Source organism: Cryptomeria japonica, chromosome 10 (genome assembly GCF_030272615.1).
Source record: "Cryptomeria japonica chromosome 10, Sugi_1.0, whole genome shotgun sequence".
NCBI lineage: Eukaryota > Viridiplantae > Streptophyta > Pinopsida > Cupressales > Cupressaceae > Cryptomeria > Cryptomeria japonica.
Window position 1 is genome coordinate 567,893,047 of NC_081414.1, and position 144,179 is coordinate 568,037,225.

The window sequence follows — 144,179 nt, forward strand, 5'->3', positions numbered from 1 at the left end:
ACATGAGATTAAGTGACTTTAATGTTTATTGGACCATTCAACATAGACAAATTGAATAATATTTTTATGCTTTTATTTGAACCTGACTTTGACAATGAGAAAACTTGACCAGAATATAGATTGCAGATTTAATGACAGTGAATGAGATATGAATCATAAGTATGTTCAATATTAATTGCATTGACTGGATAACTGATGAATTTCAAAATGTAAAACACAAGTATCAGAGCATAACATCTAATGGAACAAATAGAAACAATTTGACACATGACACAAGAATTTCATGAGTGGAAAACCCTCTTGGGGTAGAAAAAACACTCGGCAAAATAATCCTTTTATTAACTCGAAGAGCACCAACTTTGTACACTGAATTTAGAAGTATCAAACTTCAGGGAGAACCAACCCCCATGTCTCATACAATGTCAGAAAATATCACAAGTTACAAACACTGATAAATTTGTAACTGCATCATACTTTTGCAACTACAAACTTGTCAGTAATTGAACAAGTTTACTGAGATAATGATATTCAATAATCCCAATTACAGGGTCCTATCAGAACAATACCAAAATGCCTTACAATATCTCTGTTCAACAATCAGAGAATACAATATGTACTTTGTATCAAAATTAGAGTACTACAACAATGTCTTTTCACAAAAATATTTCTGTCAATAAACCCTTTATAGTCTATCTCAAATAATATCAATGCTTTATTTTTCAATCAGATTCTATAACATTGTTTTCTCAAAGAGTGTCATTAAATAACAATGAAGTATGTATCAAATAAGTCTTCAAATGTAACCCTCGTATAGGGTTACCAAACCTAACTAGGGTTTTCTATACAACTAAAAAACCATCTTTCTTTTAACAAAAAATCAGAACTGAAAAATATAATATGAACAAAACCCTTTCTATCTTTCGGTTTCTATTTCAAAAAAGATTTTTCAAACTAAAACCTTTCTTTAAAAAAAATTAAAAAATAAATTTTGTTCCCGTTGAAGAAAAAACAAAGTAAACTTTGCAAGTTACCTTTTGAAAATAACTCAAACCAAATCAAAATACCTGTGCCAGAAGATCAAACAATATCCCACAAAATCTGCAACCATTTCCAAAAAAATCGGCACCATAACAATCTGCACCATCGAATATCCAACATACTTGAAAACTAGATGAAAATTCGAAGCCAAACAACCACTGCAACTACTAATAAAGCTTCCATGGTTGCACCCTGTTTAGGGTTTTCATAAATGCAAATGTAACAATGTCTTTTGTTCGTTGTAAAACTTGTCTTATCGAACCCTTTACCGTATTGCAATTTCATTTGGAGTCCACAAAACATATCATATCGCCAATGAAACAATACCAACTCACATCCATGTCACCGATGTCTGTATTAAATATTCAATGAAGCTCAGGCCCACATTTATAATGTTATTTGGTGAATAGTGTAGTATATGCAACGTAATCCACAAAATGCCGACAACACTATTAAGTTCTTTGTAAACTTTAGTGAAGATTGAAAATCGATAGTCAATGATATGCTGATAACACTATATAAAGTCCTTTTTAAAACTTAGTAATCGGCTATGTGTATATGAAACAAAGTCAATAGAACTGTGTGCTATATACCATGCCAAGAACTTAAAAGTGCAAAGTAAAACATGTATAAACCATAATACTTTCCTAGCATAATGATGTGCTTAAAAATACAAACACTATTCTATCACCATGTGCCTTCATAATGAAACCGTTTTTTTTTTTAATGTCATGCCAAACGAAATCATCATATAAACAATGAATATTGTTAAGGCCATATGTGACAAGAGTCGTGATGATTGTGTATGTCAAAACATTAAATGAAAAACCTTATACCTGTAGCATGAAGCATGAAACAAGATCATCTCTGCAAATATGATCACTGCACAAGATATCACATATGTCAAAGAACCAAAAATCTGAATATGTCAATGATGCAAAAATATCAAATCTGATCCTGCTAAAGTCTCTGTTATGTATCAAAGAACCTTTTTGTCATCAAGGACAAGTAGAAGGGGCAAGAAGAAGAAGAATTTTAGATGAAAGAAGAAATATGATGAAAGAGAAGAATTGTTTGTAAGAAGTGAAGAATGATAGTTGGTGGTAGAAAAGGGTTGATCGAAATTAGATAAGATACACTTCATTGGCTTGTTCAATTGGTGATTTACATGGATCACTCTATTGGGAATTGATTGATATTAGTCTTGAGATTTCATTATGTCTTTACTAGTGCACAAAAGTATCTTCATTGGGCATTTTTATTTTGCAATTATTGGTGCTCCACCAAGGTATGAAAAGACCAAGGTGAGGACTATCCTTTTGCATAGATAGGCATGTTGTAGAAAAGGAGTGTTCTGATACATACGATTGATAATAGATCCTATTGGTGTATGTGAGGAAGTAATCACAAAGCATGTTAATCCTAATGCAAGGAAGTGTTAGTTGACCTTCAACTTGCACGAAATGTTTTAATTATGCTATATGGAACTCCAGTCACACACACGGATCTTAGTTGCCCCAGTGATATTATCAAGACAAATCACAAACATAAATCAAATGATAAAAATCATGCCCTATCCTCGCTCCTCTAATCACTTGTGGATATCCTTGAGTAGCATAGGAACATGATATAAGATAAATCAAATAGAAAGATAAGACTCACTGGACCAAACAAGTCAATAACCATTTAGATCTTCTTGTGAAAGATAAGTGTTTCTTGATTTGACAATAAGGATGATGTTTGATAGGATGACCATCATAAGAAAGATGTATCCATTATGACAATGATATATAATAGGGTGCCTATTTTAGGAAAGACGTATATGTAAAGACATGTTTTTTTATAAGGATGTTTAAAACTGATAAGTAGTTGATAGTTTAGGTTGTAGGTTAGCTTGATTGTTTGTCTATTGATGCATGATTTGTCAAGGACAATATTTTGTTGATGGCTTGGTTTTGTCTGCTCAAAGTGTCAGTGTCTTAGCAAGAGACAATTTATTATTGATGATGGATGGTTTTGTTTTTTATTGGAGGTTGACATGATATGAATTGGGTTTTATTTGGATATTGTTATATTTTCAAGACATTTGATGTTTTGCCTGTTTGAGATTGTTTGATGGTTTTGGGGTTTTTTGTGATTTTTTGATTTTTTTTTAATTTTTGAAAGTTTTTGAATTTTGTTTGGATTTTTTTTTTTTTTTTTTGGAATTTTGAGCTTTTTTGGTTTTTTTTTTTAAGTTTTTAAATTTTGTTTGGATTTTTTACTTCGTGAAAGATGTCTAGATCATTGGTTGAGGTATAAGAAATATATTTATTCTCAAACAAGATGTATTTATTTGCCCTCGGTGTCTAGTAAGGGATGGGATATTATGAATGGATAGGTGAAGGATGGAGGTAGCTTATTATGAAACTAAAGCTAATTTGGTATCCAAGGACTATCTTGCGAAATGATAAGATGTTTATCCAAGCTAAGAGATCAGATATGGCAATGTAAGGTGATGGAATGTGGTGCATAGGAATGGACATGTCAAGAGGTTTCTAAAAACATGTTTTATATTTTATGTCCTTAGTTTTGATCAATATCAAGGGATGGATTTGGATAGTATGGAGATAGGAAACAATTAGCATGAGAAAGATCAAAGGTGATAATGAATGAGGGAAGGAATGGATAATATAAGGCATATGGACTGAAAGGTGTAGATAAGGTGAAATAGATAGGATGCATGATGCTTATGGAGATCCTTAGAGTTGTCAAGATCAAACGTGTAAAAAAGGATAATGGATGATGGTAGGGTGATAGGAAATGGAGGATAAGGGATAAAGAAGGATGTTTTAGGTAGGATAGCATGAATGAAACTTTCCCAAAGCACCACAAGAAGTGGTTTTCACCATTGGATGGATTATTTCTCTTTACTTTTTATTTATTTGTTTGTTTTTGGAAGATAATGGATGCATGATACGGGATGGAGAAAGGAATCAAGCATCTTGTTCTTTAGATGGTACCCTTGAAAGATGCGCTACAATTGACCATGGGTATTGGAGGTATGCTTATAGATGTTAGTAGGAAGATGGAGTAGGGTAAGCCTTTATGAAAATGATTAGATAAGAGGGATGGACTAGGATTTAGATAATAGATGGGGTGTTGGACAATTTGTGCATGGGTGGATGGAAATGTTGGCAAGATCAACATTGGTACACACCTTGAGGGGTCGTGGAGTGCAGAAGGAAAATCATATTTTGAATTTTGAGATTTTGATGGAGAATTTGATGTATATTTTGGAACATAGGGACCCAAAACAAATCTAAAATGTGGGAGATGTTTAGATGCAGGAATGAAGGAAGCCTTTGGAATAGAAATTGTGGATGCCAATTTTAATTTTTCTTTGCAATACAATGCTTCTATGAGAAACTTAAGAACCCACATGGTATTTGATTTATCTTTCCTTCGTGCTTCTTTAGAATGCATTGCTTGGAATCCACATGGTTTTGGAATTTTATTTTTGCTTGATGGGATGGATCAAATTTTTCTTCATTTTCACATGTCTTTCAGATGGGACATGTTGATCTTTGGATGTATGTGGATTTTTGGATTCTTTTATTTTGTGCTTGGCATCTAAATTACTTCCAAGAGCAATGGGATTGATAGGTGGATACAAATGATATGGAGGTATTTTGGATAGGTTTATTTAGATGGATGGTTAGAAGGTTCTCAAGGATGTGTTCCCTTGTTCATCAATTTACTACTGCGTAACTAGATTGTGAGCTAGGAGTGACGTGTATAGTGGGTGGAGGGATATAAGGACCTAAGATGGATGGAAGGGATGGAGAGGGATGTGCATGTTTGGAGTTAGATGGAAGAATGTGGGATTTAGTATGGATACCAACATCTTGAGAGTAATCTATGTTCATGTAGGCATAACCCTGCATTGATAATGCATTCTTTGATAATATACCTTGTTCATGTAGGCATAACCCTGCATTGATAATGTATTCTTTGATAAATATTTTTAGGAATGGGATTCTGATTGCTTCTAAAACAAGATTAAAGTCCATTTTGTGGTGGATATGGTATAGAAAGAATGACAAGCTCATGGAGCGAATCAGAGTGGATGAAGGTGAAGGAACCAATTTGATATGTAAGGGGTTCTTAAATAGCTTGGATATGGGTGGTGATATCTCAAGGTAGATTAGGAGGGATGATGGGATCTTTAAATGGATATGGAGGATTATGAATTGACTTGAGGATGAAGGGATACTTTGATATTGATATGGAAGAGGGTTATTGGATAGAGTGGAAAGGGTGCTTTTCTTTGATTTTGAATGGGATGATTGGATTGGATGTAAATGATCTAATGATCTTTTTTAGGTGGTGGATTATTAATGGGACTTGGAAAGATAATTTTCTCTTGAGATAGAAGGGGATCATCTCAGATAGAATAAAAATGGATGAGGGGATCATAATGATATTCTTGAGAGATGATGCCTTGGTAAAAAATTGGATGGGATTGGAGAGTCTTGGTATCTTCATCTTGATTATGTTAGGACTTGCTTCTTTAGAATTTGGATTATTCTCTTGACATGGGTTATAAGTTTGGATATTGCATGAGGGATTCTTGGATGAAGTCCATATTTTGGCATGATAGAAATGGATTTTGAGCGTGATTCTTTGGTGTCAATTTGATTGGCCAACAATAGAGTCTATGATGGAATTTGATCTAGAATTTTTGAATCATACAAGGGATTTGTATAAAGAAATGGATTATCTTGGATTTATATTGTGGATAGCCCCTAAGGATAAAATCAAAGGGTGTCATCATTGGATGTATTGTTTGATTGAGAAGGTGTGAATTCTTTAGGGGATGAACGAATGATGAGAGGTATAGAGGCTATTTGTGGGCAAAATTCTTTTGGTTATCCTATTATAGGATCATATGAGGTAGATATGTTGTTGGTGTGATTAATTTGGAATGAGCTATTTCTAGACCTAGGTGGATGATTTTGATCATGTTGGGAAAAAGTGTCTTGACATATGACTAATTCCTCATTAGGTGAATTATTGGGATGATTTTCAATAGGAATGTGACCTTGATCAATAAGGTATTCATGAAAGTTTGTATCTTTCCACCATACTATTTTGAATTGAGGTTTGTAATGAACAATTTTAGGCAATGTGATGATGTTTGATTGGACCAATTTTCTTAAACGAGAATCAATCGATTCTCCTAATTTTTTTTTTTGTGTTGGTGTTTGGAGGATGATTGCTATGGATTTTCTATCTGGAGGAATGTGTAAGTGGTTTTGAGGGTTTTTCATAGGAATAGATGTGGTAAAATTACTAGCTGATGTGGTTTGTTGGTATAAGATATTTGTGAATTGCAAGGTTTGGGATGTTGATTGGGTTGACACTCAAAAATATGTGGTGGTTGGATGATTTTGAGACATGTGTAAGTTGAATTGATATGAATGATAGGTTGGTTGTGATGGAATGGTCTCATAAGAGAATGGAGGTTGGTATGATGGAAATTTTCTTTTGACTGGAGGTATAGACACTTTGACTTATCTGATCATTTTGTTAACCTAATCTGTAATGTTGGTTTGTGAATTTGGACTAGTATTAGTCATGTTTTACACAAAGATGATGATGTTTTATATATGAAACTCCATACTTGGTTTTGAATAATTGTTTTGATTGTTTTTTCTAGCAAGAATACACTTAACAAGAAAAGAATACACAATGGTTCTTTGACTTTGAACTTTAGAGTATGACAATGGGCCTAAATGAGCCCCAAAAGTGGTGTTGCACTGGTATATCACAATAAAAAATGATTGAAAGAAAGCACAACCTAGGTACTTAGGAGGGTCATTTACTTGACCAAGCCCAATCAATAAAATATGATTCCATATTTGATAGCTAGAGGTCCAGTGGCACAAACAAGTAACAACTGGCTTACATTTCCTCTCACCCTGAAGGTTCAAAAACCTTATTATTTGAGGTTTTTCTATCTTACAAAGGAGGGTACATGTTGAATATCTTTAGGGTATGATACACATCCCTTTCACCAATCAAATAATGCTGAAAGGTTGGCCTCTAAAATATCACAATGGTTTGTAATGGGGGAACTCCTAGGAACACCGATTCATCTACAAGTGTGAGACCCAAGAAATAAAGCAAGGATCCCTTCACCTTCTATCATGAATCACTAGGGAACCCAATATTAATGTGCCAAACAATAAAATGATTGGATTGGGCTACAAATTTTTATCTCATCCCTTTATATAGCCCGTTGGATATACATGCTTGAAGTAGAACCCTAGGGTGATGAAACCCCCAGGTAAGCCTCCTACTGAAAAATAAAAAAAGGGGAAAGTATGTGCATTTATCTTGCATCCAAGGTCCCATGGGAAGGCAAGAAGAGAGGATACATACACACACCTTTGGGATAACACAATAGATTGGAAAAGTGCACCAGACACAAAAATGAAAATTCTTTTTAAATGCCAAATCGAAATGTTGTCCAGTCTAGAAATCAAATACAAAAAAGAAAGACTAACCCTACAAAACCACAAGTTAGAAGTTTCAATGAATCCCCCTTTTCCCAATTTTTGGTCCTATAAAAATATTGTTAGTTGAGGGGTCTTCATCAAACGTGAAATAAGTTGCATAAACTAGTTAGTAGAAGATTCAACATGAAAATAATTAGCAAAAAATAGAATACATAAATTAACAGACTGAAACAAAAGCATAATTTTGGGACAAAAGTGTAGAAATATTGGACGAAAGGAGTGTAACTACTACAAATGTGTGCATATACCACAGATACACAAATATAAGTTACAAAAGTGTCATTTTAAGCCACAGATGTGCAAATATAGTAAACAAAAACATCGTACTAGTGAACAAAATCACAAATCCACGAATAGAACCTTATGCGAATCCTATGAAAAAATCACAAAAAAAGATCAAATTTGGGATGTGGGGTCCTATTGAGTGTGCCAATATATATGACTAGAAATTTAAGGAAAGTATTTCAATAATAAGCTTAACCACAACAAGCCTACGAAACATAGTGAATTCCAATCATGATAAAAAAGAAATGAAATGAATGCAAACTAACATCAAAATGCAAATATAACCTTATGCAAACATTCCTTTGGCCTCCATTGCTCTTGTCACTTTCTTTGCTTGGTAGTATCATTGCTCTCATAATCTATAGCACTATTATTGCACTATGGGTGCAAGAAAGCTCAAAGATTATGGTTCCTAATGAATGATGACTAAATATTGCTAGCTTGATAATGATAAATTATCTTAATAATGATTGATTGGCTAGGCTTTGGTTTGTTGAAATATGATTTCTTTTATAAATATTCTGATATCAATCAATGGTGGAGATTTAAGGAGAAGATTTGATGATAAATGGTTGAGGTTTATCGAGAGGAATTGAGTAAGAGTTAATTGACTTTGTGATTGAGATTGATTGATCAATTACGTGACTTGATTGATCTGTTAAGTGAATTGATGGATTTGTTAAGTGAATTAATGAATTTGTTAAGAGAATTGATTGATCAGTTGAAGTGGACTGATTGATTGAAGAACTCAAAGTGAGTGTTAGTTAAGAGGTGGAATTAATTAGAATTTAAATAATTAAAATTATTTAATGTGCATAAGAAGAATTAAGTAAATAAAATAATAATTTTCTTAATTATAGGAAACTTTCAATAAACTAATTAAATAATTAAGTTATTATTTAATTATGAGAAAGTGGAAGAAAGGAATACATTTTAATAATTAATATTATTTAATTAATGTGCATGATGGAGAAAAATTAGAATAATTAAATGTTGAACACAAGATGCCATTGAGAGGGGGGGGTGAATCAGTGGTTTCCAAACTTTGCCCTTTCCTATCCTATGTGTGTATACCGATTAATAGATCTAACATAAAGCAGACATACTGGTTAGATGGGAGGATAACAAAAATGCCACCACACATAAAAGGGACATCACATAACACCAGATGTACGAGGAAAACTCAAGATGGGAAAAACCTTGGTAAGAAATGTTGTTGGAGACTACTGCTCCAATCTAGCCTCACAATGAAACATTCGGTTAAAACATTTAGGGCACCAAACCAAGGAGTACCACTCCTGCTTTAGGGCACCAACCCTTGCAATGACCTCCAACTCAATGATCTGCTATGATTATAATCAATTACAAAAGTAATATTCTTGTTACAAAAGAACTTTGTAACTCTCATGTATGTCTCTCCATCGGTTCACCTCTACACAGATCTTTGTCAGTTCTCTATTCACCTTTTCTCTACAGCAACTTTATCTCCTGCTGCAAACCACTCTCTACTGTACCTTACTCTCTGCCGCACCCTTGTCGATCCAACCTCTTCTTCTTCTCTACCGGTTCTGCTTTCTGTCAGATCTCTAACCTTTTTGTCACATAGGTGTTGGTCACCACCGGTCTTCTTCACTCAATCAGTTGTATGTTGTCTGATTGATGTTGATTCTCAGCTTACCTTCTCTGCAATCTTCTTTGCCTCTTCTCTACCGATTCACCACCACCAGTGCACTTCTCTGTCAGACTTATTGGAAAACTATCGGTTGCCTCATTGTTGCCAGTTGAACTCTTCAACCCTATTCTATCTCACACTTAGTCTCTCCTTTGATTTTTGTTGGGCACTTGATTGATTTCCTCTCTCCTTCAGCAGCACGAACAACATCTTTGGCTTGCATTGTTATAGCCATATTTTCTTGCCTAAATGTGAGTTTGAACATTGGCACACTAGGGTTTCTGCCATACACTGAATCTGCATCCGATCTAATCTCTGATCATTGTGACATATCATATCTAATCTGATATCATGTCCTTGATCGATGTTCAACAATCAATCAATGAGCATTGTCCATCTCTTTACCTTGTGAACCACATCTTTTCTCTTTTGTCATCTGTAGTATGATTTTTGGCCTTTTGTCTTATTGATCATGTGAGTGATGTGGTTTCCTTCATCCTCTTTGATCTACAAGATCAATCTTTTTTGGATCTCTATTGTTTCCTTGATCTTGAGTCACAATCCTCTGCCATACTTCCTTGAGCTTCGTAGTCATCATAAATATTGGACCAGTCGCCAACAACATCACTGACACACCACAACATGTGCATGCATGCCACTTCACCTCCATGTGGCCCCTTTGTCGGCATCCACCTTTTCTAGGTCGGTTATGTCAGTCCAGACAGGATCACAGAACAACCACACAACTAGGTTCACCTATCAGTTCACAGACCCTGTCGGTTATACCCTAATCGGTCTTCCTTCAACCTTGCACTTTTCTTCTCTTCTGGTGGAGCACCTAAACTGGTCAATACACATGCCAACCTACCTCATGCACATATTCATCAGATGGGATCCTTCTGCATCTGCACTTTTTTAGCATAATCGGTGGACATACTTATTGGTAAACACCTTGATGACATCATGTCATCAACCTTCTCCAATCTCCATCTTTTTGCTTCTACTCAAACTTGCCTTCTTCATCTATAGACCGATTCTCCTATCAATAGGTTTGTCAAAATGACAAATATATCCTTCAATCTTTGTACCGACAACTCATCATGTCTACCCGGCTGATCCAACACATATCTCTGATCTCATGCACCTAAGGCAACTTAGTGTTTCACTGATTTATCTGGTGGGAGCCTTCAATCACCTACCTTCCACTCTTTTGTCTTATCTTATAGGACTATGATGCATTCTATGCATAATAGGAGATAAGCTCCACTTACTGGTAGGAGTGGATCCTTGTCATCTACATCCTGCATTGCACCAATGTGGCTTCCTTGTTTGAGCAACATATCTTCAAACATGCACATATGATCTGGTTGGGCACATTCACTGTCAGATATCTCTTCAAATGGTGACTGCATCTTTATCTGGTGAGATTCCTGTTGTTTAACATCCCCATAGCATATCGGTGGGATCTAAGAAGGCCAATCAAGCTGTCTTTATGAATCTCTCTAGTTTTGGGAATATGGATGTAGATGATATAATATGAAGGATTACAAGTGAATTGTTTTAGGTGTGGCAAGTTAGGGCACATGGAAAGATTTTGCAATAGGAAGAGCATGGATAAGACAATGGGGGCAATGGAGGATATTATTGTGACAAAGAAAAAGAAGGAAGTCAAGCAACCAAATGACATAAGTAAGAAAAGTGGAAATTAGGAGAACCCTCTTTGCATTAATGCAGTTTGCTAGGTGATGAATGTAGCCTCAAAATGTTTAGATAGCTTTAGTACATCGCTTGGGCTCCTTGAATTAGTATCTGTAGACATATAAATCTGACCACTTTCCTAAGTGAATATTTAATATTCATTTTAACGTCATTCCCCCTATTAATTAAATTCTATTTAATTAATTTCTTCATATTCATCTATTTGATTAAATAAATTACTCAATTTATTTAATTAAGTTCATCTAAACCTTTTCTAGCCTTTGATTAAATAAATCACTTTATTTAATTAATTCCCATTTCTCCCTTTTTTAATTAAATTTACATTTAATTAAATTAATCCTTGCAAATAAATAAATCTAATTTATTTATTAAATCTCACTTGTATTTATGCAAGTTGCATCTATTTGATTGAAATAAAGTAATTTTATTTTAATTAAAATCCTTTTCCCTCCACTTGCATTTTCCTACATCTCCCACTTGCCTTCTAAAACCTCCTTCTAGATTCTTCTAATCACTTCCAATTTAGCCTAATTCATCTCCTAATTATTGTCACAATATTAAGCAAAGAGAAGTCACTTCTCAAAGTCTTCAAAGTCTTTGAAAACCATTAAAGGCTTTATGTCCTCAACAAGTTAACCCTCAAAGTCTTCCAAACCATTTAAGGCTCTTACATAACCATTAATGGTTAACTCAAACTTCTTGCATGATTAGATACTTTCTCTCTAACTCAACCCTCATCTAACCCAAGGGTCTCATCAAGCATTCATGGCTTTAGCCTTGGTTATCTCTTTAACCCTTGCACAAGAGTTTATCCCTTGGGTAAAAGATTTATCCATTGGATAACCCTAACCTAACCTTAACCCTTACCTCCTAAGGTAACCTTCATGTCTTCTCAAGCATTAAATGCTTCTTTCATCTCCTCTCAAGAAACCTCTTGTTGACAATTGTCACCATTTCATTGATGAGAATTGTGAACATGGATTGATTAACTTTCAATCCTGGCCCTTGTTAAGATTATTCAATCTTGACCATCCATTGCCCTATTTTCCCTATAAATAGAGCTCTCATTCTCTCATTTTGATATAGAAGTTTTCATGCATCAAACTTATAGTCATTTTGTTAATGATATAGAATTTTTCATGCATCAAACTTATAGTCATTTTGTTAATTATATAGAAGTTTTCATGCATCAAACTTATAGTCATTTTGCTAATCCATAATCTTTCATCCATCAAACTTATAGTCTAATTAATAAGCATTTTAGCCTCTCTTTGATAAATCATCTTAATAGCATTTAGAAACATTCTAATATCATAGAATATCCATGTTAGACTAGTATATCATTGCTAGGATAATTATCTAATCTTATTATCATCTTTATGCGAGCTTAGTAACCATAGTTTCAATATCATACATGTCTTAGGAATTCCTTCATGCATAATAATCAAACATCACTCATTCTTGGAGTTGTCATTCCTAAGTCACTTTGCTCAGTAATTTGAGAGCAAAGACATTGACTTTAGGGATCCCGTGAGATAGAGAACAATGGGACACCCCTTGGGAAGTTGAGCTATTTCGATATAGTTCCTATAACTTGCACCAAGAGTCTCATTGGTGTGTGGGCCTTTTGAATCAGACTTTTACGTTTCTGTCGCCCTCATTTCCCGCACACAATATCCATGCTTCCTATTGTAAACTGACAACTGGTTCCTATTGTTGAATACACATTGGATGCTAAGAGCGGGGGGTGGGGGGGGTGAGTCAACATTAACTAAAATTTTGGACTTCAATCTTGCATCTAATAGATTTCACTTCAAATAAAATTAAATGAAGACATCATAAAATCATTCATACCAACCACACATGAACATCAATATTTTGTACATGGAAAACCCAAACTAGGAAAAACCACAATGAGCGCAAACTTACAAAAATGATCCACTATATAGAAATGTTTTACAAAAAGGGAGCTAATTGCTCCAGACTTGCAAACCAAGGCTAATTGCACTTGGGAAAGATACAAAAAATGACTTGCAAACTTGATGCTAACTACAATAGGGCAAGATGCAAAATTATAACTTATAAAAAAAGAACTGTATGAATAAAGGCATCTCGGTATGCTGATTATAGTCTTTGTGAATAGCATAAATTCTGACCTAATTGAAATATCCATACCTCAAAGTCTCGAAAAAACTGCTTTAATATCGATTGTCACCTCTGTATCGCAATACCTTCTAATGTAGCAACTTCACTCGCATCATCATCCTTATATCAAGTCACACAAACATATTATCATTGTATTCCACACTTCATCTATATCTCTATTTCGTCTATCCTAAGTATATATACTAATTCATAACAAAAACATCTTCACCAAGTTGGACAAAAAAAAGGTTGTAACATGTATGCACATCTTTGACTCAAAAAATAAAACTGAACTAGAATTTGAAACACATAGACATAATCCATACCAAAACCAAACCAAACGTGCAACATCGAACCAAAAAAATACTTCACATGCCACTATTGGTCCTAAAATATATGCCACATCTAACTTATATAACATACCCCTCCTTTTGCTGTCTGTTCCGAGTTTTTAATGTAATGATGTATTAAGTTGTGCCCATCTGGTGGGTTCATTTTGTCTTTTTGAAGTGATCAGGCACTTTTTTTAGCTTTTCTATTTTCCTGGCTTGTAAAAGGCTTAGGTACCTTTCAAATACCTGCTTTTACTTAATCAAAACATACCCTAAACACATGTACCAATCATATCATTTCACAAATGCGAAGGTCAAACCAAAACTAGCAACACTTGAACCACAAAGGTTAAACTTCCAACTATCCTCATTACCAACAAGTAACTAGATCAACATTCAAATATTCTAATATCAATCGGATCAAGTCCAAACCATAGTACCAGTCCATAATGGCCTCCGATCCGAAAGCATAACTACAAATACTTTAATACTATAGATAACTCTGCCGATGTCCAGGCCAAAACCCATCCAGACCACAATGTTTGGCATCAATGATTTCAAAGCATATATTTTTAACAATCTCCCCCTACGTCATTGATGGAAAACAACCAAAAATGTTTTCACTTTCCATAATCCTTTCTTGAATAGCAACTCCCCCTAACTATAAAACTCCTTTTCACTTTAAGCACATTTCATTATTCTCTTCCCAAAGCAGATATAAAACATTTTTCATTATTCTTCTCCCCCTTTTCCATCAAAGACAAATCCAAATCAAAGAATCATAATGCATAACACAAAACATCATTAAAAATTATTCGGCCAAATATCTTTGAACTATTTCTTCAACCTAATCATTGAGGCATTCTAGGCATGAGTAGTAGCAACAAGAATCCTACTCAGACATTCACAATCAATACACTTGTTTATAGCATCATCAAAAGAATCTATATTTTTAACATCTTTCTCAACATTTTCTACATTTGCCAACAATCTTGTGTAGGAAGAAAGTTTTAGCTCCATATCATCTCATAGCTCTCCAAAAATCCTCATGTAATAATCTCTTTGATGTATTCTTAAGGATAATTTATCATAAAATTATCGGGCCTTATCTCTTTGTTTGCCATAAGAATCTGTATAGACTTTAGAATTCTTAGCCATTTCCACTAATTGAGACTCAATACGGTCAATTTCATCCTTGAATTTTTGTGTGGCAGCAGGCCACCTCAAACAGATGTTGTACAACATTTTATTAGCCTCCATTGGTTTCCTAAAATTCATTAAATTAAGGATTAGCACCTGATGTGCTCTTTTACATTTTTCTGTCATCTTTTCTTGTAGGTTTGTTTTAGTAAATCCTTGCATAGCACCACTATCATCTCCGTCAACCATTCTTTCTACAGGTATCTCCACAAGCTTCTCCAGAACAATATCAACAATATCAGTAGCAACTAAATTATTCCAAACCAAGTACTTCACAAATACCGATTCAATAATATCTTTCTCATAAGCAACGTGATTGTGATATGAATTACCAATGGTTTTAACTCCATCAGGCTTCCTGATCATTTCAAAGCACTTTATCTTCAATAAGTTCATCGCCATTAGTCACCTCATCAGAACCTTTCTACTCCTTTTCTAATTCCTCACATTGAGTAGCTCTCCATTCTTCCTTCTTCTCCTCTTCTTCATCATCACTATCAATTGCTACCAGTTCAATATTCTGCTTCTCCAGAACCATCTTTCCACTCTTTTGAATTTTAAAATTTGAGGCAGAAACCTTTACAGATAACTTCTTTGATTTCTTTGCTCTTTTCTCAGGTGTCATCATTCTAGACCTTCCTAGGATCTCCTCTTTTATTCCAAACCTTTTTGCATTCGGATCCTTCGACATCTTCAATATTTTTTCTACAAAACTCATACACATTTTCAAACACTTCATAGGGTAACCAAGTTACCCAATAAACTCTCGGAACCACAGATTCAAAAAATCAATTATCTTTGTCTACTAAGAATACAATATCATTCCCATACCAATCAATAACCTTAGGAGGAATTCAATTCCTCAAAATCAAAGTACTTATGAGCTTCACAAAGAAATTTCTACACATTTTTGAACTATCATCCAACCCATCTAAATAACCCTTAATTTGTGACCCAACAGTCATGTTTGTTTCTCCATGTAACATTTTCAACATCAGGTAGAGCATTCAAAAAATAGAAAACTAAACAAAAAATTAGAGAACCATACCAGTTGAAATTTTGATGTTATTTAACAACTATCATCGTAAAATATCACATAGATCATATTTTGCTTTTTCTTTGGCCATTCAATAAGCCACATACACACCTGTGGACATACAAGAACCTTCTCTGTTTCTGTAGTAAACTTTGTAATTTATCCCTATTGTCGCATACCTGACATCCACATCCCTAATAGTGTCAATATGATCTTCCATCTGAAATTACCCTGGTTAAATGATTCACCTCGACGTTCTTCACAAATTTCAGCACGGGTATTTATTTGGTCGTGCACAATCCTGTTACAATTCGTAGCACCTATTTGATATTTTCATGCATTGATACTAATAGGATATGTTGTTGTTATTGATGTCAACATATTACTGTGTATTGCTTCGGTGATTGCAGATTGGGAAGATCTTATGATCCAGTTTGTAGTATTGCTTTGTTGATCACTGTCTTGTAGAGTTCGATATATCCTCCAGTATATTCCGGTGTGATCAGATCTTGTGCTAAGATTTTGGGATATTGTTTGAGATGGTCTTGTGTATCTTCATTTCAGATGGATCATGATTTGGTTCTTCGCAAGTTATCTTTCTTTGTGACTGTTGCTGATTGGTTGTGTTCTTGAGCTTTTAGATGTTGACCAATGAAGATTTGATAAGTGGTGTTGGTACAACTATTCCTGATAATTCTAATGTGCTTGTTGGTGTTTCCTAGTTATGTCCTATTTGTTTTGGTGATCCACATTGATCGTTGTGTGAGTTATTGGTGGTTTTCATCAATCGGTGATGATTTTCATGTTATGCGGTATTTTTGGTGGTGTAGCGTGTTGCGGTTGATCTTGGCGTGATTTTTAGTGGAGTTGACCATTTGGGAATTTGATTTAGGTCCATGCTATAATATGTAAATCATTATATCGGTCTGATGGTTAATCTTTGTATCATGTGATGTAATTTTGTAATTTAGGGGTGAGGGTTTACCGGACCTTGTTATCAAGGTTGATGATTTGTATATATAGGTGATATATTCATGTAATTTGTGTGTCGATGTTATGTCTACATCATCAGAGAGCGGTTTATGTGAGAACAAGAGATTTATCCTTTGATGTTGAGATTGTGAAGAGATTGGTGTTGCAGAGAAGACAATTGTGCTTAACCGGAACTATAATCAGGCATTTGGAGATGTTATTCTTTCAGTTCATTTCTTTCAGATTGTAGTCCAAATTTTGTTGTAAGTCAGTGAGACTTCCTCGAGGGTTGTAGCCTTCCAGGCCATTATATTTGAGCAGTAAGCTCTAGGTAGTTTGTCTGAATGCATGTGCATTCCCCATTGTAATATTTTCACATACTACTGTAGAGTATCATCTTACTGTGGGTAGGTTCCCACCATGGTTTTTCCCTTAACCAGGCTTTCCACGTCAAAATCTTGGTGTTGTGTGTTGTGCTTATCTTTCTTATTACTATAGTTTATCTAATCTATGTTTTGTGATTAAGTTTGATATTCCGGTGAAGACTGATTCACCCTCCCCCCTCTCAGTCTTCCCTCTTGGTTGCTGCTAACAACACCTTCGAAATCAAGTATGGTCTATCAAGCCAGATATATTCACCATGAATTTTGCTGAGAATAATTCTTATAACCTCTTCATCATCAATCATTGGAAAAATATTCCAAGTGTCTAAACCCTCATGCCCTAGATTACCAAATTCACTCTTCAACAAGTTGCAAATTATCAACCAAGTAATTCTACCTCAAATTCCTAATCTTCTCATGATCATATTCCTCTAGATTAAAATGTATTGAAAAACAATTTCCTTGTGAATAACACGATCGTCAATACCAGAAAATATTCTGGCCATATCTACATCTATTGGAATGTTCATATTCAAGTCTGGGTTTATCATTAATACTTACAATTTTCATCATACAACTAAGTTACCACACTACAATCTTTTCTCACTCTTTTGCTTGAACTTGCTCCTTCGCTCTCCTTCATTTCTCAAATCGTAAGTGCACAAATGATAGTTAATCAAATAAATAAATACTCATAAGTTAGGTTTCCAAAAAGCTGATGCATTGTATGTTGAACCATCAAGAATCACTTCCAGACCACAAGATATGCTTAGAACCTCCAAAAAATCATCATACACATCTGCCATGCTGAGAAGAAACTTAGCACCAAACCAAGAGGGGTCGAAAGATGTTTTCATTAAAGCTCCCCCTTAGACGAGATGTCTAAGTTAATTACCAGAAGAAGGAACTGCATCCATAACGAATGTCAAACCACCTTCAACATTTCCTTTAGTCTTTTCTTCTGATTTTTTTCACCCAAAATGATTTTCCTTTTCCTTTTGACTCCACTATACACTTCGAACCAATAGTCTTTCCTTTACTGCTCTTACAAAATTTTGCAATATGTCCAACATTGTTACAATTATAGCATACCAGACCATTCTGCATCATGCTCCCATTCATATCTCTTTTGAAGTTCTTATTCATCCTACATTAAATAGCTTTGTGCCCATATACATTGCAAACATAGCAACATCCATTGAAAAATCTGACATTTCTGTTTATATACATTCTGCTTCTACATTCTCTAGCCTTGTGTCCAGATTTATTGCAAGAATAACCCCTTTTCTGATTTTTGTAGTCATTTTCTTTGTGCCCTACTATGTTACATGAAAAATAATTTCCTTTGAAAGATAAATACCTAGAAGAAACATGAGGAGGTCTTTGTTTCATCACAGACTTTCTCAAATTCTGGTTAGGCATGAAATTCTTCTTATCTTCAAAAACATTCTTCTTTTCTTTTCCCTTTTCTTCTTTGATCTTCGAGCATTCACCAAAATCTTCATTATTCAGAAACTACAAAACAAATTCCCATATCTCCTTTCCACCTTTCAAGCTTAAGCCATTACTAATATGATCTTTTGCATCTTTAAGCTCCTTTTTCAGATTCATCACTTCTCCTTCTAATTTCAAATATTCTCTAGTCTTTTCATCAAGTTTTGTTTCTTATTCATTAATAGCCTTCTTTCCTCTATCTAATAAGCCCTTTAAGTGAGAAATCTTCTCAACTGCCTTCTTGTATTTATCTCTGGACTCACCTAGATCAACCAATTCAAATCTCAGTTCTCCTTCCATATCGACAACTCCTTCAACACCACTCCAATCACCTTGTTCTAAAGCATCCATATCAGTCGGGTTTTCTTCAAACATAGTGTTCAAGACTTTGAATCTACCTCAAGTGGTTAAGCTTACACAAGAGGAACCTTTCTCTGATACCAATTGTTGAACACACATCAAATGTTGAGAGAGGGCGCGGGTGAATCAACATTAACTAAAATTTCAGACTTCAATATCGCATCTAACAAATTTCACTTCAAATAGAATTAGATGAAGACATCATAAAATCATTTATACCAACCACACATGAACACCAATATTTTATATGTGGAAAACCCAAATTGGGAAAAACTGTTGTTAAATGAAGCCTAATCAGGCTCGGAGGTTAAATTTTCTCTACTTCTATCGATGTAGTTTCCCCTCATATTTTTCGATGAGGGTTTGGGGGCAGTGCCTCCAAGATAGTGTCAAGGGGCAGCGCCCCGCAAGGCCAAAAATACTTATTATTTTATAAAGGTGTCGAGTGTTATTTTTTCTATTGGATGCCATGTTGTAACCCTAATTTTGTAACCAACATAAGTCTTGATAAAAAGGCTAAGGGTTAGGGTTTTCGATAGAGAATTTTGTAGCATTTTGCAGCGGTATTGAGTTGCAAGGGGATTGCTTGTTGTAATCAGTTTTGATTTACTGGATAATAATATTGGACTCTCTGTTTGGTGGATGTAGCTCGAGATTGGGTGAACCACGTTAAATATTGTCTCCTCGCTGTTATTATTTAGGTGTTTTTCATTCTTGTGTTTAATATTTATCTGTATATAATTGATATTTTATGCATACAATTCCTAACAAAAACTACAGTGAGCGCCAAATCACAAAAATGATCCACTGTATAAAAATATTTTACAAAAAGGGAGCTATCTGCTCCGGACTTGCATACCAAGGCTAATTGCACTTGGGGAAAGATACATCAAATATAAGATTGGCAATTGTACATCCATATATTTTAGAAGGTGTTACGGCGATCTTTCTTTGTCATATATAAGATTGAGATCAAGATGGTTTACTTAGAACAATAAAAGGGTTCAAATTGACAACATCCAGAGCAGACTTGACCATTTCTTTCATAACTCAAAATGGCTTAAACTGGATTTAGGGGGATTTTCTTCAAAGGCTCTTCATTATGGCGGGTCGGATCACTGGCTTGTATCGCTTACTATAAGATATCTAAACAAACCTAGGAAAATTCCTTTCAAGATGGATTCCTTTTGGTATGAGCACCCAAATTTTGAGGAATTGGTGGGCAAATGGTGGAGCACAACAGTCAGGACTGCAAGAGATTTATTGTCTATAGCAAGATGTAGGTTCTTAAGAGGAAGGCGAGAGAGTTGAATAAGGAAGTCAATGACAATCTGTTTATAAACAAGAACATAATAGAATTTGAAATTAAATAAGTGGAGTTAGCTATATCTAATTATAGGTATACTCAAGAAAAAAGGGAGAAGGAAACCAAGATTCTAGGTGACTTAAATCATTTGTTAAGGATGGAAGAAAATTTTTGGCAGCAAAAGTCTAGACTGAAATAACTCAAGGAGGGGAATAGAAACACGAGGTTCTTCTAATTGTCAACTAAAATTGGGAGACAATACAACACGCTCACACAGATTAGTAATTTTGATAGTGTCATCATCGAGGATATATAAGCCATCAAAGGAGAAGGTCTGAGTTTCTTTATAAATCTGTTGGGCACCCAAGTCACCCCGATCTTTGGGTTCAAGAGGAGATGCTAAGCTATGTTCCTCAACTCATCTCTAAGGCTCAAAATACCTTCCTTTTAGCTCCCTTTACTATGGAAGAGATTAAGACTGCTACCTCCTCCCTTGGTGCTAGGAAGGGTCAAATACTAGATGGTTTTCAAGTAGAATGTTTTCAAAAGTATTGGGAACATGTTGATGAAGATGTGTGGAGGGCGATGGAGGAATGTAGGGAGTGCAGAGCCATGATTAGGCCTTGGAACATGACCTGCTTGGCTCTGATTCCAAAGGTAAATGATTTGCTATCCTTTAATTAGTATCATCCCATTGCTCTTTGCAATGTAATTTATAAGATAGTCTCTAAAGTGGTGGCATCTAGGCTTAGGGAATGCTTGAATGATTTAATCTTTGAAGAACAAAGTGGCTTCCTCAAAGATAGGCAGATTTTTTATGGTATCATCATAGCTCATGAAGCTATACACTCAAACCACCTCAAGAAGAAGGAAGGAATGATCATCAAATTAGATATAAATAAGGCCTATGATAGAGTTCCTTGGGACTTTCTGGTGGAGGTTATGAGGAGGGTTGGCTTCTCCGAGGCTTGCTATTGATGGATTTTTAGTTGCATTTCTACACCTTCGTATGTTGTTTTAATTAATGGCATCCCTATGAATTTCTTTATAGCTAAGGGCGGGCTTTGTCAAGGTGATCCCTTGTCCCCTTTCCTATTTCTTTTGCTTGTAGAGGTGTTGGGAAGAAATTTGAAGATGGGAATGTAGGTTGGTAACTTAGAAGGGCTTCAAGTCATAGGAGGATCAAAGAATATATCCCATTTACAATTTATGGATGACACTCTTGTTTGGGGCTGCCAAGGCCAAGGAAGATGGAACTTTCAAAAGAATCCTTAGAAAATATGGGGAGGCTACGAGGCAAAAGGCCAACATTTCCAAATCCATTTTTTTTCTTTTTCTTGAAGGAGAGTATTATTGATAGGACAACTATTCAAAGGACCCTTGGCTATGCCATTGATCATCTCCATAACAACTATTTGGGCATGCCTATGATTAAAAAATGGTATTTGATTAGAGATTGGAGTGACATCACTAATCAAATGTAGAATATGTTGGCCTCCTAGAAGGGCAAGTGGCTATCATTGATGGGTATAATCACTCTCATTAAAGCCTCTCTTATGGCTATTCCAGTGTACACTACATGTATATTTTCCGAATTTCAAACAAGGCAACTAAGCATTTAGAGGGGATGAAGAGAAGCTTTTTGTGGAGGGGTAGTGAAGAACAATTTAAGTACAACTTGGTCAAATGGGACGATGTGTGTAGACCAGTTGCTCAAGGGGGGCTTGGCATAAGGAAAAAATAAAGATATGAATATGCCTCTCGACACTAAACTTGTTTGGAGGATTTATAACGAGAAAGAGATGCTTTGGAGTCAGATCCTTTAGGTCAAGTATCTTAATAAAAATGTTGAAACCATTTTTCCTATGATCTGCCAAAGGGGTTGTGTATCAAGAATTTTCTCAATGCTTGCAGTCTTTTCCTAAAATTGGATTTGGTTTGGAAGCTAGGTAGGGGGGACAAGATCTATTTTTGGAGGGATTGTTGGCTTGAGAATAGTGCGATGCATGATATTCCTTCTATTTTTCCCTTAATGACACACTTTGAAGTTGTTGTGGGTGATCATTTTTTAGACTATATTAAGGGCATCACTACCCTCAGATCTTGGAAATGGCTTCAGGCTCCAATTGATGAATTATGCTCTCAATATGAGGAGCTATAAAGAAAATAAAAAATGACAAAATCATGTGGAAGGGCCATGGTAACAGAGTCGTTTTGATCAAATGTGCCTTTTTCTCCTACTTATCTAAGTCTACCACCCATGGGGAAAGGAAAATATGGTGCAAATCAGTAGTTACTAAAATGACTATGTTCCTATGGATTACTTGTAGGGGAGTGCCTTGACCTGGGATAGGTTGCAGATAATGGGAAATTTCGGTCCCTCATGTTGTGATATGTGCAAATAAAAGGAAGAGAGAAACAACCATGGCATGGTAGATTTGGAATAATTTTCTTGTCAAGTGGGGTTTGACTTGGGTGACCCCAAACAATGTGGATTGTCTCCTCAACTCACACAATATTAGAGTTGGGAGCTTAGGCTTGTCTTGATTTGGGATGTGTCTCTAGCAGCAATCATTTTGGCTCTTTGGATAGAGAGAAATCAACTTATTTTTAGGGAGGAAAATCAGAAAATTGATAGGGTCTGGGATAGCATAGTGAGGACAGTAGGGGAAATCGGTGAAGCTCAAAAAAGAGACAATTGGGCACTGAAGGACACTGAGAATGACAGGGCCAATGCTTGGTCATGTTTTCATTGGATTTCACCTATGCCTAACTAGGCTCCTGGAGGTAGCAAGGAATATGTCTGGGTGGCCACAATGCTTGGTTGGATTAAGTGCATTTTTTACGAAGCTATGAAGGTGAACCTAGGAAAAGCTAGGGAAGGTGGTGTTTTTTCATGATGAGTTGGGAAATACCAAGTTACTATATGCTATTGAATATGGAATAGATACTAACAATTTAGCAAAAGCCAGGGCTATACTATGTGGAATTATGATTGCAAGAGACAAAGGCTAGAAGAAGCTATGGATCAAAGGAGATTCCAAATTGATTATTGGAGCTTTGAATGAAGGTTGCCTATAGAAATAGAGATTAATAGTGCTTGTAGATACAACTAGGTTTATGTTGAGAAACATAAGAGGCAAGGATTTCACATGTTGGCAGGTGAGGCAACAAGGTTGTCAACTTGACAACTAATGAGGGTGTTCAAATTTTGACCAAGAATAGTAGAGCTTCGAGAATTTGAGTTTAGTTCCTTCCAAAAAATGCTTATAATTTAACAAAAAGTGATAGGCCAAAATATTTTTTATTAGGTGTTGTATAAAATGATTTTGTATCCTCTATGATTGGTTTGGGGTGGTGTACTTTGTTGTTGTCGGGCTCTATCCGCACTTTGATATTTTGGGTTCCTGGACCCTCCAAAACTAGGTATACTATATCAGAAACAAAATTTTTCTTTGCAAACATCAAGACAATTCTAGGTGTCTACTATTTTTAGTCAAGGACCTATCATGGATTATAAGTAACAAACTCTTATTTTAGTGAAGCTGCCAATATTCATATCTTAAGATTACAAGTCATGGTCATAAGGTTATAATATTTTACCTTTGAGAGGGGTCATACTGGAATAACTAAGTTAACCATTTCAAAGGCATCCAAATGCCTTGTTACTCATCATGCCCATGTTGCACGTAGAAATGAGAGTCTTGTTTCAAAATAAGATATGAATATGAATAAGTCAATTCTATTAGGGTTTTAAGCATGCTTGAGTTTTTTTGTACCTTTCTTGAGTATCATCACTATTAGATTTGATAGGCAATTAATGGAGGTTTATTTTGAGCACCTAAAAGACCCAATATCTTAGCTAAAGATTCATGCAACATGTAGTTTCCTCATTTATATTTCTAGTGCCATGGAGGTTTTGTCTCTAGGGCATTTGGAAGTGTAAATGCATTCATGTTAAGGAGAATGAAGCTAATTTTTTTTTAGGGTTTCTTGATATCATCATTTCTTGACCACACAAGGGCATGCAGAGGTATGAACATCAGAAGCATCATGTCAAAGAGGCAGATTTGTGATGTTGAAAACCTCATACCAACATCACTATTTACATAAAACTTATAGCTTTCATTAATAAGTTTTTTATGGAGGATCTCTCTTGATTTTTCTATGGGAGGTGTTTACAAGGAATGGAAAAGGTTTTATATAATGGGTAATGGTAAAAGGAACCTTGTAGCAGTAGGAATAACTAACTTAAAATGAAAATGGAAAAGGAATTGTTGGAAGGTGACAACTAAGATTAAAAAGAACATATAAGCAATGGATGTGTTCTTGAAGATGAAATCAAGTTAGATGAAAGGGCTTCAAAGTTACAAGAGGAAAGTATGGGCAGACCAAAGTGTCAATCGAAAAAGATAAGGATAGTCTATAGGATTGAAGAACACTCAACAAACATATGTAAGGGATCATCATGCTTCATTTAATGATAGTGATTTATGACATCTCCTTAGATAGTCACCACATCCAAAAGAGAAGTTTATGGGTACCTGTTGGATCTATGGGGACTGTATATTTCAATTACAAATGCATATAAACACAATCACAAAGACTATAATAGGACCGTCATAAAACATAGTCCTATGAGAGAGATATTTCATTGAAAAGATTCAAATGATAATAATGTATATATGATAGCGAGAAGAAAACATTCAAGCCAAAGGAATTTCAAAGGCACACCACAATTATTAAATTAAAATTCTATCAATTGCATGCAAATTAGTAGCAGACTTATGCTAATGTCCGTGAGACAAAAGTGCAAGATACAATGTTAAATAAAGGGATATGGTATGAACCATCAAGTTAGCCTTATGATAGTCATGAAGTTGGCTTTATTTGAAGGTTGCAACAAAACACGTCTGTCTAATTTCTATCTTTAAGTTTTGTATCAAAATAAAGGATTACTCTTTCCAAGCATGGAGTATCACAATCATGTGACTGTTGAAGGGAAAAGATGCAAGGTCTAAAAATAAAATAATGAATAATGAGGTAAATAAAGTTAAGGACAACTTAAAACATGATGGACACAAAGTATGATGAATGATAAGCATGAGGCACAAAATACGGGGCAAAGTTCATAAGAAGATTTAAAAAACAACCATTATAGAAAATGAAGAGCGATATTAAGAGAAGGATCACATTGTTTTATATGACAATAGGAGTCTATACACAGTCTAGTGACCAATCACAAAGATCATGGCATCTCTCAAAAGACAAACAAGTGGACATTCAACTATAACTCTTGAAGACAAAAGAGTATGAAGTATAGTCATAAGAATTCATACAAGACTATTGAAGCCAAATCCTTCAAGAAGAAGACAATGAGATAAAAAGTGGAAGAATATGATAGCTACAAAGAGTGGGTGATATATTCAAGTCCACACCAAAATTGTTCTTATGGATAGGAACCTACAAAAATATATGACATAGATTAAAAATATGAGGATCGAGTCATGGATAAGTAGGTAAAAACACACATATACAAAGAACAGTTCACATTGTGAGTAGGGACAACTATCATGACCAACAAGGATTGCATAATCATAAACACAAGATTTTCCATGAAGTAATAACATGCAAATACAAAATGATGGCAAGCCAAAGATCATGTGACAACTCTTCAAGGTAGAGAGTATTGAATACAATAGTTAAGGGCCTTATCTCGTGCCATAGAGACTTTTTCTCTTCAAACTCTTGTGAACACATGTCCTTTTTGTTTTTTAAGATAGTTTTGAGTGGCAATTTTGATCCAGTTAGCCAATTGAGAGCATGCAGGAGCTGATTAAGCATAAGACTTCTTCATTTTTCCACCTTTTTGGAGCACTTTTGAGACCTCAAAAGGAGGGTCAAATCAATTGGATGCCCAAGAAGATTTTACCAAGCAAGTAATGTGATACACATGTCTTTTCTTATCCTTTCTTCTCTCAACACATGTTCCTTTCTTGTAACAAGCTATTAAACAAACTATAAAGAAAAAACATTAGGCTTATTTTTTAGCTAGTTCTTGTTGTTTAGGTTGAGCATTGTAACTTGAAACAAGGTTATTTAATTTCTACATTGTATTACATAACTTAGTTAGTTCAAACTAAGAATGCAAACATTTTGGACTTATACAGTTGTTGTTAAAATACCTTTTGATCAATGAAATCAAACTTTTTACCTTCTTAGAACTGTTACGTGGGATGTGATCTTGTGGTGATATTTTCTCCTTGATTTCTATCTCATCTTCATTGCCTTTATGCAAAAAGATGCTTATTTTGCAAGTTATAACTTGTGTTAACCATCTAGGGGTAGAGTTTAAGTTGTGAACACACTTTTTGCTCCTCCTAAATGCTTTCATTAGTACTTTTATCATAAAATATTAAACATTTTTGCAAAGTACATATGAAATTATGAGTTGCATATGTTTTGGTTTGAGAAGTTAGTCATATTGTGTCCAAAATAACATTGTAAGCCTTGAAACCAATTTGGTGCATCACCTTATTAGTTTTAGTTTCATTTTAAGGAATCATTTATATCCTTATTCCAATATGCAATAGTAGTTAGTCTAGTTTAGGCAATTTTAACAAGGACCAACCTTCTATAGAGGTTGAGACCTAAGTATCAAAGCCCACACTTTGACAGGTCTTCCCATGTTTCACTAGGTTGCTAAGTCAAGAGCTCAATGAGGGTGCACATTTCAAGATAATACAAATATAAATTAAAAATAAATACCAAGCATATAAGAAAACTTATTGAAATATAGTGTATGTTAAAATTTATTCACATTTAATATTACACAATTTAAAAGCTAATATTATTATCACCCAAACTAATAAATTAATATAATTTTTTACTATTTAATGGTTCATGCAATTAATATTAAAATCTATCTTAATAATATTAACATTAGTGTTCTAATTTTCCTGTCAAAATATGATTCAAGATGGTGTATATGCACTCTGAGCTCTATTAATAAACAACTAAGTTATCTAGATTGAATTTGCATCACATTTTGAATCATGTAATACAGTTATTGTAACTTAAAAAAAATATGTACAATATAATACACAAATACAAATACTAGTTGTTATGCAATGAAAAATGACAAATGAGAGAAAAATGATGAATAAAAAATGGTGAAAATTCCACAACTAAGATAAGTTCATTTGTCTTGCATTGTACTCACACAATATCAACTATTGATCACCAAAGCTAACTCACTCTTTCTCATAGATAAAACATTCATGACAATTAATTATGCGGAGAGTTATGCTGAGAGGCATCTACAATAAATCAAAATGTCCGTAATCAAAAATTCAATTTTGAAACAATTTGACATGCAAATGATGGGTAAATGCATGAAATATGCCATCTTGTGGTTTTTGTGGAGGTGTTATTTTATTACTCCAAATAAAATAGAACCCTCACCACTTGTCTCTAACTATATGAAACCGTTATAATCAGATTCCCTTCTATTATAAGATATCTCTCGTCATAATTTACCTATATTTTTTAAATATAGATATACTAGTACTATTCAATATTTCATATGATTGATATTAAATTAAAATATATCTTATAACATAACATTAATATTGAAATTTAAATGAAAAATATTTTATAGAATGGTTTATATGCATTCCAAGCTCTATCAAATTAAGCTATTTTTCTTATAGAACTCACCTATTAATTGATTCTCTATATTAGACCTGCAACTCTCGTAATTCCAATTATGAAATACAATTATCGCAGCTGAAGAAGACTACGTAGAACAATGCAAATACAAACACTTCTCTCGCTGCGGAAAAGAAAAAAAGAACGATTTTTTTTTGAAAATCTAACGGCTGAGATACGTTCAATCTGTCTTACATTATGCTCAGACAATGTCAACCATTGATCATCAAAGCTAGCTCACTTCGTCTCGTAGAGGGAACGCCTTCCACGTATATATACGTCTGTATATATATATATATAGTTTTGTAAAGGCTGTTTTAAATTTGAAGTACTTTGCCCGCGTCTCGAAAATTGCAGGCTGTTTTTTCAAATCGCTGAGCCTAACTTCACACTTCGAGTCTCTGTAAACTTTGGGCAGCTCAAGCAAAATAATTTGCAAACTTTTCTCCATTCTTTGTTAAATTCCTGCTAAAACATTTTCTGTGCATTTTGTTGGACTGTGATATTCGAAATTAAGGTAATTTAGCAGACGAACATTTTGTCCTCAGTCTTACATTGAGATTCAGTTTGGAAGCAGAGTCAACTATTATTCCGAAATCGGAGGGATTTATTTTTCATTTGCTTCTATAACGATTTATTTATAGTTATTTTCCATATTATTCTTTCCAATTCACGCTTCTGTAAGTCCAAGATATGCCGTCTTTTGAAGTAAATAAGCTTTAACTTCGTAATTGCAATGCGATTAAGGCTACACGCTGGGAAATTTTATAAATATTATGCATTTTATTTTAGCTAAATCCTTACATCAGACGACTTTTATAAACTTTGATGCTCAGCAGATGACTTTATTTTGGCAGATTGTAGAAATTTTCCTTACAGCGGAATGCAATTCATATTCCAAAACAAACTGGCCTTGAGGGCCACGGCTCCAATATCCTTGGAACATGCTTTGAAGAAAATAGATGTCAACCTAATAAGTCCCTCGGATTCATTGTCGTGCACTTTCGTGGAATCCTTATGCTGGAAAATTTGCAGGGAAAATAATTTTGTTTGCATTATGAATCCTTTTGATGGTTCAAAGCTCCATTTTGTTTACCAGGTACAAGCAATCCGGCCTAGAATCTTTCTCTTCGTGGAATTTGAAGGCTTAATTACTGATTCTGCATAGTTCATAAATTCTGTTCATGAACTGTTATGTCTAAAGTAATTTTTTTCCTGTAAAATCTACCAAATAACAGTCCCAGCACGGTTAATTTCAAGGAAAACCAGGAATCCTACCAGGCTTTCTCGATTCTTTTTGAAGTTCTTGTTACGCCTGTCCTCTGGCGAAGCCACCACCGCGAATCCATGCTGTCAAATTCACCCAAGCCTTTCACCTTAGGTCTCGTTGCAATTACAAGTTTGCTACCTGCAGCTTGCTTTACCTCTGGGGGCTTAGTAGGGTTGATTTCAAGGAAAAGTATATTTGCAGAAGTTTAGAAATTCTGGAAAGCTCGATTTGGACTTTGAGCTTGTCATAATTTAAGATTGTTTTCCTAATTTCCTTCATATTTTACCTGTTCTATAAATAATCTGGCAATTTTTAAAGAAAACTAATATCGGTAAATAGGAGGCATTATTTTTTTTTTGCAGTGTTTCAGATTATATTTCTTTGTCAAAGTTTTCCTGTATAAACTGTAAATAATCTATTGAGAATTTTGTGCTGTTTATCCAGAAAAGCTTCAGTAGCTTCTAAGAAGATTATTCAGAAAAGCTTTGACATGATGAATATCTAAGAAAAGAGTTGATCCTAATATCATTTGATCAAAATCTAGGAAATCTTCAAAATCGATTATTGTTTATGTAGAATGTTTGACAAACGTTGTAATCAAGGAATATTCATTACTAAAATTATCCTAAGTCCTACAATTGTTTTGGATTTTCAACTATCCTGTGTACTGATCTTTGCAGAATGCACAGAGGAAAGCAGTTGAAAAAGCATTGATCGAATTAAAAAGATATTTACAAGTAAATCTTAAGTTCTTCTGCCATTTTTCTTGGTTGTTGATGTCATTTGATGCAATGCTTTCTGTATATTTAATATTTTAGTTTAATTGTATTTGAAGGTTGAAATTGATGAAACGACAGACATAGATGTAGTTTCCAGTACCCTGATGACCAAAGCTGTTGAAAGTGGTATGGCATCAGCATTATTGAATCAAGGTTGGACCTCACTTGAAAATGGTCTGATCACGAATGGTAATATTGCTTTCATGGAAGAAGGAGCTCACCTGGAGGCAATTTCTGTGGTAGATACCTCACCTTTTGATATGATAAAGTGTTTTGTGGAATTGGCTTGAACAAGCTCTTCTAGTAGAGTTATTATATTTCTGTTGGCATTTAAAGATGCAGGGAATCATTTTGCAGGCAGTAGAGCTTGAAGGAAATGATCAGATGGTTTTTGCTATAGCACCAGACATCGTATGCTTCCATAGAATTAGGGTACGAAACCATTAGTCAAAAACTTCTATCAATATGCTAAATGTCTGTTTAGTTTTGTACTTTGAATTTGAAAATTTTGGCATTGAAATGTTTATAGATGTGGGTTTGTTGAATGGGGTGGAAAAAAGTGAAAGATAATACAGTACTTTGTATTTTGGATAAGAATTCTATGTTTCTCTGTTCATGTAAAAGTTGTTTTTAACAATTAATTACCTTGTATAAACAGAAAGTTTCTATTTCTTGGATATAAAGCATACAAGAACATCAAGGTTCATGCTTAGGTTACGTTATAGTTTAAGTCCTTGGTCTGGTTGGTGCCAGCAAACATAGGAATATCGCTTTGAAACCCTTGGTCTTGTTCATGCAAACAATCTTCTGCACTCGTAATTCTATGTATATGTTGTAATGAGAATTAATTTGTGAGAAATTGTTACACAACTTGTGGTCCCTTTTTAGATTTTCTTTTTCTCGTGGCTTGAGGTGAGTAATCTTGACCACCTCCTTATTTCTCCATGGATTATTATTTTGACACTTCTTATTTGGTATGGTTTTGTGAAGAGAAGTTAAATTCATTCAAAAGCCATGACACTGTTTGCTTTCTAAGTGGCTATATTGTCAAATATGCGCCATTGGCTTATGGCTCATGTATTAGTTTCTAGCATAATAAAGGGTGCCTTGTTCTTTTGACTGGGGAAACTATCTTGCAGGATGGAAGATGGTGCCAATAGTTTTCTGGTAACTGTAGGAAGCAAATTGCAACAAGTGGTATTTTAGAAAAAACCTTGAGGTCCAGGCTCTTTCAAGCAGTATTAGAGCTAAAATTCAATACCAAGGGCCTTGAGGAAGAAATTTCAGAGTTTATATAGCTCATCGTGCTAAAGGTAGTTTCAGTCTACTAGTTATAGGAAGTATTAATAAGTAAATTTATAGGAGCACATTATCAAAAAGCTGCAGAAATCTAGAGAGGAAGCAAGGTTTGACAAAAGGTATTCAAGAGTTGGTTTTAAATATTAATTGTGTTAGAATGCAAGAGATTATGAGAGGTTAGACCATGAGAAGCTCAGAAAATATGGAGCTTTATATAGAATGCTGGAATTTTTTTCCATGGAGTGTAAAGAAATATATAATGGGAGATGCCTTCTTTATTGAAAGAGTATGAAAAAAGAAGGTTTATTATTGTTTTGGAGAGTATGACTTTAACAGGTTCTAGGATGGAGGGGAGAGTATTGATGGAATGCGCGGATGTAGGAAATTACCACCTAAAGTGAAGGTCGAAGCTCGATAAATTCATGAGTAGAGGTTTATAATGCTAAGCTTAAAAGATTTCAGAATTTTGAAGCCAATGGATTTATAGTTAAATCAATGAAGAATACAATGTGGTGAGTTTCCCATTCATACAGAATATCACAAATTGGAAATTTAAAAAGAATTTAGCAATTTAAAGAAATCTAAGTACAAATTATTCATCAATGTAATGTTGAGATTTTTGAGTGAAATGAAGAACTAAATTATTAAAGATTCATTTGATGTGGTTAAGGTTAGCAGTCATTGAAAAATATTAAACTGTAGTGATGTAATAGTCTCATATTGACAAAATAGAGTCAAAATATGCCTAAGGAAATTAATGTGGTTCAACAGGGTTTTGGAAAGGGGGGACGTGGGAAGAGGTTTTGAGGACGGGGAATTTTTTTCACAATTGGCGATGGTAGTTTAAATATAATATAATACTTGAAAAATTAGTTAAAATGTAAAAGAAATTGCAAATGGGGGGAGGTATTATGGAAATGCTGGCTGTGATGTGGTGCCTTATAAAAGGCACAGGGGGACAGATAATCAAAGAACATGAAATGGGCAATGTGATTTATGTAAAAACCAGAATTGCTCCTGTTATTCTTGGAGGTGTTGATGCTACTTATGAAAAAGTCTTGGAAGAACCACTAAAGGTGCTTAAACGGGAGGAGACTGAGCCAGTTGAAATTGCTGATACTGAAGCTTAATCTAATCTTGTGGAAGATTTTAAATATAAAAGTGAGGAGTGAAGCAAGTGCTGATTTCTGATATGGAATTATATAAAGTACAGATCCCTTCAGATTGTGGCCATAATGCCTGGTCCAATTTGTTTAAATGTGTCAGGTAGAGGAATTAGAAATTTGTTTGTAGGTTAGCTGATACTACTTTGATTTGGTTTATTGATACTTCGCAATATTCAGGGATTTTCAAATGGCAGCTAATACTTATCATAATTTTCTTGGCAGCTGTAATACTAATAGCAAAAAATATTTTATTAGCTTTGGCTTCATCTTTTTGTATATACCCAAATATGTAAACTCATGGTTTACAGAGTAACAAATCAATTTATAATTGGCCTCTCCATTTCAATAGTTGTCACATAACCCAAGGTTTTTCTGCTTATGCTACTTTCTTTCTATAGCTAAATTTTGGTTTATCTATGAAAAAACACTCCTCTGATATAGAATAAAAACTTTTTTCTTTTTTTTTTGTGATCTGGGGGTGTGGATAGATGTGGGCACACGGAACAAACTATGGCCCATTTTGTATTTAATTGTAGGGGGAATCACCCTGACCTTGCAAACAAAAAACAAAAAACAATGCTTACCTAACAAGAAGGTTTCCATACCCAAGCGTGCATTGGTTCAAACAAGCAACAAACAAAAAAGAAAAAGAAAAAGTAGTTACCATGACAAAGCAAGAACTGATTTAGGAGCATCTGGCAAACAAGAATAGAGAGAGGCCTAGGCAGGGTTGAAGAGAAAAAAAGAAGGAAACTTTAGTTAAATTCAAGCAATTGCAGGGCGTTATCCTCCTGATGGCAACTGTTTCTTTTAAAGGAATATTTTGTTCAGGGTCAATAAAGGATTAAAGAACATTTATCAATAAGCACATGGAAAACCATTTCAACTGAGTAAGAAGGTAAATAAATTCTTTAGTTTTAAAAACCAATTACGCCACCTGTCAAGTTTAAGGAAAGAATGAATGGAACGTGGGCATTGAAGGCTGAGGAATCGGCCATTCAGAGGATGCAACAAGAAAGAATATAGAACCATAACAGGCCTAAGAAAGAAAGAAACAGTGCAATCAAACCCAAGAATCGAATTGGTAGATGAAACAGTTGAGGTATGAAGTGTAATGGAATTGAATATGAAATGGGGGAGATGTATGCTGATTTAAATGGTATAAATTAGAAAAGTAAAAAATGTGAAAGGGGGGATTGAATAAACCATGGAATGGCAATTTGAAAAGGGCTGCCCATTGAATAGAGGAGCTGCGTAGTGTAGAGGGGATTGTGAAGTAAAGTGGAAGAGATTCCAGCTGTGTACAAAAGGACAAGGTCTACAAGGATGAGTGCGGAGGAATGAAGAAGGGGAATGGCATCAGGGAGAGAAGAGGGACCCCGACACAAAATGGAGTTGTAGCTGCTTAGAGTGGGGGCATTGGTAAAGAGGGGTGTGTAGCAAGAAGAAAGGGGCTGCATAGAGAGGAGAAGATAAATTACAAGGGAGACAAGGTGTGCGTGAGCAGTGAGAAGAGTCAAGTGCTGCGTAGGAAGGAATGGCATGTTGCATAGAGGGAGGTGCGCTAACTAGAAAGAAACGAAAAAAAGTAGAGGCATGAGAAAGTCTTAGAGCCTGCGAAGGCCTGAAATAAGCAAAGGTTGTGATTGCATACAAATCGCTTGAGAAAATAGAGTTTGGGTTGTGGCTGGAAGACCAAGTGGTGGAGAAGTAAAAGAGTGGAGGGATTGTGGAGTTTGTGTGTAGGGTATAGTATGCAGACTTGAGAGGCCATTAAAGGGCCATTTGTAATGAGTTGCCGATATCGGTGAATTTGTTTGATATAAATTTCAATAAATTTTTTGAAGTACATTTTTTTGTAGTTGTGTACAATCTCATTTTCTGTGTGTAGAATTGAATTTGTTAGTAGAGAGTCTGTTGGTTGAAAATTTTGTACACTTGGGGAAATATACAAAATTGTGGTTTCAACCACAGCGTGTGAGTAAAACTCTCCTAATTAAGGGAAGGCTCCCCCTATCTAACTACAACTTTGAAAATAAAATAGGATGGGACAACAATCTTTCCTCTTCTTTCAAGAAAGACAATATCCTTTTCTCTTCACAGAAAAGGATAGCGATTTGATATAAACAACAGTAACCACTTTCAAAATGAAATGAGAGAAAGGAAATGAAGTTTCTTGAAAGCGCAAAGACTTGTGTCACTTCCTTCGGAACGGGACAACAATATCAAGCTCAAAGACTTGATTATGTGAAGTCCTATCTACCCTTTTCTATATTAATGCTATAAAGAACAAATTATAACAGCTCAAAGACTGGAATATCTTATTATTTTCTACTTAAAACAATGGGAAGTAGTATAAGCTCAAAGACTTACAACTATTTCTCACAAAATCTATTCCTTAATTCTCTTAAGAACAAGTGAAAGCACAAAGACTTGCAACTTCTCTCAACAAAATATTTATTTTAATCTATATTAACCTCAACTACTTGCAGCACAAAGACTACAAATCCGATGTGATTAAGCTCTTTAAGAAACACTTGCAAGAAAGATAATATAGAACACAAACTCAAGTATGTAGCACAAAGACTCAAAGCTTGAGCAATTTCCTTCTATTTCTTTCAATTCTTGAATTCACACATGAAAGCTCAAAGACTTCTTTGTTGTAAATTTGGCAGAGTTTTTGCTTGCTTTCCAAAAGATAAAGATTACAATAGACCCCTCAAGTATTTATAGAAGAGGAGCCTTGAGAAAAAGGTGGGAGGATCCTAACTAACTTGAGAGATTCTCTCAACCACCAAGACTTATTCCATAACTAACTAAGACTTCAATAACTAACTAAGACTTATTCCAACTACAGTCCTAATTGAACTCAACTTGTAGTTGCTTTACATGTAATTACAAAAGTGCAAGTAATGAGTTAACTTGCATTTTACAAAAAGACTTTTACATGTAACTTGTCAAAAGAAAAACTACAACTAAAGATTACAAATATGGAAAAATACAACTAAGTGTTGAAAAACACTTAAGTTGTAGCACGTGAAGACACGAATCCTTCAAACTTCTGGATGATCATTTGTAGTTCATCAGGATCCGGTTCATGGGTGTTCTTGGCAACAACCAAGGTCTTCACAATAGTATCATGACATCGGAGGAGCGCAGAGTTGTTTTTATCCAAGATGGATTGGATTTCATGCAAAAAGATTTGGTGTCTCATCAACATTTGAATTGAAGCGGCCAAGAATTGTTCACTCCTCCATTTATTATGTATCCTCATATGTAAATCAGCAAGAACTTCTTCTTCTGGAATCAGCTCTCCATCCTGACTTAGTATGTTGCAAGAGGCCTTTTCACAATAAGAGACAATATCTCGGAAAACTTCACCCCGTAATCTCATTGTATCACCAATCTCCTCAATGAGGGATTTAAGAACAAGGGCCTTATTTTCCAGAAGCTCTTCCAATTTTCAAGTACATGACCCTGGAAGAGATGATGGCATGCTCCTGTAGAACACTCAACTATTGTTGGGGAATGGTATGCCAAATTGTCAAACTATCTTCAACACTTTCCAGATTCTTTTTAAAAGTATCGAAAGTCTGATCCAGTTTCTCTTCAACGGTTTCCAACTTAGACATCATCTGAAAAATGTCCTTCATAACTTGTGCACATAGATCATGAAGTTGATCAACCCAGGAATCCAATGCTTGTACCTTCTGAGCAACCCTTTCCACTCCATGAATTGATTCTTGGGAACCGGAAGAACCTATGGAGTTACTCCCTTCAGCAGCAGGTTTTGTGATTTTATGAACAACTGCCATAAGTTGTCGGTTTTCCTCTTCTAGCTTATCTTTCTTTGCTAGAATTTCATCACATCGCTGTACCAGTGAAGCTATAGAAAACTGAGCATCATGTTTAATAACCTCATGCATTTGCTTACTCAATTCTATCCTTGTAACTTTGTAATCAGCAGCTGACATTTCTTCAAGTGGCTTATCTGCAATGGGTTCGACTATTTCAGCTACCTTCATCTTGTTGCTGTCAATAGTTACTCTGGAGATAGTCTTGGCCTTTTTAGCAACCTTGGATCTGGACTGTTTTAGCTGTTGATAATCGAAGGCATCAGGTGATATTTCTTGCTTCTTCCTCTTTGGAGTAAAATAACTAAGCCATGGAGGTAAATGTTAGGTCCCGAAGGCAACTGAGAGGGGGGGAGGGGGTGAATCAGTTGTCTATTAATTTCAAACCAAAACTAACTTAACCAAACTTAGTGCATAATACCGGTAAACCAAACTTTAATGCCGGTAGACAGTTTAGCAGTTAATAATAGTACCGGTAAAGTTTAATACAGGAAACGGAAAGACAAATAACATACACAACACATAACACAATTATTTGTACATGGAAACCCTGTAAGGGGAAAAACCATGGTGGGAAACCTTACCCACAATTAGATGATACTACTGTAGATAGTATGTGTGTACAAATGGAGTCTGCACATGCAGAAAGGCCAACTGCCTAGAGCTCACTGCTCAATCACAAAATGGGAGTCACACTGACTACAATTGGATGGTTAAATCTAACGATAATGTCCTGCTCAAAATAGCATCTTCATATGCCGGATTCAGTACCGGTTAAGCTCTAATTGTCTTCTTCAAAAGCCTCCTTGAATCTTCAAATGATGTTTACGTGTATAGCTCTGCTTATATTCGCATATACCTTATTACAATTCTTTTTCACACTCCTCTACTTCTTCTTAATCTCACAAATGAGATCTTACATATATACCAAAACCTAAGACCAAATGTGTAGGTCGGCTCACTAAGATATTACAATAAAATCAATGAATCAATATGCGATGCATGATGTCGGCTCAATGCATTTACAACAATAACAAATCATCTCCATAACGTGTCGTGCTGATCTGGAATAGATAATGCCTGCCGATCCATAACCTAGACCTATTTGCCGGTAACAACAAATATGCAAACCCGATTAGATCAATGACCAAATCACCAAAACCAAGTGTCCAAACAATGTTTTCGACATAAACAAGTAATCTCCAGATGATAATAGATCATCCTCAGTGTCGGTGAACAATATAACCTGCCGGTGAACCAGATACCACTGACTGTGCATGAGTCACTGAACATGCTGGTGAACATAACCAAAGATCTCCAAGTGTTGACAAGTGTTGACATCAATGACAAAACCAATGCAACACATCCATAATACCAATAGTAAAGCCATCAACTCTCCTTTTGTAGCAGCTGTAGGCAAAGGAGAAGCAGTTTCTGTTTGTATAACCATGGTCATCCTGGGAGGATTATTTTTGGATGGCGACCACGGTTTGCTTAGTAACCAATGGGCATGAAGATTGCCTCATGAATTCTTCGAAACCAGAAGTGGAGGTATCAATTTCTGACAGTTGGACACAAGCAGGAGTATCTTCAGGAACTTCCTGCACATTCTCTTGTTGATGATCAAGAGGTGGTTCGTATGCCGAAATAGGAATGGCATTCTGAGGAGATTCATCAACAAGCAAGTCAGGAGGAGAAAGGGGCGTCTCAATGGAAACTGGAGGAATAATCTCATGAGGCGAGTCAGATGCTGGAGACTTGGGAGCATCATTAGATTGCTGCCCTTCTTCTGGATTATCCAGATCGATCACCTGAACATGAAATCATGACTTTTCCTTTCCACGAACTGTCGCCTCCTCAGGAGGAAGCACTACTGCCCGACTAACTCGCAATTTGATCCTTGTGCCCGAAGATGATGCACCTTCCTTGTTGTCAATTTGAATCTCAGACTTACGTCCAAGAGGCCCCGTAGAATCATCTTCTTTTCCAATCTTGATTTTTATGAGTCTAACAACATTACTTTTCAGCCAAGCATTGGTGTTAGCGAAGATAGGCTGAAATCTCTCAAGAATGGATATGCACTCCTTGTGTGACCATTGGATTAAAGGAAGTGGAGCTTCCTCAACCCTTCGTGAAATATATTCAGGATCAAGTACATGCCCATCATCAATCATCCCTTGTGGAATGTCCACCAAGTTCAAATCAACAACCTGCTCAACAGTGAGCCTGTAGTAATCCATCTTCAGAACCTCGACCTCTGTGCGGAGATCTACCCAGATATCCTCAATGCGATGCATGTGCACAAAGGATTTTTTGATCTTCTCCTTCATACCTCGGTAATCAAAATCAGCTCTGGACTTAAACCTTTTGAGCTTAATTTCCTGCATTTTGGTCTCCATGGCCTTGGCTTTAATGGATGTGACAAGAGAATACCGACCAATTTTTAGTGGGTTTGTTGTAGAGATCCCCATTCCAACCTTGTGTCTGGCAGACTGATGAGTATGGACAGCCATGATTTGTCTTCCCAACTCCATAAGAATGATCTTATCAGTTGGGTATGTAGGAAGCATGTATGGCTGCCCACTATAGCATCTGATTCTTATATAGGTGAAGGTCGGGAACTGTAGAAACAAGCATCCATACTCACTCACCCTTTCCCATGCCTCATCTGATACCCTTTTGTTCTTCAGAGTTTTGTCAAACTGACACATGAAGTAACCAAAGAATGCATCTTGGACTCTTCTGAAATGCAATCTGCTGGGTCTCAAAGGCAACTGATCATAATATTCCCAAACTGGTATAAGTGAGCAATCACCCTTGGTAGAAAGACTTGGAAAATGTCTAAGTGATGCTGCTAAATACACCAAGTATGATTTCATATAGAAAGTCATGGTGGAAGGAACTGCTGCAAGTTGTTCACACAAGGCATCGCTAATGACTTCTCCCCATGATATATGATGGGATTGCCTTATGAACATGATGAACTGGTACATCCAGGGCTCAAAAACATTAGAATGTTCAAAGCCCATTATCCTGCTGAGGAGGGTTATGATGTCTCCTATTTCCCATTTGAAGTTACAGCGGTACAACTTAGCCCACCTTTAGAAGGCAGCTTGTGGCTCTTGGATCCACCTGTTGATATGTCGTTTACAATCTTTTTCCCTTTTTACATAATACTCAGCTGCACTCTCTTTGGAGATTTCCATGTAAACAGGTGCGGGAGGTATTCTGAAGACCTTCTCAATTGTGTCTGCATCAAGGCGGATTATTGCTTCGCCATCATCATTTTTAATGATTCTTCTCTCCTTGTCAAAGTGATGCGCGCAAGCGAGAACAAATTTAGGTTCTAGGGCTGATCAGAAATAAGTCAAAGAATTAAATATTTTAATCTTTAATTAATTTTTGTTCTCATATAAATGTAATAACCTTTCAATACTGGATTGTCTTTTCAACTTCCGATGTAAACATAAATGTAGTGGTCGTTCAGCTTCTTTGAAAGCTTATAAATAAGCTCAATTCGAATCCAATTGCAAGGAGTTGGAGAGTTATGGAGTTACAAAGTTATAGGCATACGCTCCTTCACAAGATTGCCTAAATTGTACAGGCTCAAGCATCCAACTCTCTTTTACAGAGTTTGCCCAAATTGGATACATTCCAGGCATACAACTCTCTTTTACAGAGTTTGCCCAAATGGGATAAATTCAAGGGCACACAACTCTCTTTCATAGAGTTTTGCCAAAAAAAATTGTTTGGCTCTTACATGTTTTCAATGAAATAATTTTTTTTTTACATGATTTATTATTTGTTTATGATACCACAAATTCTGATTTGGGTATTGTCCTCTGAATTGACAAAATAATTTAGATCAGTGGTATTAGAGCCATTTTCGATCGCTTCAGGTGCATCTACAGCCAATGAGCCGCTGCCCATACTATGCCAAACTCTTCTTGTCTTCGTCTTCAACAGAAGGAAACAAGGAAGCTACTGCAACATCTACCAAGGAACCAGTAGCTGCTACGCCTCAAGCTGACCAGGCTCCTGCTGCTATAACAAATCAAGAAGAAGCGATTATTCTCTCGAGAGTCTCACTAGCACTTTCAAGTTACATGGCAGAATTTTATTTGGAAGATGATCGAGCAATGGGGCCCATTGCCTTTCAAGAAGGGAGTAATGATCAGAAATAAGTTAGAGAATTAAATATTTTAATCTTTAATTAATTTTTGTTCTCATATAAATGTAATAACCTTTCAATACTAGATTGTCTTTTTGACTTCCGATGTAAACATAAATGTAGTGGCCGTTCAGCTTCTTTGAAAGCTTATAAATAAGCTCAATTCGAATCCAATTGCAAGGAGTTGGAGAGTTATGGAGTTACAGAGTTATAGGCATACGCTCCTTCACAAGATTGCCTAAATTGTACAGGCTTAGGCATACAACTCTCTTTTACAGAGTTTGTCCAAATTGGATACATTCCAGACATACAACTCTCTTTTACAGAGTTTGCCCAAATGGGATAAATTCAAGGGCACACAACTCTCTTTCATAGAGTTTTGCCAAAAATTGTATGGTTCTTACATGTTTTCAATGAAATAATTTTTTTATATGGTTTATTATTTGTTTATAATACCACAAATTCTGCTTTGGGTATTGTCCTCTGAATTGACAAAATAATTCAGATCAAGGGCAGCCACCGGGAAAGAAGATGCGTGATGGATATGTTTGTCCAACAGGCGCTGCATATTGCTATCTTGTGGATCCTCAATCCTTTTGACAAATTCTGACATGTCTACATGTCCTATCTCTATATCTCTGATACGATCCAAAGGAGAGGAAACTTGGGAAGGCGCAACTTCGTTTTGGTACTTGTCATATTTGTACTTCATCTTTTTTGGAATTGGAGATGACGGCAAATCTGACATTGATAGACAACCTGGAATACTGTGATGAAGACTTAAAAGTGTTAAGGCAACATCATATTCAGCTGCAAATAACATTTTTCCTTTTTCAAATGGGAAAAACTTCGACTCTTGAACTTCACGACTTTGTGAGAGAAAGAGGGGAAATAAATGGAAATGGGGGAATCTTGACTTTGACCAATTTTGGATCTTGGGGAAATTTTCGTAAGTATACAAGTTGGAAAGGGCATACATGCAATCGGATTTTTAAAACCCGAATGCAAGTACACTTGTAAATTTGCAAGTGGAGAAATGGATGGAAAATGAGAATTAGACTTGCAGAAAATGACGAAAATGGAAAGTGTGGATATGGGAGACATGAATGGATAAAAATGGGAAAAATTCGGGAATGTCATTTTCATGAAAATGGGAAAAACTTTTCAACATGCAATCCGGTTCTTAAAACCCGATTTTGAAAGGAAGGGTATTTCACACTTTTTCAACTTGGATTTTAACCAGAAATGGTTAAATTCTTCAACCGTAAGGGAAGAACAAAGATTTCCAGCCAACTTGTAATTAGGATTTAAAATCCTGAATAAAAGTAAAGAGGGAAAATGGGGAAGAACAATGCAATCCAAAAATTGCATATCAAAGGGCAAAACTCTCTCACAAAACCAATTTTGGGACAAGAACAACATATTTACAAATTGAGAACTAGAGAGGAAAACTAAGAAAACAAGAAAATAAGAAAATGAGACAAGGAAAGAAAAGAAAACATACCTTGTTTCAAAATGAAAATGCCTCTCCAAAAGATGCAACAATCTTGGAATGAAGAAGACAATCCAATAAATAGAGACAATCCACAATGCCAAACCCTAGCCATGTTTTATAAAAACACCATTTGCATAAAAACGTGGTGTCAAATGCAAGGGAAATGGCATGAAAAGTGGCCAAGACTCTTTCTAACCTCAACGCCTTAGCATACCAAGCCAAAACGATTTAGGAGATTGCTGATTCGTGGCATCCTTGAAGGAGGAAAACGTGTTTTTTGGTAAAAACGTGTTTGCTATTATAAACCAAGAAACCAACAATCTTAACCTCCAAATGGCGTGAAAGATGTCTACAAATGCATGAAAATAGGAAGGAATCCTAAACGCCTTCTTCCTCCAAAAATTTCTCCACAAAAACTTGCTTAAAATCCTCAAAAAACGTTTTTTCTTGCAAATCGGGTTTTTTGGAACAAATAACAAGTTCGAATATGCATGAAACAATGAAAATCGGGTTTTTTGGAGGAAATAACAAGTTTAAAATGCACTTTTTCAACTATAAGGCAAAAATCAGGTTTTTTAGACCAAATAGCAAGTTTAAAATCTTAAAAAATGCACTTTATAGGCAAAATCGGGTTTTTTGGAACAAATAGCAAGTTTAAAATCTCACTTTTCTCATTCTTAGGCAAAATCGGGTTTTGGAGAGAGATGTGCAAGGTTAAAATCACTTGTAAAGGGAAAATAAAATCCCTACAACAAGTTATAATTCACTTGCACACATGTAATAGAGGTTTAAAATCCCTCTTACAAGCAAAAACCATTAAAGTAGGGGTTTTAGAAAAGAATTACAAGTTTACTTGTAACTTAACCAAAAAATCCCTATTTTAACTAAAAAAGCCAAAAAGCATCAAGGGGGAAATAAAAAGCAAATTACAAGTTTTTATTTTTCAATAAAGTGCACTTGTAATTAGCTAAAAATTTCCCTACAAAGACCAAAACAATGGAAATCATTAAAACTTGCAGTTCAAGGAAAATTCTCCACCTGCAATCAGGGAGAAAAAACCCGAAATTGAAGGAAAGACATAGCAAACGAAACCAAAATGCGATGAAATTCGAAATGTAGTTCGAGGATGGACTGAGGATTAAGCCAGTCCAGGGATTAGTCGAAATTATGCCTCGAGAAGCATGCCATAGAGTAAAATTTTCATTTTTTTTACAAATTTTTTATGTAATGGTCCTTCATTTTTGAAAACAAAAATGAGGACAACAGAGTCTCTGCTAGGTTTTGTTGTTTGTTGTGTTGAGATTTGGGAGGCAGGAGAGAGAACTTTCTCCCTTGCATTAGTGGTATTATAGCGGGAGTTCCTGAGTGTGTAGGTAGAAGTGCCGATTGGAGGTAGTTTGCACCAGGATGTGAGGGTGGAAAGTGTGCATTTTGCTTGCAGATGAATGCGCATGTTGCAAGAGGAGCTACTTAGAGGCTATATGTTGAGGCTTTTTGATTCTTTGAGTATGGAAAAGAGAAAGAGAAAGAGGTTGTCATTGGACAGATTTTGACAATTTTTGTACTCGAGAAAATCGAAGAGAGAATAAGAGATTGAATTGAGAGAAGAATTTATAAAGTTGAAGCAACAAGCAAACGGAATGGCAATGGAGTTGAAAAGAACAAAAGCAACAAATAGAAGAGTTGAAGGTAATTTTTTGTTATCTTTCTAGTGATGTTTTGAATGTAGGAAAGAAAGAAGATGCAATAGAATGTCATACATGTGACACAGAGGAAGAAGAGGAGGATGAATACGAAGAGATTCAAGAGCCTGAAGCTAAAGAATGTCTATAACATGGAGGATGAAAATATGGAGGTTGCAGCAGCAACAAAAGAGTTGAGTGAAATGGAGCACATTGAAAAACACAACGAAGTTGCAGCAGTGAAAGAAAATGTAAAACTTATATTTTGTGAGTTTATTGATGATTTTGATTTGCATGTGAATGATTTGAATGGAATGGATGGATATGTGGAGGTTGAAAATTATGTTGCAGCGGTAAGGAAAGGAGAAATATCAGATTTTGATGATGTTAGAACCAAAATTGATTTATGTTTGAATGATATGATAAGTGACAGTGAAGAAAAAGTTGCAATAGTGAAGGTAAATGATGCAAAGTTTAATTTTTTTGAATGTTATTATGGAAATGGATGTGAGGATAATGAGTTGCAGAAAAAAAAAATCCTTTAGAGGATACATGTGAAAGTGAAAAGGATAATTTACTAATTCAGATTGAAGAAGAATGCGATAAATTGATTGTAGGTGTAGCAAAAGTTGCAATAGAAGGTAATGAGGTAAATATTTATGATTTTTGTAATAAAGAATTTGAGATGGATTTGTGTGTTGAAAAAGAGGATTATGTAGTGACAAGGTGGAATATGGATGTTGCATATCTGTATGTGGAAGTTGTGAAAGATTGTGTAGGTGAAAATTGGTGGAGGTGTTCGGTTCGTGGTGGATTGAACTCCACGAAAGAGGGGAAAAGTAGAGAGGATATTTGGTGGAGGAGGTTGGTTGATGGTGGATTGGATCCACAAAGGAAACAAAGAGAGGAGAGAACTATTGACGAATGTGGACAGTACATGGTGGATGCCAATCCAGGAGAGTAGAGAAGAGTGGTAAGAAGAGTTGTGAGAGGAGGGTGACAGTTGTTCTGGTGAGATGTTGGAAGAAGAGGGAAAAAAAATAGTTTCATTTGCAATTGACACAATCATGGAGTTTTCTGTAGATTGTTTGCAATCTCAAAGGGTAATTCTATCAATCAACTCCACTTTTGTGAGCCTGTGCTCACAAAGTTTCTACTAGGTGTGTCTAATACAGGAGCATTTGACAAACAGGAATAGAGAGAGGCCCAGGCAAGGTATGTACAAAGTGAATTTGAAGAGGAAAAAAAAGGAAACTTTATATACTTTCAAGCAAATGCATGGCGTTATCCTCCTGATGGCAACCATTTCTTTTAAAGGAATATTCTGTGCAGGGTTAATAAAGAGTAAAAGAACATTCATCAATAAAGACAGGAAAAACCATTTCAATCGAGTAAGAAGGTAAATAAATTCCTTAGCAAAAAACAATTATGCCACTTGTCAAGCTTCAGGAAAGAATGAATGGAACGTGGGCATTGATGGCTGAACAATCAACCATTCAGAGGACGCAACATGAAAGAATATCTGGCTCAAGAAAGAAAAAAATGGTGCAATTAAACCCAGGTATCGAACTGGTAGATGAAATGGGTGAGGTATGAAGTGTAATGGAATTGAATGTGAAATAGGGGAGATGTATGCTGATTTAAAATGTATTAATTAGAAAAGTCAAAAATGGGAAGAGGGGGATCAAATAAGACATTGGAATGGCAATTTGAAAAAGGGGGCCCCATTGAATAGAGGAGCTGCATAGTGTAGAGAGGGCTGCGAAGTAAAATGGAAGAGATTCCAGACGTGTACAAAAGGACAAGGCCTACAAGGATGAGTGTGGAGGAATGAAGAAGGGGAATGACATTGGGGAGAGAGGAGAGACCCCAACACAAAATGGAGGTGTAGCTGCTTAGAGTGGGGGCATCGCTAAAGAGGGGTGTGTAGAAAGAAGAAAGGGCTTGCATAGAGAGAAGATAAATTTCAAGGGAGACAAGGTGTGCATGAGGAGTGAGAAGAGTCAAGTGTTGCGTAGGAAGGAATGGCATGTTGCATAGAGGGAGGTGCACTAATAGAAAAAAAACAAAAACAAGTAGAGGTGTGAGAAAATCTCAGAGCTTGTGAAGACTTGAAATAAGAAAAGGTTGTGATTGAATACAAACCGCTTGATAAAACATGAGTTTGGGTCATAGTTGGAAGACCAAGTGGCGAAGAAGTAAAAGGGTGAAGGGATTGTGGAGTTTGTGTGTAGGGTATAGTATGAAGAGTTGAGAGGCCATTAAAGGGCCATTTGCAATGAGTTGTGGATATCGGTGAATTTGTTTGATATAAATTTCAATAAATTTTTTGAAGTACATTTGTTTGTAGTTGTGTATAATTACATTTGTTTGTAGTTGTGTATAATCTCATTTTTGTGTGTAGAATTGAATTTGGTAGCAGAGAGTCTCTGCTAGATTTTCTTGTTTGTTGTGTTGAGGTTTGGGAGGCAAGAGGGAGAAATTTCTCCCCTACGTCAAGAACATGCATCTTCTATAGAGAAAGTCCTAACCAAATATATCAATGTTGTTTAAACTTGAAAATTGAAACCCAACTTGAGCATGTCCACTGAAACAATCACAAATCTTAATGTCTTGAAATTGACTTGGTACATTTGAAAAAAAATGGAATATTTTTTGTGATAGGGGACTCCTTGCTATCCTTGGTACAGTAAAGAGATGAGTTCCTTGGTTTCCTCCTACAAGGGAAATGTTCCTAGGGATTTCCCTTCAAGGATGTCTCAAGGTTGTTTCTTCTTGCAATTGGTGATGGGGGGGTGATGGGTGGACATATTATACCTGTCTTGAAAATTATGAGTTTTTTATTTGAGGGATGTGTTCGTGTAAAACATTGGAAATAACAAACTTGTAATATTTGTCAATTTAAAAAGGAATGCTTCATAGTAGAAAAATTATTGAAATCAAAGGATGGACAAAATCTGTAATTTGGCCCATTATTGATTAGAATGCAATTTGAAAAAGTTTGTTTTATTTTGGCTATTTTTTAATGATAAGGTGATGTTGAATGTTGGTGAGTGGTGAAATTTTGGGAGCATTGCAAAAAAGTAAGAGGTTCCCAATTTGGGATAAGGCGCCTAGAATCATATAAAGATAATACAAGTGAAATGGAGCAGCCAAAATCCATGTTTTTTTTAATTTACAATTTAGAGTAATTTTTTTCTTTGAATTTTTATATTTTTAGTTGAACTTAAAAGCTTCAAGAAACACACTATGAGGATTTGTCTTGCAAAGTATGAAGTTTCTTTAGTCTAGTTATTAGGTCACAAAGTTAGTTACTCTTCCAAAGTTGCAAAAAACTTGTTCACTCTCACCCCATGCCTTGCAAAGTATGAAGTTTCTTCAGTTTAGTTACTAGGTCACAAACTAATGTATTCTTCCAGAGTCACAAAACTTATTCTTGCTCTCACCCCTTGCATTCTAATGCCACAAGCGTAGGTAGATTCCAGATTGAATGGAACCTTGGTGAATGGTTTAATAATCTATCAACTTTTCTAGAGAATCGAAGTTTATTGTAATTTTTAATTTTAATTTGTAGGAAACAAAAGACAACATCTTTAAGTATGTTTGTGTTGTACCCAACGCAAAACTTGATGATTGTGCTACTTAGTAGTTGTTTGCTATCAAATTCCTTAATGTTTCAAGTCAAAATTCAGTAATAGTCATTTCTGGTTGAGCGATGGGGTTGTCATGTCAAAGTCAAGTTTTTCAAACTAATGAGTTTTTGTAAATTGATTGTGGTCACACATTTTTTGAGATTGAAATGGATAAATTCTTGATTATGGCTGTGATGTGGAGAACATGTAACAAATTCTAAGTTATATTAGAAATTTAGACTTATAACAATGGCCATTTTGTTGCTATATTCTGTCATTTTTCCTTTTGCAGCAGGTAAGGGTTAGTATTTTATTGGATTAAAATTCTGAAAGTTATAAAAGCTGGATGTATATTTCTAAAATGTTGCTACTGTATTTCATATCTTTTGGAAAAGAATAAAACCAGTTTCTTGCATTGTTATTCATTTGTTATTTCGTAAAATATTTGCAAAAAATAAAAAATAAAAAATAATAATTTGAGGATACTTTATGTTTCAAAAATATAGGCCAGAAATTTCTTGATGTTGCAATATAAGTGTTTTAAATGTTAAATCTTTTACAGTGTTGTCTTAGAATCATGAATAGAATTTTCAAAGTAAGGCGATCATTAATTGGATAACCGTCCAGATCAGGGATTTCTTGCCGATGGAAATGGAAGAAAGATTTGATAGTGGCTGTGAAGTCAACTTGGAAGATTGGTTATGGAACTTGTGGGATGATTCAGGCCTTGAAAAGATAAAATGTTTTGTGCTTCCTTCCTTGATAGAAGGTTGTATAATGGGTAAGATTAATTTTACGGTTGAATCTGATCTTAAATGCTAATGTATGGATAACTTTGTTTTGTTGGACCTAAACAATTTATACGATGATAACAGGCTTGAGTAAAATACCCCCACAAAACAAGGATTTCCAAGAATCGAAACAGTTTTGGCTACATAAAGTATGGGATCGATTTAATTTTCTTAGTGACTTGCAATTTCTTTCCTTATTCTTTCAGTGAGAAAACCACCTATGACTTTTTGTTATTACTGATAGAGGGAATGTGTTTCTTTCAGAATGGTTTGGAATTTCCCAAAGATTGTTTCTATGTAAATGTTCAATTTACTACGTATGAGGAGAAATATAAAACCTGGTAAAATCTATTTGCCATACCAAATTTCATGTTTATTAATATTAAGCAAAATTTAGAAGAATTCAATTTTCCTTTCTACTTGGATAGGATACCGTTTATAGTGTATGAGAAACTTTTTCATGCTGCCAATATATCTTTGTCCTTTGTGGAACATTTTTGCTGAAAATTTAAACTATATTAGGTTCCCTTCAAGTCTTGTGTTTAGAAGATCTGGACTGATGCCAGTGGCTCATACAATAAGAGCTTCAAAAGTGTTACATGCTCTTGACAACTTTAAAACATGTATTGCAGGTATAATTTTTTCATTGAATCTACAACTTCAAAGAATTTACATTTCCAATAAGCTCAAAAGCAAATTAAGGATATTGATTTTATGAACTATTTGTTCAAGGGTTTGAGCTCAATTGGTTAATGACTTGGGTTCTCATTGTGGAGATACAAATTCAAATCCCCAAAGTGACATTTAATCTGGAATTCTAAGTTTTGACTCTTGGTCTTTCATTGTTGGTTTCTAGTGTGGCTGTGATATCTAAGGTGGATTTCTAAGTTGCGACTCTGGGTCTTCCGTAGTTGGTTTCTAATATAGATTTCTAAAAATTGTCTAATATTAGTGTTCGGAAGGAGCTTATATTGGTCTCATGTATTTCTTGAAAGGATCTATGAATTGTCTTAGTTTCTTGTATGATCATATTTGTAAACAATCTGCAATCTAATTTTTTTATTAACTATTCCAAGAACAACTATAATGTTTATTGATTTATTAAATATTTTTCTTTTGGAATACAGAATGGAACTTCTTTGATGGAGGCACTCCAAATTTTGAGGTAGTTGTGCTTTCTATGTAATATTAATTAGTATCTTATCATTAACATTGCTGTTACAGAAATTAAGTAAAAGTGATTAAAAGAGCTTGGTTGTAAACTTTCAAGTGGCAATTGCAACCTGACTGGGCTTGATGGTTAAGGCATGTGTTTAGAGGAGGCCTTAGGTTTGATTCTTGAGGGAGGTTGGATGTACACCTTATTGTAAATGGGAAACAATCTCCATGTGGGCTTCCAAAAGGGAAGTCCTAAAAAATTCCTTTACTTTTATTTATATCAATCCACAAGAGGTTATTATATATAGTAAGAAATAAAATAGACCCCAGCACTAAAAGTAAACTGCATATTTTTTCAGCTAGTCAGTCCTTAAATCACCTATAAAACACTTAACATGGTTAGTGTTTTCCTTGACAGAGCACAGGTCAAGTTAATTCATCCCTGGAAGTCAGTACATGGGTCACAGCGAAAGATATACTTGGACCCCACTGTTCTATTGAGAATCACAAAGACCAAAAATGCGCATTGGGTGACTGCACATTGAGTTCTTTGACAATTGCCATATCAAGCCTTGGTATCAACAATCAGCAATCTTTAAGATTCTTGCTGCTATTTTCAATGCTATCAACTCTTTTATGTATGCAGAGCTGGTGAAAGAGGGGAAACTAATTTTATATAACATGCTGAATAGATTTTCGCAGATCAAAACCATTGTTAGCAACAATTGAACCTAAAAAAGAATATGTTCAGGATATGTCTCAAAGAGATGAGAAGCAATTTTGTATTTGTCCAACTCCGAGAACAAAATCCAAGAATGTTGTTAAAATAGTACCACACTTCATTAACCGTAGAATTAACCAAGGAAAAGGCACATCTTTAGGTATTTTTTGTGGTTCCCTTCTAGATATTAACATGAGTAGAGTTGGTGTTGCATTTAAACTGATATTGACTCAAAACCCTTATAGTGAGAAGAAAAGGGCAATCTGTTAACAAGATTCAGGATTCTGATGGCCTGACCAAGGACATTACTGCCATATCAAATGGTGAGAATAAAATAATTTAGGGTTACAAGTCTCTTAATGATTTTTCCAATATTAAAATGCTTCAAACATTTTACCAGCAAATATATGCATGATATGAGTGAATTTGAGTATGTTTGAGTAATGAAGTAATATATGTTAATAATAATGTGAATATGGTTTCAAACTTTCAAGTGTAAGCTAATATTTAGATTGTAAGCAGAAGAAGTAGAACCGGACAAACTCTTCTCCCCAGCAATAGCTACAGAAGGCAGACAGTCTATTCTCAAAGCTCCAACTTTTGCAAGGAGAAAACCATCTGCTGGTTGGTAAAGTAAAATTTGTGTTTCGATTGAAATTACTATTGTGTGATTGGATTTGAACTCAACTATTGATTGCATGCAGAAATTCTACAAAAAACGGTTAAAGCTGAAAGCAAGAATACCTCATTTGGGAGAAAAAGTAAGGATGTAAGTATATACCAATTTTTTATTGAACATGTTGAATTGCACCTTAACTGTTCAAGAACAATGAACAAGCAAGACACTTATGTATCATAAAGAATATATCTAGTATGGAGAAATATTTGCTTAATATTATTGATTATTCATGTTTATTGTGAGAATTGCTGGTGTATTGACACTGAATATGAACTTTGTAGAAAATAGGACAAAGTTTAACTGCTAGCACAAGTATACCAAATGTAAGGGTCAAGGAAAGGGCCTTTTCTGTAGAGTAGTAATTTTCTTCAATGTTTTCCTTGTCTGCCTCCATATTGTGAGAGTTGCAGGTGTGTTAACACTTAATGTGATCTTTCTAGGTAATAGGAGGAAGTGCAAATGCTATCACAAAGGTAACAAATGCAAGGCTTAAGAAGACCTCTTAAGTAGAGTAATAAATCTGCATGTATTATATTTTCTTTATTGTTTCCTTTCTACCTTGGTAAATATTACTTTATTGTTAATTTATAATTTGTAATAGGGGGTTAAGGTTTCAAAGAAAAAGCTGGGTGAAACAGATATGAAAGCCATCTCCATCTGTCTAAAAGAAGTCCCGAGTAAAGTAACAGAAGAAAATGCATCTGGAAGCAAAAAGAGTAAGCATGTTCCAACCAACTAAACATATGTTCTTTATCCTTGTCATCTTTGGCGTCTAAATATAAATTGATTAGATATTCATATAATTTGATTTCTTCTTAGACCTTGACTTGTTTTGACTACTAAGTCTTACACAGGTTTTGGTTTGTGTTTTCTTGGAAAATGACATTAATGTAGTTCCCAAGAAGAAGGGATCTCTGAATTCAACTGGAGGACATCAGGTATGTTTCCTTAACTCTCTCTGTTGTTAGCACATAATCAGTTTTCGTTTTATTAACTACTGCTTGCACTAAAATTGTGCTAGATAATTGTCACTCCAAGGATGCAACTTTAACATTGTAGTGATATATTTGTCAATTGATAGACTATTTGAAGAATCTACAAAAAGTATAATCACAATAAAGAAGCAAGCTGTTTTAAAAAATAAGGCGAGGACTCTGATTTCAGGAAATTAGTAAATAGAAACAGCGTGCTATGAAAAAGAAGATAAGGTGATCACTATTGATTTAAATTCTCCAAGAGGTCAAGAAAATTCATTGTACTGATCTGTTAAATTACCAGCAGCAAATAGGATCAGTTCATGTTAAGTGTAGTTGGCATAAAATGCTTATTGTTATGTTTGATAACTTTGGTCACCTGACAATATATTAATTAATTGTATTAAGTGGGTTGTCACTCTCGGATAGTTATGTGTCGGCTGGTTGACGGTTGTGTACCTCTCGGCAATTGTCGGGTCCTTTAAATATGTTGTGTACTGCCAAGGAAGGAAGTACGATATACTCGGGTGAATTGTAATCCTTGGCCGACCATCTCTAGTCTTCTTCTCTGTAATAATTACATGTGTGAATAAAGATATATTTTACTGCCGTGTTTGGTATGCATTGTCATGTACATTATTATTTCCTGTATTTAATTTATCAGTTATAGCGGTAAACATTTTGGAGCCATTGCCTTAAAAGAAGTCGGGTCAGTCTTGAGTGATTCATGCCTGTAGACCCCAATAAAATGGAGAAGAGGCCATAGGGTGGTCAAGACCAAGCGATTAGGTGATCCGTCGGCCCTCGACTGGAGGGAGCACAAGGATGAGTCAGAGCCTGGAAGTACCCAGAGTGTCGGGACGCTGGAGGTGGATGTGTAGAGGACGCACGCGTGGCTGAGAGTGCAAGGAAAGCACCAGAATGTAGCGGTTAGAACAGTCCACCCAGGTCCGACACACCTGGAAGTACCCAGAGTGTTGGGGACAATGGAGGTGGATGTGTAGAGGATGCGTGCGTGGCTGAGAGTGCAGGAAAGCACCAAAACGAAGCAGTTGAAACAGTCCCCTAGGTTTGGCACACAAGGGGGTAAGCAGGTGAGAAACGAATTTGCAGGAACTTGTCCCTCGTCGAGGAACCGAGAATAAGGGGGCCTGAGCCAAAGACTCCTTCGGTACCTTTCGAGTGAAAACAATGATAAACACCTAGGAGAAGCAGAAATTGCCTAAATTTATAGGGGATGGATCGGAGGATCCTGTATGGCATTGCAAGACATGTATAACGATATGGGAGGCAAGTGGCCAAGATGACCACGATTATTGGTTGAAGGCATTTCCCGCCACCCTTTGGGAAATTTCTATTGATTGGTACACAGATGTAGATGCTAAGGACAAGGTCGGGTGGAGTGAACTGAAGAAGGCATTCGAAGAGGAGTTCAAACTCCTGCGGGATGACAACGAGATCGTGGCCGAAATCTATAATACCAAGCAAGGGAAAAATGAGAGTGTACGTGCTTACAATTGTAGGCTCAAAGAGCTATTGAACAAGATGGAGAACCAACCAATCAACGGGTTGAAGAAGAGGTGGTTCACTAAGGGATTGATACCCTCGCTGTGCAAGAAGATGAAAGTAGTGCCTTCGTCCTCGTACGCTGATGCTTACAATTAGGTGATGGACATTGAGAATGAAAACAAAACCTCCTCCTGAGAGAAGAGGAAGACTGATGATGACGAGAGCACTAAAGGTAGCAGTGACGAAGAATCCAAAACCGTACAAGCCCTTCGATGGGATATGTTGAGGATGATGAATGAATTGGAGGCCGAGAAAGGAACCAATAAAGAAAGTAACGAACTATGGTGTATTGAATGCAACAAGGGGCACATGAAAGGTAATTGTCCTAGAAATATGTTTTGTGAGATTCGCCAAGTGTTGGGGCATTCAATCAAGGAGTGTCCATATAATTTGAAGACTAGAAGTACACAGATACTCTTCACACAAGATGAGTCTAGCCCATCAAAACCACAAAATGTATCGCCAGGCGGTTATGGAAATCAATGAGGGCGAAATCAAATACAGTACGACTCCAGAGGACGTCCTATCATACAGTGCCGACAATGTAGCAAATGGGGACACTTTGCAAGAGACTGCCAAAACAAGAAAGACAATGTACAATTATTGTGCAAATGGTGTGGACTAGGTGATCATGAAGACACCAACTGGCCAAAGCAAAAGGGTATTAATATGCTGGACGTGGAGTAACAAGAGGGCATAGTTTTGGCAATCATGAGAGCATAGAGGAAGAAGGCAATGCACCTAGATGCTTGTACGGAGAAGGAACGACTCTGAGAAGCCATAGCCCAAGTAGAACATGTGTTGGCGAAGGAACGAGTAACCTTGAATGGAATTGCAGGTATGTCATTGCGAGAGTCAGAGAAGAACATAGTTCGGCAGGTGCTACAGACAACCATACCCATCAAGGTGGCAAACCTTCAAACTACGTGTCAATTGAGAATGGCAATTGCGAACACAATTAGTGATGACACAGTCATCCAGAAATAATGTAAACCACAAGAGGAGGAGTTGACGGTAAAACCACCACCCTTAAGGGAATTAGGCCAGCTATCCAATGTTGCTGATGGTGAGCATCAGGAGGAACTGAATGTTCTCGAGATGGAAATAATGGGCCAAAATTTGGAAAACACCATCGTTGATGGGGGCTCAGGAGTTAATGTGTTGCCATAGGACACTTGAAAATGTCTAGGGAAGCCAACACTCTGGTTGCTGACCTTCCACTTGGTAGGTGCTGACCAGCATGGCATTGAGCCGTTGGGAACATTGATGGCACAAAAAGTAATGATTGGGACACAACAGTTTTTCTTGGACTTCATAGTCATCCCATTGTAGAGAAGGCGTATGATGCACTCCTTGGGAGGGGATGGTTGATTACGGCCAAGGCGAATCATAATTGGAAGTGGAATACACTCTCGAGAGTGATGGGAGGAAGTACGTCATTGACCTGAGGAATCAGGCGGTGAGTGAAAAATTAGCATCCTCTGACTCAGAGTCCGAGGGTGGAGAGTTAGGTATGGACGAAGGGAGCAAAGGCATGGAACCTAATGATGAAGGGGTACTGGAACTGGAAGATTGCGTGGAGGATGAAACAAGTTCCCTCAATGGATTATTCCACTAGCAAATGGAGGACTACAAGGTATTTTCGCCAACATGTAATTTCCTTAAAGCTACAACCCTTGGTGTAGAGCAATCGATGAAAGCGTGTAAAGTTATGGACAATGTATCTGATAGTATGAAGATGGAGAATGAAAATAAAATGCAAAATACAATGAAGTCAATAAAAATTAAAAAGTTAAATGGAGGGCATGACAACATTCAGAGGACAACACTATAAGAGTTTGGCCATGGCATTCCTCGACCCTCATGCCGAACGCCAAGAATTTAGTCGCAGGATCGTATGCCACAAACAACAATCTTCCCAGTCTGTATGGAGGAAGGGATACTTGGCTGTATGAGAGTCTTGAACCATATGAGGAAACGATTGGTAGGTGGTATGTGAGCAAAGCAAAAGAGCCGTATGAAAAGGAGGACCACACATCCTATGTTGGAGTGAAAGAAAGTAACTCATACGAAAGGAAGGACTGCATGACGTATAGGGGAGTGGAAAGAAGTGAGCCATACGAAGGAGATGAAGTACCATCCAAGCTTGGCAAGTCATATGCAAGGGATCCATACGAGGGAAGAACACCGTACATAAGGAGGATACTGTACAAGTAGAGACCATATGTAGGGAGAAGTAGCTAACCAAGCATGAGAATAAGTAATCTGTACAACGAACAAAAAGTGCATAGTCTGTACAGAGGTGAAAACGGTGGAAAAAAGACACTATACGTGGGAGAGGATGAGGTGCCAGGTAAGCCATACATGAAGAAGAGAAGGTCGTACGTGAAGTAGAAAAGGTTGTACGTGAGCGCACCGTACAGGAAAGTGGGGAGGAGGTCATATGGAGAAACCATAAACAAGCCGTACGGGAGGAAATCCTGCACGCTGTACAAAAGGTGGGACAATAAGCTGTATGGGAATGAAAGAGTGTATGTGGAACTAGCTCATATATTGTATAGACAGGAGAAGAGGACACATGGGTTGAGGCCTTTTGGTATGTGTTTTATCATTTACCGAACATTAGAATAAAATATCCAAGGATATTCTACCCTCTCTTGAACAAAATCACTACGTGTGCCAAGATTGCAAGAAAGACCACACGGCGACTCCAAGGTTTATATGTGCGAACATGCGACTTTGTGTTGGATGGCCTCCTTGGTTATGTATGCTGAAATACAAGGGGGACTTACTCTTGGCTTGTTCAATTCACTATGGAGATTTATCGTTTGAGTTTTGGATCATTGATTTCAAGAAAACTGAAAAGGAGATAAGGGTTTAGAAATTCTAATCTATTCCTAAGAATTCAAGAGAAGGTAAAGAGTGGGTGAAACTAATAACAACACTTTGTTTCACCACACTTAGGACAACTACGCAAAGCATGTGCAATCTTCTAAGGTTGTGCTCAAGATTTTCACACTTATGAATAATACCAACAATTGAACAATATTACTCAAAGTAGAAGTTAAGCATCCACATCAAAGCTCAGGCTAACTTTAAACATTGAATGAAAATCATCTATCCAAAGAAACTATGAGAAAAGTTTCACCAATCTAAGCTATCAAATCCTTCATTCATCTAACAACTTGAAATAAAATCTAAACTATGATGAGGGATAAGAACCATGCAAACTCCAAAATAAGGCAAGTAATCACCATAAATTCGAACAATGTATTACTTATTACTTTGGCAATCATAAGCAACAATTACTTATCTCAACATGTTTTGCAACATACTCCCATGATTTACAAATGAGGGGGGGTGAGCTCAATTTATAGGCTGCCCAATTACAATTCAATGGCTAGGATTGATTTCAAATCAACGATCGAGATTACAATTTATAAAACCCTAATTAGGGTTTGTTACAATTAACTACCCCTCGACCAATGAGGAAATTACGTTTGAGGACACTTGTCCTTCTTGCTAAATATAAACCAATAATAAAATAGAAGATTGTTGCATTGTGAAGTGTTCCTTCTAGAAGCTTTTGGACAAGTCAGGTTCATTGAACTTGGACATGCTGACTTGGAACAATCTGATTGTTGAATGTCCTCCTTGAATTCTCCAATTGGTGCCGAAAAATTGCCTTAGTATGGAAATTTGTTTGGAATAGTCTTCTTGCCACTATCTGATGATGTTTGGGAGCTTGTCTTTGACTCTTTAGGAGATGAAATCCTTCAAGAAGCCTGGAATTTATTTCTATATTTTGCCAGGTTTGAAGACTTTCTTTCTTGATGCCTGGAAACTCTTTCAAGTGTCTTGAATTTGGAGAAGAATGCCTCCGTGCTTACGCCACAATGGAGGAAGTTGGAACTTTTTTTGTGAAGTATTTCCCATACCTAGCCAAATTTTGGCTAGTCAATTTTATTTTGTGACACCTTCATGTGGATTCTCCAGCACCTAGCCAAGATTTTGACCATTTATAAGCTTGGACACACTTTGCCTGTGGATTTGCCTTCAATTTTGGATCTGGCTTGTGCTGAGTAGAACGAACTCCGCCCTTGGACAAGGAATTTATTCATCTTCTCCTTACTTTTCCTCTTTTTTTTTTCCTTCTTTCTTCTCGTTTTCTTTTCAACACTTAGTCAAGATTTGATTTAGCCATTTTTTGAAAATTTCTCTCTATGTCGAATTTATTTTCCCTTTGAAAATAATTCTAAGTGTTGGAAAAAAATATAAGAATATTCTATGTGTCAAGTTTTATTTTCCAACCCATTCAATTAATTAACCCTTCAATGGTTGATTTTATGTGTTTCTTGGTCAAAATTGTTATTCCTTTAGCCATGGGCGAACTTGTCACATTATTTTGCCAATTTTCTCTAGGTGAACTTCCTATTTCCCAAGCCATTTGCCAATGGTGGCATGGCAGACTTCATGAGAGTTTGGACATCTTCATGTCTCACCCATAGGTCATGGGTGAATTTTCATTTGGTTTAGGCATCTTCACATATTCCATTTATGCTTAAGCAAACTTGGAATATCTTGGCAACTTGTGTTTGTGCAATTTATCTTGGCAAAATTTTATTATCTTTTATCATGCCAAATCCCCACCTTTCCTTGCCTAGGCGGACTTTGCTAGGCATAAGACATTCTTCTCTTTACCTTGTGTTTTGCTTTTATCCCTCTTGTAACCTTGCCTTGCTTTTCTACAAGGCGGATTTAGAAGTTTGTTTGCCCATGTCTTTACATGTGTCTTTGGCGGATTTAGAAGTTTGTTTGCCCATGTCTTTACATGTGTCTTTGGCGGATTTTGAAGTGCATTGGATATCCATCCTAAAGCTAGGCGAAGTTCAAGGTTCCTTTGCCATGATTTTTGCCTTTCCCACCTAGGCGAACTTGAGAGATTACAAGCCATATCTCTTTCTTCTAACCGTGTCTTTCTTCTTTGGCGGACTTGGAGGAAGTCTTGCCAACTTTGTTTTGGCTTTGCTTTATTGTTTGCTTTTCTTGATTTCTTTCCTTACAACTTTGTCTAGATGGCAGACTTGGAAGGTCTTTAGACAGTCCTAGGCGGACTTCATGCTCTCTTGGACAAGGTGGAGTTGAGGAGAGTTGTGCCAAGGCGGACTTTGGATGGTGCTTGGACTTAGGCAAATTTTACCTTCCTTGTGTCATGCCTTTTATGCCTTGGGCAGACTTGCTAATTATCTAGCCATCTCTTCTCCTTGTCAAGGCGGACTTTGGCTCTCATTGGACATATTCTTTTCTATCCTCCCAACCTTGACTTGCCATGGCGGACTTTGCTTATGTTTGGCCATGTTAAGAGGAGGGCGGAGTTCACATATTTTTGGACAGGACATGGCGGACTTTACCTTCCATGCGCCATCTTCTCTATCTTGACCATGGGCAGACTTTAAGTTATGTTTGCCATCCTCTCACACATGCTAGGCGGACTTTAAGATTGCTTGGAACTCCTTTCCAAAGGGTGGACTTCAAGTTATGTTTTCCATGTGCAAGAGAAAACTTTAAGATTGCTTGGAACTCCTTTCCAAAGGGCGGACTTTGCTTTGGTCTAGACATTCCTACCTTACATCTTCCTCACCATCTTTCAATTCTCCAAGGCAGACTTGGCCTTTCTTATGCCATGGCGGACTTTGAAGACCATCAACCAAGGGCGTACTTGGCTCATGCTTTATGCCATGTTCACAAACTTCTAGATAGGGCGGACTTCACCCTCTGCCTGCCATTCTTCCATGTGCTTGGCTAGTCGGACTTCAATCTTCCTTTGGACAAATTTTCATTCTCATGCCACTTCTCTTCCAAACATCTTCATTCAAACTGCCATGTCCATCTCTGACTTGCCGTGTTCATACCTGGATCATCTGGAACAAAAACCCTAGATTAGGGTTTTTACCTTGCTTTTTACACTTGGAGACAAAAATTTTCAATTCTGAGAACATGGGCACTGATGATATGACCTGAGGAATAAAACCCTAATCTCACTTTCAAAAAAACATTAAAAAGCAAAAAGAAAAAAGAAAAAGAAAAAAGAAAAAAGCAAGCCAAAAAAGATGCCTCTCGGAATGTGTCCAAAGTGCCAAAAACAAAACTTTCTAAATTTAGAAAAAGCAAAAAAGCAAAAAATTTCTAAAAATAGAAAGTTGTTAGAAATGACCCAAAGCAATTGCGATCCTCGTCCTTCAGACCTTCTAAACACTTTGACAATGTCCAACGACTGTTCTGAGCATGAATTCTCTACTTGGCTTAGGATGATCACTCAAAAACTTTATCTCCTCATTGCAAAAAGACTGGTGATAAGCAGTTGCGATGCCAAAGAAAAACCCTAAAAAGAAAAAAAAAACAGGGGGTCCCCATTTGCAATGGGGTGATGTGTGAAAAAGGTCACAATAAGGCCGTACACGGAGTTGTACATGATAGTGGAGAAGTCAAATCCATACGGGGTAGAGGAGAAGTCGTACGATTCAGAGGAATTATATTCTAATTCAAAGACGCCATAGAAAACCCATCAAGCCGGTACATGAGGAATGAGTCTATTGTCTCAATTTTTGAACTTTCAAAAAATTGACAACTCCTATGAATTTTTCTTTAAAATTCATAGTTTTCTTCTCTAAGTCACGTTTTATGAGGTTTAAAACTCATATTTGTTAATGTCAAATCATCAGCGGGTGTGTTTGTCATCATTGTCCAGGTTTTGGTTGGTTTTTCCCTTCATTTTCCTAGCTTTTGGTGCAATTTCAAGTTTTGCGAACTTGAAGAAGGTTCTTGACATGTCACATGCTTTATTGTTTTAATTGCCTTTAAATGCCAAGTCATCACACTTGCTATCTTTCTCTCTTTAAGGTACCATGTCATCATTTCATTGCCAACTGGGAAGGCTTTCTTGCCTAGGCGAACTTTGGAGTGTTTATGGTCAAATCGGATTTTAAATAAGCTTGGACATGTTTTTCTTTATTTGCTTTTATCCTCCTTCCCATGGCGGACTTGGATGTCCTTCTTCCAAACTTGCTTTGCTTGCCAAAATTTTCCTAGGAGGGGTGGACTTTGAAGGATGTGTTGACGTGTATTTTGTACACAATCATACACAGAATAAAATACCCAAGGGTACCTTATCCTCTCTTGAATAAAGCCTCTGATTGCTGAAGATGTCGCAAAAAGGATCAATCAGGGTGACTCCAATGTTTTTTTATGTAGGGTCTCTATGTGTGGATAAGCACCAATGGTCGTTGTGAATGCTGTTTCATCAAGGGGCCTTACGTCCTCCGAGCTGCAGGAACAAGATTTCTCTAAACTAACAAGTTCTCAAAAAGATCAAAAGGTAGGGTTTGCAAGGGATAAATTCTAATCTAATCCTAAGAATGACCCAATGTAGGCTAGACTTGGCAAGATTCTACCAATTTCAATATTGCAATGAAATAACAACCCAACTGAAATTGATGCGATCTTCTAAGGTAACAAATGATTTTTCAATTCATCAAGGATCATAGACACTACCACAAAGGCACATATCCAAGGCTCAATGACGATTGAAGGTTTAAGTAATTCAAGTCTCTCCAGTTGACCACACAAGGCGTTCCTACAATCAGTAAGAAGCTAGTGGTTTGGAACGTGAATCTCACCAAAATCAAGCCCAACACTTAGTCCTTCAAACTTAAATACTACTTCGACTGAGAATGATTCAAGAAAACAAACAACCATGAAGGTAGCCACAAGAATTGCAATAAAACACCATAACTTCAATATTTTATTGATCTCAAAGCCAAAATAGACAACAATTGCTTGAAATTCTTTCTTCAAAACTCAATCTTGCTACAAAATAACTTTCTTCTCTCCAAAAGCTCTAAACTTCTAACTATTTCTTATTGCTAACTATTTCTAATGACAAAATGAAAATGAGTGAGGGTATAAATAGCATCCTCAATTACAATGAACGGCCCAGATCAAAAGAAGATCAACGGCTGAGATTCCGACACCTAAACCCTAATTAGGGTTTTATTACAAAAGTTCCCCTTTTATTGAACAATATTAAATGCATAGCCAAATATTTAATTTGGCACAAAAATCTAGGAAACATAGACCAATGATAATTAAGGTGCCATGTCATCTATAACAACCTCTCTTCTAGAACCTTATTCCCTTTCCAATGCTCCTTTTTAGCATATGCAATGAATCTGGACACGATTCCTTCAATCTCAGCAATAGGAATCTCGGGAAGATTCCTCATTCGTTCCTCCAAGTGAATAATCTGATCAAAGGCCTTGAGAAGAGCTGCGTCCCATTCAGGTTCGAGTTCCTTGATTTTCTCAATCAGGAGCATAGTAGCAAACATTTGATCTCTTTGCTCATCTGTAATAACATTCTCATCTTTGCAAAAGATGACCTTGACCCTTTCTTCCAACTCTTGAAGATCCACATCTGTCTCAACTTCGATTCTTCTGCCAAGAATAGTACATAAAACCCCAAACACCTTGTCCTGGATTGGATGGATGACCTCCTCCACTTGATTGCATTTGGCGCTGGTGTCTTCGAAAAGAACTTCCTTCATCTGGAGTAAAGTAGACCACTGGAGTAAATTATGAGCTCCTCCATCCATTATCTTTTCTTGTGCTAAGGTCTTCCTTGGTGTTTGCCTGATTACTTGAAGAACAGGAATGATAACATCTTTAGTATGAGCAAAGGCGGCTACTGTTATCATTAGGTTGTGGATGATCTCAAGGACCTGGATAGCCCGATGAATGGTCTGCATCATTCTTGTTGCAAACTCAACGGCAACTGTATGGGATTTGTCAATCCAAGAGCTCATAAGCTGGACCAAGCTCTTAACTCTCTCTGCCTCAACAACTGATTCAAGGGGAAGTGCTTGCACAGGAGATACTGCTGGATCCTGACGTCCCAAAGGCTGATTGAGGTGGCTAAAGTAGCCTCTCCAAGCACCGACCTCTCTCTCAAGTTTTCTATTCTTTTCCATTTCTTCCTTAAGTTTATCTTTAAGTGCCTCAAATGAATCAGTTGCCTCATCCATTGCCTGCTCAGTGGTGAGTGGACCAAGCTCAACGGTTTCTACATCATATTCTTCTGCAAGGATTTCACCCTCGTACTTGTCCACTGCCGGTGTAGCTATCTACAACTTCCTGGACCCTGTCTCATCTCTGATCATCTTGGACATTTTGGTGGCCTTCTTCTTTTTTGTTACTCCCTGAGAATTTCCAACAAGGTTATCTAAATCAATCACATTATCTTCGTCTTTGATCACAATCACCCTTGTTAGTCTCTCCTTCAACCAATCTGGAATAGCGGACCTTGTCTCTCTAACTTGTATTTCTTTAGGCAATGGCTCTTCTTTCTGGAGAGGAGATGTCGCTTCATCATCATTCTTGTCTTCATGTAGCTCATTGACCTGGGGAGATTGACTTGATAAACGTTGAGATGCCTGTCTTTCTTCGTGCTTATCATTCTGAACCATTGATTCCATAGATTCCTCCACTTCAAGTGTCCTCTTCTCTTGTCGAGAAGATGTGCCGGATGAGCGATCTCAATTGGCCTCTTGCTTCTTCTTGGAAGATTCTCTTTTTTCAGGTCTTTCCTTCCTCTTTGCACCTCTAGGATGAGGATTGCCTTCACTTACGCTTCTGGGGTGAGGATTGCCTTCGCTTGTGCTTCTAGGATGAGGATGGCCTTCACTTGCACTTGCTCCTCCTTCTGCCGATCTTTCCTCCAAAGTAAAAGTCATAGGTATGTTCTGCTCTCTCAACTTTTGATGTTTCACATCAACCCATCTGCGAGTACAGGACAAAACTGGAGCCATCAAAGTTTTTAAGTCCACAACCTCAGGTTCGTTCCAATCTATCTTTACTGCCTTGTCCTCTCTATCATAGGATGACTGGAGGTGCCTGCCACTGTCCTGAGCTTGATCGGCCACTCTGTAAACTTTGCATTTCCTGATGAAATCCAAAGGCAATCTGGAATGCATCTTTCTTTTCACTTCTAAATCATTTGAGAGATTCATCCAAAAGTCCTCTACCTGACATTCATGCTTGTACTTTCTACCAACTGTCTCCTCTATATACCCATAAGGATCAAAATTCTCCCTTAATGAAAAGAATGAAAATGAATATAAGGCCAACTCTCTTTCTGCATCATCCAAAGCTGGAGCATTAGGACATACCTCAACTGAATTTCCTAGTATGATAGGTACAGGAATTCCATTTCCATGCCTGTGTCTGAATGCCTTTGCATAAGCTGCCAACTGCCTAGTCACCTCAAGTAATACTATTCGGTCTGTCGGATATCTTGGCAACATATATGGAGGTGAAGGACACCCATGAACTCTAATATATGTAAACTTCTGGAATTGGATAAACCAAGCACCATACCTCTTTACAAGCTCTTGTGCCTCTTGAGATATCTGATTGTGAATCCCACCTTGCAGTGTCCTGGTGATGTTCATTGTGAAGGTATCATTGACTAACTTGTAATTACTTCCTGGTGGATGATGCAAATGAACATAAGAATCACAAACTCTGACTTCTCCAAGTCCTCTTCCAATCACTCCTCTGTGAGGTAGTCCTGCGTATTCAAAACTCCTGATCAAGGCATACATGATGTACGAGCTCATGTGGAAGGATTTAGTAGCCTTCAGTCTTCTCAACTGCACATCCAAGCAATGGCTAATGATTCTAGCCCAATGAATTGTTCCTTTTCCTTGAACTATCACTTGGATGAAGAAGAACATCCACTTCTCAAAATAGAAGGCTTGAGGAGCCCCTGTAACTCGATTGAGTAAGGTTATCAAATCTCTGTACTCCTCCTGGAAGTCGATCCTATGTGGTGTGTTGGGAATCTTGCTCAGGCGAGGACGACTTTTGAGTAACCAATTCTTGTTGATGATGCCCAAGCAAGTGTCTGGATCATCTTCGTACATGGATCTAGCTCCTTCCAAGCTTTTGTAAATCATATCTTTATGTTCTGGTAGATGAAGAGCTTCACTGATAGCCTCCTCTGAAAGATAAGCCAAAGTGTTTCCTTCCTTGGACACGATCGATCTTGACTGTGGGTCGTAATGGCAGGCACACTCGATCATCAGCTCATGGCACTGGATTGTTGGAGGGAAGCCGGCCGCCTTGATAATGCCACTTTCAATTATTCTCCTTGCGACAGGTGATGGCTTTCCAATATAAGGGACCTCTCGAAACTTCTTCACACTGAAGTTTCCCAAGTTGGTATCTCCAATGTTGCTCCACTTTGACAGGATCTTGGTCTCCATTTCTTCATTCCTTTGATCTTCCTTCATGAGGGCCGGACGGCTGGTGGATGCTCTTGCCTTTGGGGTCGCCATCTTGACACCTACACAACATTTCATAATAAGCAATATACCTTGGAACGTAGAAATATAGACTGGATTTAAGTTTTAAAATTTAGGAAACTTCATGATAAGTCTTTGAATTATCATTTCCTAAATATGACTATGCAATTGGAAATTCAAAATTTCAAAATTTGAACGAGGGAGATCTTGCCATACCTCCCTTTGAGAACTAGCTCTAAAAGACGATGCAAAAATTAAGAAATTCGCTAGGCAAAATGAAGATCGAAGTCCTCTAGCAAATGCGCCTCCTTCATCAACTTTACCACCTTTTGGGTCTTCAACGCCTTGAGGAAAACTCGCTCCACCTCTAACCTCCAACAAAGTTCGCACTCCTTCTTGGATCAAAATTCGCACTTCTTCTTGGATCAAAATTCGCACTTCTCCAAATCGCACTTAAACAATGATTGAATGATGGATTTAAATGCTTCAAAATACCTCTCTTATATAGGCGCTCATGCAATTGCAATTCCCATAGGCCGACTTGGAAAATAAGCCTAAAATAAATAAAAATTAAATAAAAGAGGAGGCCGACCTTTATAAAAATATTAAAATAATATCCCAAGCGCTCTCTTTTTTATTTAATTTAATAATAATTAATTTAAATGCCTTTGTAATTAAAAATTTCGATTTTTAAAGGCTTAAATTAATTATTAAATGCCCATGCGAATTTATTAAATGCCAATTTAATTAAAATATTTTAAGCTTTTTTAGCGAATTTGGCATTTAATGAGTTTTTCAAAGTACGTGCTCAAGCATGGGAGGTATTTGGGACATCAACAACATCGCTCTGGTCCTTGGGAGAGGGACAGGAGCGCCCTTTTATCTTTGGCCTTGCATTTCTTGCTTTTCGTGTTCAAAGTTTTATCCTGGACGTCCAAAATGACCTTTTCACTTGGAATCTTGAGTTTGATTTATTCCATCTTTTGAAGGAGTGTATCTTAAAACATTTCCGCCCTAGTCCCTTGGTGAGGGACAGGAGCGATCCCACCTTTTGCCCTTGGTCCTTGTCTTTTCCAATCGCCAATTCATGTTGCAGGGCAATCAATGATCTTCCTTGTTTGTTCCATGCATGCCTAACTCGTTTCTCTAAGACAAAATGAGCTCTTCCAAGGATATTCGCCCTGGTCCTTCAGTGAAGGACAGGAGCGATTTTTTTGCTTTTGAGCTTAAAATTGTCGATTTTGAGGTTAATTCCTTGTTCATTATCTTCCTAAAGACATTTTTGACTTTGCATAACTTTGCCTTGACGTGGTTTTGGAAGGGAATGGTTGTTTTTATGAAAATCGCCTTGGTCCTTGAGTGAAGGACAAGAGCGCCTTTTAGTTCTTGGTACAAACCCTTGATCGTGTCATCTTTAAATCACTTACTAAACGTAGAATATCACTCCGCCTTCCAACTTGAGTCTTTGAAACGAACGTGGTACTCTAAAATTAGGCATACTTGAAGATTTCGCTCTGGTCCCTTGGTGAGGGACAGGAGCGCCTTAGCCAATTTCATCAAGTTTTTGTGGTCTTTGCAACTTTGTTCTTCCTTGAAGCATTCCAAATATCATCGTCATCATGTGCCTTGGCCTGGATTCGACCACATTTGGAAGGGAAGACTTGATAATGCATTTTTCGCCCTGGTCCCTGGGTGAGGGACAAGAGCGCCTAGGCAATTTTGAGCTCACTTACGTTTTGCTATCTTTCCGAAATTATCTTCAATGGATTGATCACGCCTCCCTTTACTCATCCCAAACGTAAAACTTGCTCTTCCTTTGCCAAAAACTTGTCTCTTGAGAAAATCGCTCTGGTCCCTGGGTGAGGGACAGGAGCTTCCTTTAAAAATCGCTCTGGTCCCTGGGTGAGGGACAGGAGCGAACTTGTCTTGCTAGGCCAAAAGTTCAATCTTTCATTGCCAACGACCAAGTCTGGACACTCCTTTATGCTCATTTCATCCTTCATTGCATCCTTGATGCTTCAGTTCGATCAACCAAGGCCCAAAATGATCTAAGTAAGCCATTTCGCCCTAGTCCTTCAGTGAAGGACAGGAGCGATTTGGTCTCAAACTTTAAAAACTTGTCATTTTTGAGTCTTCAAAATCTTCAAAATCTTCAATTCACGTCCAATTGTATCCCCTGGCGACCCTGCAGAAAACAAATAAAACAAGTCAATAACCAAGATGCACTAAATATCACTTTCGCCCTGGTCCCTGAGAGAGGGACAGGAGCGATCTTGCCCTTATAAGCCAAAATGTCAAAAATTAGGTCTTCAGATCACTTCATCATCCAGGGTTAGGTAGTCTCCAAGGCCAGGAATCGGTTATCTTGCTTCCAAAATTTGGTTAGAGTTTGCTCAGACAAAATGTATAATTTAATCATTAAAATGCTAACACTTAGACCTAACTTGAATTTGCCCTCAAAATCTTAACTGGACCCTTCCTGAGACATACTTGACTTCCTGGCAGGCTCATCCTATTTCAAAATTGCAATCTCCGCGAGGATGCTTAATAATCCTTCAAAATTTGACTGGACTTCGGCTTGAAAATATCAAAAGGAAACCCTAAGGCTTAACCCTAGTCCAGATGACTCACTCACTTACTCAAAACCCTAAAAGTAGAGAGAAGAACAGGCAAAACAAAAGCAAAAAAGAGGGGGTCCCCATTTTAATGGGGCGATGTGTGAAATGGTCACAACAGGATGCTAGACAATATGCATAGGGCGGACTTTGAAGACCTTCCATCTTTGCTTTGGGGGATTTGGAGTATGCATAACCAAGGCGAACTTGACAGTTACTTTGCCATCTCTTCCTTAGTTCAAGCTTAACCATACGTAAGAGTTTGTTTGACCTTCGCCATGAGTTAGCTAACTGAAGGTAGGAGTTTAACATGTGCTTGACATTTTTGCTTGGCTTGAGTCCATCTTTCCTTGCCATGCCAATTTGGAAGCCATTATACCAAGGCAAACTTAGAAGATTGTCAGACATTATTGTACATGAATAAACTTGACCTTAGGTAGGAGTTTGGGTAACTCTTGTCGTGAGTCAGTTGACCAATGGTAGGAGTTTGCTTGATACTTGGACAACTTTACTGTTCCTAGGTGAACTTTGACCATGCCTTCCATACTTGATATCCTTTGGCGAATTTGACTGACTATCTGTTATTCCACTTGTTTGACTTTGAGCTTTGACGGACTTGTCTAAGCATTTGCCATTCTTACTTCTCTAACTTAGGGGAAATTTTCAATGCGCCATATCTAAATTCTTCCTTTGTACTTGATCAATAGTGTTCATGCCACGTTGATACATGCTGGTTCATCTGGAACAGAAACCCTAATCTGGATTTCCACTTTGCTTTTTGCACTTGGAGACCTCATTTTCGAAATCTGGGAACATGGGTACTAATAAAACTGCTAATCGTCTGGAACAAAACCCTAATTAGGGTTTGCATTTTGCTTTTTACCCTTAAAGACAATTTTCAAAATCTGAGAACATGGGTAGTAATAATTTGGCATGGGGATCAAACCCCTAATCTTAGAAAAAAATAAATTTTTTGAAGCCCTTCTTTTTATACTTATAAGCAAATTTTTTCAAAGTTGAAGACATGGGCAGGATTAATACAACCTAAAGAACTAAACCCTAATCTCAGAAAAAAGAAAAAATTTTGAAGCCTTGCTTTGTATACCTAGAGGCAAGATTTTCAAATTCCGAAAAAATGGGTAGTAATAAAATGACTGGAGGAGCAAAACCCATATGCCGCTTTCAAAAAAGCAAAAAAATAGAAATTTCTAAAAATAGCAAGCTGTCAGAAATGACCCAAAGCAATTGTGATCCTTGTCCTTCAAACCTTTTGAACACTTTGACAACACTCGAATGCAATTTTGAGTGAGATTTCTCAATTTGACTCAGGATGACCCCAAAACTCTAACTCTTAAACTCTCTCAAAATGAAGATTTATGAAAATGCAGAGCTAAGACAAAACCCTAAAAGCAAAAAAAAAGGGGGGGGTCCCCATCTACGATGGGGTGATTTGTGAATTTGGTCACAAGTAGTTTTGGTTAAAAAGAAAGATGGGACCATGAGAATGTGTGTTGATTATAGGGCATTAAATAAGAAGACAATAAAAAACAAATATCCTATTCCACAAATAGATGAATTGATTGATGAGCTTCATGGAGCCAAATATTAATCTAAGATTGATTTACGATTAGGCTATCATCAAATAAGAATGAGGAAAGATGATGTGAGAAAAATTGCTTTCCATTGTCATTATGGGCATTTTGAATTTCTAGTTTTACCATTTGGCCTCACCAATGCTCTGGCCACCTTCCAATCATGTATGAATCATGTTTTCCGCAAGAATCTCAGGAAATTCATACTTCTATTTTTTGATGATATCCTTATTTATAGTAGGACATGGGTGGAACACCTTCAACATATTGATGAAGTGCTGAGCATCCTTGAATTAGAATCACTATTTGCTAAAGCATCAAAGTGTGAATTCAGCTTAGAGGAAATCCTTTACCTAGGCCACAAAATTAATTCTCAAGGAGTCAGTGTGGATGAGGAGAAGATCAAAGCCATCAAGGAATGGCCAAAACCAAGAAGCTTGACTCAACTAAGAGGCTTTGTGAGGTTTTGCAGCTATTATAGGCAGTTTGTTAAGGGGTTCTCCAAGGTAGCCACCCCTCTCACAGATTTGACCAAAAAAGGGGCCTTCACATGGAGTGAGGTATCATAGAAAGCTTTTGAGAAGCTGAAGGAGGCAATGAGTTCATGCCCAGTCTTGGCTATTCCTGACTTCACACAACCTTTTGAACTGCAATGCGATGCTTCAGGAGAAGGAATTGGGGCAATCCTCATGTAGAACAAGCATCCCATAGCTTTTGAAAGCCGTAAATCGACAAAAACAGAGAAGCACTACTCCATCTACAATAAAAAAATGCTGGCCATTATGCACGCCTTGGCAAAATTCAAACAATACCTAGTTTGTGGCAAGTTCAATGTTAAGACAGATCACAACAGCCTTAGATTTTTCATGAACCAAAGAGAACTAAATGATCACTAGCAAAAATGGGGGATTGGAAGGCCCAAATCACAGCCGAATATGCCAAGGACTCCTTATCCAATGAAATGATGGACGGAAATTTACCAAATGAGGACTACAAAATTTTGGAAGAACTTATCCTCTATAAGGATAGAATATTCCTTGTGCCTAATTCCAAATTGAAGGGAAACATTATGAAAGAATACCATGATAATCCTTTGGCAGGACACCGAGGGTACTATAAAACTTATAGACAACTGAGGGAAAAATTCTAATGGAAAGGTCTCAAAGGGGATGTTTTGAAGTATGTTCAAGAATGTATGATATGTTAGAAAAACAAAGCTGAACAAAACCATCCAGCGGGTCTTCTACAGTCACTTTGTATTCCTAACCAATAATGGGAGAGTACTTCCACGGATTTCATCACTGGATTAACCAAAGTTCAAGACAAATATTGCATCTATGTTGTAGCAGAACGTTTAACCAAATATGCTCATTTCTTTGCAATATCCACCGAATATAGAGCACCACAAGTGTCAGAGGTATTCTTCAGAAAAAAATTTCGGTTGTGTTGGAACCCTAAATTTTGGCAAAATTTAGGGTCTCCTAAATGAGATAATTTAGTGAACACCCCAAAAAATGCACCCATGAATCCTGATCCCGATGGGCAATTTAACCTTGCAATTATTTTTACCAACCATAAATAAGTATGATCATCCATATTGAGCTTCCCAGAATCAAATTTGATACCTTTGTCAAATAGCGAAATTTAGGTGCATACTAGTCCGAGTCACTAAACTATTCCAAGTAGCCACTTTTGAGAGTCAATAACTTGGTCCCTGTAAGTACTCATTCTAATCCAATTGTTCCACTCAATTTTCTATATGAAAATGAACTCCCATGTCAATTTTTACAGACCTATGACCTCATTTGCTCTTTTTCCCAGGTCAATTCCATTTGTGATTTATTCATTTTATTACTTACACATTGCAAAATCTACCAAAGTGGCTTTCTGTTGAAATTATTTTTTCACACTTGGATTACAATTAGACTGAACCAATTGATCCACATAATTGTTTGTATCACAATAGACCATAGTGCAAGGTTCTGGAACCCTACCAATCCATTTGATAATTTTCTTGAGCTTAAACCAAATACAATTTATGCATATCTGGAACTTGCATAATGGTAAAATCAATTGTGGAGCCTACTTTGGAAAATAATATATTTCACCTCAGAAGGAATTTATCAGAGCTGTCACTTGCATTGCAATCTCTGGTTAAATGTCTACATGATTGCCAACTTTCGTGACCTCATGTTCAAGTGGGTTTATTAGCGAAATACATCAGAACAGGGTATGAAGTGTCAGCTTCAGAGGAATGGTTTATTTGATCATTAGATGAGAGCCCAACATATAGTTTCAAAGGGAGGTGAATGAATATCATGGCATGCAGAGGCAAAAGATAAGTGAGATGATGAAGCATTACAAATTTAAATAGTGGACCCCATTAACATTTTTTTTTTGCATAAAGTTGTTTAATGATGATCGGTAAGGGGTGTAGTTTGTTGACGGGAATAATCATTATGTTATGTTGTTATATTATGTTTATGTTGTCGTCGGTAATAATAAGTTACGACGGTCAGTTAGTTAGCCGATGGGTAGGTAGTTGGAGTTGCGACGGTTGTGTCATACCCCTTCGGGTATTATATATTGTGTACCTTTTCTTCGAAGTATGATCATGTTAGTCGTGTCAGATGTAATGTTATAAGCACTTATTGTACATGGACTGTGGAATTAATATAGAGGCTGGTTATTTAATATATTTCCATTATGTTCTGTGCATTTACTTTCTGCAATTAACCGTTTACCCGAGAGGACAAACATTTGGCGCCGTTGCCTAGACGAACTCGGGAACGGAAGACACGGATGGCGCACAGACACAATGGGCCTATCCGTTGGTGAAGTAAACCCAGAGGCCGACGACGTGCGGATAGAACTTTACACAGGAGAAGACACGGCAACGCGAGAATTTTCAATTTTGCTCCAGGTAGCCATTCAGACATACGTTCGACGAGAAGTGGCGGAGGCGGAAATCCCACCAAGTGCCGTGTGGACAGCGCTGGAGGTTAGCCCGGCCGTAAACCGGTTGATGAACCACCTCCCCCGGTTGCTTGCACAGGCATCGCTGGCACAACAGGCCCGCCTGGAGGAGATTGCCCAGGAAGAGCGACGACAACAAATCCTGCAACGCTACGAAGAGAACAGCCGACGGGAAACAGAACGAGATGGCGCCAGGCCAGGAGGAAATTGAACCTTTGACTTATGCCCAATAGACTAAATAAGGACAAAAATAAAAAGATACAGAGTGACGAATGGGAAGTGGCACAAACCGCATTGAATCTCAGACAGCAGATAGAACGAAGGCGTAGGCTAAAGCAGCTTGCCGAGGGACGACCGACCGAGGGGTTGCCCGAAGGGAACCCGGGAGGTGTCACGGAGGTTGCGGAGGCAGAGATAGACGGAGAGAACTACACTGTCTACATTGTTGTAGGGCTGCCAGAAGGAGTCACGGAGGGTGTCGAAGGAGAACTCTACAGTTCACCAGAATACCACCGTAGGGTAAGAAGCCGTGAAGAGTTGGTTGAACAAACAAGGCGAAGTCTAAACCTGATCGACGCTACCAGAGACTTGCTAAATAATTTGTCCATTTCAGAGGACAATCGGAGGGAGACAACCAACCGGAGGGAGACACCGGAAGGTGACGGTACGACCGAAGGTGCCGAGGGAGCACAAGGGTACCGTACGGGAAGCAATTTGTTTGGTTCGGTGTCAGTAACTTTTTTCGGAGGACCCATGAGTGGAGGTTCAGTTGCAGGAGGCGGAGGATCGCCAGGTACAAGCACACAAGGAACTAGAGGAGCGAGACCTAGCGGTGGGATGGCGAGTAAACAAAAATTGCCAAAGTTCACAGGGGAGGGCAAGGAAGACCCCTTACGGCACTGCCGTACATGTGAAACCATTTGGTCCGCCAACGGAGTAACAGACCAGGATGACTGGGTACAGTAGTTCCTAGCCATGTTACGAGGAGTTTCCATAGATTGGTACTCCGATGTGGACAAGAAAAAAGTGGCCACGTGGGCCAATCTACAGAAGGAATTCACGGGGGAGTTTCGGTTGCTCCGTGATGACAATGAAATTGTAACGGAGATATACAGTACCAAACAAGGTACCAGGGAGACAGTACGGCCATACAGTCGGAGGTTGAAAGAACTCTTGGGTAAAATGGAAAGCCAACCCGCAGATGGATTGAAGAAACAATGGTTCGTTGAAGGGTTGAAATCCTCCCTACGGAGGAAGATGAAAATTGTACCCCCGACGTCATATGACGACGCTTATAATAGGGCGATGGACCTGGAGAGTGAACACAAAACATCAAAGAAGAAGAAAAGTAATAAATCCTCATCCGAGGACAATGACTCTTCACAGGAAAGCAGCAGCGACGACGAGGCTGGCAAACGGGTGCAAGCGCTCTAGAAAGACATGGAGCGAATGAGAAAGGAATTCAAAATAATGAGAAGCACTGGTCGGAATGAAGGGGACATATGGTGCACTGAGTGCAAAGAGGAAGGGCACACAAAGGGTACTTGCCAAAAGAAGGCATTCTGCGAGATTTGCCAAGTGATGGGACACTCCACCAAGGAGTGCCCATACAACATGAAAACCCGAGGTACGCAAATGAACCAGGTGCTGTTCACGGAGCAGGCCACAACATCCGCACTAGCGGGTACCGGCCAACATACTAACACAACGGCATCATCTGGAGGATACCGGGACAACAGACGCGGCGGCGGAAGGAATAACAACAATAACAATAACGGAAGCCGTATCCAGTATGACGCCAAGGGCTGGCCAATTATCCAATGTAGGGCCTGTAATCAGTGGGGGCACTTCGCCCGTGATTGCACGAAGGAAGCCACCCCTCAATACCTCTGCCGTTGGTGTGGGCCAGGTGACCATGAGGACACAAATTGCCCACAGGCAGGGGTTAATCTCCTCAACATTGAGAAGGCTGAGAAGACTGGTGAGAAAGAAGTACTGGCAATCACCCGCCCAGATGAAAAAAGCCACTTATCCCGACCCTCGTACGGAGAAGGAGAGATTATGGGAGGCAAAGGCCAATATTGAACGTGAGATGACGACCGAACGACGGGACAACAAGGTGGCGAGTACATCATCCCGTACGGAAGCGAAAAATAACATCATTGGGCAAATCTTGCAGATGGAGGTGCCGATAAAGGTAAAAGACCTTCTAGATTTTATGCCACAATTGAGGACTGCCATCCTCACCAATGTGCAAAGCACCACATTATCGAGTACACCACAGGTAGGGGTTCCTGCCACCACATCGTCGAGTGCACCACAGGTAGGGGTTCCCGCCACCACATCGTCGAGTGCACCACAGGTAGGGGTTCCTGCCACCGCTTCGAAGAGTAAACCACAGGTGGAGGTTTCCGTCAGCCCTTCAACTGACCCAATGTTACTAGCCTTGAGCAGTGGTAGACACCCTGCTGTGGTAGAAATGGGTATCCGTGGGACCATTCTGAAGGACACCATTGTGGATGGTGGATCTGGGGTGAATGTACTACCAGAAGAAACATGGAAGCGGCTGGGGAAGCCCACCTTGTGGCCACCCACATTCAACCTGGTGGGAGCGGACCAACACGGCATTAAGCCACTCGGCCTGTTGATGGCCCAACAAGTGACAATTGGTACGCAACCATTCTTGTTAGATTTCGTGGTTATTCCCTCGAAGAAGAAAGGCTATGACGCCATCCTGGGGAGAGCGTGGTTGATCAACGCAAGGGTAAACCACAACTGGAAGAAAAATACACTTTCCATGGAGAAGGGAGGGCGGAAATATACCATTGACCTACACACCCAAGATGTCGGCGAAGAGCTCGCCTCTTCAGACTCAGACTCAGAGGACTCTAATAAAGGGGAAGGGGGTCCCGATGAAAGCAAGGGCAAGAACGCGATGGAGCCGAACAGTGAAGGGGTGCTCGAATTGGAGGGATGTTCTGAAGATGAGGTATGCTCACTTAACGGGCTCTTCCACTGGCAAATGGAGGATTACAAAATGTTCCAAAGCTACAGGCTCGAAGTAGAGGAACCAGAGCAACCAGAGCAACCAACAGAGGTGTACCTGCCGGAATACAAAGAATATTGGAAGGGAGACGCCCCAAACCCTAGCGACGTAAATAATCCGAAGAATGTCAGCAACGATTGGAACCCTGTGTGGAAGGCCGCAGCCTTCAAAATCTTTATTATCCTTCTTCTTATGTACGGGAAGGAGGTCGTGGTCCCTGTAGAATTTGTGGTTCCAGGTCTTTCGATGGCCATTGAAAATAGACTTGCCACCAACGGGCCCAAATTGAAACCCTACCACGCGAAGCGCGCAGGGGACCCGAGAGGCCGCACGGACACCCGAGAGCCCAAAGGGGGACCCGAGAGGATGGAAGGGGACCTAAGAGGCCGGGCAAGCGACTCGAGAGGCATAGGACAAAAGCAGGAGACTTTTGGGCGAGGAAAACCGAGAAGGATGAAGGGCGATCCCAGAGACAGGGGACCTAAGCCGAAGACTCTCTAGACAACTTAAAAAAAAAATTGTGAAAAAAAAACACCACCGTATGGGGCCGTATGACAGATGACCGTACGGTTGGAGGAAAAAAAATAAAATATAAAAATATATTTAAAAAAAAAAAAAAAAAGAGAAAATGGCCACTGTACGGTGGGGAAAAAAAGTGGCCACTATACGGTGGGACCACCGAAGGTGGCATCACCATCCGATGGAACCACCGACGGTGGAACCATCGTGTTGTGGAACCACCGTGCGGTGGGACCACCGACGGTGACACCACTGACGGTGGAACCATCGTGCGGTGGGACCACCGTGCGGTGATCACACCAACGGTGGGGCCACCGAAGGCGGTCACCAAGCAGCCGCGGAAGATAAAAACACAGCCGACGAAAAACAAAACACCCCGCGCAAGAGGAAGACACCACGCCGCATAGCCCGACCACCGCACAACACCGAACACCGCCGCACAACAAGGGATAAAGGAGGAGGAAGACGCACCGCACGGCCCAACCACGCACCGTACGGCCCGATCAACACGCACAGCAAGGGTTACGCACACCAACGCGTAGCAGCCGCAAAAGGAAAAAGAAAAAAAGAGACCAAGCCCGCATGATTGGAGGTGCCAGTGCTTTTGTTGACCATACAGGGAGGTTGTATGGCCGGGGTGCCATTGGGGACATTACAGTGCAAAAAAAAAAATGATGACGGTCAGATTTAAAATGATTTGCTGGAGTTTGAAGCCAGGACACTAGAAATTTAGAGTGGAAAAGAAGGGTTTTTGGCATCTTAAAATATCACAGAAATGCAGTGCGCCATGGACTTTCGTATGGTTCTGAAGGTTGTAAATTGGTGTTGGCGGCGGGGGCGCTGCCCCAGGACCCCGCGAGGGGCGCTGCCCCTCGACCCCGTTGGGGCGCTGCCCCAGACCCCGCGAGGGGCGCTGCCCCTGTTGCCCCCAGCCCCCCAGTTTATTTTTGAGCTATAGAAGACCACGGGAAGTGTTGTGGTTGTCCGTATTGTGAGAAAGAAACATGCAGCCAAGCATTGGCGGGGAAGCCATAAGCCGTAGAGGGAGATGGATTTGGAGGTTGCGAACAAACAGAGTTCGAGGGAAGGCATTGCAGGTCCACACAGTTGTATGACACTAGGGAGTTATTCAGTTCAGTTTTTAGGCTTTGGGGAGTGTGATGGAGGATTTGAGGTGTCTCCTAGCATTTGTGCCAGCGGATTGTGGCCACCTCCAGGCATGACTGGTACGCTTTGAGGAACTCGGAGTATGTCTCGGCTAGACGTGAGGTTGCCTTGGTGGATGCACAGAGGGCTCGGGAGGAGCTGACCACCAGGTTGGAGGCAATAGTCTCGTGAGACTTAGTTCAGCGTACCCAGGAGTTGGATGCTGGGAGAGCAGCATGGGTGGCTATCGAGGACAAATTGGCTAGGGAGATAGTATCAATTGAGTAGCAGTTGGTGGAAGCTGAGACTGAAAAACGTGTTTTGCAAACAAGTTTGGGTTAGGCCCAGGAGGACTGTGATGGCAAAGGAAGCAATATTGGTGAAATCCGCACTTGAGCATCGGATGGTAGCAGAAAAGGGTTTTCAGGCGAGGACGCAGGAAGTGTATAAGATCCGGGCCCAACTGGCGTCAGTAGTTCCTGCCGTTCATCTCTATTTTGTATTAAGTCGTCGGAGTCGACTTCTTTTCTTGGGGGGGATGATGTTGACGGGAATAATCATTATGTTATGTTGTTATATTATGTTTATGTTGTCGTCGGTAATAATGAGTTACGACGGTCAGTTAGTTAGCCGACGGGTAGGTAGTTGGAGTCGCGACGGTTGTGTCGTACCCCTTCGGGTATTATATATTGTGTACCTTTTCTTCGAAGTATGATCATGTTAGTCGTGTTAGATGTAATGTTATAAGCACTTATTGTACATGGACTGTGGAATTAATATAGAGGGTGGTTATTTAATATATTTCCATTATGTTCTATGCATTTACTTTCTGCATTTAACCGTTTACCCGAGAGGGCAAACATAGTTTTTCTTAATTACATATTTGAAGATGAATTAAATTATCTCAAAAGAAGAAAATGATTTAAATTAATCATTATGGAGCATTATAACAAATGATCTTATATATAAACTATATATGTGATGGTGAAAAGAGAACCATTAAATTGGTTAATATAACACAAAGCGGTGGATCTGGCAAAGAGAAATATTTACTCAAGTGTGTTATCGGCCAAACAAAGACTCTCGACCAAACCAAAAATGGTTTCCCCGCAATTCAAAGTTATACCGAAAAATAAAGGAACCCTATTTAGGGCATATGACATATGAGTATGCAAAAAAACTGGGAGACGTGTATGGAAGCACAAATAAGTTCGCAGAAGCCGAATACCACGACTTTCATTAACGTCCTCCCAGCCATGTGTAAGTAGGGAATGGTTCACATCCTCAAACACAGGAGATCTATGCGAAGTTAGTGAAATTGCATCGGCTAATAAAGACAGTACAATATATCTAGATTCAAGACATCAAGTTAATATGGTGGAATAGAAGATTTTTGTCAGGCATTAGAATAACCAGTGCCCTACCAGAGACGCTTACGAAGTAAAAGGGTTCAAAATGGCATGTGATAAGTTTGATGAGCCATTTCCAAGAGATGTAATATCATTGCATTACGGGATTCCAGGCGATGTACAAAATGAATTATTTTGAGGATTGCAGATGATAAGTAAACATGAATGAATATTGTTTCTAAGATAACACTATTGTTTTAAATATGTTGCTCCAGCAATGACCACATTCTCAATGACATGAAGAAAGCTTCGCCTAATTCTTCAGTGCACATCCATGGAATTGACACTTGCCCGCACTAATAAAATTGATGGCAAATGAAAAACTAAATTCTACGAACTTGTGCGAGCAAACTCTCGGCGAGTAATGAAGATATAACCTTGGAACAACTCGTGGGTATCCATCAAAGTGCACCCTATATGGAATTATCATCAGACTTAATAATTAGAAAGCTTGGTGAATAGATGCAACATTAACAATCTGTTTCGAAATGGTTTCATCTCATGGAATGTAATGAAGCTAAATTTGCACAAAATAAATTTGTTGAAAGTCTCACACAAATGCAATTGACAGCCGTGAAACTAAACTCCACAATGAATTTTATAAAGATTCTCTCCAAATGATTTGAATTAATGAAAAACTCGGTACAATTTCTCAACCACGACAGAATGAAACGGATTTTGACCAAATGGAATCCTTGCATGATGCACTGATGTCCATTCAAAATGCTGCAAATTTGATGTTTGGGTCTGAGGAAGATTTTATGCATGAGAATGTTGAAGAAGATGGTGTGGTTGCTAACTATAGCATGATTGGCAAAAAGCCAGATTTCACAACTTGCCAGTGTCCTCCAAAATGTGAGGCGCAAGAAAAATAATGAACGCCATCATACTTTGAAGTATTGAGAAAAATATACTTGGCATATGTGAAGTCATAAAAAATGGTGATAGCAAGAAATATTAGCATGATTAAATTCATTAATGACATATTCAAAATATAAAGGACATGATGAGGATATTAGGGCATCGAATTAATGGAAAAATATTATAATTGAAATTTATCAATTTATCAAATTATTATGGGAAGCCACAATTTAAGTATTGGGAAGAGGTTAGTATCTGGCAAAGGGCTAAACATGTCCAATAAATATTTGACTTCATTATGAAGGTGGACATGGAAGGAAGAAAGATTTGGGTAAAAGTGATTTACACGAAAGGAAAATTTATCTTCATTTAGGGTGCAAAAGGCTTTCTCTCATTAAAAAGAGTATGTAGTGTATTATGAGAAATTATAAAATGGTAAGAGGAGGTTACAATGATGAGCTTAAAGTGAAATATTATGAAGGAAAATTATTTCACAAAATGAAGGATTATTTTCTTCAGGGGTGAAATAGTTATCAAAGGAAGTTTATTTTTTGAGCAAGAGATGAAGGAGATTAAGATTAAATTATTTTACTCAATTGAAGACATTTTATTTAATGAAGAGACATGCCGCTCAAAGTGAAGGGGCATAACCCTAAAATGTAATATATATGTAAAACATTAGAGTAAAAAAAAGCGGGGAGAATGAAGATATACATTATAAGCCTGAGGCTTACCATTGTACCACTTTGGCGAATATATAATATAATCAGTTGTTTTTCCTTTGTGTATGTGTTGTGGATTACTGCATTTTCTGCAGGCAGTTGCTTGTGATATTATCTAAAGGAGATAAGGTTATTTGTGTTCTTCCAGTGAATTTTTGTCTTTCATATTGTAGATTTGGATCAAAAGGATTTACTTGTGAATTGTAATTGTTCCTTGTAATTCTTCCTTCAATGGTCTCTTAAAGTTAGGGTTAAACTCATTCAAGTGGTTTATAATACAAACATCAAAATAGAGCTCATAAGAAATAGTAACTGACAGACTTACCAAAAGGGGTGGGTTTAAAAACTGTCTCATAAGTTTACACAGTAAGTCTTGAAGAAATATATTACTCTGTAGCCCAAACAAAAAAGGAGGCACTGGTCATCTATAAAATACAACTCATTACCATATCAGTTCACATTTTACTTTGAAGCAATAGGAGTAGTTGAGTAGGAAATATAGAGTAAGTTAGCAATAGTGTTAGCAATAGTGTATACATATAAATTTTAAGCACAAAGATCAAAAAACTTCTACAACAACAATCTTGAACTTATCTACTATATCTCCATCCTAGAAACTTATGCCATTTTGAGATAGGAGGAAGCCAGATCAAGATACTTAATCTGCTATAAAAGGCACTAGTCATTGAAAACAACTAGTGAGTAGGTATACCCGCCTAGGTCCTGCAGAGCCTAAAGTGAGAAAGTTAGTAATCAAATAGGTTCACTCTATAAGTTGGCCAAGTCAATTGGAGGGTTTGAGCATAGGAGGTTGCATTTCCTTAGAACCTATCCAATCTGTTGATTTGAGACCCAACAGGCTGCATGGATTACCTAGGAATATTGTCAATGATCAGGATAGCTGCTTCCTTAGCCAATTTTGGCAAGAATTATTTAGACTAGTAGGGACAAATTGCACTCCTAGCAATAGCTACCACCCCAGACCGATGGGCAAACAAAAATAGTTAATAAGTGGCTAGAGGAGTATTTGAGAAACTATGTTACAAATTAGAAAAATGCATGGATTAGATAGCTGCATTTAGTATTGCTATAATAATACTCATCATATGTCCATTGGCATGAGCTCCTTTAAATCTCTCTACGGATATGATGCTACTACCTTAGGAGACTTAGCCATCCAAGGAAGCAAGGTACTTGGGACCAAGGACATCATTCAACAGAGTGTGGATATCTTGAATTCCCTAAAGGATAACTTACACCATGCTCAAAATCAGCAAAAGATTTATGCTGATCGGAATTGGGAAGAAATAAATTTTGAGGTCGGAGATTTGGTCTTCTTGAGACTTCAACCCTATAGATAGTCCTCACTAAAGGCAAGCAGAGTGGAAAAACTAAAACCTCAGTTTTATGGTCCTTACAAGGTGTTGCGAAGAATATAAGAGGTGGCTTATGAGATTGAACTACTAGAAAACTGCAGGATCCACAATATTTTCCATGTATCCAGGCTTAAAAGAGCTTTGGGACAGCAGGTTACTCCTTGTGCGGAATTACCTCCCCTTGATGATGAAGCTAAACTAATCTTAGAACTTGAGTCTGTCTTGAATATGAGAGGAAGGAGGTTGAGAAATAAAACCATTCCAAAATTTCTCATTAAGTGGAAGGGATTACCTGAGGAGGGTGCTACATGGGAATGAGAGGAGATTTTTAATCATCCCCAACTTAAGTTGCTTGAGGACAAGCAAATTTCAGAGGGGAGGATTGTCACGTTCCAGGCATAATTTATCCTGTATTCATTTAATGTACTGAAATATCAATTATAATTCATATTTATTGTTTTCTTCTTCCTAAGTTTTTATGAACAACTATTTCAAATTATTTTACTATTGGTGATCAGTAATATAACTTGCCTCTTCCATGGTTTAAATGATAACAGTAATAATCATTTATTAATAATAATGGCGATTCATATTTAAACAACTAATTTTTAATATGTTATTAAATAGCAAATGAATATTAATAAATATTTATTAAATTTAGAAGGCTTATGTTTGCTTAAGCCTTGTCGCAATACCAAGGGTCGTGACTTCCATTAATGGCCCCTAGAGTTGTGACTTTGTACAAAGTCATGCCTCTTCTACCATGGCAACGTAGCTTATCCAGCCAAAACTTATTTATTTGCGTTTCCAAAACCCACACGGAGGGGAGTGAGGGCACGAGAGGTAGACAAAAAAAGAAAAAAAAAGAAAGAACAAAGGGAGGAAAGACTACGTAGAAAACAAAAAGAAAAGGATATCAATATTATTTCTGGTATATGATCTAACCTATATTCATATTGTATTTACAATTCGAATACATATTTGCTGTGTGGCAATTGGTAACTGGGTAGCATATATATAAAAACAGTTCGGTCTCCTTTAGAAGAAACTCATAAATCCAATTTATAGAAATTAATAGAAATATATTAAGCAAATCTGTTGATAATGCGACTCATGAAATTCCAACAAATTATTTATATAAATCTGGACTAAACATATATAATTTATAGTTCAATATTAATAACAGTAAATCATAAATAATAATCTCTGTTTCATAATAAACTTATTAGTCTGCACTTAAGTTGGTATTATCCAGGGAAGTAAAGGGATCTGTAGTGGGGAAGTAATGCCCACTCAAGGAGGCCACCTACTGAAACTTAATCAATCAGTAGGCCATGAGGACTGGTTTCCACTCCTGGGCTTGGGTTTGGCAGAAGTAAGCCATCACTACCATCCACTGGCTCCCTAGCATAAGGAAGCAGTTAATTATGGAATAAGGTATAATCAGGGGGATAAGACCCACGCCATGATGAGTAGGCCACCCTAGTGGATGATTTAATCTGCCGCCAAGGCCAAAGGGGCTAGATGACCACTTTTGGGCTCAGAATGGGATGGTTGGGCAAACCTGATCATACTTTGGTTTCAAAATTAAATAATAAAAAATGAATTACCTTCATAATCCTTTAAACAATAATTGTTGTAACTTTAAATATCTGCTATGTATATAGTGATTTATGGTTGCAGGTGTCTTATGGGATTTAATATAAAACTATCCTTTGGTAAGACATTTTTCTGTTTCTGATTTATTTTTCCTGTTTGTTAACTCAAGCATACATATCAATGTTTATATATAGTAGGGGACATTACATAAAATCACAATTCCAAGTAAAACAAGAAATGGAGTGGAGTTAGGGATATCATTTACCAACTTAAATTGCTGAACAAGATAGATCCTGGTTGAGATCCTGCAATCATGTTAGATAATCATTGAAAAATACAAAACACAATATACATTATTACTATTAGGGTTAGAGCACATATATTCACAATCATCTTAATCATATAATATCTATAATTTATTATTTGGGGTTCAACCATAACGGCCTAGATAAGGGAACATGATAGGGTGTCCAAAGCGACTCTCTGCCCTAGGCTCAAGAACATATATACCATCTCTCTTGGCCTCATGTGGCCTTTTGCCATCCATCCTTCATGAGGTCGTGTACCTAGTGAAGAAACTTGTATCTCCTCTCCCTACTTGTGCCTCCTTATTTGCCATCTATGATTGAGATCCCTTTGAATTCATTCCAATAATCAGCCCTCGCTGAGGTTGGTGGGGAAGTCACAATAGGGTGTTCAGAGCGTCCTTCCCTTCTAAGCCCACGGTTGGGGCAATCCTTGCACCCCTTGGCCTCATGGGACTATCGTTCACCGCCATGTGGTGGCATGCTTAGAAGAGGACCTCATAACAGTTTCTCCCTCCTTGTACTCCTTTCCTAACTTCATTGGTTACAAAAAATTGACAAACAGATTGGAAATCTAGTCATTTCACATAATTGCCTATATCAATTTATTAAGGATTATTCATTAAATACATCATTACACATATATTATAGCCTATACATCAAGCATAGATAAAACACACATATTTATGCATACCACAATTGAATGGTAATGCTACAGCCTGCAATAAACAATGATTTATTGATCTGCTTGCTTATATATATGTTAGGGGTTGATATGCCCTTGTAGGTCTTGTTGCTTGGTCGATCTACTTTCCTTGCCTTTTCTTCTTTTTTCCTATTTGATGCCTTTTCATTCTTTTTTTATGGAGCGCTCCTTTATATGGCCTTCGGTTACAAGAGAGGAGTTATGTCCCTTCTTGTGGTCTTGACCCTTTTCAAGAGAGGTGCCCTTTCACCTCGTTTCTTTAACTAATTGTTGTTTGTAAACGTCAGGTTGCTTGTCTTAACAAAATCATCTCTTAACATCTTTAATGAATTTGTTTCTTAATCATAGCAATTTAGGTGAGATCGTTGCCTTAAGGAGTTCTCTCTTCAACCATAAACATATTGCTGCCTTAGAGAATTCTCTCCTCAACCATTGTCATTCATATACACCATTCTTTGTATTAAGGTAGGATCAGATTGATGTTTGGGTTTGATAGAAAATTGTGAAGTCTTGAGACAAGATAATTTTCTTTATTAAAGATGATGCGAGAATTTGTAGTTATGGCGGGGACATGACAGTTAGCCCTTCCCAAAATTGCTTGTCCTCAAGCAATAGTTGAATGATCATGGAGTCTAATTCGTAATCCACCTTTTGTTGCGATATCTAGTATTATCATAGTTAAAGGCATTTATGTTTTCTCTTTTAATTCAAATTTGAGTTGTAATCTATAGTTGGAAACTGTCAAGATTTAATTTAAGACAAGTTTTCTCTCATCTTCCGAGAAAAAGGATCAAGGTTATCTTGTAATAGTGCTAATTGTATTTGTGAGATTGTTTAGGTTTTGCACATTGGATATTACAAATTTCATTGTGAAGATTGGTTGGATAATTTGTTTCTAGATCTTGAGGATGTAAGGGCATTGCAACTACTAGATTTGTTCCTCCTCAAAGCTCCACTAGTTTATTGCCCCTTCATATTTTGATTGAATTTTCTTAAGATCTCCTTCATCATGCTTTGTTTTCTTGCTCGGATTTCCTTTTGCTTCTTCATTGGGTATTGCCCTCATATTACATGCTTGGCTTTTCTTTCCACATATGTGTCCTGGCTCCGAATTTTTTTTGCACTTGTAACACAAGTTCTTTCTTTTAAGGCCCCTTCGGTTGCAAATATGCCCAAGATTCCATGTATCTTTGCACTTGAAGCACAACTTTCTCTTGGTGGTGTTCTTTTTCGCAAACATGTCCATGCTCCCATCGTCCTTTGCAATCAAACAATAAATTTTTCTTTCAAAGTTCTTGTTGAGCGCTTTGAGAAATATTCTTTTGTGCCTATCCTTTCCATAGAAATGGTTATCCTTTGATGTATCCTTTCTAGAATGATCCCTTTCCTTTATTTTAGTGGTATCAAGCCATGTGGATTTTAGGATTGCTTCTTGGAGTGTGGTAGGGTCCAAGGCACTTACTAGGCCAAGGGTGGTATTTGACAATCCCTCTATAAATAGGTAGGTGAGCCTTTCCTTGGATATTTTGGGTACCATGACTGCTAGTCTTTGGAACTCTGTCACATAATCTTCAAAGGTTCCTTCTTGCCTTATTCTTGTTAACTCTTTAAAGTATCTTTGAGGATGTTTTTGGTCAAATCTCTCAATGAATTTTTTTCTTGAAGGCATCATAGGTCTTTATGCTTCAATGGTTTTGGGTGATTAAGCCATGGTGCCACCAATCATGAGCGACCTGTTCTAGATGCAATATGGCAAATGTAATGGTATCTTCCTCTAACATGGGGCTAAGGGTCAAGTAGGTCTCTAGTTTATGGAACCATGCATGGACTGTGATTTTTCTCGACCCATCAAAGTCAGGGATGGTCAATTTTCCTACTTTGTGTTGTAGATCTTGATTAGTTTGATTCTTTCTCCTATGAATACTCTTTGTTCTGGCCTCATAATATACCATGAAGGGATTTCTCCTCTTGACTTCCGAGTCAAGCCTTGCATATGCTTCAGCAATTTCATTCAAATTAGGATTGGGTGTGTTTATCTCCTCATCTTCCCTTGATGGCCTTCCCCTAGTTAAGAAGGGAGGCCAAGTTGTTTTTGAGGTTGATCTTAATGTAGTTATATTGTCACTTTCAGATGGGCTAGGACTAGGAGTGGCATCTCTCTCATTTCTTTGGTTAGGTCTAAAAGTATTCATGGTGGTGTTTATATTTTGTAGGGTTTGTAGAAGGGCTTGAGTTGTTTGTTCATTTTTCTCCATAAAAGCCCTCAATTCATGTTCCAATGTTCCCCCCTTGTGTTGTCTTGGTTTGCAATTTTCTTCTTTTCCCTTTCTAGAGCCCTTAAAGCCCTTTGACTAAGTTGCATCAAGTATTGTTCGTCCCTCAAACTGTCAGGAACAATACTCTAATACCACTTGTAATGTCCCCTTATCGTAAATGACCTAGCTTTTCCCTAAAATTACAATTCCAAGTAAAACAAGAAATTGGGTAGAGTTAGGAATATCATTTACCAACTTAAATTACTAAACAAGATAGATCCTAGTTGAGATCTTGCAATCATGTTAGATAATCATTGAAAAATACAATACACAATATCAATTATTACTATTAGGGTTAGAGCACATATATTCACAATCATCTTAATCATATAATATCTATAATTTATTACTTGGGGTTCAACCATAATGGCCCGAATAAGGGGATATGATAGGGCGCTCGAAGCTACTCTTTACCCTAGGCCCAAGAATGGATATACCATCCCTCTTGGCCTCATGTGGCCTTCCACCATCCATCCTTCATGAGGTGGTGTACCTAGTGTGGACACTTGCATTTGCTCTCCCTACTCGTGCCTCCTTATTTTCCGTCTATGATTGAGATCCCTTTGAATTCATTCCAATAATCAGCCCTTGCTGAGGTTGGTGGGGAAGTTCAAATAGGGGGTTCGGAGAGTCCTTCCCTTCTAAGCTCAAGGGTGGGGCACTCCTTGCACCCCTTTGGCCTTGTGGGACTATCCGTCACCACCATGAGGTGGCGTTCTTAGAAGAGGACCTCCTAACAGTTTCTCCCTCCTTGTATTCCTTTCCTAACCTCATGGTTGGTTGCAGCAAATTGACAGACAGATTGGATTTCTAGTCATTTCACATAATTGCCTATATCAATTTATTAAGGATTATTCATTAAATACATCATTACACATATATTATTGCCCATACATCAAGCTTACACACACACACACATATTTATGCATACCACAATTGAATGGTAATGCTACAGTCTGCAGTAAATAATGATTTACTGATCTGATTGCTTATGTGTGTGTGTGTGTTTGTGTGTTAGGGGTCGATCTGCCCTTGTAGATGCCGTTGCTTGGTTGATCTACTTTCCTTGCCTTTCCTTCTTTTGTCCTATTTGATGCCTTTTCATTCCTTTCTGATTGAGCACTCTTTTATATGGTCTTTGATTAGAAGAGAGGAGTTATGTCCCATCTTGCGGTCTTGACCCTTTTCAAAAGAGGTGCCCTTTCACATCATTTCTTTAACTAATTGTTGTTTGTAAACATCAGGTTTCTTGTCTTAGTGAAATCATCTTAACAACAGCTTTAATGAAGTCATTTCTTAATCATAGCAATTTAGGTGATATCGCTGCCTTAAGGAGTTCTCTCTTCAATTATAAACAGATTGCTGCCTTAGAGAAGTCTCTCCTCAACTGCTATTATTCGTATACACCATTCTTTGTATCAAATGTGGGGTCAGATTGATGTCTGGGTTTGATATAAAATTGTGAAGTCTTGAGACAAGACAATTTTCTTTATTAAAGATGATGCGAGCATTTGTAGTTATGGAGGGGGCATGACAAAGAGTTGTAGTCCTTGCCACCTGTTTAAGGAGAAACCATCTCCTCTCCTAGAGGGGCCTACAACAGAATCATTTAAAACAATTTCAATACGAGAGATCTGAATATTTAAAGGGAGATTATTTCAAATGTCACCAAATAACCAATATCCGCAGTCATTGTAGATGACTGTTGAGAGAGATAAAACTACACCTACTCATACCACAGTTCATTCATTCAAGAGCATTAATAGAATTCAAGATTAAATCAAACCTTTTTTAAATAAAACTAGAGTAGATCTGGAACTCTTATCTAGACAATGGTATAGAATTAGTCTTCTCCAAAAAGGTTCAAAGCACCTTTGTTTAGCAGATGAGGAAATGCTTAGGCTTAGATGACATGATGTTATCATACGAAGGAATATGAGACACAACTTATCATTCTTCCAATATCTAACCAGCATCTATGAAGGAATCTGGGTTCAAGAGATGGCTCTATCTAAGCCATACTGATTGAATAGAAACCCCATTATGAACTGTATAACTTTTATTAACAGAACAAATAACAAGAAGAGTATTTGAAGATGTAAAAAACGTTCACAAGAATGAAATAATAGGATGCCTATGACTTAGTAGATCCCTTCAAAAGTAGAATAATCTGGCAGAGTGCTAGTATTCTTCAACCAACCTTGTCCAAGCAAGCAAAACCCAATAAAACTCAAAACAAAATTTTATTCTGCACTTCTTTTTTTCACAAATCCTGCAGCCTCTATAATTCCTTTGGTGAAACCCACCAAGAAGTCATCTAACAAAAAACTGTAGCTCCTTGTAAACTGCCTAGGACTTGTTGTGGCCATGTTTCATCAACGTCCACATGTTTCCAGTAATCAACATCAATTTTATAGCAAAATAGCAGCCTCTCATCAGATTTGCCAGGTGTAACAACTCTAAAACTCCTATTTCTATCTCTTCAACCCCCTAAAAGGAGGAGCAACAAATCAGTGAGAGGTGCATTCTTATCCCAAATCATCAGATTGGGGTTTGGATTTAATATTTTCTAATTCTCATCATTACAGAAAAAGTCAATGCCCCAATGGGGCAAATGTAAAATATAGATTACATGTCCAAAAAGGGATAACAATTGTATTTTACTTATGTAAATTCAAGATTATTTTATCGAAGTACCATCATATCTTCATGCTCCTAACTATAACTTAGGAAATCATCGCCCGTAATTCACAGTGCCGAATGGGTTAAACAATATTAAACATAACAAAGTTTTCATCCCATGGTACATAACATATAAAATACCATATGTTAGCTACGATATTCAAGGTAACAAATTAACACCAAAATTAAGTAGAATATAACATATTCCAAACATAATCAAGCTCAATATGAATGACAACCACTCAGATATGACTGTCAATCGACTATGCACCTAATTTGGTAATGCATGATAGTTGTGTTGTGACGTAGTCACACATTGCCCCATTGCAAATGGGGACCCCCACTTTTTTGCTTTCTAGGATAGTAGTAGAGTCTTTTTCTATTAACCTTTGCGTTGAAGAGGTGTAGTTTCTCAAGTGGCCAGGAGGAAATCAGGTTAAGTCTCTCTCTTTAGGATGAAGTGAAGTCAGTCAGTTGTCAAGGATTAGGAAATGAATGACTCATTTTTTGCTTGACTAGGGATGAAATGCTAAATATGGCTAAGGCATGAAAATTTCCTTTGATTGCTTAGATCAGCAACCAGGGCATTGGATGTCACTTCCTTTCACCTCATAGAAGCAATATGTGAGATGCGAGATGAGGTAATGTGATATGAGGTGTCAATTTGAGCATGGTAGGCAAGGTGGTTTGAAAAGGTAAGTTAATTGGATGATATTTGACTAGGTATAGGGCATTTCCTTTGCCTCTCAAAAAGCCCTAAAAACTTCCTTTGCCACCTAGAAAGTCCGATTTTCTTCCTTTGACACTTGAAAAGTCCGAAATTTTGCCTTTGTTCCCTATGGATCACAAATTATTTCCTTTGCTAAGTGATGTCTTCCAATCATTGATCTGGCCTAGGATACCTTTTGACTTCTTAGAGGTATGATTTGTGCACAAAGAGTTGTTTTGAAGATTAATTGATGATAGTAAATGGAAAAGCTTGAGTGAATGGAGCAAAAATCTTGAGCATTTCTTGTGCCTTGACACAAGTGCAACCTTTTCTTGCTCATTGACATGGATGATTGGCATGAGGATTGAAACCAAAGATCGAATCAAGCAAAATTTTGATGGGAGTGAGCTGTAAGATAGCTGTTTAAGGTGACTTCCATTGCTATTCAAGAAGTTTGATGCACTTCCATTGCCTCCCAAATAGTCCGAATTTTTTCCTTTGCCACTTCAAAAGTCCGATGCACTTCCATTGCCTCCCAAATAGTCCAAATTTTTTCCCTTGCCACTTCAAAAGTCCGATGCACTTCCATTGCCTCCCAAATAGTCCGAAAATTTTCCTTTGCCACTTCCCGATGCACTTCCATTGCTATTCAAAAAGTACGAAATACTTCCTTTGCTATTTGAAAAGTCCGAATTTCTTCTTGTGATCATGTCAAGCAGCAATAGATAATGAGGATTGTTAGCGCCGAGGGTTTGATTTTAAAATTTCAAGGAAAATGTTCAATTATGTAATCAAGTCAGCTTCTTAGAGGATAGAAAAATATCCAAAATACAATCAAGTTGGCCTAGGGAGGTTGTAGTGAAAAGTGGTGACCCTTATCTCTAAGACGCTTGTATAAGAAGGGGTTCGGATTTCATTTCAAACATAATTCACCATTCAAAACAATTTCGAATTCTGATCTGCACTTCTAGACAGCAAATTTCATTAAGGCAGCGATTTTGCATTGAATTTTTGATCATTTCATTTGATCAAAATTACATTCGAGGAAGGAGATTTTGGAAGACAATTTGGAAAGGAGACATTTTTCTTTACTTTAAAAGGAGAATTCTGATCATAAATAACTAGAAAATCAGAGATGCAAGTCTAATCCACAAATCAGACTTAAGATAGTCATTTCCAAGATTAATGTTTTCTTTGTTCTTGCAAGTCTAATACAACATGAAGAAGTCAAAACCCCAAAGTATAAAGGAAGGATCATTCAATCATACCAAGGAAGATCAGCATTGTGAAGAGTTAATCACATTCAAGGGTTCATCAAATATCAAAGATCAACATCAAAAGTTAAGATGGAGGCGAATAACATCAGCATGAAGAACTTAGATTCAGCAACAAGAAAACATCAAGGCAATATTCGCACTACAAGGATGTGATGAGAAATCAAGGATTCCACAACATGAAGTCAAGAATGACACCAAGGAATGACAAAATTAAGACTATGAATAAGGGAAGATCAATCATCAGCACATTGAGAAAACTGAATAATGTTGAGTAAGAGAGATATTACTCAATACTCATTCATGATGATGAATCAAGTCTACAAGTGCAAGTCGAGATGACATCCTTGTCATCACTCAACCAATCAAAGGGTTCCATGTCAGCATGTCTAGATGCAATGCACTTGACTCATCATATGGAGGCACAAACTTTGAGCTACTTGTTGTGACGTTTTCACACATCGCTCCATTGCAAATGGGGACCCCCTACTTTTTAGGCCCACTCAGTCTTTTGTTTTGGTTTTTGGGGTCTTTTCGCGACAGTCTCTCCAGTCTCTCTTCTTTGCAATTGATTAAATTTGCTTTTCGTTTGAGTGATTTTGGTGAAGTCTAGGGCTTGTTTCGTCAATTTTAGGGTTTTTGTCTTTAGTCCTAGATTTTAGGGGTTTCTGTTATGGTTTTGGAAAAACTCAATGCAGAACTGGAATCGAGACCCTTTGAGGAACCTCCCAGTAAAATTTGAGCCAAAACAGAGCAACTTTCTATTTTTAGAAAGTTCCTATTTTTTAGGGATTTTACTGAGTCTCGGAATATTGTGATTTTGCCAGAAATCAAACTTACTATTTCTAGTAATTTCTATTTTTAGTAAGTTTCTATTTTTAGTAAGTGCTTTCTTGACCTATTTTGTCCAAACCCTAACATTTTGAAACACTTACTATTTGGGAAAATCTATTTTTGGCAGGTTCTTCACAGGAAAACACTGAAAACTGAATATCCCTGAAAACGCTGAAGACTGAACATTCCCGAAGATCATTTCTAAATCCGGAAGAGTCAAAAGGCAGACAAGTTGGATCAAAAAATGGTTAAGTTTGGAACTCCTATTCCAGAAGAGGAAAGCAGGCAAAATCATCCAAGTCTGGAAATTCACGTCAATCTACCAATGTCATCCTGATCCGAAAATAATTTGAAATTTGACTAAGTATGAAAATTTGAAAGATCTTCCAAAATCCAGAATTTGCATTATGATTCCTAGGGACCTGAAACCACTCTCAAACATCCTGACAATATATATGAAATATAACTTAAAGTATAAGAAAGGAAAAAAACATATTGAAGATGCCACTTATACTTAATGCACCCTAGCACCATGAAAGGCGCCAAATGAAGGAAGCAGGGGAAAGCTAGAAAAAGTCAAGATTCTATGCCCAGTGCAAAATTGCGCCTAGCAAAGATGAAGGGCGCCAAACTAGAGGAGCCATGGAGGATTCGAAAAAACCACAATATTCCATGACACATGCAAAATGCCACCCTAAGGTGATGAAGGGCACTAAAATCAATGAGTCTTGGAATTCATAGCAAATCAATGAATTCCTTCCCTTAGTCAAAATTGCGCCTTGGAAAGTGATAGGGCGCCAAAATGGAAGGTCCATGGAATTCATGAAGTGGATGGAATTCCATGGCAAATGCAAGATTGCACCCAAAGGTGATGAAGGGTGCCAAAGTGGGGGTTGAATGGAAAATGAACACTTGATAAAATTCCTCCTCCAATTTAAAAAAACAAAACAAAAAGAAACTACTTGGCCAAGGAAAAGATGATGAAACGGCTAAGTCAAAGAAAATCAAAGGAAGGAAGAAATTCCATGGCAGAGTGAATTCCACACCTTGAGAGGAATTGCACCCTACTCCTCAGGAAGGCATCAAATTGGCCCAGGCATGAAAATTCAAGAAGGTTCAAAATTCCATCACCAAGTGAGATTTGTGCGTAAGGAAGGTACTAGGATGCCAAAACTTCATGGTCATGGAAAGCTTCGAAATCACAAAATTCCTTACCAATGTAGAATCATTGCCCAAGTTCAAAGGCAGGTGCCCAAGTCAAGGTATCAAGGAAGAGCATGGAAAGGATGAATTTTATCCATCAAAGTCAAAATCCTATGCCCAGTCAGGAAAATTGAAAATTCTTCCAAGGCTTGGAAGTGATGAATTCCACCATGAAGAGTGAATTCCATGCTCAGGATTGAAAACTCAAAAAATTGGCTAAGGCATGAGGAATTTCCTAGAAGGAACAAATTTGTTTCCAAAGGATAATTCCTTCACAACATGAATTCCACGTCGGGATGAATTGAAGGTAAAAAACAATTTCTTGGCAAGGAAGGAATCAAGGATGAACTGAACAAGAAATTCCCCCCAGGAAAAGTTTTTAAAAATCCATTCTTGGGCATCAAATCACATCCAAATTTCAAATTTTTTACAAATTTGGATTTGTAGGAGAATTTTCTCTCTCCTGGACCGTGGAACCCTAATTTGAAAATTTTCCTAAAAAATAGGAAATGTGCAAAATTGATGCAAAATCTTCTTCAAGCAAGGAAAGTTGAAGAGACTTCAAGAAAATTCTTCCTGAATCAAATTTTCTCTCTCCAACAATTCAAAATGTGCAGGAGCGGATATACGACGACATGGTCCACTTGCATGGCGAGGATCTATTGAACGCGTGGTAGTATGGTGGCGCATTCATTGCCGGAATATTTGACCAAATGGCGACCCGGTCATTGCATGTTGAATTTATGGCAGATTCTTTTTGCATGCAGCCGCATGCATGTGGAAATGATGGAGCATTTATGACATAATGGGGTGATTTTTGCATGGATGAATATTCAACGCATGTTGGGCGAATTTGAAAGAGGTGGTGCATTTAATGCACTAGTGGGTGCCATTTTGGGCTCATGGAATAATTGTATATGGGCTTTATGGGGTATTTATTGCTGATTCCCACCTTGTTGCATCTTGAGTGGGGAATCTTCTAGGGTGAAACCCTAATTAGGGTTTGCATGGTCTGAGGCCTATATAAAGGGGTGACCCCCCTCATTTTTAAAGGAGGGAGACTTGTATGAAATTGTTGCGATAAGTTTTGAGATAATAACAGTGAAACATTGTTCTTTGATGGTGTCCACTTAAGTTATTTTTTCAAAGCTTGCATAGTTTCACCTTCCTCACTTAGAGTAGAAGTAGTATAGTGCTTTGATTTCAATGGAAAATGTAATGATGTTTGATGAATTTCCATGGTTCATACTTTTTGGATCTTGCTGATTGTAAGTTGCAATGTAAAGTTAGTCTGAGCCCCCTAAATTCGTGCTAAGTTCGATTGTGGATAGTCGTTTGGATTGCACCATTTTTGGGTATTCAAATGTACTTTCTCGATTTGAAAATCCTCTAGCATCCCTAGAAGATTGCACCGGTTCTTGCGGAGTTGTAGTTCATCTTGGCGAAGCATAGCTTGGTTTATTTGGAATTTGTCCACCAAAGCACTATTCATTGTTATCACTGCCCTTAGGAGTAGATTTAGATCCTTCTAAACCCTTTCCCTTTTACTTTCAGCTCATTTTAGTTTGTTCGAAGCAGAAGCATCACAGATTCGCTATATCCGATGATGGAGTTCCAGCCACAATAAAGAAGTGAAAGAACGATGCAAACGTAAGGCCCCTTGGATTACCAACAATCACATTAGCCAACTGACTCACGTCTGTAGCATAAAGGAACCTTGGAGTCGATTGTTTGAACTTCTTGCAATCTTAGCATGCAATCACACTTTGATCAAGAGAGAGTGAAGTAACCGTTAGGCAACTTTATTTTGTGTTCTATGCTGTCATAAAAAACACGTCAACACTACCTACCCCCATTTTCTATTGGTTCACATTCAATATTGAACCTATATGTAAATTTTTAATTGGCCAGAGGGAGTTGTTTTAACAAACCCTAATTAAGGCTTCCATTATGTAAGCTTGACCATTGATTGTGAATCAATTCGAGCCATTCATTGTAAAGAGCTATCTATAAAAGGCTCAAATCTCTCATTTGTAGCGGTTAATAGCAAGAAGAATAGAAAAATAGATAAGAAGTTAGAATTTAGAATAGAGTAGGAGAAGAGGAAATTGTTGCTAAGACTTGTAAATGGAAGTACTCTTTTCATTGAAGATATGGTGAAATGCGTTGTTTCAACAAGTTGCATGATTTCTACTTCTCATTTGTTTCCATGTTGATTAGATGAATGAAAGGAATTGTGAATGATTGATGGTAAAATTCGTTTATCCATACCACTAGCAATTTGTTGATTGTAAGTTTGCCTTGTGTGGTCAATTGGAATCCTTAAATGAGCTTAACTTCAATTGCTACTTGCCTAATTGATATGCATCGTCTTGATGGTGTCTATGTCGTTGGTGATGATTTGAAGATTGTTTTGCTCTCCCTAGAAGATCGCACTAGCTTTGTGGAGTTGTTCTTTGAAGTATTTTAAAAGAAGACTTTTTGTTGCAAGAATGTTAACATAAGATACATATATTTATATATATATTTACATTTATCAAGCATGAGCCCAAAGCAATTTTAATTTGATTATTAAGAATAATAATAATAGATAAATTAACTTGGAAGTACCAATCTACGACTTAGAGTCGTGAAACCCTAAACTCTCATTAAGACCAAAATAGGGTTACCTGACACGACAGGTTGATGAAAGACATGGTCAACATGAGATGACCTGACTCAACTTAGGGTTAGGGTTTCCAAATGGCATGATTTCTCTTTCATTACCTCCCGACCTGATGATACTTCCCCTCCCTTCTCGAAGGACGACGAACTCTTGCACACACTTGGCCAGTTCAAACAATTAGCCTAAAATCTTGTCATAACTCTGACATTTCAAAAATATTATCAACACAAGTAAACATCTTCAATATCATCATGTTAAATATCAAAATATCAATTTAACAGTTGTAAGTCATCATTCACTGTACTGAGCACAAATACCATCTAGGGCATCATCACTTAATTATAACATGAGCGTCTAGGGCATCATCACTTAATTATAACATGAAACACCTAGGGCACGACTAACATCGCGTAATATAGCATAAAATAACTAGGGCACAAACAACATGACATAAATGTAGCATAAAAGACAACTAGGGCACAAACGGGATGTAACAGAAACCTTGGAGTTGTCTCATTTGATCACGAAGCACAGCATTTGAGAGACTTTATTCAAGAGAGGATAAGATACCTTGGTATTTTATTCTATGTTCGATTGTGCTAAAAAACACATCAACAAGTTGAAGTTCAAAATGACAACAAAACTGATAATCATACACAAACATGTAACTTCAAAATGACAACAATTATGTGAGTGCAGTTTATCTTTAATGTTGCCTGCTTCCTGATTTACTGCCTTCTCCTTGATGATACTCTCCCTCCGGTCACAACCTTGATGAGGGGAAACAACCATGCACATACTCACGCTGAAGGAAAGTTGTTAATCCGCTATCAACCAAGCAAAACATAATAAATGTTAATGAATGTGATAATCATAAATGATAGTTAATCATAATATTAAATGCAACTAAGTCAAAGAAGAAACTATTAATAACAATTCTAAACAATTCAGAAATAAAAAAATAATGGCCACTCTTTATCATCATTTAATTTCTAATAATTGAGCCATTACAAAATGGGATGTGACACATGTTTGCCCATTTGTAATTATTTCAAAGCTCTTCGGTGTTTTCTAGCTGTATGGATAAGCTTTTGTCTTCTTGTAATGTTCTTATCACTTAATCTGATTTTGTCTGAACAGGAGAAGAGGCTGATATGCTCAGCTTTCATAACAATTTATTTAATCATTTATCCAAAACAAATCTTGTTTCATGTGAGACATTTTTTTGCTGAGAAATAGAACAAATGGGGGAGTGTACCATAACAGTATCATGGTAAAGTAGTATTAAAAGAGAATGTATTCTTTGTTTTTTGTTTTTAACTTTCATTCTTCCAAATTTTTGGAGGCGTCAGGAAACACACAAAGCAGTTGCACTACATGCTTGGATTATTTGAAGAGTATTTATTTCGTTGAAGTTGCTTAGTACTTCCATTTTTAACTTTTATTCTTCCAAATTTTTGGAGGCTTGAAGATACATAGAAAGCAGTTGCACCACATGATTGGATTATTTAGAAAGTATTCATTCCATAAAAGTTGCTTAGTACTTGCACCCAACCTCATCTCCTTTGTCTCACATATTGTGGGTAGACCACAACTAGAATGGAACCTCAGTGAATGGCATACAACTCAATACAATCAACAAGCAAATACATGCATAGTTTACATTTAAAAAAGAACTCGACAGATTTTCACAGTTTTTATCTAAAACATCTAAGCTGCATGCTCTATTTACAAAATAGAATTCTGGCAAACATCTGCACTTTATTCAAAAATTTAGTTCTGTTTGTATTCTAAAATAAAACTTGGTTCTCATGCAGGCATTGGATTCAACAAAGAATTCTAAGGAGAAGGCAAAGGCTCCTAGACACAGAACTAAAGTATGAGCAAATTTGCAACAATCTAAAAGCTAGCTTTGTAGACACATTTTAATAATTCACTACTTCAAAACATTAAACATCAACATCATTCTTCCATGATCAATCACAGAATGGCCAGAAGCCACAGGCAAGCTGCGGGAGTTCAACTTTTGAATTACAACACACTGAGACAGCTGGCAGCACTAACATAATGCAGAACATCGTCACTGCTAGTTGTACTTTAGATGAAAGCTTCAATGGACATAGTCTGGCCCTTGTAACAGGTATCATGGCATGGTATACAATAGTTTCTATGTTTTTATTTGTGCAACATTAAACGAATGAATTTGATATATTGGCTTTTATGATTTTTTGCTGTTTGAAAAAGAACAAGAAAGGAAAGAGTTATCTGGCACAGAAGATGATTTTCGTATGTCAGAACTAAATGCTAGTAAGGATGAACATGAATACCAGACTAAGAAGGCAAAACTAGGTGAAAGGGTAATGTTTGTCAATATATATAGCTAGTAATCTTGAGCAAAAATACATCTAAGCTGCATGATCTATTTTACAAAATAGAATTCTGGTGAACATCTGCACTTCATTTATAAAGTTAATTCTGTTTGTCTAATAAAATAAAATTTGTTTCTCATGCAGGCATTGGATTCAACAAAAAATCCTATGGAGAAGACAAAGACTCCTGGACACAGACCTAAAGTATGAGCAAATTTGGGACAATATAAAAGCTAGCTTTCCGCTTCAAAGAATCATTTCCATAAGTCTTGTAGACACATTTTAGTATTTTTATTTTACTACAAAATGTTAAACATCAACATCGTTCTTCCATGCTCAATCTTAGAATGGCCAGAAGCCACAGGCAAGCTGCGGGTGTTCAACTTTTGAATTACAACACGCTGAGACAGCTGGCAACATTAACATATTTCAGAACGTTGTCACTGCTGGTTATACTTTGGATGAAAGCTTCAGTGGACATAGTCCGGGCCCTATGACAGGTATCATGACATGTCATAGATTAGTCTCTATGTTTTTATTTGTGGAGCATTAGATGAATGAATTTGATATAGTGGCTTTTATGATCTTTGGTGCTTAAAAAAGAACAAGAAAGCAAAGAGTTATCTGGCACAAAAGATGATATTCGTATGTCAGAACTAAATGCCAATGAGGATGAACCTGAATACCAGACTAAGAAAGCAAAACCAGACCAGAAGGTAATGTTTGTCAATTCATATACTTAGTAATCTTGAGTAAAAACACATTTAAATTAAGTAAAATTTTGTTGATATTTATATATTCGTACAGGTGGATTCTATAATTCAAGATGAAAGTAGAAAAGCTGATGTTATCGATAACACTACTTCTGGAGTTATTCCTGATGGGGAAATTAAACCTAAGAATAGCAATAAGCGGAATAGCTCTGCACTTGACCCTATTGTTATAGATGAAAAGGTATAAAAACTGGGTGTGTTTAAAATTGAAATGCCATTTCTTCATAGATTTTTTTTTTTTTTTTGCATTACTTTTAACTTTTTTTGCTTTCCTTTGATCAGGTACGGAATTGCCATTCTACGGATAAACTCAAGTCCTTGACTGTTCCAGAACTCAAATGCTTCCTAAGTGCAAAGAAAGCAAAAGTAGGAGGCAAGAAAGAAGAACTTATCCAACGTATTGTAGTCTTACTGTCGAGTTGAAATATCATCATGTACAGTGTCTGTGTTCGCATCATAGCTTGTCTTTATCTGTAGATATCCAATGTCTTATATGTTAGCAATTGCAAGGCACGGGATGTTTGTTCCATTCAAGTCAAATTGGATGCTGGATGATATCATCCAATACGCGACTTGACACTTACATGCAAAATTTCCCTTTTTATCTTCTCCTATTGTTCTCACACTAACTGAATAAAATTTGGAAAGAAATGAGTGCAAGATTGCATAGGATTCTAAGGTGATGGTTGCTTGTTCTAATAGTTTTAAAATAAAAACTTAAGACAATAATTATGAATCTTAAAATTATTGTCATGAAAACATCTTGGAAATACAGAATGACGTAACAGGTGTTGCTTTGCATACACGAAGATGGCCTTTGAATGGTCTATCATTCGACTCTGAGTTCTTCGAGACCCTCTTTGACATGTGCGGTAGATAATTGCAAATTTAGTTAATGGATGGGTAAAATAACATTGATTCTATAGAAGTTTAACAGGATTATACAGGGCCTGAAATCTGTAACTTCAATTATCCAAATGATCCAGTTCTAGAAAAACAGATAGATTAGACTATATTGTTTTTAGCTTCCAAGTAATTAAAGGCTGCTTGCCCTCTTCCACCCATTTTTATCATGATCTTGCAAAGTTGGGTGCTTTTCTTATTTTCTCTCTGGCTGTCGAATGCCTGGGTTAGATTCTTGGTAATTTCTTTCTTTTCTGGCTTTTTTTTTGGTTTAGGGTTTTATACAAACCCGGTTTAGCAATTCAATATAAGCCCATGAGTCATAGGTTGAAGCTCTTTGGCTAAGAGCCAAGGACTGAGGGGTTTGCATTCCAACAATACTTGATCCCTAGTGGGTTCATTCAGAACCATTCAATTTTGACCAAGGGCTCATTGATGTTGTTTTTTTTAGTTAAGATAAGAACCCATCGCTACTCGAAATCATAATCTCCTTGTCCTAGAGTACTAGGTGTTGTCTCACCAATTTCACATGTTTGTGAGCACTTGCTTTGTTTATTATTCCTTAATGTGTTTGGGTGAGTAATGGATTTTCCTTCCAATGTTACAAGCACGTATACTTTAAGACTAGCAAGGAGCTCCCTCTGAGAGGACTTTTCTTGGTATCGGATTTGAAGTAAAACCGACCAACATTGTTGTGCATGTTGTGATTTTCCTTGGGATTTTTCAGTATCAAATTTTAGGTGGTTATTATTGGTTAAGATGAGTCATTGGATTTAGCAAGAAAATAAATATTATAGATAAGCTAATAATCGAAACTTGAAGTCTGCTCATATGTCTGATGTGCATGACAAGCAAAATATATATCAATTCTTATTTTAGAGGTTATCATTTTCTTAACATCCAAGACAACACCCTCTAAGAATACAAAATAAAGAAGGATATGAATTTAGGGTCCAAGTTTATCCTAGGTAATATATCAAGCTTGATGCTTGAATATACATATGAGACCAAAAAATAATATGAAGTAGTGCATCCAATTTCACCTTTATATGCATTCCTTGAGAACCACTAACCATTTGTACATGTAGGTGGCACTAAATTATAGCTCGGTTGAGCAATTTAAGAGATAGGAAAACAAAGGCAAATTCCTATTCTTGATTATCCACCAAGATAAAAACATGTTTCAAGTTTTTGCTTAAAGATAAGAGATTGAGTAGCAAGTTGTGCCTTACAGAGTAATGTAAAATCAATTGTCAAATGTTGCAACAAGTGCTCAAATGAATATTACATAATGTTCTTACAAGGGTAATTTGCATTAACAAATGCATCAACCAATTAAAATAAAAAACTAAGCTTTTTTTGATGAATACTTCCTATTAAACTCTATATTAATAAAAGAGAAATAATACAATATTTACAAACAAGGGGTAGGGTGGTAGATGGAACACCTATAGAGTTTAACAATTGAACAAAATACTAGGGGCCAAGCCCAATTTTTTTTTAACTAGCCAAAGCTATGTCAGGTGGAGGAGGAGGATCTTGATCATCAAGCTTCCCCCAAACATCATCTGCGGCAACACCATTGAGACTCCCATTCAATGAGAGTGATAGTGTCATCTTCATTCTCCTTGAGAGGTTGTTGAGCATGAATAGGAGAAATGGTGAGCTACAGATGAGGAAAGCTATCAATGTTTGACTAGCTAGAATCTTGCCTGGGAGATGGTAGATAGGAAGACTAAGACCATCCTCCAAGGACAACAAAATCCTTGGAAGTCTAAGGCAAGGAGCCACGAGAATGAGAACCATGGTCTCCACGAATTCCACAATCATGCTTGGTTAATTGTCTACATCCACATGGCTTCCTTGAGGGGAGGTGGAGTTAAGAGGAGCTTGGGAAAAATGCAGAAGGTGTTGCCCCAGTGGTTTAGTAACTACAACTTTGTTGGTTGTACTTGAATTTGCATGAGAACATTAGAGAAATGGATAACTTTAGTGTACAAGGAAGACTGCTTGTCAGCAACACAATGAGTATAAAGAGCAAAAGTCTCATCTTTCCAAATATTGAAAAATATTTTCATTTTAAAAGCATGCCAAATTTTGGGTATATTTGTGTGGGAGGTAAGACAATCTCCAAAAAACACCATGTCCCAAGAAAACAAGCAATTTTGAAAGTTTTAAAGAAATCATGAATCTAGTTCCATGCTTATAGAGATCAGGGCAGAACTAAACTTTTGAGTTGACCATACAAAGGACAATGTGGATTGGGAATGCCCATGTGAGCAAGACAAGTCCCTAAAGGAAGGCCTTGGTACAACAAACACAAAAAAAATGAGCCAATTTGAACTTCAACATCTTAGACCAAATATATTGATTTTTTTTTTGCAATGTCCCTTGAGAGGATTGAAGTTGTTAGTGGAGATTGAGTTGATCCATCATATCCAAGTGTAGAGATAGCTAAGAATAACCTTTGTAGGGCTTGCAATTTCAAAAGGGGGTGTTTAATTATCACTTCTAGTCCTTCTATCATGGTTTGATACATCTCACCCAAATTTTGTGAATCATTTGAGGAGGGAGAGCATCAATAATTGATTGATAAGTCTCTAGGTCTTGATTAGTAAGCTTGAATTCTAGCTAGGGAAGAAAATTCTTCGTAGTCTTTTGGCCATGTATTGCTTACAAAAACTTATTTTATGCACAATATATTATTAGCTAATATTAATACCAACCAAACAAACTCGAAATGTTTAAGATAATTTTCAAGAAATTTTTTTAGTCCACTAGTATGGAAAATTTTTGGGAAGATAAAAAAAAGGACAATAGAAAGATTGTTTCATCTATTTTAACTATTTATGTAAACCACATTAATCGTTGATTCAACTGCTCATCCTATTCCTTCAAAAACTGATGCATATCTTTTACATTGTAAAAGTACAAACATCCTTGGTTAGAATGACAAGTGATAATTATAATAATTTTTATGCTAAGAGGTTTAATTGATTGATTGATTGGTGGATAGTGTGGCAAAATCAATTTGTAGAGGATTATATTTTTCTATTTTATAATTTCATTCACTATTAAATATCAATTACAATAAGATGGAGCTCTTATAATTGAGATGGCATGATGAAACAAACATATTAAGTATTATGATTTAAATGGTACTATTATCCTACTCTTAGCCTCTTAAAATAACTACAATGTTTGTTGCAATTACTATATCATTTATGTTTTGATGGATATATCCATATCATGTTTTAACGGTTCCATTTTATCATGTATTGGAAGTATGTTGGTGAATGTAAACTATTGGGGTTATGATGTTTTAATTATGATTTAACCAATTTGACTCTAATGTAATCCTAAATTATATTAAGATCGACTACAATAATGTTTCATAGGGATTATCTTTGAGAACTTGAAGGTAATTTGTGATATGCTTACCCTTGAGAGATCCTTGGATCTAATTTATTTCAAAGCTTGAATTCATTATTTGCTCTATATTCAAATCTTATTGTATGGCTTGTTCAACCAAATAAACATCGCTATAACTAATTTTGACTTGTTATAGGTAAAGATCACGGTGTTCATTATTTTCTTATCATGTGTTATTCTATAGTTGAACATATATCTAGATATCTTTGTCACGTTATAATCTAAAAGTCACTTCCTATTTACTCTACAATTACAAAAAAAAATGTTTTGTCATGCACGACACTGCTATCATTGTTTGATCTTCTACTAGATATTAAAATGATCTTTTTTATTATTTAAGAAATTAAGTGGTAATGAATATTTTTTGATCACACATTATTGATGTTGGTATTACCAAAATATCAACATTAATGATATACAATCAAGTTTAATATGATTAGCACTAAGGTTGTTCTTCAACCATTAAAAGTAACTTGTGAAAGAGGAATCTATGTATTAAATGTCAATTCTAATTCCTTCATCTTATCAATGTCAAAACCCCAATCGAGTAGCAAAAGATCCCTCACACAATGCTATTTGTCTTTCTTAGTTGTAAAGATTGTCAACACACATCTAATGTACACACTCATGGTGTCAACAAGAGAACTATGAAGAAATGTCTATCATATTTGGGACAGTGATCTACATGTAGAGGACATTTTTGAGCTATGTACTATATAATATCACTATAATAACATACTTTGATACATTTAGAAATATTTGGGTGATCTCACTTGACTTGTCAAATAAAATGGTAGCTATTTATTTGGGAAGAGAGGCAGATTTTCAACAAAGGACAAATTTTCTTTTTTTGTAAGAAGTGTGACACCTCTTTAGGTAGTCACAATTTTACAAATTTAGATCCTTAAAAAATAGAATAAACGAGTTGCAAATAACAAAGGAAAACATGGGTTTAATAAGCTTTTTTTTGTATGCGCAACGTTAAATCCTTATATATTATATTGATGGGGTGTTGGAACCATGATGTAATTATGTAAGAAGTGTAAATGTGTATGAAAAGTTTGAATCCCTATTCCTTGTAATCTATGTAGACTTTCATGTTGGGGATGCAAGTTTGTAATGATATGGGAGCTCATTGAAAAAACTTGGATCTTTGCCATAATCTAGGCTTGCATATTTTTGAAGCTTGCAGTGTAAAAACATTAAAAAGGTGCATGGAAACTTTGCAATTGCACCTTAAGGGAGATTTTTACTTCTACCTTATAAAATTTCCTTAGGATTTAATTTTCCCTAGAATCTCCTATACACTTTTCCAAATTTGAAACAAATCATCGACATTTTGAGATTGAACCATGGACTTATGCAAGGTGACTCAATATCATAGGGATGAAATTTGAAATTTTATACTCAAAATTTTAAGACAAGGCCATGACTTTGGCATCAATTATATAAGGCATGAGTCTGAGTATTGGTAATGTCATTAATCTTTTTAATGAAACAATATTCCTCTATCATTCAATATACATGCCTCTACTATATTAACTTGCTTTAAAGTTTTAAAACAATTCTTCAATATTAAAAGTTTAAAATGAGAAATTTTCAAATGTGTTGAATGATATTTAAAATTGAACATAGATGGACCTAAAAAGTAAGGCAAGCTTGGATAATATTCATAAAATTTATAAATATTGTGATTTTTTTTTTCTATAATCATAATTAACAAATTCTACATGTTTTCTCGTATAACTTGTAAAAATGATTAGTATAGTCTCTCTTGCTTTGATACCATGATAATAAGCATTTGGATCTTAGGTTACTAATCTCACACACACACACACACACACACACAAAGAATTAAAAGATAAACTAAATACATTACACAATATCTACATAAGAAAACCCTTTTGGGTACAAATCCTCACAAATCATAGTTTTAATATTTAAATACTTACAAAAAATGTCTATATAAATATATGACCTAGGGATACCAATTTCCTCACTTTTGAATGACATTTATAGTCTTGTGTAGAAACTCCTATTCTTACAAACACTTAATGAGAGAGAACTTCCTTAAATATAGGTGAGGGGGTGGAAAAATATCTAAAAGGGTTTTAGTCAGTAGTCACACCTATTCAAAACTAACATTTACAAGTAACCAATTATTCTTTTATGTATGTATGTATGCACACACGTATGCATGTACACATGTATATGCATACGTACATACATACACACACATACATAGATAAATGGATACATGCATACATACATACGTACATATATACATACACAAATATATTATAAAATCTTCTATATGTAAAATAAGGGTATGATCCCTAATACTAATATGATATTTCTTTCAACACATTGATTTGATATTTCACAACTTTTTTCTTTGCTTTCGATTTAAATTTTTTGAAAAGTTGAAAGCACAAATGTTTACCAACTGTTATTCCTTTTCACTATTGCATGAGACATCCTCAAGCTCCCAATTTTTTCTCTAAGCTTTATCAACTTTTAATTTTTCGGACAATCATATTCTATATACTTGTAATAAAAAAAATTGTAACACAAACATACGCTTTCATGATATTGCAAATGTAACTAAGTATTTTTAATTTGATAGAGTTTGTATGATAAGTTGATATGCACTAATTTAATTATCACCAAATTGACATGCTCATTTTTCTTATTTGAAATCATATGAGAATCCAAAGGATTGTTGTATTGCTCATATAAATAATTATGGTAAAATCCCAATACTTCTAGAAATTCAAGTATACCCACGATCAATGAACTAGAGTTGTGCTTGGACAACACACTAAAATGGATTCAAATTTGTGTAAATGAGATATTAATGATAGAATCCAAGAAAAATAGAACATTGTGTTATACAAATTAGATATTTTATATATATAAATTATTAACTACGCAAACAATCTTGTTTACTCATTTCATAAGTTGAAGACTTAGCTTGCCCATAGCTCTTAAATTCAAGTTTTCCATTTCTAGATTATAGGATCAACACCAAGAAGGATTCTACATATTCTTAACCTAAATTATTTGTAGGTGATGTTGAACATGTCTAATGTTCATTATTAATGTCTACTCATAGAATCTCATGAGCTTTTGGGGATTTTAACACACTTAGATATTGAGTTGAGGTTAAAGGTTCAAGATTTTTATTGAGGGCATGGTATGGTGTTATTCTTTTGAATAGATCAAGTTTATTTAAATTAGATATCAAATTTGTGTGAAGGAAAGCATCAATTTTTAATTTATTAAGATTTTTTTAATTATTGGAATGCTTTTGACAACATAATAGTATTTTAGGATTTTATTTAAATTATAAAAGGAGCAACATGAGAAAATTCATGGGTAAGTTCACAAATTTAATCTTTTATTAAGGGTATGGTATGGTGTTATCTCTTTGAATAGATAAAGTTTATTTAAAGTAGATATCAGATTTGTGTGAAGGAAAGCATCAATTTTTAATTTATAAAGATTTTTTTAATTACTGGAATGCGTTTGACAACATAATAGTATTTTAAGATTTAATTTAAATTATAAAAGGAGCAACATGAGAAAATTCAAGGGTAAATTCACAAATTTAATATTTTCTTTTTAGCTCTACCAACAACCTTCAACCAACTTGACACCAACAATCCTCTTGGCCTCTTCCATTTACTAAAGAATATTCAAAGTTGAAACAAACAAAACCACTTCAAGTGGTCAAATGATGCACGATAGAAGACTCAATTTTCAAGAAGTGGTGTTCTTACCATCACAATAAAGTTGATGACACCTTAAAGTGCACTAAAAGGTGATGCCTTCTCTAGAGATTCTATAATGCCTACCTATGTTAACTTTTGCCATCTTTAATGAATGATTAATCATATATTAATCATATTTGTTAGATAGATGATTAATTGAAATATGATTATTAAATATGAATCTTATGTCATTGGATAGTTTTATCATTTACTAGCATTGTTGTTATTGTTAAAGTTTAGGTGGCATAAACCTTGCAAATCAATATAACTAATTTCTCTTAATATTGTTTGTAATTCACCCATAAGTGATGGAGGGTTTCATCGACAATGTTAATTAAATTTTTACTGCTACGATAAATATTTATTAGCCCCAATAAATGTCTATTTACTAACAAAGAAATACCAAATACTTTCACTGTACAAGGACCACAATAACTGTAAAATGTTAAAGTTATTTACTCTAGGTGCCCACCTAGGGAATTAGATATTTTTGGGGTGTTATGACATCTTCCATAAGTTGTAAGAGCATCTATGACAATTATGACAACTGCCATAAGATTTTATGACAACTACACCATCATCTATGACAACATTTATGATAGAATCCTTCGTGAGGTGCCCATGCATAGAAGATGCCTTATGATAGTTGTAAGAGCATCTGTAAGCAGTTATTTTGGGTTGTAATTGATGTTTCCAAGGAGGGAGGCCTCATATTTTTCCGTGTGTTTTTCTACTTTTTTCGGGATACCATAGTGGCATTCCCTCCCAAAAGTCTATAAATTATATTTGCCTCTAAGGTATGTGTATTGTTACAAAGACTTGGTAATGGGAAAATTGTGAAACCAATAATCCAATTTGATTATAATTTTGGATCCCCAAGTGTCGAACTATAAATTCACCTTTATTGGGTGACTCTATTTAATGCCATTTATACAATTGATTGTTAAATGAAAAGGATTAAATAATCTTGTCAAAATGCTATTATGCTATTAGAATAATTAAAAATTAAATTAAGCAACTAAAGTTATTTTAAGAAAATTATAATTTATTTCAAAATTTGTGTTTGTAATGTTTATGAATTTTCATTATGCTTTAAGTTGAAAAGATAGTAAATTGTGCCTTAGTGAAAATTATTGTATGCTTTATTCTATTTCATGTGCAAATAAATTTAAAATAAGTTTTATTATGCCATAAATTGGCCCAACACCTTAGAATTCATTATTTAATACTTGAAGTGGACTTATTGAATATTATAAATTGTTTGGAAAGAAGGACCAAATCGAGTTGATAATTGCAAGTTTAATCAAAGAATCTATAGATGTTATGGATGTTGTGATAATGTTAATATTATTCACACCTATCATGAGGCACAATTTTTGGTTGATTACTTTACAAACTAGAAAGGTAAGCGAGGAGGATTCATGTTGGAGGAGTAATGATATTGTAGATGGAGGAAATGGATTTGAACACAAGATTCAATCTTCCAACATCCGACAATGAAATTTTTCCTGCAAAACACACACATGCAAATGGAAACCTAAACTAGAAACACACATGCATGTTATCAAACTCTACTCCATTGCACTCCTTAAACCAAGATCTTATGTAGATAATATTACTCTCAGAAGCACACACAAGAAGCTATGGTTTTTCGGAGATTCAAGATGATTAATGCAAAGGAAGCTAAAGAAAACGAAATGCAAGGATGATGAAGAATGCAAACTGACATAAGTTCGACGCATAAAGATGAGATGCCCAAATAAGAGAGAGGGGCTTGTTTAAATAGAATTTCTCCGGGCAAGTTCATGTTGTGGGATGAATATGGGATAATACAAGATGAGTGGTATAGGGAAGATGAGTGGTAAATGGGAAATGGTAAGTGGTAGGAGGGGATATTTAAGGTTTTTTTTAAATAAATAGAAAAATGTGTATAACGTGAATGCATGAAGGCATATAAATGAATATGATAAATGTTTTATTTAATAAATTTAATGGATAAATGATGAGATATTAATAATAATATAATAAAAGATGGAAATTATGAATAATGAATTATGGAGAAATAATAATGTAATAATAAGGACTTGCCCGATGTTCGAAGAAATTTGAAATAAAATGAGGACAAATTAATGGAAATTTTTATGTGTCTACATTTTGCCCCTCTTTGAGACAATGCAACCTGTCGCGTTGTTTCAAAGAAAATGATCAACTGATATATGCCCCAAAGGTGTCTTGGTAAGGGTGATGATTGATTGGTTATGCCCCCTCGAGAGATTGATCGAACAGATTGATGGAGATTGGTCTCTTGATAGATCGTGGGAGAGAAAGAGTGGATGATTGATATTGCGCAAGTAATTTGATTGAGATGTATATTTGATGGAAATGCACAGTTGATGAGGCGTAACTGAACAATTGATGGAAATGAACAGTATAGCCAGGTTGATAAGCTGATTGAGCTGATTAAGCTGATAGGGATTGATGCTAGCACAAGATAAGGTTATCCATTGATTGATTGATTGACTCCAGGGGCATTGAGATTGCACGAAGCGCGTTGGTTGAAAAAGAGATTAAAGATTCAAAGACATGCATCGGTTGGATAAAGTGTTTGATCGATCTCATTGCAATAAGAAGAATGAAGAAGATGATGAAAGGAATGATGAAAAAGATAGATGAAAAGGAGGATGAGAAGAGAAAAGTGATGATTATGAAGAATGATGAGAAATAGGTTATGAAAGGTGATGAGAATTCTTGTGCTTTTTAAGTGCTTGTATCATCATCGAGCTTATTATGGCAAAAGACAAAAAATTATTTGGATATAAATTAGATCCAAATGAATCAGTCACACCAATTGCGAGAAAGAAAACATATCAGACAGTAAAGGAATGCCTTAGTGTGTATCAGACCAATATGTCCTCAATGATCTTAAGTGATCATGTCCTAAGACGTGTCGTCATATTCCTAAGGAACATTTCGCAAGTAGCAAACAAGTGAACATGCCCCATCCTCGCCTTTCTAGTCAAAGACATCCTGGAGATAAAATCTCTAGTCAGAGACATCCCGGAAAAGCTAAAAGACATGTCACCAAAAAGGAAAATAAAAAACAATAAAGAGAAAATAAGCAAACAATATGTTTCATGTCGAATGATTTTTTTGTTCATAGTTAATGTGTTTGGTTTTAATAAGTCGGATCATATGTTTTTATGTTTGCTCAATTTAAGTCTCATCATGTCATGAATTCGTTGAAGTTCCAAAGTTGCATGCTTGTCCAAAGTGTTTGTGTCATCGCAATGTTTATTGCATGTTTTTGGAGTTTTATGATTTTTAGGGTTTTATGAATGTTTTAGTTTTTTAGGGCTTTTTCAGGAGATTTTATAATTTTTAAGATTTTTTTCAGGACATTTTATGATTTTTAAGATTTTTTTTTCAGGACATTTTATGATTTTTAAGAATTTTTTTTTCAAGACATTTTATGATTTTTAAGATTTTTCAGGACATTTTATGATTTTTAAGATTTTTCAGGACATTTTATGATTTTTAAGATTTTTTCAGGATATTTTATGATTTTTAAGATTTTTTCAGGACATTTTATGATTTTTATGATTTTTTTCAAGTCATTTTATGATTTTTAAGATTTTTTTCAGGTCATTTTATGATTTTCAAGATTTTTTCAGGACATTTTATGATTTTTATGATTTTTTCAGGTCATTTTATGATTTTTAAGATTTTTTTTCAAGACATTTGATGATTTTTAAGATTTTTTTTCAGGACATTTGATGATTTTTAAGAATTTTTTAGGACATTTTATGATTTTAAAGATTTTTTCAGGACATTTTATGATTTTTTATGATTTGTTTTAGGTCATTTTATGATTTTTAAGATTTTTTTAGGTCATTTTATGATTTTTAAGATTTTTTCAGGACATTTTATGATTTTTATGATTTTTTCAGGTCATTTTATGATTTTTAAGATTTTTTCATGTTTGCCCCTTGTGTCTAGCAAGGTAAAAGGGATTTTGAGTGGATGAATGAATGAATAGGACATGAATGGATAAGCGAATGATGGAGAAAGCTTATGTGATTGTCAAGGACTATCTCAGAATAGGGTAGCATGTTAATCCAAGCTCAAGGACCGGATATAGCAATATAATGCAAGGGTGTGGTGTAACTAATGTCATATGGTCCAAAGAAATGACCATGTCAAGAGGTTTGTTACATTTTATGTCCTTAGTTCAGGTCAAGATCAAGGGATAGATTTGGCTAGGAGGTAGATAGGATACGCATTTCGAAGGGTGATAATGAAGGATAGGAGCTGAAGGGTGTGGATCAATTACAATAAATATGACACATAAAGCCTTCAAAGGTCCTTAACCTTGTCAAGATCAAAGGTGGAAAAAGGGGTATGGATGGATATTGAGTGAATAAGGGATAATGGAGGATGGGGGATAATAGATGGATGTACATGGATAGAACTTGCCCCCAGTGAGTAGTGCAAGAAAATAATGAATTACACATGACGTCTGTTTCCCAGGTTTTCATCATGGCACTTGACCAAAGCGCTTGTTTGCCAGGTTTTTACCAATGGACAGACTTTTTTTTTTCTTTACTTTTTCCGATTTTTCACTTTTTTCCTTTTCTTTTTTTTTTGACTTTTTTTTTTCTTTTTCTCTTTTTTTTTTCTTTTTTTCATTTTTGACTTTTTTTTTGAACTGTTGAAAGATGTTCTATAACGATCCATGGCTATTGAAGATATGCTCAAAGATGTTGATAGGGTGATGGTAAAGGGAGATGAAATGGATGATAAGACGAAAAGGTTATAAGGAGTTATGCAAAGGATTGGATAAGAGGGATGGAAGGATAGAACATAGGTGTTGGATAATTGATGGGAGGTTGGAAGAATTGTGCATGGTTGGATGTAAATGCTGGCTAGATCAACATTGGCACACACTTTGAGGGGTGGTGGACTGGTGGAGGAATAGTAGATTTCAGAGTTTGTGATTTTAATGGAAAGGTTGATGTAGATTTTAGGACACAAGGAGCCAAAATGGATGAAGGAGGTGAAATAGGTTTTAGGATAGTGGATGTGGGAGAAGCTAGGGTAGCAAACTTGAATGCCAATTTTGAATTTTCTTTATTGTGCAAGTCATGTACGAGTGACTTGGGAATCCACATGGTTCTTAAATTTTCATTCTTTTGTGATACTTTAGAATGCATTTCCTCGATGTAAGACTTGGGAAGCCATACACATTTTGAATTGTCTTCTTTCTTTGTGGGCCTTTGTGGCCTTTTGGAAATTTCTTTCTTTTGTAGTGTCTTGGAATACATTGCTTCTATAAGCACCTTAGGAACCCATATGGTTTTTGAAATTTCTTTCTTTTTCTCAACGGGCCTTTGTGGCCTTTTGTATATCTCTTTTTCTTTTTGGATCACATTTTTCTTTGTTTTTACATGTCGATTAGATGGGACATGTTGATCTTTAAATACATGTGGATTGTTTGACTCATGACTTTTATGCTTGGCATCCAAATTGCTTGGAGAATGCAAAGATTGCGTAGATGGATAGGAATGATATGAAGGTATTTTGGATGGATGGAAGGTGCTCAAAGATGTGTGCCTTTGTTGACCTTGCATAATGGATGGAGGGATATAGGGACCTAAAATAGATGGAAGGGGGGAAGGGGAAGGCATGTATTTGGATTTAACTGGATAAATGTAGGATTTATGAGGGATACCAACATCTTGAGAGTGAGCAATGTAGCCATTATAATCAAGATTTTCTTTTATATCAGGGGGTTCTAATATACCCTGTTCATGAATGTCTAACCCTTTTCTTTGATAATGCATGCTTTGGAAGATCTTTTTAACAAAGGGTTTCTTCTTACTTTTGATGCTAGAGGCAAGTCCATTTTGAGGTGGAGGTGGCTTGCAAGGAATGATAGGATCATGAGAGGGATTTATGGGCATGATGGACTCCTGAGGAAAACATGGAGAATTATGATAGGGGTATAAAGGGATACTTTGATCTTGACATGGAAGAGGGCCATTGGATAGAGTAAGAAGGGTGTTTGACACTTCATTTTGAATAGGATCATTTGAAAAGGTGGAAGAGACATCATGATCTTCCTTAGGAAGTGGATTAGGAATAGGATTTGGAAGGATGCTTTGCTCTTGAGATGGAATGGGGTCATCTTGGAAGAAATGGAAATGTATAAGGGGGTCATCATGGGATTCTAGGGAGGTAGGATCTTTTTGAACCATTGGATGGGATTGGAGAGTTTTGGTGTCTTGATCTTGATTTATGATAAGACTTGTCTCTTCATTCTTTAGATTATCCTCTTGACATGGAGCCACTTCTAAGGAAGGGGTAGTAATTTTGATATGTGATTCTTGGAAGGTGTTCATGTTTTTACATAATGGGCAAGCATTTTGGATGGGGCCTTCTTGAGTGGATACGATTGGAATCGAAGTGCATGATGGTATAGGATCTAATATATCTGAATCATATAAAGGATTTGTATAAAAAAATAGATTATCTTGGATTTGTACTATTGATAGCCCTTGAGGGTCAATATGGGAAGTTTCACCATTAGGTTCATTGTTTGAAGGAGATGGTATTGATTGTTGTTGAGAATTTTTAGGAGATGAAGGCATCGTGGAAGAGATGGAGGCCACATATGGAGACTTTCTAGACATAGGTATATTATTTTGATCATGCTTAGGGGCGTGTGCACAAAGATGGTGGCCAGAAAAGTGGACACCACCCAAAAAAAACTTGGAAAAACAGGCAGCGCGTACGCGGTTTTAAAATTTCAAATTCCCACGTACGCGCTTAGGTTTGTTCTTCCTGAGCCTAGAAAAGGTAGCGCATACGCGCTAAGATTAGGAAATTGAGCGCGTACGCGCTACGCCTAGGAAAATGAGCGCGTACGCGCTAATAATCCTAGTAAAACCGCGTACGCGGTGCCTGATGAAATTTTAAAAAAAAAAAAACTGGGTCCTCATTTACCCGAAAAGCGCATTTTTTACTTTCTTTTTTTCCCATTTTTAAAGCTAAACCGTGAACGGGGTGCGAAATTTGTCCTCAAGCTATGGATCAAGGTTAGTTTTTGTTTTTTTTTGTCTTTCTTTCTGGTTTATGCAATTTGTTTTACATTTTGAATTTAATTTCATTAATTTTGATTAGGTTTTTTCATTTTTTGTTTCAAAAACTAGATTCTTCTAATCCAGAACAAGAACAACCAAATGCACCTCCTAAAAACACACAAGAACAACCCCCAATTCCTCCTTTTGACCGCACAGCTAAAACATGGGAAGAATTAATTAATCAGTTAGGGCAAAATACATCCAAAATCAATAGACTGATTGTAAAATTGAAAACTTCTGAACTTGACCATCATCAATCCCTCGCCACTAGCCTAGAAACATTAGCTAGTGGTGCCATAGTTGTTTCCACTGAAATTACCAAATGGGGAAGCTTTAGGGATAAGTGTCGTCAATTCTATGCCAATGGGCTATCATACGATGGAGTTAATAACAAAATATTTCTAAACAACAAATATGTGCCCTTTTTGTTGACCCCAAAACTGGTCAGTCATTACCTCCTAATGCAAAGAGGTTTCCCATACATTGGTGTACCAATGTGCAGATGAAGAATCTTTTTTGGCAAAGGTGGTGGATGGTCTTTGACGATCCACCTTGTAATAATTATGAGGTTCCATTATATTTTTTGAGAAAAATATATTGTGAGTTTGTGCTCAATGTGTGCCCAAATTATTTTGACATGAGAGAGTTTCATGGTAGAGGTGGTGGCTTTGCCCAAGATAGACCTAGAGCCCATAGGCGATTAGCCACGGAGAGTCGCCGCCCCCTAGCACCCAAACCCAAGGTGCATCAGGTTGTCCCATTGGAGCTAAAAGAGTCGATGGAGCTACAGACTCTTCAGGTGGCCACAACATTGACTGGTGCCATCATCTAGCATGGGACATCATTAGCACACCCTATTGTATTGGATGATGAGCCGTTAGAGGGCGACAAAGAGCCCATCGAGCATATGTGTGTCAGTTGCTCGGGGATATGCTCGGGGATAGATGATGCAGCCGGTGCAGATGGATACTCATATCATCTATGCACGATTTGCAGTTGTAGATGTCAGGCTCACACGGTTGAGGATGTTGTGCTGACAGATGAGTTGATGGACATGGTGTTTGCCCATGAGCCACAGACACAGGTGTGTTGATTTGAATTCATAACATTTTATTTATCAGTCACTTTAATTTTGTAATTACATAAATGAATTTTCATTTATACATCAATTTTAATTGAGACAAATAATATGCATTTCAGGATGCAACAGTGGTATCCCATACACCTCCCCTAGTTACCACAGCTGCAACTTCGACACTTGAGGTATAAATTTTGTAACATGTTAAAATAGAATAGTACACTTTGAATTCAAAAAAATACAAGATATACTAACTATCTTTAATGCTTGGTCCAATTTCTGGTTTGTAGGTGTTGACAGGGGACGAAATGTCCCAGATTGATGACATCACGCTGTCGGCGATCGATTTTGGCCTACAAGGCTATACGGTATCATATTTTGTACAACTCTTTTTATGTATTGTTTTGATGGAATATGCAAGTCATTTCATTTTAGATTTTTAAAATTATGTTTAATTTATTATCTGTACTAATATCTCATGTTAATTTTCTGTTTTTAGGGCACCCCCTCCACGTCTAGGGCTCGTCCGAAGAAAAAGAATATCTCGAAGATGCCAAAACATGTGAAGAAGGTAATTGAACACATTTTTAGTTGTACAATTGTTTGAAAATGTTGAAATCAAGCATTAGTTGGGGTTTGTAGATTGATTAGTGTTTTTTGTCTATTTTACATGTACAACGGCCATTGAGCTTTGTGGATATGTTGAATGCACCTGATTCGCCTGCGAATCAAGAGAGGGAAGAGGTATGTATCTCTACTTTATTTTCTTGATTTCATGATTATATGCACGCGTACATGTGAACTTATGATATATTATAATCTTATATTTTTTCATACAGCAAATATCCATACCTATTTCGTCAATGGAAAACCCTCCTCCTTGCACTGGAGAAGCATATCAGGATCCGGTACACTTTTGTTTGATATGTAAAATTAATTGTATTTAATCTTTGTACATTTTTTGTATAGGTAATAGCGACCATTTCTACATCGATGGTGAGCCATCCTCAGTCCATTAGAGAAGCATTTGAGGCACAAGTACGTGATTGTTCTCTATATTATAGCTTTTAAGTGTTTTTGATATATGTATGTTAGTACATTGTATTAATTGTACATTTAATCTACAATAGACTCCTTCGCGGTACGGCCATAACGTGGATCCATTTAAGTATGTCTTCAAGAAAACTCCTAAGAGAGACAAGGAGAGGAGAGCGAAGACATTAGCTCTTGGATCAGCCGATGAGGTAATCTACATTTCAATTGCAAAGGAATTAAAGTTAAATGCATAGTTATGATGTCAATTGTGAACTATTTTCTACAAAAGAATTCTAACTTGGCTTTTGAATTGTGGTTTTGCAGCCATCTACAGAGCCACGTACTGCGTCGAAGAGGCTTGATTTTGATGATCCACCAGAAGTTTAGGATCATATAGTGTTAGTTTTGGTCATAGAATGACCAGTACATGTAGATATATTCTACATTTTTATTGTATATCAATTTGGACATGGCATATGCCACATTTTTGTAATACTTGTATTGACTTGGCAGACATGCCTTTTTATATATATATAAATATCAATATTCGATCCAATAAATGTGTAATGAGTTCATTATTTTGTATTCGTTGTATATTTTGGTTGTCCTTTTATAAATTTAAATGAATATTTGTATATGTAATCAACAATATGAATATAAATAACAAAAATATATGATATAAAGCATTGCAATCGTGGAATATGATTTGATAAAATTTCTAAAATGTTGAATTAACCATACAAAACTCCTTGTATTCAGTTCATTATTGTGTATTCGTTGTATTTGGTGGCTGCCCTTTTATAAATTTAAATGAATATTTGCATATATAATTAACAATATGAATATAAACAACAATGTGTTTGGTGCGAGAGCACCCTCACGCTCGCAATAGTCAAATTTTATTCCTCATGTGCACAAACCGACGTCGCGAGCGCGTCCGAGTGGGCATGTTTATGCTAGGCATGCCCCTGTCATGCATCCCAAAGAACTAGAACATCGAGAGTCATACCCTACCGGTGAGATCTCTCAAGTGCCCTGAGTCCAAAAAATTGTCAAAATTTGATGGACTGTTTCTTCCAATCCACGACACATACGGTCGATCTGTTTGATCCCATGGGGTCGCGTATGTGTTTGGTGTGAGAGCACCCTCATGCTCGCAATAGTCAAATTTTATTCCTCATGTGCACAAACCGACATCGCGAGCGCGTCCGAGTGGGCATGTTTATGCTAGGCATGCCCCTGTCATGCATCCCAAAGCACCAGAACGTCAAGAGTCATACCCTACCGGTGAGATCTCTCAAGTGCCCTGAGTCCAAAAAATTGTCAAAATTTGATGGACTGTTTCTTCCAATCCACGACACATACGGTTGATCTGTTTGATCCCATGGGGTCGCGTGAGGCTCATCTATAATGGCCTATCTCAATTTTCGATGACTCGAAGCCATAAGCCTTAAGCCTTAAAAAAGTTATGGAAGGGGTATGGAGGAAGGGAGAGGGAGAGAGGGAGAGAGGGAGAGAAGAGGGGGGAAGGGAGAGAGAAGGAGAGGAGAGGGGAGAGGGAGAGAGAGGGAGAGAGGGAGAGGAGAGGGGAGAGGGAGAGAGAGGGAGAGAACATGGGGGGAAGGGAGAGGTAGAGGAAGGGAGAGAGGTAGAGAAGAGGGGGGAGAGAGAGAGAGAGAGAGAGAGAGAGAGAGAGAGAGAGAGAGGGAGAGGGAGAGGAGAGGGGAGAGGGAGGGAGAGGGAGAGAGAGGGAGAGAACATGGGGGAAGGGAGAGGTAGAGGGAGGGAGAGAGGGAGAGAAGAGGGGGGAGGGAAGGGGGAGAGAGAGGGGGAGAGAGAGAGAGAGAGAGAGAGAGAGAGAGAGAGAGAGAGAGAGAGGAGAGGGGAGAGGGAGAGAGAGAGAGGGAAGGAGGGAGAGGGAGAGGGAGAGGGAGAGAGAGAGGGAGAAGAGGGGGGTGGGAGAGGGGAGAGGGAGAGGAGGAGGGAGGTGGAGGGAAAGGAAGAGGGGGGTGGGAGAGAGGGAGAGGGAGAGGGAGAGGAGAGAGAGAGAGAGAGAGAGAGAGAGAGAGAGAGAGAGAGAATACATGATAAAAATCAAAGAGGAAGTTGCAGATAAGAAATAAATTCACTTACTTCTATAAAAGTGCAGACACAGTTGCAGTGGGGTATGGAGGGAGAGAAGAAGAGAAAGAGGGATGGGGTATGGAGGAAGGGAGAGAGAGAGAGAGAGAGAGAGAGAGAGAGAGAGAGAGAGAGAGAGAGAGACCTTGTATGCGTTTGAGAGGTAGAGACGATACACTTACATGTGTATATATATGTTTAATATATTATATGTATATAAACATATTATATATACAATGTCATATTATACACATATTATATATTACATATATTATATGAATATACACATATTATACATAGAATATCATATTATACAATAGCGTGTACGTGTTGTTTATAGTAAAGATAACACGTATGCATTGTTTAATGGGAAACACGCTTCTTACACTATAAATACCCCATACGCGCTTTTAAAACCATACGTACCCCGTACGCGCTTTTGAATTTTTAGGCTTGGAAATAGGCCTGGATGACAAAACTATGGATTGGAAGTTTGATTTCCCTCTATTTCTCTCATTTTTGACGTGTTTTATTTTATCAACTTGGTTTATTGACTTTGTCATCATCAGGTTTACACTTCATAAAGTGGGTATTTCTAAAATTGCCACCATATTTTCACCCATCTTCTAAGCTTTCTAACCATATAATTTTTTTTCAATTTGAACAACAATAACATATTATTATTGAATTTCTTTTACTAGTGTCTCCATAGTTCTCACAGACATAGGTGAACCATTTTTTGAATAACTTTTGATATACGTATCCAAATTTAAAAAACTTTATATATTATTGTAGTGCACTTGATTCTTTACAATTTTTAAAAAAAAAATTGTATTTTCGATTTGTTTAGTGCAACTTATGCTTCGCGCACGAACAGGTACCGAATTTTCAGAATGTGCTCGATTGGAAAAATCATTAAAAAAAAATACTCAACAAAAAATTACAAAAAAATACACATCTTCTAGTGCTCACTCTTAACTATCTTTCTGCCAAAGGATTTGTCAAAATACTAAATCTAACTATGACTTTTTTGATGCGCACGTCAGACACTATGTTATGTTTCTCAGAAAAAAAATAGGGTCAGTTTTCGTGCGCGAAGGATTTGACCCCCTTAATATTATCCAATTTTGAAAAAGTTTAGTAGTTTGGAAACTAGATTCAGAGTACTACAATATTTGTTGTTTGATTATCTTCATATCTTGAGTGGATGACTTTCAAATTTTGCCTCTAAGTTCAGGTTCACCTGATTTCAGAAAAAAAGCGTCCACTTATACCCCCCTTTTTGACCACCATCTTTGTGCACTTACCCTTAGGAGTAGTGCCTTGTTTCTCTATAGATGAGTAATTAGGATCTTCAATTTCAATGATACCATTATCAAGTAGGTCTTGAATCTTATGTTTTAATTCCATACAATCTGAAGTCTTATATTTGTTATGTCTATGATATGCACAATGATTACTCAAAAATTCACATCCCCATATGGTCTTGTTAGGCAATATGATAAGATTGTGCTCAAGAATCTCTTTCAAAGCTGACTTAATAGATTGACCCAATGGTGTAAACTATCTATCTAGGAGATACTTAGAAGAAATGTCTTGTTGTCTTAGTGAAGGAGTCATGGGATCTTGTTCAAGATTTAGCTTTTGATTTTTAATTACTTGTTCCACCTTATGTAATCGTTTTAGCATTCCTTGAAGTTTGTTGTTCCTGATATTATGAAATTGTATCTCAAGAGGGGCCATTAAATCTTTTTGTTGGACTTGAATGTCATATATTTCTTATTTAGATATTGAATTTGTTGGGCCAAAGTAGCCATGGAGATTTATTATAGTTCTGATCTCTGACCTAGGACAATGTATGAGACTCTAGATATGATGCAAACCCTAAAGTGCAAAGGGGGGAATATATGATATGAGTGAGATTAGGATGTGATAAGGATCAATGTAAATATGTAATCTATGTGACATGATTGAGATGGGAATGTGATAAAGGGTTGATGCAAAATGCTATCTATATGATATGAAAGTGATGTGCAACTAAGCCCTAAATGGGATATGAGGATGAATGATATTTGATGCAAGGACTAAGGATACTCTAGGTCTGAAAAATATTTGCAATGTGAGGTTTGACTTGTGCTATGATGGATAGACACAAGGATAAATGATCAAAGAGAGGGTATGCTATGATAGGAGATGATGAACTCCAAGTTGAATACCATCTCAAAGACATTGATAGGTTACCTAACTCAAGGGAGATGCACCTCAAGTGATAAGGGTGATTGATGATTGAAATTTGATGTAAGACCTATGATGAGAAATCCTAAGTGCAAGCAATGTTTTTTGTTCTTTTGGATTTTGGATTTTTTTTGGATTTTGGTATGCAAATAATAATGAAATGCTAGGACCAATGATGAAATTACCTAAGGAACTTGTGCAAGGTTTAAGGTTATGTCCTAAAGGAATGATGGAAGGCTATGCAAAGATTATGGGTATGATCTAAGGGGATTATGCATGGGTTTGATCTAGGGGGATATGCAAAGACTAGGTTTGATTAAATAAGATATGCAAGGATGAAAGGTGAAACTAGGTGAAGAATATGCGAGGAGATAAAAGGGTATCGAAAACTAGAATGATGTGACTATGTGAGGACCTAAAAGATCAAAACTTCAAAAGCGATGTCTCAAGAGATTTGAAATGATTGTTTTGAGAACACAAGTTCAACGTTTCAAGGACAATGTTGTTTTATAATGTGGATGGATACTTCAAAGCTTAGACCAAGGTTTTTGTAAAGTGTTTCAATTTCACGTGTGGTGTTGATTGTGAAATGTTCTTGTTTATTTGCACACACATTCTAGAAAACATGGTAGACAGAATGTTTGTTTGATTTTGCAATAAAAACACATTCAAGCACAATCCTAAGGTTGGCCAAGACAATAGTTGTTGAATCTCACTTGGGGGGTTACCCCGAGCTACGCAATTCAGAGTGGATACTTCGATGCCTGACCCCACTAGCTCCACCCTCAACACTCACTTCTCAGGGGCAGCCAAGCATCAGTCCCCATGAAAACTCCTCGTGGCAAATTTTGTATCTCTACTAAGAACCGTAAGAATGTGAATTGCTTCAGAGGTCCGACCTCCTGCGTCAACAACTAGAAGGTTTTTGGCTTCTAACACAAAAGGTGTCTAGTAAGGGCATCAGTTCGAGTGGCCATACATGCGGTGGTGTACGCTCCATTAAGGAAGGCTCCCAGCCTATAGAGGTTGCGCTCTATAGGGTTTATGGGGAGACATGTCGTCGGTATGAACTAATCAGCAATCGTTGCTTGCAACTTTCATCACAAACACATTTATTTATAGTGGTTCGGAAGAGCTTGGCTTTAGCCCGTTACCACTTGGGTCGTTCCCTCTCATCGAGCCTTAAGGGCTTCTCGGGAGGCAGGCCCTCTAAAAGGTAAACATAAAAGAGCCTAATGCTCAAAACACAAAAGACACTGGTTCAATTTTAAAGCACCAATTCAAAATGTGATCTAAGCTAAAAATTAGACAATCAGTTTCAAATCACCATTTCTTCGACATACGTCCTGCATCAAATGACATTTGTAGTTTCAAGAGATTATCTTCGACACACGAGATTAGATGCCATAAGAGAGAACCGTGCGGGTAAATTGTAGATGGAGGAAATGGATTTGAACACAAGATTCAATCTTCCAACATCCGACAATGAAGTTTTTCTTGCAAAACACACACATGCAAATTGAAACCTAAACTAGAAACACACATGCATGTTATCAAACTCTACTCCATTGCACTCCTTAAACCAAGATCTTATGTAGATAATATTGCTCTCAGAAGCACACACAAGAAGCTATGGTTTTTCGAAGATTCAAGATTATTAATGCAAAGGAAGCTAAAGAAAACAAAATGCAAGGATGATGAAGAATGCAAACTGACATAAGTTCGACGCATAAAGATGAGATGCCCAAATAAGAGAGAGGGGCTTGTTTAAATAGAATTTCTCTAGGCGAGTTCATGTTGTGGGATGAATATGGGATAATACAAGATGAGTGGTATAGGGAAGATGAGTGGTAAATGGGAAATGGTAAGTGGTAGGAGGGGATATTTAATGGTTTTTTTAAATAAATAGAGAAATGTGTATAACGTGAATGCATGAAGGTGTATAAATGAATGTGATAAATGTTTTATTTAATAAATTTAATGGATAAATGATGAGATATTAATAATAATATAATAAAAGATGGAAATTATGAATAATGAATTATGGAGAAATAATAATGTAATAATAAGGACTTGTCCGATGTTTGAAGAAATTTCAAATTAAATGAGGACAAATTAATGGAAATTTTTATGTGTCTACAGATATCACTCCATCAGAAGTGAGAAAGCTTATCACTAATAATTCTAGTAATCATGAGTAAATAATTATCATCCTAGAAGAATGAGTCTCATATCATGATTCCTATTATGGGAAGTCACTTTGATATGGGAGGCATTTTTTAAATTTCCATCTACAACTTTCCTCGAAATGAAAGTTTCTTTTGTTCCTCTAATTCAAGTAGTAGAGACAATATATTCTTTGTGGAGATTTGGTGGAGTAGATTGGAAATAAACTATGTCTTAATTAAAATGGGATTAGAAGTAAAATTGAACCTATAATTTGTAGCAACCTTAAAAAAAACCATAAGGTGTTAAAATATTGATTACTTATGGCATTGCATCTTGTCATTATTGGAAAGTTTAATGGGTTGACACCCAATTGGCTATAGATTTTCTAAAAGGTTGGGAAAATAAGAGAGTGATAGTTCAAGGTCTATAATTCATAGATACAAATAAAATGATTGTAGAGGTCACCATGCCATTTGTTGAGCAAAAAAAAGATTGAAAAATAGAATATGGGGTGAGGATGCAATTTATATCTTCATAAAACCTAATGAACACCTAAAGAAAATCCACTTTGAGCATGCTATAAGCTCCCTAAAATCCCATAGGATGAGGTGGCACATGCCTGATGATGTCACTCTTGTGGGAAGGATTAAATACCTTTAATATTATCACCTTGTACAACTTTGTGATTTCCAATTTAAAATATTTGTTTCTTTCCTATTTTATCTACCTCCATCTCTAGAAAATTCCATAAATGGGTGAAAATAGATCTTGGGTGATGCCTTTGCGCGAAGGTTTTAGCTTTCTAATAGTAAAATTTTTTAGATAAAAAAAACTATCATATCTCTTGAAATTTAAAAAAAGAAAAGGAATATCAATAGGAAAAGGGTAATTGAGTGAACTAAATCTAGTTTTGGAACCCTTCATAATAACCCTTTGTCCTTAGATGAATCCTATGAAGAGGGTGAGAGTAAGGGTTTGTTGGAGATAACAAATAAAAAAGGTTGAATCCCCATATATAGAATCCTTAGGTTGTAATTGTTGCCATAAAAAAGAGGGATGAAAAGTTTAGGAGTAGAAAGTTTCTAGTGGACCTGCTAGGAAATGTAGAAGCCATAGTAGGGGGATAGAGGCCAAGGGAAGACCAAAACATTGACCCTTTGATTGGAGATACCTTCCTTGGTATTCAAAACCCACATTCTACCCACCCACTCACTTTTTCTCCCATTCTTTTAAATTATATTTGATTCCTTGGAGGATCTAATCATTGATATAATTTAAAAATTAGGAATGCTTCATGAATCATCTAATACATATCATAACCTTACAGAATGGTTATTTGTTGAGATAAGTGAACAATATTAGATTGACTATTATGGATAAGAATTTGAAAGAGGAAACATAGGCACCCTCGAAGGAAGATGAAAACATCTTTCAAATATAAAATTTAAGTCACGAAGTGAATGGTTTTGTCCTTAGTAAGTGAAGAAAAAATATACTTATCTTTTTTTCCAATAGTGTCAACCCAACAGTTCAAAGTGTTAACTATAGAGAACCGCAATAGTAATTGTAACCCACTATTTCATCTTAGTGGTATGTGATGTGTTACTTATCAAGGATAACTTCTTATAAGGGCATCACAAAATATGGGCATGCAAATGTTACTTAGGGTTAGGCTATGAATAATTATAGGGGTTGTTCTATTATACTTACAAATTTGTGGAAGCTCACAACCATATATACAAGTTATTGGAGCTAAAATACTCCCCACTTCACGAGAAACTTTATGGGGAATCTAGCTTAGTAAATAATGAAAACTCATTTAAGGATATTTGAAAGCCCTCAACATATTTTTTCTAACTTTGAAAAGAAAAATAAGCTAATTATAAGGAAAAATTGCCAAAAAATTAAATATTGGATTTAGTGTAAGTACAAATTTAATCACTTTCTAATCATAATGATCCCTCTAGGTCAAGGTATATGTATACAATGAATAGTTATATATGGCCTTAAATTGGTGATTTTTGTTGCATAAATGACCCTATAAAGATCCCTAATATCACTTATAATGAACTTGCAAGATAAATTAATTTGAACACATATAAATAAGTAGAAATGAGAAAAATAAAAGGCTTTAATTATTTTTGCAACACCACTTCAAGGGGGAAATATCCAAAGAGAGCATACACCCTTTTTAGAAATAGAAAAATGCCTTCAATTTGGAAAGTCATTACAATATATAGATTTTTTCCAAAGATAATTATTACCATCCCATACATGTGGGATGACTTTCAAACTATGCATCCTCATTTACCAATACTATCATAATTAAAATGGGATTAGAAATAAAATTGAACCTCTAATTTGTAACAACCTTAAAAAAAATCATAAGGTGTTAAAATATTGATTACTTATGACATTGCATTTTGTCATTCTTGGAAGGCTTAATGGGTTGACACCTAATTTTCTATAGACTTTGGAAAAGGTTGGGAAAATAAGAAAGTGATAGCTCAAGGTCTATAATTCATGGATACAAAGAAAATGATTGTAGAGATCACCATGCCATTTGTTGAGGAAACAAATATTCAAAAATAGAATATGGGGTGAGGATGCAGTTTATATCTTCATAAAAACTAGTGAACAACTAAAGAAAATCCACTTTGAGCATGCTAGAAGTTGTTGGAATCAAGGATCACTGAGAGGGGGGGGCGAATCAATGATCTACCAGTTGACAGATTTTCAAACTTAAATTTTAACTACCGGATGCAAACACTTGAAACTGAAATGCAGAAACATGAAACAAACAACCACAAGATCATAACAACAGATTTTTACATGGAAACCCAAATGGGAAAAACCACAATGGGATTTGAACCCACAATGTTATTCCACTATGGCCAATAGAAAAACAATATTACAAAATGGGAATGTATAGGCATTTAGGCACACTGCCTAGAGCTCACTACTCAATTACAATAACCCAAAAGGCTGCAACCCTTAGGGAAGTCTCACTGACTTACAAGATAGTTACAAAGATGTATCACAATGAATGAACTCTAAAATAGCATCTATAATGCCTCAATGAGTTCCGGTTAAGTACTGAATACACTGACTGGATCACCTTCTCTGTTCTGCTCTGTTCTGCCCTGTTCACTGTCTCAGTCAGCTACCGTATCAAGAATGCACACGTGAAACTGTGCCAAAACGGATTCTCAATCACCTCTCGCTCGTATACACTCACACCATACACCAAAAATATCATCCACACCAAACTTATATACCAACAACCACAAAATAGGTCATACATCATGTTGGCCTGCTAGTGTAACGTGTAGTCACATGTCAGCTTGACCGGATCACAACTTGGTTAAATGCAGATCACCAAAACAATAATAATTTGATGTTTCTAAGTCAACCCAATCATCCCAAACACGATTCAATGCACCACAATCACCAAAAAGCTTCTAGACCCAAAAATTCTCTATTCTTCTTGAAACACCAGTTAATTAACTATCAGTTAACAACCGCTTCCGGATAAGAAAAATTATGACCACCAGATCGAATCTCTATTTAAAGTTGCCATCAATGACAACTCTAAACCAATAATCAGCCACCAGAAACCACCAAATGAGTGTCAATTGCAAAAAAAAGCCCCCTAAAATCCCATAGGATAAGGTTGCACATGCCTGATGATGTCACTCTTGTGGGAAGGATTAAATACCTTTAATCTTATCACCTTGTACTACTTTACGATTTCTAGTTTAATATATTTGTTTCTTTCCTATTTTATCCACCTCCATCTCTAGAAAATTCCATAAATGAGTGAAAATAGATCTTGGGTGATGCCTTTGCACCAAGGTTTTATCTTTCTAATAGTCAACTTTTTTAGATCAAAGAACCATCATATCTCTTGAAATTTAAAAAACAAAAGGAATGTCAATATGAAAAGAGTAATTGAGTGCACTAAATCTAGTTTTGGAACCCTTCACAATAACCCTTTGTCCTTAGATGAATCATATGAAGAGGGTAAGAGTAAGGATTTGTTGGAGATAGAAACTAATTATTGTTATTAGGGGAAAAAAAATGTTGAGTTCCAAGAGATAAAAAAAGGTGATGGTTTTGGTAAATATTTTGGGTTTGGAAAGGATAACAAATAAAAAAGGTTGAATCCCCATATATAGAATCATTAGGTTGTTGTTTCCATAAAAAAAGAGGGTTGAAAAGTTTAGGAGTAGAAAGGTTCTTGCTAGGAAATGTGGAAGCCATTAGTAGAAGCACAGAGTCAAAGGGAAGACCAAAACATTGACCGTTTGATTGGAGATATCTTCCTTGGTATTCAAGACCCACATTCTACCCACCCATTCACTTTTTCTCCCATTCCTTTATATTATATTTGATTCCTTGGAGGATCTAGTTATTGATATAATTCAGAAATTAGGAATGCTTCATGAATCATCTAATACATATCATAACCTTACATAATGGTTATCTATTGAGATGAGTGAACAATATTAAATTGGCTATTATGGATAAGAATTTGAAAGAGGAAACATAGGTACCCTTGAAGGAAGATGACAAAATATTTCAAATATAGAAGTTAATTCATGAACTGAATGGTTTTTGTTCTTAGTAAGTGAAGTAGAAATATACTTATCTTGTTTTCAAATAGTGTCAACCCAACAATTCAAACTGTTAACTATAGTGAACCACAATAGTAATGGTAACCCACTATTTCATCTTTGTGGTATGTGATCTATGTTACTTCTCAAGGATAACTTCTTATTAGGACATCAAAAAATATGGACATGCAAATGCTACTTAGGGTTAGGCTATAAATAATTATAGGGGTTCTTTTTTTATACTTACAAATTTGTGAAAGCTCACAACCACATATACAAGTTATTGGAGCTAAAATACTTCTCACTTCATGAGAAACTTTATGGGGAATCTAGCTTAGTAAATAATGAAAACTATTCTAAGGATATTTGAAAGCACTCAACATATTTTTTCTAACCTTGAAAAGAAAAATAAGCTAATTATAAGAAAAAAATTGCCAAAAAATTAAGTATTGGATTTAGTGTAACTATGACTTTAATCGCTTTCTATTCATAATGATCCCTCTAGGTCAAAGTATATGTATACAATGAATAGTTATAGATGGCGTTAAATTGGTGAATTTTATTGCATAAATGACCTGATGTAGAGGGATTGACAACCCACACAAACCTGGGCCACAATCAACACTCAAACACACATACAAATATGGAATGTATAGTAGGAAAATAACTAAAGATAAATAGAAAACTAATGCATATACTCCATAAATTCTTATTGAAACTCAAACAAATTTGCATTACAAAATACTGATCCTATTGGCTTCACTTTACAAATTTTCCATCTAATTTGGTCTCTCATAGACCTGCAACAATGGTATTTTACCAGCATATAATGGCTACTCAAAATCCTTCTTTCAAATCCCACACTTAAGCTACTCCTACAGCCCAAGAATTAATCTTCTCACACCAGAACAATAATCCCAACCCTCTATTCTTCAACTGGAATCTCACCCCCAACACCCAGCAACCCACCTCCTAAAATTCCCAAAAATTTCTCCTATGAAAGATACGGCAACCTCCCTCTCAAAACAACCAAAAAATATTTTTTCATTAAAACTCCACTCCCTCACCTCGCTCTTCTCTACTTGAAGCTGTAGACTTAATCAAAATTCCTAGTTTAAGTCTATGGGGTATATACAATTCAGAAGATGCCAGGCATATCCCAAAAAAAACTAGTCAGAAAGAGCTGGTAGAGACTAACGTAAACTGCAGGGAAAACAAAATTAGAATTTTCCTCCTCCATGTAGAAGATGCTCTACATAAGACACCATGGTAAAATGAAAGGTGACCCCATCACTTCTTAAGTAAAAAACCATGACTTATAACTTGATCTTTTGATAAACAAGATGAGTCTTCAATGGGTCTTCCAAACCATTTTATCAAATATTCAAATTATTACTTGTTCCTTGTGCTCCTACTCACCTTTCCATCCAAGATTGCCTAAATTTCGCACCTTTCTGAAGTAGATTCTAGAATGCTCAACCGTGCCTCTGCAATGTCCCCCTGAAATGCACCTTTATAATCTACTTCATATGGATTACCCGAATCATGTTTACTTATAATCTTACATGGACCAAATTTCCTCATTTTGAGTTTTTTTTATGTACCCATTGGAAATATTTATTTCCTCAAATGAACCATAACATCATCTCCAACCCAAAATTCCTCACGTCTCCTCTTTAAATCTGCTTTAGACTTATACTGAAAATTCATTTTCTCAATATGTTTTCTTACCTCGTCATGTAGGCTCTTCATATGTTCAGCAAAGTCCTCCACTTCTGCACTTCTTCTGTCACTTCTTTCCAACTTTTTCAGATCTGAAACATCATTAGGATTGCTGCCATAAATATTCTAAAATGGTGATTTACCTATACTCCTATTGAAGGAGTTGTTGTATGCAAATTCATCTTGCGGTAGCATCAAATCCCACCCCTTTGGCCTATCACCAACTAGGCTTCGCAACTAATTACCCAAGCTTCTTTTTATAGCTTCAGTTTGTCCATTTGTTTGCAGATGGTATGCTGAACAAAACTTCAAGTCAGTCTTCATCTTCTTCCATAATGTTCTCCAAAATTAGCCAACAAACTTTGTGTCCCTGTTTGAAACTATGCTCCTTGGTAGACCATGAAGCCTCACAATTTCTTTGAAGAACATTTCTACAATATGGACAACATCATTAGTCTTTTTACATGGTATAAAATGTGCCATTTTGGAAAACCTATCAACAACCACAAAGATGGAATCATAACCCCTCTGTGTTCCTGGTAATCCAAGAACAAAATCCATGCTAAGCTCCTCCCACGACCTCTTAGGTATAGGTAGTGGGTGATACAATCCAGTTTTTTGACTAACACCCTTTGCTACTTGAAAAATCCTACAACTTTGAACATATTTCTTCACATCTTGCTACATTTGAGGCCAATAATACTTTTCTCCAACAATTGCTATGGTCTTATCAAAACCAAAATGTCTTGCAAGACCTCCACAATGTTTTTCCTTAATCAAATTCAATCTCATAAAACTCCTAGAAATGCATAAATGATTACCTCAGAACAATATACCATCTTGTATCAAATAATCCAACCACCGTGTTCTATCTATGGCAATAGACTCCTTAAAAGCCTTCTGCGCCTTTCCAAAATCAGGATCTTCTTCATACAACTCCTTGAGCTCATCAAAACCAACAACTTCAACTTGCATTTCAATCAACAAATTTTGCCTCCTACTTAAAGTATCTACAACCTTGTTAGATTTCCCAATTCTATGTTTTAAAACAAAGGTATAGCTCTGTAAAAAATCTACCCATTTCATGTGCCTCTGATTCAATTTAACTTGACTACTTAAATATTGTAGTGCTGATCAGTGTACAAAACAAACTCCTTGGGTAAAAGATAATGCCTCCATTTCTTAAGTTCTTGAACTATGGCATAAAATTCTTGATCATAAACATAATACTTTTTCCTTGCATCATTCAATTTCTCACTGAAATAGGCAATGGGTTTACCTTCTTTGCTTAAAACAACCCCAATAGCACTTCTGCTTGCATCACAATCAACCTGAAACACCTTGTTGAAATATGCGAGTGCTAGCATTGGTTGCTCTGTCACCTTTTCCTTCAACAACTCAAAACTCTTTGCTGCCCCTGTTGTCCACCTAAACTTCTGCTTATCTCCCCTCATTGTTTCAATTAGTTGTGAACATATACTACTGAAACCTCTAATAAAATTTCTATAAAAACTATCCAGACCAGGAAATGATCACAAATCTATTGCACTTTTTGGTGTTGGCCATTCTAGGACAACCTTCACCTTCTTAGGATCCATTATGATACCATCACCTGATACAACAAAACCCAAGAACACCAACTCTCTCTTTGCAAAGATACATTTCTTGAGATTAATCAACAATCTTTTTTCTCTAAGCCTTTCAAATACTAATTGAATATGCATCAAATGTTCATCCATAGTCTTGCTAAATATCAAAATATCATCAAGGTAAACTATAACAAACTTGCCCAAGAATTCTTTCAATACCTTATTCATTAACCTCATTAAATTAATGTGTGCATTGGTTATTCCAAAAGGCATGACCAACCATTCAAACAATCCTTCTTTCGTCTTCAATGCAATCTTCCACTCGTCTCCTTCTCTAATATAAATCTGATGGTACCCACTTTTCAAGTCAATCTTAGTGAAGTACTGAGCTCCACTCAAACAATCCATCATATCATCCATCCATCCATGGGATTGGAAATCTGTACTTGATTGTAATCATATTGATGGCTCTAGAACCAATGCACATCCTCCATTCTTCTTTGTTGATAACACCATAGGCACTGCACACGGACTCAAGCTCTCTCAAATCAAGCCCTTCTCCAATAACTCTGCTACTTTCGTATTGATCTCTTCTATCTTAGTAGGAGTCATTATGTGAGCTGCCTTGTTTGGCAAACTAGCTCCTGGAACTAAGTCTATTTGATGGCTAATTTTTCTAAATGGTGGGAGTCCCTCCAATGCATTGTCAGACACTACGTCCTGGAACCCCTACAAAAAATCAACAACTTTTAAAGGGAAAATATTCATCCACATCTTTGTTAGTTTTATAAATAATAGCCAAAACAAAACTTTGCATGCTTCATACCATCAAGAAATTTTTTAGCATCAACTAAACAAACTCTAGCATTACCACATACTTGAACATTTTCCTCCTTCAAAAGTTTTAGCTTATGCTTCACTCCATCTTTCACAATTGTATAAGGTGTTGGCACACCCATCATGTATGACGTTTTTGTCATATTGTCGTGGTCTTCCAAGCAAAATATGACAAGCATCCATGTGGATGATATCACATAGGATTTCATCACTATAGTTTCAAACCTTGAACTTCACATTATCCTGCTCATTCACAAGCAACTTTTGAGTGTCTTGAACCCAATCTATCTAGTATGGGTTAGGATGTTACATCCTTTCAAGTTTTAACTTCTTTACCATGTCCTCAAACACAAGATTGTTCGTGCTTCCGTTGCCCACAATGATGTTACATACATTCCCTTCACACTTACACCTTGTTTTGAACAACTTTTTCCTTTGCATAGGCTCATTGTTATCATTAAGAAGTGTTCTTGTCATCAAGGTTTCCCCATCTTCTACATCTTCTGATTGTGAGGAAGGTGCCTCTTCCTCTTCATTGACATTCGATGCCCTTCCTTGATACTCTTGTTTCCTCCTTGGTTTCTCCTCTACTTGTGGACACTCATAGGATCGATGCCCTTCTTCTCCATATTTGAAACATGTTCCTTTGAATGGACCTCCTCCATAACCACAACCTCTACCTCTACCTCTGAAATTTTGGTCTCTTGAACTTTGTCCCTCATCATTCCTTGTTGTCCTATTGTTGCCCTCTTCACTTTTTAATCCTTTTTGCTGATTCTCTTCATTCTTGTAGGTTCTTCCTCCTACCTTACCTCCATGTCCTCTTCCTTTTCGCTTATTTTCAAACCTCTTGTTTAATCTTTCTTCAACCTTTAATGTTGCTTGACAAACATCCTCCATTGTTACAACTCTAACCATTGCCATTTCCTCTTGAATACTTGACCTTAATCCATTAATGTACCCTGCAATATTCTCTTTCGTCACCTTTGAATGTCTAGTCCTTATAAGAATTTTTTGGAATTCCTCAGTGCACTCTTTCACACTCCTACTCCCTTGAACTTCAATCCTTGCATCTTTTTGAGCAAGTCTAATTCATAATCTACAGGAATAAATTGTCTTTTTAATTTCTCTACCATTTTATCCTATTTAGTGATTTTATCGTTTCCTCTTCTTCCTCTTTCCAATTGCGTCTCTCTCCACCATATTGAAGCATGACCTTTCAATCTTGTCTTAGAAAACTTCACTTTGTCTGGGTCTTCTATCTCCTCAAATTCAAAATACTCATCCATTTCATTCAACCATTCAATCAATTCTTCTGGGTTTAAGCTTCCATTGAAGGTAGGTACATCCATTTTTGGCCTTTTCCGAATCTTTGATAATGCATTTAGGTCAAAGGACCATGGGCTATTGCTGCTACTCCAACACCTCCTTGACTCCTAGCTTGACTTGCATTTTCAGTGCTTTCATCTTCATCACTACCCGGGTCTCTTATCCTTGCAAACCCTCTTCTTATCTCATCTTGTAAGGTTTCAACCTGCCTTCTCAAGACTCTGAAATGATCATCACGAACAAAATTATCACCTCTTCCCCTGTCTCTAACTCCAAATCTACCCTAACCACGTGGGAATTGCATTCATTTTCCCAACACCCACAAAGCCGACCCTAGTGCAAGTTGCCTCCCTCCAGCAAATCTTCCTGCACACTCAAGATCTTCTAGCTCTGATACCACTGATGTAGAGGGATTGACAACCCACACAAACCTTCCACAATTAGCACTCAACACACATGGAAATCTGGAATGTATAGTAGGAAAATAACTAAACATAAATCGCAAACTAATGCATATACTCCATAAATTCTTATTGAAACTCAAACAAATTTGCATTACAAAATAGTGAGCCTATTGGCTTCACTTTACAACTTTTCCATCTAATTTGGTCTCTCACGGACCTGCAACAATGGTATTTTACCAGCATATAATGGTTGCTCAAAATCCTTATTTCAAATCCCACACTTAAGCTACTCCTACAGTCCAATAATTAATCTTCTCACACCAGAACAATAATTCCAACCCTCTATTCTTCAACTGGAATCTCACCCCCAAAACCCAGCAACCCACCTCCTAAAACTCCCAAAATTTTCTCCTATGAAAGCTACAACAACCTCCCTCTCAAAACAACCAAAAAAAATCTTTTCATTAAAACTACACTCCCTCACCCTGGTCTTCTCTGCCTGAAGCAGTAGACTTAATCAAAATTCTTAATTTAATTCTACGGGGTCTGCACAATTCAGAAGATGTCAGGCATATCCCAAAAAATGATAGTCATAAAGAGCTAGTAGAGACTAACATAAATTGGAGGGAAAACATAATTAGAAAATTTTCTCCTCCACGTAGAAGATTCTTTGCATCATGACCCTAGAAAGATCCCTAATACCACTTATAATGAACTTGCAAGATAAATTAAGTTTAACGCATATAAATATGTAGAAATGAGACAAATAAAAGACTTTAATTATTCTTGCAACACCACTTCAAGGGGAAAATATCCAAAGAGATCATACACTATTTTTTGAAATACAAAAATTCCTTCATTTTGGAAAGTCATTACAATATATGGAATTTTTCCAAAGACAATTATTACCTTCCCATACATGTGGGATGACTTTCAAGCCGTGCACCCTCTTTTACCAATACTATCTCAAGCTGATATATAGTAGAATAGGACTCGTAACATCATGCTAACAACACACTTACCTGCACAAGAATTGTTAGAACAACACCTCTTTAGTGGTTTTCTAGAGACCACTTTCACATTCCAACCACAACATCACATGTCATCACAATCATTCACTATCAAGTACTCTCCTTTCTTGTGAAGTGAGTGATGAAGTCAGTACTACAACTATCCCACGTACAAACATAGTTGGCAATCATAGGAAATTATTTCCTTATGAAAATGGTAGTCCTTCAGGTGCTCCCTCATTCAATTGGCATTTGCCACATGAGTAGGAGTAATTTGTCTTTGTACAAGCCACATGAGTACTATGTATGTATAGTCTGACATCCAACTCATGCATAATAATAATGAATAGATTTTAAACAACATAGACCCTTATATTTATTGATTATTTGTCGTCTTATATTCTAAATACTTATAACCTATTTAATCAAATCAATCTCCTTTCTCTTCACTATAAAAGATATTTATATTATTGATTTTGAATTCATTAGAATTAAGTGCACATCAAAAACTCAAATCTTTTATCTAAATTACTTTCATCATTATCAATTGCGTGACTATATTTAATTGAGATATTTATTATCCGGCTTTGTTATAAACCTATGTGCTTACATTCGTATTCTTTCATTTCCAGTGAAAAGCGAGGCAGTACATATAGACAAGAAGTCAAAAGTGCGCTGGCCCATCTTTTTTTTCTCGATGTAAAGAATCTTTCCCCGTGAAGTTCGAGTTCAATTCGATTCACACACAACCTGGTGAATAATGAGCCTCATTTCTGTGAATAATCAACATAATTCTCCCTCGGACAACACCCCATTGGGGAGACGGCTCCACACCAAGTCTAATATCAAATCCTTCATACGTATTTCTATAGTTCGTCATTTTGACACTTATGGTATTTCTTTTCTCTCAAAAGCCAAACTCGCCCCTACAATCCTCTGTTGATTCCCTGTTTTGTAGAGAATGGAATCTGCCAGCTATCATTCCTGTCACAAAGCTCTCTAACACTAAGCATCCCATGGGGGATGTCTCGTCAACAGGAACAGCCTTCTTTCTTCTCAATAGATCTTTCATCGCTCTCCTTTTCATCAGCATTCACGTGAATTGCATAAGCTTCCTTCGCCTTCTGTGCATTTTGGCTTCACACTACTGTTACATCCGATCCGATATGTTCATGATGTAACTCAACTTGCTATATAAACAACGTTAGACAGACATCTTTCTCCACACCACCACAAAACATTCTTTCATCGAAGCACTATTTCTCGATGGCGTGGGCATTGGCATTGATGATTTTATTTGGTAAGAGATAAAAACTCCCCCTTTCTTGAATTCTTTCATAGAGCAGGTCGAATATGTTGATCAAATTTTAAGAAAGATTATAAATCATCGAGTGGGTCGAATCTGATTATGGTGAATTAGCTTTAAGTGAGGTTATTATTCATTAAATGGGTCGAATCTAATTCGAATGGGTGATGTGCAGGAACATATGGAGCAGGCGCAACAGTGTTCACGATCGTCAATAATTGCGCATACACCGTTTGGCCCGGAACCTTATCTGGCAATGGAGGCACTGTGTTGGGCGACGGAGGCTTTGCTCTACCCCCCGGGAAGTCCGTGCCCTTCACCACTTCTGCCGGGTGGTCCGGCCGCATATGGGGGCGAACGGACTGTAAATTCGATGACACAGGTAGTACATGAACATTCTATTTAAAAATTTGATTTCTGGTGTTAGTCCATTCAATCTCGATTACTAACTCAAAATTGTGAATTCAATTTTTTATTTCTCCGTGATGTAGACAATAGACCATTAAACAAGAGCAAATTTTAAATCGTTCAAAATCCTCTTTCTCTTTCATGTTTTTATCAGGTTGAAGATTGGGACCCTTGTTTTCGGCTTATCTAATCAAAAACAAATATTTTGAACTCTTGCACCAGGTAAAGGATCGTGCATCACTGGCGACTGCGCCAACACTTTGAAGTGCGACCATGCGAGCGGGGTTCCTCCTGCAACTCTGGCGGAGTTAACTCTGGGCGACAAGGATTTCTATGACGTCAGCCTGGTGGACGGTTACAACCTTCCGCTCACCGTCACCCCCGTGGGAGGCACGGGCGTGTGCAAAACGGCAGGGTGTGTAAGCGATCTGAGGGCCAGCTGCCCCGCCGAGCTCAGTATTAAAAACGAGGGGCAGGTGACTGCGTGTAAGAGCGCTTGTCTTGCATTTGGGACGCCCGAATATTGTTGCACGGGCGAGCACGCTAACCCACAGACGTGCTCACCCAGTAAGTATTCCAAGGAGTTTAAGAAAGCTTGTCCTTACGCCTATACCTATGCTTTCGATGATCCCTCTAGTCTTTACACTTGTTCAGGTGCCAATTATATCATTACTTTCTGCCCCACAAGTTACTAGAATTGAAGATCTGGGCGGTGAAGAATCGATATCGCCTCTCCAGGATGATTCTTCCGTCGACAGATGTAGTGTTCAATGTTATGATGCTTGAACCATATATAGCTACTATCTTTCTTTAGTTGTTGATCCGGTAAACTGAAGTTTCTTCTGCTTAGAATCCATAGTGTGTAAGGGTGAGAAAGTCCTCAACTCATTAGGACGCCAAATAGTCGTCCACATGCATATGATATTGTGATATTACGTGTTTGATATTTGTATCGGTTTTCTTACCTAATAAAATAATTTACAGTTTTCTACGTTGTCACTACGTGGATTTTCTGGTCTCAAAGGCAAAAACGTGCCTAATCGGTCGCGTGCTGCCCCATAAATAATTAGGTGCAAAATAAAACTTGTAGCCTGTCAAACCCTAATCGACATACTCTGAGCAAGTCTATTTTGGTGGGCGGGCCATGTACATTTCTCATTCTAGTGGACCTTTTTTTTGGCTGTTGTCATTGTCATCCCTGTTTCCATTTGAAGGGATTTTATTTACTGTTCCATTATACTACGGAAGCTATAAAATATTATCTCAAAAGTTTCTTTGGTGTCTTATGGAAGTGGGATGCCGCTAAACTGATTTCAAACTCATGACATGTTAAAATTCGTGGCATTGATTTTATGAAAATTTTCAAAGAATCAAAGTCACAACTAATTTTATTGACCACTGTCAATGAACTGTCAATAACATGAAGGTTACTGATCCGTACTGTGCAGTTTTAGAACCAATTTAGCAACTGCCATAGAAATGAACATTTGTTACAAAATATAAAAAAGAACAGTCGTTATCCTCTTTGCAATATTTCTGCAATGCCTCAATGTTGGTCTGCTACTCATACAAAAGATTCTTAATCTCACATGCGTCGGATGAGAAAAATAAGGGAGTAAGGAATATAACTGACGGCTAAGACATGAAATGCACATTTTATATTAAAATATGTACTGGTATGTTCTATTTTAAGTGAGTTGTAATAGTCTATTTCTATATTCAACTAAGGGTGAAAATAATGTATTTAATATGTTTTTTTTTTAAAACAAAAAAATACAGGAATATAGTTGAAGTATATCAAAATATATTATATTTGTTCATTATTCTACTTAAAATTTTATTCTTGCTATTAAATATTATTATATTATGACAATGTAATTAATATTAAATTATTATTAAAATATGATTACGTTATTATGTTTTAATATATTTCTATTTTTTATATTACCAAATTATTATTATTATATTTTTATTATATATTCCTTCTTATTCTTATTTTGAGAAAAAACATGCACTTTATGTACGGATGCTTTCAATCCCCCATAATTAATAATATTAAATTGAGATAATTATGAAGTTAACTGATTGCATGATGGAGATAGACAGATTGATTGATTACTTAAACTCAGTGTAATAATTTGTCAAATATAGCCAAGATCTAGAGCACAATGAATAGCACAAAAGAGAGACAAATAGATTTGATAAGAATAAACTGTATTCTAATCAAGAGCAAAATAAGATCATCTGGATCATTAAAAATTACATACAATGAAGATGAGTCTGCTTATAAAGGCAAGGCCATATCGATATGTGAGCAAACAATCATGACATGTGGCTCAATGAGAAACAAGGGTAAGTAGGGGTTGGTAGGAGAAATAATAAAATATTCCACAAGAGGTGGATCACCCATTGAAGGTGGAATGTAACAACAAGATAAGACCACAAAAGGTGGAATTTCTCCTACATGCACACTCTCAATGTATGAACATCTCCTTAAGTGTCTCATATCCAAACTACAATGAAATGTATTACCCTAAGTCAAATTAAGTAAAGTGTAATTATGAGACATAATTTACACCAACACCCCTCATCAAGTGCAACTTAGGGGAATGTAGACTTAATTCAACAATGCAAGATGGGTCCTGACTACAAGGCCATGTTAGGTACCCATGTACAAATGCAAATGCACACAAAGCAATGCAATCTCTCACAAACGGAGAAAGAGAAAAAAAACCAATGGGAAAAAACTCCCCCCCAAAAAAGAGAGATGAAAATTGTACAAAGGAACTCTCAAAGAAGTATGAGAAGGACAAAACCCCATGTGAAGAAGAAGTCCCCCCCTCCCCCCCCATAAGAGAGAAGAAGAGAGACCAAGTAGGCCCCCCCTCAATGTAGAATCTTCTCCAATGGTAGAAGCTCGAAACTGAATGAAGAAACTACTCCATGATCATCGAACAACATTCCTCCCCTTGGAAAGAAAAACAACCAAAGGTGTATCCATGAAGTCTCCCCAATCATGAAGGGAAGATGTAGGAAAAAAAATCAATATGTGTGAAGCCTCTGAAAACTGCTCAAGTGTCCCTGTGTCGATGATAAAAGTTACCCCCTCCAAATTAGGTGTATTGATCCACATTGTGAAAAAGGCAATCCAAGATATAGTGGAGATAAATGTAGAACAAGATCCAAAGACTCACATGTCTCCTCTAATGATAAAGAGACCTCCTCCAAGTGTTGTATATAAGAATCCACAATCATATCAACCTCGAAAGAATGATCATGTAGAGAATGAAGAAGAGGGTGAGAGTGTTCCCTCGCAACAATCGAAGAAGGATCATCTTCATCAAAGATGAATGTCATCATTGATGTCTCCCAAATCTGCAGTGTAGGACTCCACAAACAAACCTGCAATGTCTGTCAAGTAGTCATCCAAGCTGGAAGACAAGGAATGCCCTATTGCACTAAATCACAAGAAGGAAAAACTATTGCAATAGATGCACCGTCAGGTGCAATAGGTGATGTGATATCAATAGGAGGAGATGAAATGCAAGGCTCAAGAATAGGGTCACATGTGAGAATACCCAAGTTCAAGTACCCAAAGTTCTCCTTGATATCTAAATCATCACAAGAAGTGCAATCATCATATGAAGAATCATCCTCATCAATAGGAACAAAAACTGCAAAGGAATACAAGTGAGATGGATGATCCACCACCCCTGTAGCAATAATAGCTCTAGTCTCCAAGTCTCTAACGATAACTGAATCAGGTGTGAACTCCACAATTTTCCTTGTTGCCCCATGAGTGATTTGATAGATGAAAAGAAAATTGTTTTTCAAATGGGGTACACACAACACATCATTGAAGGAGTTATCCCCAATGGTAATAGATCATTTTCCAATCACATTCATATATGGCATGCTACAAGACTCAAATGAAGAGAACATAGACTGCGAAGATGCCATATGATGAGAAGCTCCTGAATCTAGAAGCCATCTCCTTGAATCATGACTTGTAGTAGCACAAAGAGCTTGTCCCTTACCGTTTGATTGCGAGGAAGGGGAAGGAGATGAATCCTTCTTCTTGTAAGTGGATGACAAATTAATGTTGTTCTTTTTAAGGATGTTGATCAACTCATCAGTCTGCTTAGTATTGCAACGATGATCATCATGACCACTTTTCTTGCAATATGAAGAAGAAAGCCTCTCCTTATCTGATTTTCCCTTAGGTGAGAAAGTAGAATCCTTTTATGGTGGATAGGAAGATTGTACTCTATCTTGTTGTGTCTTAGCCTTAGACTACTTCTGCTTCTTATTGGAATCCGTTCCTTGATTCTCTTGAGTAGCCACCAAAGCCTTGTGAAACAGACCGGCTAATTAGCTACAATTCCTTCTCAAACCGCCTTAAGGGAATTCTGTCAAACAGTTGTCATGAACGCAACAGAATACAGTAATCTCTTTTTTTTTCCTCTTAAGCAATATTCTGAAGTTAAGTTATGACCTGGTGTGTTTTCTTCGTTTCCATACATTCATTCGTTTTTTTTTTTAAAGTTCAATAACAATGTTCCAAACAGAAGATTCAATATCCAAAAATATATTATGATGCTACCAAATTATAACACTGTAAGTATTTGAATCTCAGAATTAATTAAACAAGTGCTAACAGCTATAGTCAATTTCAACTTTCATCTAATCATAATCCAAAACTTACTAGATACTGGACAATACGATATTCATTTGCCTCTGAAATACAAAACCAAATACATCTTTAGGCGAGTTTATTGTGGAACCTGGAATAACATCAGCGCTGCAATGAAGAAACAATCCTTGCGTCCCATCTATCAACCTCAACTTCCCCCACGACTTTCTGAGTTCCACGCTGCCAAATTGAAAGTGTTTGCTGACTATGCATAGACAGCTCGTGTTAGGCAGTCACAGTGCACTTCATGCTTCAGAAGTGCCCCTAGTTCGCACAGCAGCCAAGAAAAATACGCCCAGCCCAAGAGGCGTGTTGCAGCCAACAAGGAAAAGAAACTTGATGCCTTCCTAGGGTCTACTCTTTCTGTAGTGCTTAACAGCTAGAAAAACTCCATAGCTATACCACGATTTTCAATGATAATAGTAACAGTATGTATAATTAAGTTCTGTGTTTTCCCTTTCAGCTGATAAACTCTTATCTTCTGCAATAACTACACTTCAATCCTTCAAAAAAACTTACCAATCAACGACTTGCTACGTCTATTTCCACAAGTTCGAACTTCCAGATGTATTACTCCAACGTTGGAATGAAGTGACTGATAAACTTTCCAAACCCTGCCAATCTTGCAGCTAACTAATAATTTTCCTTAGCTTCGCACTCTTCCATTATTGATTTTGATTTATCTTCCAGGCTTGGTCTTTCACAGGCGTAGAAAATATTGCGGAAGAGGGTAATCGTCCTCCAATGCCTAAGAACAATCTTCAGATTTATCCAAAAATTCAGTCTTCACAATTTCCAAGAACATAATTCCCAAGATGAGTTTCCATCATTAAATGCTTCTATTTATCACTTCTTTTTGGCACACATCCCAAAGCACTATCAATGTGGGATAAATGGGATATAGAATAAAATAACCTTTTTCTCTTAATGTCTCCACAAAGAAAGGGTACTTTTAATATTTTCTTTTTAAACATTAGCTTCAGCATTAAATAACCCCTTAAGTTAAAAAAATTAAATTTAATTTTAGAAGCTTTTGATTTTTGCCTGAATAATTAATTTTTTCATAAAATTGCAATCCAGGTGAATTAATAAATGCACCAAAAATTTCCCATCACTGTGCTCGAACTGACTTACTATAAATAGTAAGTGCCTGGAAACTCTGACAAATCAACTCTATTTGGCCCAAAACTGAATTTGTCAGGCCAAATCCATCACAAATCCCTGCAAAGTCCTAGTTAGCCCTCAAGACCATGGCAAAAAGGTCTAATGACAAATCACTAGATAACTACTAAAAAGGGGACATTACACCTTGGACTTTGAAGACTTAAGAATCCCCATGCTCATCAACTTTGATTGCTCGGACATCAACATTTTTGTGAAAGAATCAAATGAAGGCATAGTGAAGGAACTATCCACCGTCAAGCGATGGGTTGGGAAACTAGAAACAAATGCTACATACTCTAATGGAAGCTTTCCCAAAAGGTTGTAGACCAATTGTGCATCCTTCTTATCAATGCTGCAATCTTTCTTGTCAATTAGATACTTTGGTTTTCTATGAATGATTCTAGGAGGTTTCAATATTGGTGCATGTTCTTGGTTTACATCAAGTACATTTGCTTGATCATTGATTGGCACTTGTTCTTGGTTTGCATTAGGTTCATTCGGTACATGTAATTGAGTTGGTGTATATGGCGTACCTTCTCCTCCCATTTTTCTCACTTCACGTAGTCTTCTCATGCACTCCCTTTGTCTTTCCTTTGCTACCTCTTGTGATTCGATTATTCCTTTCTTGTTCCTTCCCATCCTTAATATCAAATGTCCTAAATAACATCATATGTGTTATTAAAAATTATACAGACTAAACAAATTAATTATGTCATGAACTATGAAAATCATTGAATTTGACAATTAAAAGTATTAAACAAACAAAAGAACATTGAAAAAAACAAACTTATATACATACATTTCAAATATTTGAATTCATATAAAATAAAATAAATTCTTAAGTTGTCCGAGAATGTTGCGGGTAGACAGAAACAATTATAGTGGGACATTCAACAAAAAAATTTAGGCTTTTTTGGCCCTTGTGAATCCACTTTAACTCAACATAATGTGTGTTGGTTACTTTTCCTTAAACCATTCATGTTTTTTGTCCCTAAAATGTCCAGGTGGCCAATTGGGTTTGCAACATTTAGTGTTAAAAAACTGTATAGGTTTTTAATGATAAAAACTACATATGGTTCTTTTACATTATAGACCCAAACAAGACATGGGCATATTTTTAGGGAAAGTAACGAGAAGGGGCTAATTAAACTTAGCTTGTTCAGTTTTTTGGTCTTAAACTTTGGCCTCCATGTAAGTGTAGGAAGGGAGGTGGGGAAAAAGAGGAGGGAGAGAGAGAGAGAGAGAGAGAGAGAGAGAGAGAGAGAGAGAGAGAGAGAGGAGGGGGAGAGAGGTTGGAGAAAGGTGGGGGGAGGGATAGAGTTAGATAGAGAGGAGGGGGTGAGAGGTTGGAGAGAGAGAGAGAGAGAGAGAGAGAGGGTGGGGGAGAGAGGTAGAGAAAGAAAGAGAGGTGGGAGAAGGGATGAGAGAGAGAGAGAGGGCTTGGCTTGAGAAGGGAGAGGTGGGGGAGAGTGGTAGAGAGGAGGAAGGGAGAGAGAGGAGGGGAGATATGTTGAGAGAGAGATATAGAGAGAGTGAGAGAGAAAGGTGAGAAGGAGAGGGATATGGGGGAGAGAGGGAGAGAGGGGGAAAGGGAGATGGAAAAAGAGAGATATGGAGAGAGAGCTTGGGGGATCTGAAGGGTTAGTATGCGACTACTTGTGACAAAGAGACACTTGAAATAGACACCTCCTTTTTCTTTATTGCTTCTGATAGTCTTTGAGCTCCAAAAGAATCATACATTAAGAACAAGAAGTATAATGGTATCTTATGATCCATGTGTTATGATGCCAAGAACATTTGACCTAAGTTATGGAAGCTTTTCTATTTAACTCTTGAATTCACTCATTTTCCTCTTGTAGAAACTACAACTTGATCTTCTCCAGTGGGATAGGAAACTACAAAAACCTTAATTGTGAAAGCTTTGGCAAAAATAAAGAGAGAGTGCAGAAGGGAGAAGGGAGAGGTGAGCGAGACCTGTATCTTATACTATGTGGCGACATGGTGGTATCCAAATTAAAAAATGACAAACTTGCCATGGTTCTAGGCTCTGGGTCTAGCATACTCAGCCCATACTAATTTTCCTGCTTCCATTCCCCAACCATGACCAATAAATAGGACAAAATATTCACCAGAGGGTCTATTATTCTTTAATTGGGAAAGTTAGTATTCATATTTAAAATGTTGTTCGTATTTAGAATGATGGAAATGGTTCACATTTCTCTTCCTGCAATGTTGCAGATGAATTTATTTACAGTGTAGCAATCAAGAACATACTTGAAGGTTCTTAAGAACTCTAATAGTTGTTGAAGTCATGTTTAACAAACCAAATGCAATTGCTAACTTTTTAGCATGGTAGCAGATAAATAATTCTTTTTCCTTCTCTTCCACCACATTAGGTAAATGTTGTGGAATATGGAAATACCTTGATGCTTTCATTCACCAAGCCAATTTCTTCAACTTTGTATAGTTTTCATGTGACGTCAAAGCTCCCATTTTGGTGCAAATAGCAACAATGCTATCAAAGATTATTGAATATGGCTTTATACCTATCGATTTCATTTATTTCAAAGTTTCTAAAGCCTTTTTGATAAGTTATTTTAAGCATTTAATATACAATCAATTGCATTCTTCTTTGATAACTTTTCTATAGCTATTCATGCATCTCAGCTATGCCTCCATCTTTTGCACTCATGTCTATCAAGGCAG

General features: G+C 36.7%; 2 protein-coding genes across 14 annotated transcripts; both read left to right on the forward strand.

Moving 5' to 3' along the window:
- Nucleotides 1–28,272: 28,272 nt before the first annotated feature.
- LOC131060720 (uncharacterized) lies at nt 28,273–99,234 on the forward strand. Of its 13 annotated transcripts, XM_057994064.2 has the most exons (28): nt 28,278–28,732; nt 29,073–29,314; nt 29,454–29,596; nt 30,166–30,222; nt 30,321–30,503; nt 30,601–30,696; nt 48,191–48,344; nt 48,439–48,503; nt 48,619–48,695; nt 48,877–48,986; nt 49,482–49,519; nt 49,931–50,087; nt 50,205–50,393; nt 50,479–50,556; nt 50,756–50,857; nt 50,938–51,002; nt 51,194–51,235; nt 51,353–51,385; nt 51,514–51,628; nt 51,807–51,850; nt 97,186–97,245; nt 97,355–97,508; nt 97,613–97,725; nt 97,882–97,941; nt 98,084–98,237; nt 98,341–98,453; nt 98,545–98,691; nt 98,793–99,232. In XM_057994064.2, exons 5-28 carry the CDS (start codon nt 30,369–30,371, stop codon nt 98,931–98,933), a joined length of 2,442 nt encoding a protein of 813 aa, XP_057850047.1. In that variant the 5' UTR covers nt 28,278–28,732; nt 29,073–29,314; nt 29,454–29,596; nt 30,166–30,222; nt 30,321–30,368; the 3' UTR covers nt 98,934–99,232. The 13 variants fall into 13 exon arrangements, with proteins under 13 accessions (XP_059069622.1, XP_059069620.1, XP_057850038.1 ...); XM_059213637.1 differs by lacking the exon at nt 29,454–29,596 and having other exon boundaries at nt 28,277–28,732; nt 48,191–48,332; nt 98,793–99,234; XM_057994055.2 differs by lacking the exon at nt 29,454–29,596 and having other exon boundaries at nt 28,277–28,732; nt 51,523–51,628; nt 98,793–99,233.
- Nucleotides 99,235–135,045: 35,811 nt separating this feature from the next.
- LOC131060719 (pathogenesis-related thaumatin-like protein 3.5) lies at nt 135,046–136,607 on the forward strand. Its single transcript, XM_057994053.2, has 3 exons — nt 135,046–135,202; nt 135,384–135,590; nt 135,839–136,607. Exons 1-3 carry the CDS (start codon nt 135,169–135,171, stop codon nt 136,309–136,311), a joined length of 714 nt encoding a protein of 237 aa, XP_057850036.2. The 5' UTR covers nt 135,046–135,168; the 3' UTR covers nt 136,312–136,607.
- The last annotated feature ends 7,572 nt before the right edge of the window (nt 136,608–144,179 follow it).

Coding starts and splice junctions, on each gene's coding strand:
- LOC131060720 (XM_057994054.2), top strand. CDS start 29,099: ATGCAATTCATATTCCAAAACAAACTGGCCTTGAGGGCCACGGCTCCA. Junction 48,345..48,438: donor GATAGAAGGTTGTATAATGG/GTAAGATTAATT, acceptor CGATGATAACAG/GCTTGAGTAAAATACCCCCA. Junction 51,851..97,185: donor ATTCAACTGGAGGACATCAG/GTATGTTTCCTT, acceptor GTTCTCATGCAG/GCATTGGATTCAACAAAGAA.
- LOC131060719 (XM_057994053.2), top strand. CDS start 135,169: ATGGCGTGGGCATTGGCATTGATGATTTTATTTG. Junction 135,203..135,383: donor GGCATTGATGATTTTATTTG/GTAAGAGATAAA, acceptor GGTGATGTGCAG/GAACATATGGAGCAGGCGCA. Junction 135,591..135,838: donor CTGTAAATTCGATGACACAG/GTAGTACATGAA, acceptor CTCTTGCACCAG/GTAAAGGATCGTGCATCACT.